Genomic DNA, 131,935 nt, shown 5'->3' on the forward strand with positions numbered 1-131,935 from the left:
TATCTTCCTTAACTTCTTGTCACTTTGGTGCATGCCTCTAAGTCTAAGGTCTGCCCAGGTCTTTAAAATATTAACCATCACATGTCTAAAATAATTTTATCTGGTGCTTACTGTACTGAATCAAACTGGGTAACACAAACCTAAAATCTTTTAATGTAGAATAAAGAGATTATTCGACATACTTAACATGACTAAAATAATACAAATGACAAGGGGGGCGTCCAATACAGTGATTAATTTTATTATTTATTTTACAGTAGTGACAACTTCTGTCATAGTCTTGCTGTACTTGGAACTATAAAAATAGAAGGAAATTACCTATAGTGTGACTAGACATAAAACAGTACAGTCCACAGAAGCAATGAGGTAACACTGTCCTCGCTAACCAATAGGCTTAGCATATGAACAACATCTCACATAGAAGGTTTTGAAAGCACCTTGTGAAAGGAGAGTGCTAGGGAAAGGATAGTCTCTTATGTCACTCATAAGAGCAAGGGTTTGGAAGGCAGTTCAATACAGGGGCCCTTAAAGGTTCACACACAGTGCCTTTCTTTAACAAGAAGATGGAGGAAAATCATAGGTAAAGTGTATGTGATGCCAGTTCTTAAAATGGCAACAGGGGAGATCTCTATAGAACCTGAAAACAGCATATGCAACTTCTGTTTCTGAACAAAGTGATCAACGACTGTAACAACTCAGAAGTTATATGGAAATGGCAGGAAATAAGGTGAAGAGCTATGCCAGCGATACAAATACTCTGGTTTGTCAAAGCCTAGTACAGTAAGTTGCGCAAGTATCTCGTATCACTGTGTATGTAATAAACAGCCTGTGAAATTAAATGCTGTTAAATCACAGGGGAGAAAACACTACATTAAGTACGTAATGGCAGATGCTAAATTATCTATCCTTTCTCAGGAAAGTGAGTCATTCTGGAGAGTTCTCAGAACTTCAGTCAATGCTCAGCAGTGGTTATAAAGGCAAATACAGTGTTAGGAGTCATTATGAAACAGAATAAAACAGTACATCGGCATACAAAATTAATGATACAATTCTAATACTGCACACCATTCTGGTCACCCCATCTCAAAGAAAACATAGATGAGATTGAAAAGAGCTTCAAGGATAAATCAAAGATACTGAGAGGATTCTGTTCAAGCAGAGATTTAATGTATGAAGAAAGAAATAACTGAAGAGAGAGAAAAGAAAACCACAAACTTAGGGGCAACCTAAAATATGTGCAGGATGTGATCATAATTTCTATAAGCAGGGGAGAGAGGGCAAAAAATTAAACTGCACAATGGGGGGGGGTGTTTTTTTTTTTGTTTTGTTTTTTTAAAGGGAATGTTATCTCATACAACAAATTTAAACTACAGAGCACATTCCCACAAAATGTTTTGAATGCCAAAAATCAAAATGTGCTAAAGCAACAATTAGACTAATTCATTGAAAATAAGCCCAGCAAGATGTATCAGAAGCAATGATGTGAGTTCAACCCACAGACAGCAGGAAGCTGAGACAAAATACTACACTGAATTTGCCCTATTCTTGTATTTTTTCCACAAGCATCAACTACACTCCAGTCAGGGGAACACAGGACTACAGTGGCCCATGTTCTGACTCTGTATTGCCACAACAGAGTGAAAGTAACCATGGAGGAATTCAAACACAGACACTTGATAGCAAAACATGTGGAAGACCAAATTATATCAAAGTTTTGGGGCTTTGTTTTTTAACGCCTGGGAGCATTAAAAGCTATGGCTGTTGTCAAATGAAAATAGGTAAGGCAATATGCAAAACTTGGGTAAGAACCATCACCAACATGCAAATGTCTACCCTTCCAGCATATGTTTGGAAAAATGAGGAGATGAAGAGGCAGAGAAGCAAGAATCAAAATCAGGAGGCAGGAAGAGGAGCTGGGAGACATCAAGTTATAGCATTATGGGACACACAAGGAAAAAAGGGATGAAAACATCTCAAAGAGGAAGGACAAATGAGAATGAGCTGATTCTGTCTCATTAGCAGCAAATGAGTATGAAAGAGAAACAAAGACCTGAATTTCTTCATCTGATACTGCCTCTGCAAAAAGGCAAGAGCTGGAGGGAATAAGATAAAGACAACATATAGAGCTAAGATCTTCTCAGAGCATACTGACTGCAAAAGGAAGGCAGGAAGAAGAGATAAGAAAGCAAGCATTGGATGAAGTTAGGAAGGAAGGCACATAAGGAAATTAGATTGTGGGAAGCAAGGGATACTCAGGGCAAGTATCACCAAAGGTAAGAAAAACCGAGGCAAAGGACCACCTGGATGTGGAATCTGGGTTTGTGCCAGTGGAAAATGGATGTAACAGAAAAGGATGCCAGGAGACCTGTAGGGATGTTAGAATAGGAATTATAACAATAGGGAAGTGGAACAAATTGGGGGTGGGGGGCAACACTATAACGCAAAAATGCAGGGAGGAGAAAGATTGGCAAGTTTAAATGCATAAAATGCATAGAAGCTCAAAGAAAAATAGGGTTCCCCAGTACCTGTAGAGCAAGCCCTTGTCAGGTATGTGGAATCCAACACTTGCAGTGAGAAGTGGAGGACAGCAATCAGTATCACTGGCAACTACCAGAATTTGCTTCTCCAGAAGGTGCTCTCACTTATGACTGAGTTCTTACCACAGATGCATGTACTTAATGCTTTTTCCAGCCAACTTGAGTGACTGAAGCAGTGAAGCTTCTGCCCGTCATCATCAGCCCTAATAATGTTTGTCTACTTCCTGTTACTGCCTTCTACATAAATAGTAACTTCATGTGATATTTAACAACCTTAGTAACTGGAAGTGATTTTCTGCACAGTACCTTGGAAGACAAGAGTTAACCATAGATATAAAAAATGTCTGTGATACATCAACATCAATGGAAAGAACTGATGGTTCTTCAGCTACAAAAGCAGATTATTTTAATATCTGACTCCAAAACTAAAATGCTACTACAACCAAAAGGCAAAAATTGATACATATGAAGTCTTAGCCACTGTCAAGACCTCACTAACTTACACTACTTTTTGTACATTTAAAAGCTTCTTGTAGAATTTTACAGCAGATTAGTAAGAAACACACAAGGCATTTATTATCTGAGGAGGGCCAGTCACCAGTGACCATTAATTAGTGAAAAATTAATTCTCCCCAAGTGACATTTCTGAATCCCGATTAGCTAGAAGAGACCTTAGTTTATGTAAGAGAATAAACTTTTTTGACACGCAGATTTAAATCAGGAATAACATTATCTGTTGTTCTGCCCAGTTCAGTCTCCTTTTCATCATGCATGTCACTCTGGATACTTCAGAGTTGTATTCGATCTGTAAATGGTTTAGTCTGAAGCCATGATACAGAAATTAATTTTAGGCTATACGAGTTATGCCACTATGTCTGAACATCAAATTGAAGCAGACCTTGACTGAAATTCCTTGTTCATTTGTATGGTATCATTAAATAAATATTGAACCAATACACCTTTATTCAGAAAAATCCTTTAGTGTAAACTGGATCTTTCCTGTGCACAGGTAAGTAGCATAAAACATACTGTGAAAGAAAAAAACCAAACAACTTTATTAGGAGCACAACCAAAAGCAAAGCTATGAAGATTACAAGAGCTGCCCCCTACATAGCAAATCACAAAAACCAAGTCATCTTTACACAGAATATTACTGCATTTAATATCAATGCAGTCTGTAAAGCACAAAAGGGATAAGGAAGAGAATAATACAGAATGGGAACGCTACCTCTGTACCTAAGAAAATCAGGGAGGAAAAGTAATATTTTAGTATTTCAGTACCTAGTATTCCTGCATTTAGCTGCACCTCTTACTAAATCTATCATCAGAAAACAGGTTGAAAATTCACACACTCATAAAGGAAAGCTTCAGAATAAGTTGCCAGGCAGTATTTTTGCATCTCGTGAAAACAGTGCCTTGCAATAAGCTGTATTTTCAGAAGCTACGAAGTGTTATAGACGCTCGTGACAAAGTGGAGGAGCCAATCTGTATTAAATAAAAATTGAATTTATTAGCAAGCGATAAGAGAGCAAAACAGCGCTCGGCAGCCGGGGAGACAGTGCTCCGCCAAAAGCTCGCAGCTTTATGTTATAGTTACATTGCTTATATACAGTTCATGCACCTCTTTCTTGTAAGTCTCCGCCTTGTCCTGCTCCTTCTTTCTTCACTCGTGCAGGTTTGTTACTAGGCAGATTCGGTCGATCTTCTCAAAGGATGAGTGTCCTTTGATGTAGAATGTCTTTTGATGTGGAGAAGTACAGTCTTGGCAGAATTAATCCCCTTATCTGGTAAATTTGTAGCTGTTGTCTTTTCCCTCCTTATCTAGTAAGTTATAGCCGTTGCCCTCTTCCCGTGACCTTTACGCACCATTTAAGCAAGTCTTGTTATTTACACAAGGCATCTACTAAATCTCAATATGTCTCTTCCCCCTCCCCGATTTCATGAACAAAGTTAACCCGTTCATTACACAAAGTATTTCAAGCACCTCCATGAAAAAGTGAGGAAAGAAAGAAAAAAACCCCACCCCACTCTATTTTAAAATACAGCAGTAATACGTTTAGGCCTCTCCAGCGGCTTGCAAACGCGGGAGAGGCGGGCCGGGGGCTCGCGCAGGGTCGCGAGCCCTTCCCTCAGCCGCCACGTGCAGCCGCACGCCAGCGCTCCTCACTGTCCCGTCCCCGCCACGCACGCGCCCGCCAAACCCGAGAACCCCGCCCCCTCACACGTGCCCGAGCATGCGCAATACAACCCTCACACCCGCCCGACGTGAGCCATCTTCCCACACCTTTTTTACTACAAAAAAAAAAAAAAAAAAAAAAAAAAAAAGGCGCTGCCTGGACGCATGCGCACTCCGCCCCCGCGGCCCCGGGCGCCAGGGCGGCCGCTGTCAGGGCAGGTGGGCGTGGCCAGGGGAGAAGGCTGTTGGGATGGGGGTGGGGCGGCGGCGGCCCTGGCGGGGTGAGGCAGGCGGGGGAAGCGGGCGGGCGGGCGCGGAGCCGGCGGCGGGGTGGGCTCGGAGGGGCGTTGCTGCTGGTGGCGGCGGCGGCACCGGCAGGGAACTGGCCATGGACGCAACCACGCTGGAGCTGGATGCGGTGAAGTTCGCGCAGCTGGCAGTGCAGCGGGACCAGAGCGGGCGCTACCAGGAAGCGGTCTTCTACTACAAGGTACGGCGGGGGCTGGCGGCAGCCGGTTCCCTCAGGGCGCCGGTGTCCCCTTCCCCTTCGCCGCGGGCCTCCCTGAGGCCCTTGAGCTACTGGGAGGTTTGCGCTCCTCCCCTCAGCCCCCAGAGGGCCGGGCGAGGGAGGGAGGAGTGGGCCCCTGCGGCCCGGCCCGGCCCGGTCGTGCCGTGCCGTGCCGTGCCGTGCCGGCGGGAAGAGGTGCGCAGGGCTAGCGCTGCCTCAGCCGCTCCCCTCCCTTGGCGGGTACGCCCTGGAGACCGGAGCGCTGCTTGCCCTCGGAGAAGACGTGGCGGTTCCAGCCGAGAAGAAAGCGGAAGGCCGAGCGTGCGCGTCGGAAAGTTTGCCTCTCTCCGGAGGAGCAGCGTCCTTCAGGGCAGGTTGCGAAACGCGTTTTCCCTGCGTTTTGTTTTCAGGTGGGAACAAGTACTGGCCGTGCGCTGCTGTTTACTGACGGCCTTAGGGGTGGCACTGCAGCTACAGTACTTGGAAAGCGGCTGCGGGCACTTCTTCCAGCTGCTGGAGGCACAACCCCCCTCGGTGCTTCTCGGGAAGCTTCGTCGTAACCTAGCTAAAAATGTCTCTGCCCCGATGGTTCTCCGCTTTCATTCCCGGCCTCTCCTCTACCCCCACCAGGCCTGAAAGACTGTTCAGTTTTATGTTGGAGATATAAGCGCAGCACATTTTGGAGAACTGCAAGTGGGCATACTGCAGCTCTTGAGTACGCAGTTGAAAACAACTCTGTTGTATAATCAGGCATCAAATAAGTAGAGAAGTACATGGTGAAATACAAGATGCTCAGCAGTGAGCTAGCTTCAGATCACAACCTACGAGTAACGTGTGTTTAACCACATGTGAATATTCTTTCTACTAGGGATCTGGTTTTATTATTTCAATACAGCTTCAGGTTGGTGTAACCAAGGGTGTGATGAGGTTGATTCAGTGTCTTCCTCAATATCTATAGACTTACTACTGGTATTTAGTGGCTTCTGTGCAACCAGTATGTGTTTTTCACCTGTGTAAGTGGTCTCACTTTCTTAGATTTATGTTTTGCAAAGTTACATTAAAGTTCCATATCCCACTGGCTTTACTTCTCACCTGCAAGAAGGGATTTCTTTGAAGCCCATGTTTGTCCTTGTTGTAGTAACCATTCCACATATTCTGTTATCCTGCCAAAGTTATTTTCTTCCATTAACTTGCTAAGAGCTCTGTAGTTGGCCTTTTGCTTTGTGAGTACTAGGTGTCTTTGAAATGTATAAAAAGCATAGTGTTATTATCATGGTGCCCTATGCATGTAAGTGTGAAAGGATAGGAAGAGGAGTATTTTTTTTTAAACCTGGTTGTTAATGTAGGGTGAGCTAAGTTTATATGTGTAAAGTATATATATGCAAAAGTTATAGTTACCCATAATAATGCTGATAAGCTCTGTGCTTATCAGCAACAGTGTGTGTGCATGGTCTGATAGCTATGTGCAGTACTGCTTTGTTACAATGCATTTCTCAGTATATCTAGAAGAAATTATTGAATGCTCTTCAGAAGAATACTGTCTTTTTGTGCAAATAATCACTCTTGCATGCTTTTGTGCAGTGTATGGAAAAATCTTTTTCACTTGCTGTATATGGGTGATATTCTTGCTAAGAGCAAAAATGCATCCCTGGCAGTCTCGGTGCACTTCAAGCTACACATGACAAAGACTGTAATCTGGACAATGTTTTCTGGTATGCAAAAGCTAGGCCACAGAGCAGCACAATTATGGACACTGTTATCTAACAGGAAAGTTTTAAATCACAACTGCAGCTGAGATTTTTGGTATTCAGACAGGTGACTTGGCAGTCCAAGATCAGGTATTGATTCTTGTGTCAGATTATATGTGAAGGTGTTGGTGTTCAAACCTATTGTGATCAGGAGGAGTGAGAGCAAACTCAGCAGATATTGTTAAAGCAGAATTCTTTATGTATGATTTAGCCTCGATAGGTTTGGCTTTCTAGATGTTACTTGAAGAATCACTGTCAATGTTAGATTAAACAAGAGTAGTTACAAACTATCATCTAGTATTTTGGGGGTACTTATGAATTTTTTTGGACAGTGCAAATAAGCTCTGGCCTGTCACCAACTTTCTTGTCAACTGCTCTAAGTGGTTCAGAGCTCACTGATGCAATTACTAAGCATGTGGGAAAGCTTGGGTGCTGAATTGGATTCTGCAAGAAGTTGACCTTAAGGATGAAGCATGGGAAATGCTACAGTGTATTGGCAATAGACAGCAAACGGACCTGTCTGGATCAACTTCCTATGGCTAGCAAGTGCTGGTTGTCTTCCTGCTATCATGTAACTTTCATAGAACCCTAGAGGAGGGCTGCACGTGAACCAGCTTAGGGTAACTTGCTAATGGTGCTCTACGGAAATGTCAGAACCATATTTGGGCACCTGATGACTTCAGCAAAACAGCTGAAGACAGTTGCTAAGTTTAGCTGTAGACCAGCAGTTAGCAACTTGCAAACTGATGATCAGTAGTTAGCTTAGTGTGACTGTGGCACACTACTTATGCCAAAGAACAGTAGTGGCATTGAAGAGATCATAAATACTAACTCTGAATTGTACATCCATCTTGTCACTGGGAACAGTTGGCGTGCTGGCTCTGCAGGCAGTTGGTTAACTGCTTCAGTCCTTTAGAGGCTTAATTTATAAAAGACTGTCTACGTCTTAAGACCAAGCAAAACAGTTGTGCTTGAAATCATAGAAGCAACATCAATTATGCATTGGTTTTGCAGCACTGGGTTGAAAATCCACATTTGTTCTTTGCATCGTGTGTAGACAACTTAGTATTATGATACAGCACCTGTTTGGTCAGTCTGTACTTGTGGTATGTCACAGACAAATATATACATCCTTTGAGCAGATATCTGTAGTGCACGTTTTTTCCCCCACAAAAAATAGTTGTATGCTAGCCCTTAACAGTAGTTAATTGCTACATATAAATGGAACAGTAATTCTATTTACCTTTCTCTTGCTGTGGACGTTTTATGGGATGTAATATGGTGATGGATGTTTACAGGGAGTATGTGGTACTTGGTTCTCTGATGCTTGCCAGTGAAAATTTGTCCTGGTAACAAGTACAGGCTGCATCAGGATCAGTTTTAAGCTTGGGCACACTAGGCAGATGTGTATGGGAGCAAACTGCTAAGCTTGACAAAAATCATGGCCATGAAGCACACAAGAGACCCTCTGGCCATGGCTCTCTGCTTGCCCTATGCAGAACAGCCTCTCTGAGCACCATTTTTGTAGAGCAGCTCTCTAGTTACTGTTCTGCTTCCTACATACTCAACCTGCTACATGACCGCCTCCTCTTTTCTACTGCTACTGGGAAGACAAGCACTGCCACGAAAGTGTGGCTTTTTTCTATGCCAATAATGAAGACAAAATTAGGTTTTTATCCTCGTTTTTGTGAGTGACAAATTTCAATTCTCCATATGCTTCTGAGACTCTCAGCTTTGACTGTTTATTACAACCCTGCCAAACCTTACATGTTTTTCATAAATTTAGTGAATGGATAGATAGCTCATGCAACTGAAGGTGTTTTTTCTTAATAGATTTGTGCAGTATGGAAAAAGCCTTAATGCGGATAACGTACTGTGCATCTGAGCTGGAGGTCTATGCTCCCTCCTGGAAGTAGACTTTCATCAATATCTAGTGTTTTGTGTACATACAAACATTTAAAAACCAAAAGTTTGAGGAGCTAGGAAACTTTAAATTTGTAAACTTTCCAGATTTGATAGCTTTATATGAGTAATATTAAAAGAAAAGACTTTCTAAACCAAAATTCTATGCATTTGATTCTGAAAAGCTTTTATATTGGTTTACTTTCATTATTATAAGATTAAATGCAAATAACTTGTGAGTAGTTCATTGGTTTTTTTTAACCTTAAATCCGCAGCTTTAAAAATAAAAGGCGGTTTGTGGCTTGTGAGCTTTACTTAACTGATTTCAGTGCATGCTTGAAAAATTTTACTTAAAGTCTCCTAATTCCCTGCATTACTATGTAGACAGGCCTAAGATCTGGCCTTATAGAACCTCAGAAGGTTTTTTTAATAGTCTTATAGGTTGTGCCATGTTTGAGAAATGGAACGTGATCTCATTTATCACTTAAAACTTGTTCTTTCCACCAGAATTTCCCTGCAGCCACTGAATCTTTTTGCAGATGTAGAGGCTTGCTTTCATGCAACTTATGGGTTCTGTAGGCCCTCTGTTTATGGAAAGTGGTTTTCTAGGCAGCAAACGTTAACTTTGCCTCAAATTCTTTTCCCTGCAGGAAGCTGCACAAGCCTTGATTTATGCTGGGATGGCAGGGTCCAACCTGGAAAATATTCAAGAAAAAATAAATGAGTACTTGGAGAGAGTTCAAGCTCTCCATTCAGCAGGTGGGTAAGGAGCTTTCTAATTAAACCTCTGCTTAAATTAATTGGGTGGAAAGCCTTTTTGTGTTGTGAAATACGTATCAATGATGTTTGCTCTGTTTTTCATTATTCTAATTTTCTTGTCCTTTGTGAAGGACCACAAATATAATGAGCACATCAGTGCTTTGAATTCTGATACGTCAGTAATGATACGAAGACCTACTTCCTAAGGACTTGGGTGTGGGTATTCTTTCCTTTTACATATTCTTAGGAACCATATCTGTAGAGCAAACCTGAGAAAGTAATTAAATATAGCAACAAAAATTAATGAGGAACAAATCAAAACTTGCATGTAAGCCTCAGCTTCATGATGGATTTGAAATAAGTGGGTTCTGGTATTTGTGTAGAATTACTACCTTTGAGAGGGTAAAAGAGCTTTTTGCTCTCGTAGGGGTTTCCTTGTTTGATCCAGTTTCAGTGTTTGTACTTAGACCAAAACCTCAAATTTTTGCACTTCTCAGTTAGAATCATAGAATCACTTGGCCAGAAAGGGACCTTGGGAGGTCTATAGACCAATCTCGTGCTCAAAGCAGGGTAGACATTGATTTTTGGACCAGGTTGCTCAGGTCCATTCAGGTCCTGAAAATGTCCTTTCTAAGGACAGAAATTCCCTGATGCCTCTGGGCCCTGTGTTCCAGGGTGATTTATTTTTTTTCTTTTATATCTAGTTGGATTCTCACATGTTTCAATTCACAGCCACTGGCTCTTATTCCCTTTCTTTGCACCTCAGTGAAGAGCCTGAATCCATTTTCTTGATAACCTTGCAGTTACTGGCAGGTCGCTGTTAGGTCCCCACAAAGCCATCTCTCCTCCTGGCTGGACAAGCCATGCTCCCGCAGCTGCTTCTCAAAAGGCCAAGTCCTCCAGCCCCAACCATCATTAGGGACCTGAGGTTGGATGTGATATTCCAGATACAGTCTAATGAGTGCCAAGTAGAGGGTGGTAATTGCTTTCCTCCATCTTGTGGCTGTGCTCCTGCTGACGCAGCCCAGGGCGCTCTTAGCCTTCATTGCTGCCAGGGGCCTGCTGGCTTGGGCTTACCCAGCTGTCCCCCAGGACCCCAGGCCCTTCTCCGCAGAGCTGTACCCCGCAGGGTGTTAGTCTGTCCCAGCCACAGGGCATAGCGTTTGTCCTGGTTGTATTTCCTGAGGTTACTGTTAAGCTGTTACTGTAGCTTGTCTGTCTCTCTTTGAACAGCAGCTGTGTCCTTCAGTGAATCAGTTTGGTGGGGTCTGCAGCCTTGATGAAAGTGCATTCCATTTTCTCCTTCAGGTCATTGAGGTGTTAAATGAGATAGAGACCTAAGGAACTTGCATATTACTGTAGGTGATGTATTTTCACAAATGATGCAATATTTTACATAGTTAAACATCCTTGTCCTTAGTGCAGTATGAAAGAGATTTTATTTACATTATTTGACACCTGAAGGTATCCTGAGACTGTATGTCTACTTTCAGGGGTGATGGTGTTTTCTTGTCCTTGCAAAGATGTTTTTAGCCAAGTTTGGAAGGATTTGGATTCCAGCCAAGAAATAGATACTACGCATCTGATTAGAACTGCTAGTGTTTCAGTACCATGTTAAGGATGTTTTTACATGTCCACTGCTGTAGAAAGCTAAATACTTTCTTTTTCATTTAGTTCAGTCGCAGAACACCGACCCTCTGAAGTCAAAACAACAGTTGGACTTGGAGCGTGCTCACTTCCTAGTTACACAGGCTTTTGATGAAGATGATAAAGGCAATGCAGAAGAAGCTGTAGAGTTGTACACAGAAGCGGTGGAACTCTGTTTGAAAACAGTATGTTAAGCTACAGGTTAACTTGGTGGAATTATGTGATGGTAAGAAATTCTTCCACTTACGCAAGTGACTGATCCTTAAAGACTGGCTTAAAAATGGAGTACCTGTATTTCCAAAAACTATTTTAAAAATCTTTTTTTCCTTTTTTTTTTTTTTTTTTTTTTAGTGTTTCTTCCAGTCTTTATGTTATGTTGCTATTCAACACTGTAAATTTATGGGGACTTGTGATTTATATATTTTTCTTGAACTGGATTATACTATAAAAATAGAAATATTCTGGAACTTTTTTCATGTTAATTTTTGCCCTGGAGCAAATGCAACACTAAAACAGGAATTAAAAACAGTTAAAACTGAAGATGACTTGCTAATATGTCAGTCATATTACTTTCTGACTAGATTAAAGGAAGTAATTTAAGGGAAATTTTTGCGTGTAACACTTTCTGAAAACATAATGGTCTACTGATGCCAAAACTAGTAAAAATACTACTTGATTACTCAGTGCTCAACATTAAAACTGTTACGAGTTAATTCAATTCACACTGAAATTAATGGTAAGGATTAATTTGCCATTATGTAAATGATGGAGAATATAATTAACAGGTACTGCTTTTTTCCCTTAAGTCCAGTTGTCTTAACTAATTACAGGAAGAGCTCACCATCATAATGTAACTCCACCAAGTCTGTTTTTCTTTTTCCCTTCTTTTCCCTTTTTATAATGTAAATATACGTGGGCTGTTGGGAGGGGAATGTTACTTTTGCTACATGGTAGAGTAAAATCTTCTTTTCTCTGAATTCTGTAACGTGGTTTTATGTAGGCTAAAGAACCCTGGTCATACAGTGTAACCAGATCAAGAGTTAGTAGAACTGTTCTAGTTTTTCCACTTTGGCTGTTGGAGCAGAACATTTTCAGCCTATTAGATAAAACTTACTGCAGCACCATACTGTTTTTCCTGTGCTGTGTTCCTCCTTCTGTTGTGTCAGTGCATGCAAATATTACTTGCATATGTTGAAGTTAGTCTGAAATTATCTTATATTAACAACTGCTTTTACCAGGTATTTCGTTAGGTACGGATACTGCTCAAGTTTCTTTTAATCTTGACTAGCATATTCTTTTGTTGAGATGACTGTAGGCTTTGTCCCTCAGGGTGATCAAAAAGTACCTCTTTCCCAGGATGAAAGAAGATTGAAGGAACTCTGCTATCTTGAAGCTTTACTTCTGTCTTTCTCCTCAGTATATTCAGGTGGAGAGATTTGTTTCTTCCTTACCCTTGAAGTACTTGGAGAGTAGCCATTCCTCCTCTTCTATGGCTTGACTCCTAGATGAGTGTGCTGGTATTCCATCTCCACTGCTTACCTTCATACATCTTTCAAAGTCTTTTCCAACCAGGAACTCTGGAGTGTAATTTACTTGGAAATGAAAATAATTGCTTATGGAGGGTGTTTCTAGTTTGTTTCTTGGGGTGAAAGTAGCTTGCCTTTTGTTTCCTCAGTTGACCTAGCTGACCTGGGAGAATTGGTCCAGGTACAAAGCTAGAACCTGAAACTTGCTTGCTGGTGTCACAGGAGAAGCCACACCTCATGTTGTGCCTCTTGCAGATTGTTTAGGTGCAGTAGCCATGCTTCATCTGTAAGGAAAACAAAAGTGTGAACTGTCACAGCTTGACCTCCCAACTGGCAACAGAAGTTAGCACTCTTGATATCTGTTTTGGTGCCCTGTCATAGATTATTTTATACCTTAGATGTGCAAGAACAAGAATTTCAACTTGCAAGCAATCTTACTTGTTTGTGTTTTATGAAAGTAAACATTAAAAAAAAAAATTTTCCCTAAGTCATCATGATTATTTTTGACTCATTTGGGGAAAAGAACTGGAACACATATAAGCTCAGTAGTATACATAACATTTGTTTTTGTCTTCTTTCTGCCCATAGTGTTTTAATATGGTTAATTCTTCTGGCAAATTTTTTGTGTATACAGGGTTTCCCATGCTGAAGAATTTTAAATATCGCTTCCATTCTATGAACATTCACTAGAACAGCAAAATCATATTTGCTTACTTAGATGCTTCTTATGCTGAGATTTTTAAAAAAAAAAAATATTTGCTCATTTCAAAAGGGAATTGGAAAAAATAGCTAGTTACTGTTTGCTGTAATCCATAAGTGTGGAATTGACAAACTGAGCTTATAAAACCTGCAGGTTTTTTGGATGTGTAGCTTTTTCTTTTATTTTGTACATAAGGCTACTGAAACTTCAGAAGCAGGCCTCCAGTCAAAACTGAAACAGCTGGCTCGACAAGCACTGGATAGGTGAGTATGGCCAATGTTAGTAAACAAACTTGCTGTCAGGGGTAAGTGCACTCTGAGTTGGATTCTCAATCTAGCATGTCTGTTCTGTACTGCAAAGAGTATGGATTGTGGGTAGACCTAACTGCTGTAGAGTTCTCCTTGGAGATGGCTGTCAACTGCTATACTGCTGAATACAGCAGTTGTTTTGTCAACCGTCTGGGAATTTTGGGACATGCAGAATTAGGAAAGGACTGTGTATTCGTTAGTACCAATGCACTACTTCAGTCTTCAGAGATATAAATCAGAGTACTATACTACAATTTTCAGCTTCTATAAAAATGCTGAATTCAGGCCAGCACTAAGGGTGTCAGCATCCCTTCGTATGGAAGACAGGTTGGTAAATGGGAAATACTTATCTTGATGGTAGCAATCTAATGGTATGGGTAGATCTAATGGAATGGAGTCTATATCTGAAACAAGATACACGAGTGTAAGTTCCATGTAAGTCTTCTTAAATTAGCTGTATGATGGCAAATAATGGACCATCTTGGGCTAAGTTTCAGTATAAGCTGGTTTTCAGCACTTCTCTGTGCTCAAAAAACCCCCCACATTTTGCATATATGTGACTGTCCAGCAGCTTAATGCAACAACGACAAAATATGGCTCCTGAATACACAGTCTTCGAGCAGTCGAAATGCTGGGTTGTGAGAATGCTAGTGGATTTTTACTGCTATTGTAGTTGCTAGGTAAATTAAATCTTGAAGGTATGAGAGAATGCAAATCAGTTTTCTCTCTCTGTGTTTCAGTGGTCTTGTTCTGAGGTTCCAGATAATGAACACTTACACAAATTCTCTGATTAGCATAATTTAAAGGCAACAAAAATCTAACAATTTCTGCCAAAAGTACCTTATATACGAGTTGGAAATGCTATATTTTAATTGATTCTAGAAGAGGAAAATAAATAAGTATTGGCATCAGAAATTGTTTTTCTTAAGAAAAATGGTGTTGGTCAATTTGGGCATTTGCTCATTCCATTTAACATATGTGGGAACATGAACCAAGCAAATCAGTAATTGAACCATAACTATATTTTTATCATTGTTGTAAACAAAATGCATTTTTATTTGCTTTAGAGCAGAGGCACTGAAGGAATCTGTGTCAAAGTCATCTCAGAAGGAGAAGTCAACTGCAGCTAAACCAAATCTGCCAGTCAGAACATTCTTTCCACTGGGACCTGATTTTTCTTTAAATGATAAACCACAGACAATCAGAGCAGTACAAGCTAGTGAATCTCAAGGTCAAAGATACACTGCAGAGGAGATTGAAGTGCTTAGGTAAGTTTTTCCAAAATGTTATTATTTGTGCTCACATCCTTTGTGCATCTTACAGAGTAGATTGAAACAGCCAAAGCATGAGGTGTATAAATAGAGGGTTGGAAAACCACCTCTTACAAACCCCATTGCTGGTATTACCTACACAGTAATAAATTCTTTTATTCTCTGTGGTAACGTAATTAGTGCCTTTTATTCACAGAGCGTACTTTCTAGTTTGTATTTAGAAGACAATTTCTTGTAACTGACTGACAGGATTATTTTTCATAGCCTCATTTTTGTATGTTATACATAACCTACCTGACTGAGTTCATGAAAGATGTGGCTCTGAGAAGCCAAGCTACAAAGATGTTTTTATAGATTATACAACTACTACGTCACTGGAAATTGAGGAAGAATAATATTATGTAGGACTGTGACTCTGTTACATGCAGTTCATTTTGCTTTGATTTTTATTATAGGTGGAATAAGCTACAAATAATCCATAAAACCTTTAGCCTAAATCGTGAATTTTGAAAACTATCAAATATGCCTTAAAAAAACTAAACAACATTGTCTGATAGGTGTTTCAACCTTCCTCCTCCTCCGCATGCAATAAAAAAAGATTGTTACAGAGGTGATGCTGAACACTGTACAGGATTTGATCATAAAAAATCATTTAGTCTGCTTTTTGACTTTAGGGTACTTAAATGGACTGAGGATATGGTCATGAAGACAGAAATGTACGTGTGTTGGAAAAGTTGCAGAGCATTAAGAATTGCCTTATTAAAATTTCGGGTTTTTTCCTCTTGTAGTGTCCACGCAGTGAATGTTTCTGGTTTTGTGGATGGTGGGGGGCCTTTTCGGGGGGTGGGGTGGGGGGGGGGGGGGTGGTGTTTCGGGGTTTGTTGTTCTTTCAGTCTTGCAAGAGAACTACAAGTTGTTTCACATATTTAATAATTATTTGCTTTAAAAATATTTTGCATACCTTTTTCAGTTAACTCCTTGTTTGAAACTTAAATTACATTCACATTGAAATATGATTATTTTTTTAGAAAGTGTTCTGTGCACTTTAGTCAAAAATGTACTAATAAACATATGCAGTATTTTTGTTATTGTTTTTTGACGAAGTGTTCCAAAATACTACCCCAATTAGATGAAATCTAAGTGTTGCTAATTGTTAATTGCTGTCAACTTATCCTAAGACTCTCTTTAATGAGAGTCTAAGTGACTTGAGAAATTCTAATAGACAGATGTAGTTTTAAATGTGACTTCTAGAACTATGAAGAGGTTTGTGGCTGATAATAATTTCTGTCCTGGCATGGTGACTTGTCTGCAGGTATCTACTTGCAGGATTAGTGACTGAGCCATGAAGTACTGCACGTTTCAAACCCAAACATATACAGTGTTTGTTTCATTTTCAAGAGGTAGTTGTCTTGTTTTCAGAAGCACTGTGTCTTGTTAGTTTTTGAAAACTAATTTTGTTGTTACTTTCTGGAACTTAGTCTTTGAAAGATGAGAGAGAGGTTTGTAACTATATATTTTTTTTTCTTATGACTTGCAGAAAGACTTCAAAAATTAATGGCATTGAATATGTACCTTTCATGAGTGTTGATCTGAGGGAACGTTTTGCCTTCCCTATGCCATTTTCGTAAGTGTGATTTGATTACTGAACTTTTTTTTTATTTCCAAAGCTTTCCCATATCTGGTATTTCTATGTTTTCTTTTTCAGAGTTTAAAATTGTTTAAGTAGGCTTTTAAGCATAATTCAGGCAGAGATATTTAAATACTACCACTTTCTTCTTCCAGTCTGATCTTAAAACTTCAGTGTAAGCTGATCCTGCTCTCGAGTGTTTTTGCAGTTGTGTCTTCAGGACTATAAGGACAACATTATATTTGACTTTTTGGAGTATTGGGCTGGGCTGGCAACGTGGGTCCATTTCCCTGATTCTACTGCATGCTAATGAACTTAGCTTTCTCTGCCTCAGCTACCTGTAAAATTAAAGTGATAGCTGTTTCCTCTGTAAAGGACTATTCCAAGGAAGAGTCATATGTAACTGCTAGACCTTCATACATGAGCAATAGTAATGTTAAGATCACATAGCCATAATAGACAAAGACACTTGGGCTTGGTTGGTTGTTGGTTTTTTTCAATTTTCCGCTAAAGGCTTGTCAATCAGACAAGCCTCAATATTTTCAGAACTAAAGAAACTTTTTATTATTAGTTCATCATATTGAAATAAAGTGAAGAATTTGAGTTTCTGTTGATGTAGATAGCTCTTTGGCATTCCCTTCTCCTGTTCAGTCCTGTATGAAGGAAGCTTTTGGGTTTTATTTCATGTTTTTAATATTTTTGCCTTTTTTCCCTAAAAATCAGAAACTTAGCAGTAGTGTTCTTTGAAATTGTTTTACATCTCTGTATACAAAGCTGTGTAATTGTTCTGCCCATATTTTGCACCATCTATCAGACATATATAAGACTGGACATACCATGAAAAGCTTTTCTAAACTGCTATTGATTTATTTCTATTGTTGATTTATTTGCACTTTTTCTCTTTTAAATCTAGTGATAAATGTGGGAAGTTACCATTATCCCCCAAACAGAAAGCAATGTTTGCCAAGTGGGTGCGACCAGATGACATAACAAATAACCCTACAATGATTTATACTGTATCAAGTTTCAGCATAAAGCAGGTAAATTGTTCTTAAAGAGAAATGTGTGCTGCTAGCAGTTTATTGTAGGGGACTTTCTTGTTCAAAAAGGAATCCCAAAATGTGCGAGTGCTTTGCTTGGTTCTCATTGGATTAAATAAATAAATAGTATCACTTCAGAGTCCCTGCATTTTCTAGCCATGAGAATAAACAGGTGTGTTAGCAGTGGAAGTGAAAATCAGAATTTGAATTCCAGCTGAAAATCCTGTTTTCCAGAAGTAGTGGTAAGGTTAGTATGAAAAAAGGCAAGGTGTACTCTGCAGAAAATTGATCACTTAATTTACGGCATGGAAAAAATACCAAGCAAGATTTTTAGATTTTTTTTTTTTTTTTTTTTTTTTTTTTTTGGACAGGAAGCAGACTGGCCCATTGAGAATAGTGGAAATGACTCGCTTAGTGTTAAGTTGCAGATAGCCCAAGCTATTCTGCAGTCAGCAACAGATTATGTCATTGGATATGGTTTTTATTACACAGTGTGTTTTGGGGAGGAGGGAGTAAGTGTGAGTGTATGCTGAGGTATCTGCACTTGCCTCTGATTGTCATTAATAATTCTAACTCTGGTTTGCCCTGTAGGGGCCTCATGTTGAGCAAGCATACATTTCCTGCCTTTTTAGTAGTAACTTTGCTTCTCTTGGTTGAAATCTTTCCCTTTTGAAGGGATTCACTAACTGACGATTTTCCTTCCCTCCACACACCCTGTTTGTCTTTCACTATCCAAGTTATTAGTAAATGTCCTCACTGGTTTTCTTTACAGACAATAGTGTCAGATTGTTCTTTTGTGGCATCGCTAGCTATCAGTGCAGCATATGAAAGAAGATACAACAAAAAATTGATCACAAGGTAAGTAGCTGTTGCTTTCTAAGACCTTTTCAGACTTAATACTGCCAGGCTTTTGCAGTATGTTCTATGACAGTTGGACACAGTAAAAACTAGCATTTGTTTCCCCTTCATCTCCCTGGGACTCATGTGGCTTCAGCACTTCTGAGAGGGAAGCCAACTTCATACAGACATGTATACAGACACTGGAGTCTAACTTCACATGCACTTTGAGGAGCAATAAATAGTTTGGAAGGTTTTGTTTGGTTTTTAATAGAAATTTTACTTATAATGCTTTATAGGTTTATTTTCCTACTTTGCTATGCCAGCTGCTGTGCAACAGGTGGTCCATCTTGCATCTCATTGTCAAATTAATGTTAACAACACTATCTCAGTCCTACTTGACTGGCACCCTGTGATACATTCAGCATGGGTTTGGTAGACTCTGCTGGGAGCCCATTACCAGACCAGTGTGTGAACTTTGTTCCTGCATTTTTTTGTTTTAACCTATACTCATTAGAACTGAACTTGTATTCTTTTCAAGAGCAGCAAGTTCTGCATGGTTGTCTTCTTCAAATGTTTGACTTGTCATTCAGGCCAGTACTGTATTTATACTACAGATATGTAAATAACCTTTGTTTAATAGCAAGATAAATTTGTTTGCCTTGCTTCTGTTGGAGAAACAATTACATTATTTTTGTTATATATTAAGCAGAGAACTGCAGCGAGACCAAGGCCTGAAAAAATAAAACCTATTTAAACATCATTATTTTTACTAAATTTGAGTTGTTCTTTCATTAAAAATTCCATATTTTTGTTCAGTATAAATTCCAGAAACAGACCATGTTAATCCCATTTTTATTGTTATCAGTGTATGTACAGCTGAGACATTTATGCCACAATCTCTGCCTTTTTTTTTTTTTTTAAACAGTATAATTTACCCTCAGAATAAGAAAGGAGAACCAGAATATAATCCATGTGGCAAATACATGGTGAAGCTTCATATCAATGGTGTACCTAGAAAGGTAAGTGGTTTGGGGGCGTCTTAATACTGTTACTGTTTAATTCATATATTTTAAAGGCTTGGTCTGCTTCACTGTGAAGCTATGCTTGCATAGCAAAAACTTTAGACAAGTTTTGTTGGAAAGTGCTTTTTGATAGTTAAACCTTTTGAGATTCATTTTGGTTGTGAAGTACGTAACAGAATGTAGGTATTTCTTCTACAGACATTCATGAAAATAGCCTCACATTAAATTAATTAAAAAATCTTTCTATTGCTTAAAAGAATTATGAAAACCATACAGAAACGAAATTACGCATCCCATGTTTATGATAGGGTGTGCAAGTAATCTACTCTTCCACTCCATCTTAGAAAGGAAGTTACAGAACTAAAAAGTACAGAGGGGTACATCCAGGAAGAGTATAGACATGGAATGACCATAGAGGAATGACTCAAATGACCACAGATTTTTAGTAAGGAGAGGAGATGCCTGAAGATATATGACTGAATTTCGTAAACTCACAAATGGCTTAATTTTCTTTCCAGTGCAATAAATAAGGGCATGGAATAATGTATTTCTTCATATAATACTTAACTGTAGCACTGATTATTGCAGGTTGTAGTGACCAGTGAACATTTATGGGAGTTCAGAAGCTGAGTGGTCATATTCATGGGGGGGGGGGGGGTAAGGGGAAATTCCTCAAAGGCTATTAATTGCTAAGATAATAACCTTTGGGTCAGGAAGTCCTTGAGTTGCAAAATTCTGGAATCTGAATGTTTCATGGAAGTATCATTTAAGTGCTTGCCTTGCTCTTAATACTCTTTCCAACATATCTCCTAATGGCCTTTTGTTAGGATGAATGACCATTTGCTCTTCTATGAAAAGGATTATTATTCCTATGCAGATAGAATTTGACCAGAAAATGTGCTGTGTTGGTAGCCTGTATAGGTAACGGACTAATGCCAATGTGAAACTGAAACATCTGTTCTGGAAAACTGTTTCAGACCACTACAAATACTGCAGTAACAATCTGTAATAATGCCAAATATATCCTACCTAATTTAAAGAAGAAATGTTAATACTTTCACAACCGTTTCTTTGGGTTGTTTTTCCTTTCCAGACAGAAGAAACTTAAATCTGGAACTAGAGACTATGAAAGTGATGTGACACATAGTTTCCTTCCTTATAGATAAATAACTGGTTTTTTTCTGGTGGCTATGAAGCACAGTCCATGTTCTGTTTCCAAATTAGGTGAGGAATTATTAGGCTTTTCTTTACTTTTTATGCTGGTGATTACACTGAACTTTTCTGTGGCTACCTTTTACAATAGATACTAGACATTTTACAAGAGCATGCTGTCATCATCCCCATTTACATAGGGGAAAGCGAGGCAGGTGATCACAGGTCACCCAGTGGACCAGTGCAAGTAGGAGCTGGCAATAGAATTTCTTGTTCACTTGGGCAAACCACTGCAGGATTGATAGAGGTGTCCATGTATGAGAGCAATGATCAGATCTGGCTATCTCACAAGCTATATATTAATGAGAGTTTGGTTTTATTTTTTAAATACTCCCCAAATACTTTATTAGCTTTATGGTGATTTTTCATTTGTTTATTTCACACAGGTAATCATAGATGACCAGTTACCTGTTGATCATAGTGGGGAACTTCTCTGCTCTTATTCTAACAATAAGAATGAATTATGGGTATCACTAATAGAAAAGGCTTACATGAAGGTCATGGGAGGATATGATTTTCCTGGATCAAATTCTGTAAGTACTAGATTATTTCTAAGAGGCAAAAATTCCACTTAGATAATCTTGGGTCAAATAACTGCCCTTCTAATGAAATAAATGAATTGCCTGGGGAGGCAAGTACTGGGTTTGATGTTTTCTTAATTTTTTTTTTCTATTTCTTTCTTTCACAAATATGCTTAGCTGTACTTGATGAGATGTATTCCATCAAAATAGAGTGAGCAAGGCATCTTGATGGGCAGAGTTAATCTTAGTTCTCTGACTACAGGATTGGCACTTACAGTTGGGAAGTGTATGTGTTTATATAGAGTCTAGATGAAAGTGTTGGGTAAAGTCATAATTTTTTTGCCCATATCAATACTGCTGATTTTGGTTTCTAACTGTCGTTCAATAAATAGGACAGTTCTCCCTCATTAGCTAGGGGAGACAGCTAGGAAAGGAACAGGCCAGTCATTCAGTACATGTCTATAGAGGAAGGAAGTACTTTGATCCGTGAAAGTTGTTTTTCAGATTGTTCCACTCATTTACATAAATATGTAATGGGTTCCTATAATGTGGTTACTAAAGAAACAGTCATTGTACTGCAGCTAGGCTGACGTGCAAATTATTCTTCTAAAGAGGGCCAGTTTACTGAAATGAGTAGCCTGCATAATCTTCATTCATTACTTAGGAAGCATTTCTGATTTTAATTTAAAATTCTTTAAAATTTTGAGAGTATATTTTTGATTTCATGGTACTGTTCACATTCTAGTTGGTGTCTTGATAATTGCGTTCTTGGAGGGTATACTAGGTAATCATCACCTTTTGAAAAATGATTATGGAGACAAACATGGCTTTGTATAAGGGGAAATGTAGTATACTTTTTAATGTATATTTATGTCAGTGTTGGGCTCCTTTGTTTTGGAGGACAGAATCTGGTGAGAATAGCTGTGTTTTATTCTCATTGTCGTCCTCTAACTTGCTATCTGGAAAAACAGCTTGACTTGTGACCTTTAATCTCCACCCTTTCCGCCCCCTCTGCTTTCAACTGTATTATAGCTTCTGTGTATAATCAGGGTTACTTACTGGCTGTGTTGTACTTGTAATTCCTCAAGTTCCCACCTACCAGTGCTGGTTATTGACACTTCAAGCATTTATAGTCTCTGCTTTTGCTTTGAGGAGTACAAAGCAAAAGAAGAGGGAATAAGCAATATTTTGAGGAGACTAAATGGGGAGATTAAAGCATCTTTTTATGGAAATACATGTCAGGGTCAGCTTTAGCAAAAAGAATATAAAAGCCAAACCCTGAGCCTTTCAAGTAAAACTTAAATTATTTAAAATGCATATATAATAATAAGGTTCCAAATAGTGCTTCTGAGACTGTGCTTTAAAAGTCTGTGAATCAATGAAATGAATAGAACACATCATAGAATTGAGCATGATTGATCATTCTCTTATGCTTCCATTGCTCTGAAATTCCAGTTTGTTTCATCAGTTCTCTTTCTAGCTTGGTGCTGCCTTTTTTTTTTTTTTTTTTTTTTTTTTTTTTTTTTTTTGAGGCTTATTTGGAAATGTCCTAAACTAATCAAATAAGTTTTTGTTTGTTTTAATATAGCCTTAATCTTGAGCCTTTTATGTGTAGAGCTATATTGTAACTTGTGTAATCTTGATTTCTTTCAAGGCGCTTTTATAATTTGTGTACAGACATCATATGCTTACAGATGGATTATCTATTCTGATTTCTTTTGAATGCTTGCATTTCAGAATATTGATCTCCATGCACTGACTGGTTGGATACCTGAAAGAATTGCTATGCACTCTGACAATCAAGCTTTCAATAAAGATAGTACTTTCAGAATGCTTTATCAGAGGTAGAACTTTGTTCTCTCCTAAGTAATTAAAATGCTCTGTATTAGCTGTGTTACCACTGTAAAAGCAGTACAATCACCACAGATCTTTTGGTAGCATTTTGGTACTACTAGAAATTGTGCTTTGTAAAACCTCCATATACTTTCTGGAAGAAGAATTAAGGTATCAGTGGCTTTGATAGAACAGAAGAGTAAAATATTGTGGAATTTTGTTTGAGGTGATTTTTCTTCTTTACATATGAAGAAAAAAAAAGACAGTAGCCCATTTCTTGATGAAGAAAATAGAATATAGAATCAGAGAAGAGCAGCTTGGAACCAATATATGTTAGAAGTGTTTAAAAAGTAGAAGGAAACGTGTTCTGTGTTCCCACACAGTTCCCCAGGACTTTAGCATTGATGTCCTTAGCAAGCAGATATAATATAGTATTTCTAATTGTATCACAAGATCTTGGTTATTATGCCCCATTAGTAAATCTGGAGGAGCAGCAAAAGTCTATCAGAACTGCAATACTGATTTTTCAGACCTACCATAGCAATTCTACTTATAGTGAAAGATATAGCTGTAATTTACAAATGTCAGCTAGCAAGTACTTTGATTTCTTTGAAAACAGTTTTGTGCAACCAGTTTCTTATGCATTTTAGTGCAGCAGAAGGGGGATATTCTGTTGACTGAAACATCTGCAAATATGATAAAAGAGCGTGACTCTATTTCTACAGTGCTTTTTCATTTGGTTAGGAGCTCTCAAGTTGATTGTCAACAACTTTTCAGATATTTCAGTGTCACAATTTGGAGGTGTGACTGCAATTAGTATGGGATCTAGCCATTATAGCATCACTATTGTTCACCTGTGCTAGACTGAAACTGTGTCGATCCATAGTCCAGTGATCCTGTAAACTGTCTAGGGATGCTCAGTATGTACTTGGATTTTAGCATGGGCTGGGAAATGTGCTAGTGTGTTTTCACAGCAATAATTTTGTGAAATTAATAATTGCAATTCAGAACAATTGCAGAACTCAAGTTGTTGTGAGTTGACAATTCAGACCCTGTAAGGCCTATGCTGGGGGACACAAAACTTTAGTGTAAATACCTGCAAAAGTATAGAAGCATGAACTTCTCATTCTTCAGGTTTTGGGAAGCTCCTTTAGAATCCTGGGGGTGTCACAGAGTTGTTAATTTGCTATATGCAGTGATTGGCTAAGTGTTGATGAAACCACATTTGTGTTCAGCTGATGATCTGTGAAGAGTATCTTTAAAAAGTGACACAGATAGAACTTCAGGTTGATAAATGCTGATTTTTATTTACAAAAAATATGAAATTATATTAAAATAATTTTTTGCTTAAAGCCTATACTTAAATACTGAAAGAAAATAGTTCTACTTTCTCAAGCTTTTTCAGGAGTGATTTCTGCTGACTTGTATTCCAGTTTTTAAAAAGCACGGTCACGCTAATGGACAGTGTAAAAACATACTATTACAGTGTCTGGCAAATGTTAGTTTGCAACTTGCAAGATTTTAATTAAGCTATTTTTCACCTCTCTTTGAACAGATTTCACAAAGGAGATGTCCTTATCACAACAGCAACAGGGGTGATGTCTGAAGAGGAAGGAGAAAAATGGGGTTTAGTTCCAACCCATGCGTATGCAGTCTTGGATATAAGAGAATATAAGGTATCAAGTAAAACTGAAGATGTTTCCAGATGCCTGTTTGAAACCTGTCTGTGATGCGTAGCTGCTGATTTTTTCCTCTAATGGCTAATATAGTTTATTCTGTCTTGAGCTCCACTGGGAAATTCCAGAAAGCTTAATGATGCTGTATTTTCCTGAGCTATTCATCCATATTCCATGTTAATACCAAAATTACCTTTACAAGATGAATCCAGCAATTTTATTTTGTATTTCTTTAGGGACTTCGATTTCTTCAGTTGAAAAATCCCTGGAGCCACTTACGTTGGAAGGGACGATACAGTGAAAATGACATAAGAAACTGGACCCCAGATTTACAAAAATACTTGAACTTTGATCCACGAACAGCTCAGAAAATAGACAATGGTAATAAGGTTTAAAAAGTCATTATCTTTTCAGATAATATAGATCTTTGGTGTATCCCTGCTGGAAGGTAGAAGGAAATGCTTAAGCACAAGGAGAGGGAAAGTAAAACAAATACTAGAAACTAAATAGCCCCAAATGTTTAGGAAGCGTTTGTGTATTTAAATCTGTCATTTCAGGTTTGTCTGGGGTTTAAGTAATTTGGACTGTTTAATATATCTCAAATTCATTGAGGAGAAATTACCTCTTTGCTTAAGTGTTGCTACCTCTGTATCTGGGCATGGGGGAGTACATTGCAAAGATAACATTCTGACAGTAAGCTGTGTAATGCTGCTTTTTAATACATGAATAGACTTTTTGTGGGTTTTTTCCTCCAATACTTGCAAATATGTGTCAACATGCTTACTATAATCAGTATTCAAATTAGTCTTGCCTGTATTTGAGGTTATGCACTGGAGGTAAGTGGGTTTTTTTCCCCTTGCATTACATTAATATGTCTATAAACAAATCTTTACATACACTTTATTTCCAGCTGTAAGTGTAGACTAAGATTGATCTTTCAGACAGTGGTACTACTATGTTACTGTCCAGAGAAACCACTTGGAGTGATGCCCAGTGTTGTCCTGTCCCATCTTCCCTAGGGAGCAGAAGAGTGTAGCATCTCAAAAGTCAGTGTGGGTTTGCTGGTGGAAGGGCAGGTTGCTGGCAGTTTAGAAATTCTGCAGAAGCTGTGTTTTACAATTCAGAAAGAGATATCTGCTCTTTTTTTTTAGTATCCTAGTTGCTGTCTGTGTATCTCTGTGAGGGAGCCCTTTTGTTCAGTGCCACTCTATTTTGACAACAGTATGCATCCAAACCCGTTAAACTATAGCATTTATTGATAAGGAAGAATTCTGATTTAAATATAAAAATATCAGCCCTGGCTTTGTGACAGTTACGAGAGATTAGCTCATTATTTATTTACTGATTCATTTAGTAAGGAATTTATATCTGTAACATCTAGTAGATAAAATTTAATATAAATTACATTAGAAATTTTAAGGGAGTAGTTTCTTCTGACTGGATTTACGCTCTGGTCTTGTTGTCTAAGTGTGTAGCTATTATGACTGCATTTTTTTTTAGTGCTGCAAGATCTGCAACTGCCTATGTCAGAGACTTGATTTATAAGGCTCTTACCTCTTGAGAGTTCATTTCATCAGGAATCTGTCAGCTTGCAGGCATTATTGTTGGCTGGAGTTGCAATTAAGGGAGCTACAGAGAATTAGAATAAATGCATGAGAATGTTGTAAAGATGAAGCAGATTCAGGATGCCAAAGCAAGTCATGTAGGTGTTGGAGGAAGTATCTTAGAAATACATTCAGATGTACTCAATGTTGATTGAATACTTGATTGTGCTGGATGACTACTGAAGTAGGTTGTTGAATTGTGAGAACCTGTTTGACTATGTAATTTTTTTTAATTTTTTTTTTTTCCTCCCCCCCTGCCAGAAACCTAGGAAAGGGGGAGGCAGGTCAGAATCGCCTAATGAAGTCTCTCTCAATACAACAGATTCTTTCATATCTTCTGCTGAGTGCTTGAGAATGAAAAGCATTCTGAAAGCTTCAGAAAGTCCTTGATGATAAGCAGAGACTAACTTGTTTAACTTGTTTGTTTAGGGAGCTAAGTTTAAATTAGAAATTTGGGCAATGCAGACATTGCTACTAAGTTTTACAGAAATGTTCATTTATATAAGCTGTATCATTTGCCTGGAAAGAGACTTTTGAAAAACAAGTGAAATCAAGGTGTCTGGTAAGGAAACAATAACAGCATTTCCTTTGTAGGCATTTTCTGGATTGCCTGGGAGGACCTGTGCCAGTACTATGATGTTATTTATTTGAGTTGGAACCCAAGTCTTTTTAAAGAATCTACGTGTATTCACAGGTTGGTCCAAAAGATAAAACTTCTGTGTCATTTCCTCACTAAATGTTCTGATGTGGTGTTTCCTTCCTTCTGTTCCTCCTAGTTACAGCTGAAGAGGTTGAACTCCAACCATGCTCCCTGAGCCTGACTTTACACTTTTAAATTCTCAACCCAGGCTTTGTTTTTTGACTACTTCTATAACATCATTGGACTCTAGTGACCTTTGTGATGTTCCTTTGGACCTAAGGTTGAGTAACCAGATTCTGACCTCAGTGCCACATCTCTGTATCAGAATAGAAATCAGATTTTTGTGCAGTCTGTCTTTAAGCAGTGACCAGACAATGCTTGAGTGACCTAGTTTTTATTTGGAATTCATTTTCCTGGCCAGCAGCAAGTTGTTTGTGCAGTGCATGTTGTCTTTACAGGGTGTGTTCAATGATGTTAGTGTAGTTTAACTAATTCTGTTTTTCACCAGTTGTAGTTATCATAAGTAATCTTCCTTGCCTGCTGATTTTTTCTGAACATGATACCTGTGTCCTACCTAGTATCTATCACATTCAGTCTTTGTCACCTAGTTTGATGATAAGTGGGTGTCTGGGTTCTGGAAAGCAAGGGGTTCTCTATTTTTCCACTCCACTATACTGCACTTTGCCACCGCTTCCACACTGTTTCTGCGTATGTTAGCTCTGCACAACCTCTTTCATCCATACTGCAACTGCTGATCTTACCGTAAATGCTCCTTCCATATTTGTGTTCAGATTAATTCTAAAATACACTGCGGTCATGTAGCAAGACGAGATAATGTGTATGCTAATCTCAAAGCTCACCTACTAGTCTGTGTTTCCTTATATTATTAGTGATTGTCATACTGCTGTGTAGGGAAATGGCTACTGCTATAAAAAGTGGAGTAATGATGGTGATAATTTGAAGCTTAGTTGATAACACAGCCTTCCACACATGCTGTGCAGTTTTAAAAGTGTAGGAGGGTCAATGGGACTTACGAATAGCTTTATCCACTTCTGTTTCCAGCGTGCCATGCTTTGCATTCAGTCATCAGCACTTTTTATTTTTTCACGTTGTATTTTCCTTGTCTAGACAGTTCATGAGGCAGCAGGCAGATTTTGCAATACGGTACCTCAAAGATCTTTAACACTTCATGCAGGCACGCTTCCAAACATGAAACAGATAAAATTTTAAAATAAAAATTACCTCGATAAAAAACTGGAGTAAAAAAATTGGCAAGCTTTTGAAACTAACCATAGCTTATATGGGGATTTCTGTGGTTACAAAAGCATAGGTGTTTTTCACTTAATATTGGTGTATGCAATCACCAATATGACTGTGATCGGGTAGCCTAGGCTCCTTGAATGGTTCAGCTTTTTCTATGCTTTGTGTGGTTGCAGTCACCATACCAAACAGCCAAGCTGTTTGTATTTATCATTTTTTATTATCATACTTGTGTTGTAGTGAAGTCATTTATAAAACAAAGCTATAAGATAATGCTTGTGATGCAATTGTATTATGTAACCACTGTCATAGATTCCAGTAGAAAATTAGCCTTCAGTAACTCTGTTACTGATAATCGATAGCTCTGTATATATGTAGGACTTGCAAGTTCGTTTTCAAAGCACGAATTAGTATCTTACTCGTCTAATAACATGTCTGTATTACTTTTAGTACTTGGGATGCAAAGCAAGGTCCAGTGAAGGATGCCTACAGCCTGGCTAATAATCCTCAGTACAAGCTAGAGGTCCAGTGTCCACAAGGTGGTGCTGCCGTCTGGGTTCTGCTTAGCAGGCACATCACAGATAAGGTGCCGGGTTCTTTTTCTGTATTATGAGTTCTGCAACATCTTCCATAAACCTTTCTATATAGCTTTCTGTTATTACTGCTTGTGTGTTCATGTTCAGGTATGAATGCCTCTGTATATGTAAAAATCTTAAATTCAGCAGGTACACATACCTACAAACAAGATTGTTTAAATAGACCCAGCATAAAAATTGAGCTAAGTGATTATATTCCACCATAAAGGTTCTGAAGTAACTTTGAATCTTGGGGCCTGAACTGTTGTAAGTTAAATTAGTGGCAGTTTATTTACTTCAGGTATTTTAAAAAGAATTAGATCAGGTATCTCAATAAATATCAGATCATACCATGTGGCGATCAAAGGAGATGGTAGAATGTGTACTTGATTCTGATTAAGTATTAGTTACTTTCCACAGAAGTGTACAACTCTACTTGATTTGTGTTTTTTATAGGATGACTTTGCACACAATCGGGAATTCATTACAATGGTTGTATACAAGACTGATGGCAAAAAAGTTTACTATCCAGGTTAGTGTACCTTAATTGTCAAGAAGATTGGTAGAAATAAATGAAGAATTGCAAAGGATTTTGTGGTGAGGAAAGGCACTTCTTGCTTTAAAATGAGATGCCTCACTCTGAGAGGTCAATCTTCTGAAATAGTTGTTTAGCTCTGTTTGACCACCTTCAACAGCCTACACTGAAGGAATAGACTAAGCTGTACCTGTTGGAAGCACATCACGAAGTCTGCATAGTCCTGCTGACACTTATTTTGGCACGGCATTTTCTTTATTGTTCTGTTTATTTGCAGTGGCAGTAGTTAATGCTTAGAGGGAACAGATGTTGTGCTTCTGTTTATCTGATCGCATAATTATTTCCCATGTTTGTGAAATGATTTAAAGGTTTACAGCTTCCACTAAATGAAAATAATTAAGGTTAATTGTTCTATGAACTTGGCTTAGTAAAGTACCTAAGCAAGCTCATGAGATACAGCTGAATACTTTCAACATATTTCAAAGCATCAGGTATGGAATGTTTAAGAAAAATATTTAGATGTTCAAATTTGTCAAAGTATTACTCTTGGTCGTTATAGGTCAGATTCTACTCACCTTGAGAAGAAGGGGCTTGGCTTTTGGAGCTTTGTTGTAGCTGCGAAAAAGCCATGTTTGTTTTATTTCAAGACAGATAGCAGATCTGAAACACAGGTTGAGACACAGGAAGTAAAGGTAATGCCCAGATTGATGGATAGGGTAGATGGCAATGTTAAGGTAGAGCTAATAATATAATATTTTTATTTATTCTTTACATCAAGTTAGAGATCTCTGTAAAAATATTTCTTGGAATAATTCAGTGAAGGTGCCTCCTAAGGCAGGTAGGATTTGGCCTGTTGCTTTTACAGATAAGGAACCTCTTTAGAACCAGGGTTGCATTCAGGTAGCTGCTCATGCAACAGGTAATAGCAACAGTTAATTAGAGAGTAGCTTTTAAAGCTCTTTGGTGAAAAGAGTGGAATTTGTGTGGTTTTTTCCTATTTGAGTGGCTGGTAAAGGTTGCATTGTTCATCTCTGGTCTTGTTCAGTGAACTCTGGTGACCAAGTCCCCTAGAATCCAAGCTGTATTTCTGCAGAAAGCATTTGTTGAGATCTAACCAAATCATTATCTGTTTTTGCAAGAGCTGATCTTGTTAAAGCATCTGCTTCTCCTTACGGCCCAAGACTTGCTTCTGGTATTGCTAGTACTTGTAGCAGTGCTTATTTTACACGTGTGTCTTACTGAAAACAAGTAGGCAAACCAAATGCACTTGTATAGTGGAGGGAATTGTTCAGTTGTGCTTTTTCGAGAGAGTCTTCCTGCAAGACCACTGGCAAGAACTGGATGATTCATATGTTTTGTCTTGCTACCCAAACTCTTTTATAAACTTTTAACCTCACGAGTTCAAACTTGTTTAAAACCTTTTTCTGTGAAAATAGATTGGACAAGCTGCAGTATTATTTTTACCATCTGTTAAAAAGAGATCAGAACAAAGCAGGTTAATCCTTTAGCAGTGAGGCCGAGATTTCCCATTCCTAAGCTTCTCATTGTTTTATATTAATCCTTTCCCCTCTCCCATGTTGCTTTGTGGAAGAAAATAAAAGGACCTGATCCTGGGCCTATTGAAGTAATTGGTTAGACTTGTTCCTGCTTCACTGAAACGAAAAGAAGTCTCAAAAGAACCAGTTAGAGGCCAAATAACATTGTTTAATTGTAAAAGCAAGTATTTGGGAGGTTTATAATAAGTACCACATTTGCATTGGTAGTGGGATGCAACTTCATGTGTGTAATGATCACAAGGATTTGGGGGGGGGGGGGGAGAGAGACAAACTGTGTGTGATTTAGTTAAAGAAATTAACATGTTTTAAAGTCTCGTTTACCCAGTGGCCAAAGATTTTGGCAGCATGCACTCCAGAACTGTCCAGCCAATGGAGAAGGAACAGACTCCTCAGAGATTTTTAAAGAGTGCTCAAATGTTCCTTATCTTTCTCTTCAAATTTCAACATAATCACAGTAGGTCTTCCTTGAGTAGTGACATTGATGGGAGATTGATAAGCAGTTCTTGCAAGTCGTGGGATTTAAGCCGTACTTTCAAGTGCAGAATTTGTGTCCTGTCATGTGTGATGTACCTCTCCTGAAAATGATAGTTGCTCTTACCTGTCCTTTTTATGAGCAAATCCTGAGGCTCTATTCTTTTGAGAGCACTCAGGTCTGCTTACAGTCTAGCCTTAGTACCAACAATCTGATTTTCCTGTCAAAATTCACTGATACAAAATGGCTAAGAAGTTTACCAAGCTGGGGGATTTTTTTGATCAGGGAAAAGTGTTCATCCTTTTATTTTTCAGCTGATCCTCCTCCATATATTGATGGTATTCGGATCAACAGTCCTCATTATCTGACCAAGATAAAGCTGACCTCTCCAGGGCCCCATATATTTACCTTAGTGGTGTCCCAGTATGAGAAACAAAACACCATCCATTACACCATCAGGGTATGTACTGTTGGTTTCATAATGAATGTAAACAATTAAAGTGTCCTTTATTTGTAAGTTTGCTAAAAAAAAGTGTACTTCTGGATCAATATCGTTATTTTGGGGAGGGAGTCTATGAATGATGGAGCAGAACTACTGGATGAAGTGTTTGATAATGTTCTCCATTTGTACTTAAGACAATATAGTATGTGTGTTTTTAATAATGAAATTTTAGTAATGAAGTCAGCTGAAAAAGACTTTCATTTCCTAGAATCTGTGCACAGGCACAGCATTGGCACTGTATATATCCACAATAAGCCTATTGTAGATCCCAATTAAGATTTCAAGGTTTTTGACTTCTCTAAGTCCTTGGACTCAGTATTTAGGTTTTTCTGTAACTGCTGAGTCATGTGATGATCAATGCTAGATGTCTCTTTTTGTCACTGAAAAAAGTAAAATGCAGATTGTTTCCATTTTGCTTTTTTAAAGAAAAATTAAATAGAACTAAGTCTTGTTAGTCCCAGCATTATTCTGGATTTTGAGTTTCAGACAGGGTCATCTGATGAGTAATACGGGCATGTAGTGACTAAGTATCTAAAAATGATGTGTAAGCAATTCTGCTTTTTTTTAAACATGTCATGATTTCATATGAAAAGTGCCAGATGAATGTGTGACCAGCTTCTTCTTTTACAACACAGGTGTATTCCTTGTGCAAGTTCACCTTTTCCAAGATTCCTACACCATATACCACTTCCAAACGGGTAAAGAAATATTTTCTTTTATGGGTCACTGGATAATAATTCTGGTTTGGCTTTTCCATATTTGAGATGTACAAGGTTTTTAAATACATTTTTATACTACTGCCCAAAAATGCCATCTCACGCCATGTTCTAGTAAATGAAACTTAACTAAAGCTTAATCTAAGCATCATTAGCTCAAGACCAGTCCTGTACTTGTTACATATAATTTGCCAAACAATTAGCTGCACTGTTAGCATAATTCATACCAACATAAAAGTCCTTGGGCTGGCTCACTCTGTCCACACCACTCTGTATGGATGGTGGCTTAACTTTCACTGGCATTTGGTATGTAAGCTTCACCTTCATTGCAGAGTGTGTTGTTACAGCTGTGTTATTGCAGATAAACTGCAAAGCCTTTGTAGAATAGACTGGCCTTTAGAATAAGAACCTGTACCCTAATATGTAATTACTCTGCAGAGATCAAATTGTGCTAGTACTACTGCAGAGTAAAAACCCTGCAAAAGTGTTGCTCATTTTCCATTGAGAGAATTGCATGATTTTCTTGGAAAAACTCTTGGCATGATGGAACAAAATCAGCAATGGCAAACCAAAGGCACCAGTAGCAAGACTCTGACAAACGGACTTAGGATGGCAATATCGCAATACATTACTGTTCCTAAGTTTTGCGTAGACATCTCAAAGGTCTGTAACCATTAGGATAAGCGCTCACATTGTCAAACAGGATCAAGGCAATATATCCATCATACATTTCATGTACAAATGCTCCCTGAGAGTACAGCAGCAGGGGCAAGAGCAAAAAACTTGACTGAAATTAAGTCAGAAGCCCAGGCAGTTTTGGGGTCAGCTGCTGTTCGTATTTCAGCTGTCAATGTGAGCTGCAGTTGTATCTTCAGCTGAAGTATAAATATAGCCAAGAGCTCAGAGGATAAAGTAACTTGTGTATATTTTCATGTATTAGCATTTTTATCCTCAAGAGAGAATAAGTCAGCAGCTGTTAACTTTAATCTCTGTACTCACCATGCATACCCTGGGGAATCCTACTATAGGCAGAAGTCTTCTGTCCAAACTGTAACTTCTTCAGGAAGAAAGAAATAAGGCTAGTTTGAGCCACAGTGGAACAGTCCATTTTCTAGGATGCTCATGCCTGAAGCCAAGGATTACATTACTTTGTGTAGTCAGGGGGACATGCTGGCTTGCAGCTAGGCTCTTGAGTTCAGACAGTGCTTTGTACCAGCTGTTATTTCTGGAACAGGCCCTTGAAGCTAGCCGGTTCTGGAGAGCGGTAAGTGACTAGAGAGATTCCTGGGAACAGAGAGATGATTTGCTTGGTTCTTCCAGAAACCATTGTCCTTTTTAGCTCTTAAAAACTAGGCTTAAGTTGGGGGAATGCTTTAAGAGGTCAAAAACTCATTGAAGGTGACCAGCCTGTTTGAGGCAGGATATCTGTTTTATGTTGTATTGTGTTTCAAAAGAAAATTAAGTATGTGGAAACCTCCTATTAGTTATTTGAATATGTCTGTCTAGCATTCAAATAAAAGGCACGTTCTATCTGTCCAAGGCCAGCTCTGTCTTTATGATTAAATACAAAAAGTTAGTTGCCTGTGCTTAATGCTTCTTTGGTGCTTGCTTAGCAGTCATCACACTTAAGCAGAAACTAATTCACAGTTTACCAGTAAAAGCAAGTTCTGTTAGATGCCTTATACTAAAGTTGAGTGGTCACCTCTAGAGCTCACCAAGCCCTAGGGCGATTCCTGCAACTAAGTGCTGTGGAGGTGGAAAAGGCCTGGAAAGCTAACACCACAGAGCAGTTTTAGGTACCTGGGTAGTAGCATGTTGGGGGTTTTTGGACACTGAGTAGAGAAATTAAATCACAAGAAAAAATGTTGCTCCTTGCTCATTTGACAGAAAGGGGAGGGAAGTAACAGGAGAAATGTATCTATCTATCTTGGCTATAAATTTGTGTGAATGCCTAGCATGTCTTGCAAGTCTAACCTTTCAGTTTAATGACTAGCAGGAGGAACTTGTAAACAGATGGCCTGTTTCTCAAACTCTGAGCAGTAGTTTTCCTCTTGTATGTCTTTGTCCTTGTGAAATCTGTCCTTATGGTTATCTATCTTGTCCCTGTAATGCTCGTTTCCAGAGTACAGAGGTGAATGGGCAGGGCTGGAGGCAGTGATTTCAAAGGCAAAGGTTACAACACAAGTAGTGGTGTACTTCCTGTACCACTGTTGTTTCTCATTTAGCACAACGATGCAGTTTGTCATAGTCAGAAAGTCACTTGTTACTTATTTAATATAAGCTGAAAAAAATACAGTACACTTGTAAGGGATCTAAGGCTTTGACTGAGGTGGGTGGAGGACTGCAGTGAAACTCTGACTACTTAATACAATCTTTCACTTGCACTTTAAAAATCAGTGACCTCTAAAGTGAGAGGAACCTATAGTCTTGTTTGTGTGTATAAATAAGCAATAAAAATCCTCAGGATATAAAGTATTTTCTGTACTTTTGACTTCTTTCAGGTTAATGGACAGTGGAAAGGTCACAGTGCTGGAGGATGTGGAAATTTCAGAGACACCTACAAAAATAACCCCATTTATCAATTCCAGCTGGACAAGAATGGACCATTACTAATTGAACTGCGGGGACCAAGGTTTGTAGTGAATAAGTGTGCATCAACATAGCAAGAGTATGACATGCTAAAGATAAAGCTTTGTCAGTATCTTCCATGGGGAGGGTGGGAAGCTCCCTGAAAAGCTAGAAGATAAGGTATGGGAGGTGGCTCAGATTTAGGACTAGTTATATTTCTAACTTCACCATCAGTAGCGATTTAAACCTGCCCATTTGCTACTGAGGAAATCCTTGACCTACAAGGGAAGCAGGAGCCTTCTTTCTCTTTAGTTTTGGGGTATAAGCAGAGCTAGGCTTTGCACAGAGGGGAAGAAGGTACAAAGGACTTTTTCTTCCTCTTAAAACTAACTATGATCATAATGCCTTTTCTTTTGTAGTAGAACTAATATGCAGGATACTAAACCCTTACAGGTTTCAAACAACAGCCTATGTAGTAGCTTCAGCTTGAAAAGTGCATTTACTCTGCCACTAGCAGGCCAGGAGAAGTATTGGATGTCAGTGCCTTATAGAACAGACCTACACAGGTCAAATTTCTTTGGCAAAATTCATGATCTACCTCAAAATACCAATATACAGCACTTCTAAATAGCAACATCCCCTGACATGCAGTCAACTGTTTTATCTTTTGCAAATCTGTACAGTGGGCCCCACAAATAGGCAGCACTTTTCTATCCATCCTCCCCTCTTTGAGGAAACACCTCTCATGAAATGAAGATGAGTGCAAAGGTGTGGCTATACTGTTCCACTAATTGAGCAGTTTTTTGTATGCATTTTTTTCTGCACTTGCAGATCATATTCAGGTAGTTTGAATGACAGGGGCAGTAGTGCCCGTCACATGTTAAAGGTAGTAGACAAACTGTCCCAAGTTATAGTGTAACATGAGAAATTCTGCTGTGATCACTGACATTGATTCCTCTGACAGCAATCAGATCACACCCCAGGATCTGTGCCATGTGTCACCACAAGTTTAACTACTTCAAGTCTACTTAAATGCAGGGGCAGACTTCTAGCAGGCATTTTCCATATAGTCTAGTTCCAAACCTGAAACATGTTCTGCCTTCCTCCAAATTCTACATTCATGTTATGGTGAGTTTGACTTAACATTTCTGTCACAAATGTGACAAAACTTTTAGATGTCTTCCAGTTACACTGTGTAGTTTTTAATAAATAGCCCTCTTCATGGTAATCCTGATGACTGAAATAACTAAAGTTAACAGTCTGTCATGTCACTTGCAGGCAATACAGTGTTGGTTTTGAACTCATCACAGTCTCGACAGTAGGAGATCCTGGTTCCTATGGCTTTCAGAAAAAGAGCAGCGGTGATTACAGGTAATACTCACTTAATGCAGTCTTAAGAAGTTTGAAACATACTTCAGATCTTAGTTCTAACAGGTAGTTTCTTTCATCATAGGTGTGGATTTTGCTACTTGGAAGTGGAGAACATATATGCTGGAGTTTACAACATTATCCCCACCACATTCCTGCCTCAACAAGAGGGTCCTTTTTTCTTAGATTTTAACAGTGCTACTTCTCTTAAGGTATCACAGCTGCAGTGAGGAGACAGATTGGTGCATTACTGTTTAAGGAGGTGTTTTTGATCTGTCCTACAGTCTGAGAACAGGTGAATAACTCTTACTACACATACACATAAAAGAAAATTACATTCTAAGTTAGAACCAAAAGCATGGAATCACTGATTTACCAGTTATTTGTGGTAGACAGCTGTGGTTTTTGCTGCTATGATATTGGAGTGAGCACTGTTCAACAGGCTTGTGAACAGGCTAAAATACTTAAATTCAAATGAACTGGCAGAACTCCATTTATTGCAATTTTTCCACACTTCAAATCAAAGCCTAGTGAGTTAAGAGAAAAACTAATATTGAAAGTCTCTTCTCCCAAAATACAGGGTATATAGGTTTAAGATTTTATTCTTAAAAGTAAACATGTAAGAAAAAATTTTCTTGTGTATTCTGCTTATTCAGTCTCAGGACCAAATAGCTTTTACTATGTATTTGTGCTGCTATCTTGAATGTTTTCACCACTGAACTAGTTCTCACATCTAAATGTAACTTTATTACTGCTGAGCACATAGTATTCCAGACTAACATGTTCAGCTTATCTAAAGTATGTATATAGGAGTAAAGGAAAAAGAAGATTCTGACTTTAGCTATTTCTAAACGAAGAACAATGGCTTCACTCATGACATGTATTTTGAGAGCTGTTATTTCATATCTGTATTACTTTAGTACATAATACTACAGCACAAGGTACTCTGTGGCTTCCTTCCTACTAGCTGCAAGACCTAGCTTGATCCAGATCAGCAGTAAAAACAGGAAGTTAGCCAGCAGCAGCAGTACAGACAGTGCAGCACACCCTTCTTTTAGCAGGTGTGAAAGGTTTTCATCTAAAGGTGCACTGTAAGATTCTTTGTATCTACTGACATAGTCCCATTTGCTGGTGCGAGGAGGTAGGGAACTACCCACCATCAGCATCCCAGCAAAGAAATGTTTTATCCTCAACATTTTTATAAGTATTCAGCTTGTAGGGGAAGGATCATTCAAACCTTTCCCCTTATTAAACCACAGATGCAAGAAATGCACTTGCTGATCACATTATACAAGACTTCTTTTAAAGGGTACCTTTTTCTTTTAAGTTGAAACCAGTGAATGGAGTCCTTGACCAGTGTCATCAATAGGAGTAGGGTCAAAGTTCTTAAGAAAATAGTGCAAGTGGCATTAGTCCAGAGTAAGATTTTTTTAGAAGCCCACTATCTGTGCTCTTCCTCCCGAAGATCTATATACATTGTATCTGAAAAGGATTAAAGATAACCAAGTTTTTCTTTTTAATTTAAACACTAACTGCCTCACTGATTCTAAAATGCATTGGTTTCTGTCTTTTTACAAATGGCAGACTTAAAATTCCACTACATTTGACAGTTGGGGGAGAGGGTGTTTTTAAAACAGCCATAGGATGTTCCCTGCTATTCAGGTTGGTTTAGCAGTTTTCCAAGCAAAAAGGTAGCATTTAAATCTTATTTTAGAGCACAGGTGCTATTTGGTCATTGAGAAACTAAGTACACATGCTACAGGAGCACCAGAAATATTATCTGTGGGCTAAAATTATTCCCAGAGAAGTCTGCTATTAGCCCTCTCCAGAAAGTACAAGATCCTTTTGTTTCATTTCTGTCATCAGACAGCTGCTTAACAAATGTCTAGCTTTAAAAGGGCATTGAAAACACATGCCCTTCTGATTGCAGTTCTCTGAGACCATCTGGGCTAGGAAATTTGTGACACATTTGTCACAGTGTGACTTACTTTCCTTTGCAGGGAAGTTTCTGACAATTATTGCAACAAATCAACAGAGGGAACAGCATGGGCACAAGCTGAGCAAAAATCAGATTAGGTTCTTTGTGCTTATCCTTGACCTTTGGAGTATGTGCCAAGGACTGCTTCATCCCTACAAAATTAAAATTTCATCAACTCACATTTTCCCTACAAATGTGTGTTAAGTAAGTTTTCAGCTCAGGCTAAACCATAGTGGCAACGGAGACCTGCATCTGTTTTATCACCTATGAAGTTAGAGGTAGTTAGGAAGTCTCAACTGAGTATCTTTTTGACAGTACAAAAGGCCAGAACTGCCTGCTTTCAGTACTAAGTTCTTGCACAGCCTCGCTGTCTGAGATCAAGCTGGTAGACTTGCCTACAGTAAAATCTGTTGTTTGTCTCTTGTAGTTGGTTTCTACTCTGCAGGAAGGGGTTTTTCTTCCCCTCTCCCCCCACTCCCCGAGCACAAGCTAGTGCCAAAGCTTATGCTAGATGAAACAAGCATAAGACTCAGCTTCCATGCTGTGCTAAACTAAAACCAAGGAATGTACTCACTTTCTTAATGCCAAAGGTAGTAAGGACAAAGGATCCTGTTCCCACCAGGATACACTAACAGTTCTTACATGTACAGTACAGTTCGTGGACTGGGCTCATCCCCATAACTGCACCAGATTTAAGCCTAGTATCAGTGTCCTTTATAACACAAGTTCTATTCAAATATTGTACCTACATAGGCTATTAGAATACCATCACTGTACATTTCCTTTCAGATACAGAACAGGACACTCAGGTGGAGCATTTAAAAGGAAACACAGAATATTCTTATAAATTCTAGTCCATAGCTTCTGGTTGTGGCAAATTAATTTTACAATAAAACTTACTTTCTTGCCCTTTTTTCGTAGAAAAAAAAAGTTCATGTAAGCACTTTACTTATTTTTCTATATTTTTTCCACAAATAGATCTGGAAAAAATATTGGAAAGTGAACTGATCCTTAGATTTTAACACAGCTGCAAGCCAATATCTAGGTTAAGCTTTTCTTTCCCCTACAACATTTAGCAATTTTTGATCCATATGACAGAGAATGTTAGATGCTGATGAAAGCATGAAAATGTTACAAAGCAAGACTTTTAGAAAGGAATAAGGCCACGTGTGCAAAAATTCAAATAGCTGCACAACAGCTCAGACTGTAACAAAGGTACATTGGTCATGTTACTTTATTTCCAGTTAGACAGTCATGCACCTCTTGACCCTTAAGTCTTCTCTGCCAGTAAACAAGCAATTCAAGCTTTTAAATGTTAAAATACAAAGCCTCATAAAATATACCAAGTATCCTGCACTCCTGAGTTGTTTGTCACACACTGTACATGTCTGAACTAGTGCCTGAGCTACAGAACAAGGGGGTAACTGATAAAGTGAAAGCCAGTTACTGTAAGGGGCTTTAAGAGGATTTACACTTTCTTTAATTCACTAAGGGAAGACTACTACAAAGAAATTATTTTTAATTCTCTATCAATCAGTGGTGCAGAGGGATAACTGGAGATAGCCTCTTCAGAAGTTTTGGCATTCTCCTTACTTATGCACTGCAAAGCCTTTTTTTTTTTTTTTTTTTTTTTTTTTTTAAAATCCTACTTTAAAGCTCTATACAAGACCCCATAATGCTGCTGTTTATAGCTCAGGGTGAGACACCCCAGTGACACACACTTCCCCCAGTTTGTTTTGTTAGGAAGACACAGGTTAATCCTTGGTTAATCCGATCCATCAGTCCTCAAAGACTCAGTGAGAGGTAGTACCATGGATGAATGGTATCAACAGCTTCTATCCCATCTGCCCTATGAGTCTCAGAGTCAGTTCTAGTTTCCTGATGCAAGTTTCATGTAACTATTTTGTATAGTAATTATGCAGTTGACCACACAATCTATGCAGTGTTTGAACAGCCAGCTATTTAGAATTAAGTTTGTGTACATATAGTAGAGGTTTTCATTGCTTAGTCAAAAGGACATTTATATTGTTTGATAATACCAAAGAGAAGTAGAATTCCTAGGTTAACATTTACTTTATACATTCTCACTTCAGGGCAGCTGAAGTGATCACATATACTTTGATACACCAGAGGCTTATTTTTATACCCATGAAGGCAGCCACCATCATGTTACACTTCAGAATGCATAAAGAGCTCCAACAGAAAAGTAACTGGAGAAAGCTTGTTCCTTTGCCTGTACTCCACAGTGATGTATGTTCATTTAAGTTTGTTGTATTTATAATGATGGCTTTTATGAAGTTTAAAATAAAATTAGTTTTCCATTTATTTATTAGACACACAGTTCTGCCTGTTTGCTTGCACCTTTGAAGGGTGATTTACCTGCCAAGTCCAGGGCTCACCAAAGGAAGAAGGCTGCGGCAAGATCTTTAAACAAATCTTGCAGAAGCATGGTGTGAAAGTAAGGGTATGGTGGGTTCCACACCCTTCTATACTTCCTGATCAATGGTTTTACCCTGCTGGGAGCTGAACCCTATCAGGACACATGCAAGGCAGCACACACAACTATTTTTATATCCTGCTAAACATAAAATTAATTCATTACCCAAGTGCAGGGAGTTTCAGTTTCCAGTCAGAACTGGCAAGATGAGAGGAAATTTACCAAAGAGTGACACCAGGCTGCAGTCTTTGACTGGAAGTGCATATTTAAAGACCAAACTTGCTCCAGGAGAAGATTCAGTTCTTAGCACTTGAAATACACTTAGCTTGCACAGACTTGAAATGTGGAAAACAAAAATGTTTACTGTAGTGTGAAGAATTTTACATTAACTTTGAGAATAGATACACAAGCTGTGGCAGGGACAAAATACAACAGGACTGCAAAAACATAGAATAGAAAATACTTTGGGGGTAATACTAAAATTCCCATCAAATTAATGATATAAACTGACATCTTAGATAAAATGGTGCTTTCAGAAATGCTTAGCCACCAAAACTGAAGAGTCCTAGGATTTTTACTACCACTTATTAGCATAATTACCAGACACTACTACTGCCTAACAGCTGCTGGCAAAACATGCCCATGCCCTTTCTAGTTTTATTGAACACTTTCTCTAGGGCATACTAAAATCCCAAGTCCCTTTAACAGTTATAAAACCCCACACAGTACAACCTACGGAGAAGCTTAAGAACACATTGTCAATCTACACTGGCAATTCCTTTTCTTCATGCATATTTCAAAGGCGAATCCCTTATCATAACTGTCCTGAAAACATCTATGACTCCCATTTTCGAGCAAAAAAACAAAGTGCTGAAAAATAATACTTCACTTTTCAGGGGAGGAGAAGGGAGGGGGCCAATCAACTCTTTTTGGTCACTGCAATCACCCTCAGAGTCAAGCCAGACTCAGGAAGGTGGCTAGAAAGGGCCTACCATCGCTGAGTGTCACCATCCCCATTCTGTCCATCTCATAACACCAGTTTTTATAGGTGTGACAACTTTATCCTTTCTGTGAGCACCAAGGGAAGAGTGAAAGCTTTTAGACCCCACACATGCAACAGCTTTCCTGTATACAAAATATTTCTACAGTTTCAGCATAATACAGACAAATACAGATGTTTAAAGAATATGCCACTTATACTCAAGAGATCCACTGTATCTAAAGAGCATTTCATTCTACAAAACCGAAGCCAAACTGCTCTCTGCAAATGTCTGGCTTGAATTTCAGACCCCCTACTGGCACGAATTTACACGGGAACATTACTTATTGCTTCAGCCAGGCTGCTACAAAACAATTTACAAAGTCTGTGAAATATGAGCACAGCTTAAACATTTCATAACTTGTCCGGCCTACAAAGGATTTACTGAATAAAAACTTCAGCCCTCCACATCAATTAGACTTCTTAGTGCAGTTTTAAATTCTTAGAGTAAACGCTTAAGATTTGGCATATATTATTGGCACAATGTTCTTCAAACACTTAGAAGTTCCTGTATAAATATTTATACTCCCATTAATCAGGACAGGGCACAAGGAGGACTCAGCCAATCTGGGCAGCTTTTCTGCCTGCACATATTCCCTCTTTGATTTTCATGCACTGAAGGGAGAGCTGCTTCATTCGGTTATCCAAAGCCAGCCCCTCAGTGGAGCTGCTCCTGTTGCTGCTCCTATTCTTGTTCACTCTGTCGCTTGTCTTGTTCTCAGCCCCTTCTGCCCTATCCCCTGCAAAGAAAGGATTAAACTAGATGTTAAACCCGGATTTCATTCTGCAGCTTAAGCTTCAGTGGGTGCTTCTGCAGCTTCCTTTGCCAAAGCACGCAAAAAAAAATTACAGGAGCAGGAGCAAGATGCTTTAATGAAACCGAAGTTGGCCTTCGAAGCCGCGTTTGTCTTGTGCACTGCATCAGCAAATTACAGTGTAAACAGCCTTAGGTTGGAGCACACAAGAGCGGTGGTAATCCTCTAGTCTGAATTTGTCAGCAGGGGCTGGCAGAGCCTGCAAGAGGTTCCTTTTGGCATGTTATTTCTTTTTTTTTTTTTTTTTTTTTTTTTTTTGTTTGTTTTTCTCCTGGAAAGCAGAATTTTCAGCAAGCAGGACAGTAATTTAAGAAAAAAATTAAACTCAGATTTTCCTTAAAATAAACATACCATCAGAATCCCACTGATTGCTTATTTCATGAGAAACCTCGAACCCCTCCACTGAGACAGAACTGGGGAACCTTCCCAGCCAGGAGAAAAATAATGAAAACATTTTAGATGTCATCGTTAACTGTGGGATGCAGGGCCTTCCAGAACTGCCTTCCCCAAGGAAGCAGCCAACAGGTCAGAGCTCAGTGAGCTGGCGATATGCCTAGGGGAGCTGAGAAGGTTTTCCTGCTCCCTTTATAAAGCTGAAAAACATAGGCCCAGGGCGTATCCAGCTGTGCGTACCTCTTTCAGCTTCGCACTCGGGGGAGGATGCCCCGCTGCATTCACTTCGGGGGCCGAGGACAGGAAAGATCATCCCAAACTCAGAGAGGGATACAGGGCTGGGCAGATCCAGGCTTCCAGGTCGCGTTGCAGGAGGAAACTGAGTGGGCACCTCACAGGGGCTCGTAGGACCAGAGCTGAAGCTGGACACCGACTGAGTTTCCGAATCTTCTTCGGATATGAAGCTGCTGCCATTGTCATCCTCAAACACTTCTGAAGCCACTGCAATGTTCAAAGAATATTCCAGTTAGCAAACCTACCCCCCCTCCTGCACCTTCCTGGGCAACGGGAATTTCTCAGGTTTGCATCTTCTGTACGTGCGTGCACTGCTAACCCACGGGCTGCCTCTTCTCATACTCTGCCCTCTTTGCAAAGCCTTAACCCAGCATTTCATACATGGATCGTGAAGGCCTGATTCTGCTTGGAGGAACAGCACACCTCCCAGACATGCCCTGCAAGACCAGCTCTACACCAGCTACTGCTCCTCGTGCCAAGATGGTCTTGGATTTTTACTGTTCCTGCTGTCCCCTGCCCAGCTGGCCTTGTTCACTTGACTTCAGTACATAAATCAGGCCAGGGCCTAGTCCCCTGTGCCCGCCTTAGCCAGCAGCATCTTGATCCCAGCACAGACTCCTGGTTATTTAAGGCACTAATTAGAAGGCAGATTACTTCCACCTTACCGTCCCACTTTCACAGTTAAAATCCAGCATGAACTCCCAAGATCTCTTTTTGGATGAGGATCACCAAGCAAGACCAAATTAAAAAAAGTCCCACCCACATATATGATTTTCCTTGCTCATGTTTGCTCAGATCTGAATTCTCATTAAAGCAAACCAACTCCAAACTGTCTGGCTAGATTAAGCTGCAGGCTCTTTGTTAGCAACAGGAGGAGGAATCCATTAATGAAGGTTCCATTTTGTGGAACATGGTGTAGATTTTGCTAAAATTCAACATTTTTCAATCTTGGCTCATTGTGGGATTGGGACCTACGAACCAAAGACTTCTGCATGCAAGTCGCCCCACTGGAATCAGAAGGTTTTTTGTTGCGCAGAGGCTGATGCATGTAAAAGCGTGTGCTGGAATCACACTGGTCTGAAGAAGTCCCACAAACAGCAAGCCATTTACAGTGACCTGAGGTTATCTTCAATGATGCCTCCTTGACATTCCTGCTATTGTTAGAGAGGCTCAAACCCAGCTTGAAAGAGCAGTAGGAGCAAAGCAGCAGCGTTAACAAAATGACTCAAAGGAGAAGTTTCAAAGCAGTTGTTCTGTTACCCCGGCAGCCTGGGGCTCACTTGCGCCACTCGGACACAAAGGGTGCAAACAGAGGCAGCTACCATCATGGTTATTTTGGAGATGCTATGCCTCTTTCTGCTGCATTTGCACATTGCAGAACTGACCTAAAAGGCTTCAAACATAAAATGGGTAACAGCATTATCCACCTTCCTGAGCCCCCTCCAGGGCACTTTGTGCTCAGAGACAGTTTGTTGTGGTTTGGGTTTTGTTGTTTTCTTTTTAATGATGTCGAATCCAAGACTGCAGAGTGGTCTTCTCACGTGGTGTGTTTTATCAATATATGGTGAGCAATACAGGTAACTTTGCAGGGGGTGAAAGCAAAAAACGGTTGGGCAAAAAAAAGATGTTTCCAATTACAGGAGTCCTCTACTTGGCAAGAGGCACTGATACCAGCTAGTCTGCAGCAAGCGCAACTTATCACAATCTAAACTTACCATACCACACAGGAGCATCTGCTAGGGCCAGAAACTCTTGCTGATGATGAGGTGTTTTATTCAACTCCAGCAGACAGAAATCAAGATGTAAAAGGGCCTTGGCAGAAAACCCTCACATATTACTACACGTGAGAGCTTAACCTGTCGAGGCTATTTTGGTTACTATGTCTGGCAGGCTGCTCGTCCTGCCCTGTTGTAAACCAGTTCTGTGCTGGCACTAGACACAACCTGGAGTCCTTCCACATATATCAGACTGCATTCAAAGAGAGGGATGTGCCATCCTTGCCTGCAGCCTCAGCAGCGACCAGGAGGGCCAGCAAGTCGTTGCTCCGAATTACCTTTCCTGGCTCTTTCTGCCCCTACATACCAGGCCCCTGAACTCCTTCAGCACAAGAAAATCCTCACCACGGTTATACTTAAGGCTCTCGGGATGCCTTCTGCACAAGGAGGGGGGACTTGTGGGTATCCAAAGAGACAATCCCTAACTCAGAAAGGCTCAACCTTGGGACTTAAGGAGTCAGAAGATACGCAGCCATACCAAAACCCCACTGCATCAGTGGGCCCAGACACCACGATCGCTCACTGTGGGAAATCGGGTCCCAGCTGCACAGTACTGAGTGAGGGAGCTCCAGCACATTGTGCAAAAACTCCTGCCACTGCAGAGGACTGAGGCCAGCCCAGAGCTGCCTCCCAGCTCCCACAGCACAGCCAGGCTGTACCACGGACCTACAGAGCCTCGGCACTGGTACACGAGGGCATTGCACATTCAGCCTTCAGGTCGTGTAATTAGTAACTCCTGCAATCCTGACCTAGACTTTTCCCTGCAGAAATGGAGCTGAAATACAAATTAAAATGGGAATTGTGGGACTGGGCAGCAAAAAAGACTTTCTGCATCAAGAAGGGGACAAAGTGTCCAGGTGGGAGGAAAAAGTGGGCCACATGCAATGTCCATCTATCCACTTTCACCCAGAGCCAGGACAAAAGCAAACTTACAATACAACAGACCATTCCAATCTTTGCAGCCCAAGCTCCCCGTGTGCCACCAGAAAGCAGAAGTTACGTAGGAACTTGCTCAGTGGTTGCTGCTGTCACCCAAGAGAAAGGTCTCTCGTACAGAGTCTCAGTACACTGCATGAGCATATCACTGCTTCTTCGCTTCCCTTGTTGACAGCACACATACTCTGCTGAAATCACATACTGGCAGAAGATCCTACGGTGCAAAGGAGCTTATCCTTACAGCCCCTCTGTCCAAATGTTGTGCCCTTCTGTACTACTGTAGCTGCAACTTTAGTCCCTTTGCCACAAGCCCAGCACTGCAAGACAAGCACTTGATCCAAAAGGTCTGTTTCCAAATAGTGCTGCCACCTCAGCAACCTGACTGAACGATCTACAACAGCCTGCAACCACCCCAGGCGAGTCACCGACAGCAGCATCACTGGCTTAAAAATTAGGACTGTGCTTTGAAGTGCATTAATTTTGTTCCTTTCATTACAACACTGTACAAAAACCAGCAGCAATGCTAAGGGAACAGCTGATGCATTTCAACTCATACCCCTTCCCCTTGAAAACTGGCTATTAAAGAATACAATAAACTTCAGTAATAATAAGTCTAATAAGTTAGCCACAATCCCACAACAGCCAGCAAATTTCAAGCTGCAGAATATGCACAGCATCCTTCATCTCAGCATTTCTTACGATGCCCACGGGATATTCGCAGGCACAGGAGCACTCAGTACTCACTGGAGATGGTGTCCGACTCCGGTTTACTTGCTGACAGGTCTTCTACAGAGATATTGCTCCCTTCAGCACCCACGCCACATCCTCGGGGCCCCATGGCAGTGGACCGCCTCCTCTCGTGAATCTCATCTGAGATCATCTCCAGGTTTTTCAAGGCAGTCTTATACTCTCCCTTTGCTAGGGCCAGTTTTGCCTGCAGATCATCCACTGTTTTCTTCAGTTGCTAACAAGGAAGACAGGTATTAGATGTGCTTTCATTATGAAAGACGCACAGTATGCAGTTCTCCATTATGTGTACACGTGACTTCGCACTGCACAGGCAAGCTAGCATAAACCATGGTTGGTATCTAGGTGGTGGGAGAGTTCGTAATTCAAGAGTACCCCAGTGCAAGCAGTGGCACTTGTACAGGAGACAGGAGCATGGCAAACCATGGGAGCCAGGGCTAGGACTGCTTCTGGAGTGTGGTAATGGCCCCGATTAAGCACAGAGCAAGGGTCCCCCCATTAACATGCAGGATCTCTCGTTAACACAAGTGCAGCTCTCAACAGTATGTCACTGCTTACCCCACAACCACCCCTAAGGGTTTGCTGGCAGCCCCTGCCTGCAGGGCACAGCATGGCTGTGGGTCGTCCCTAAAGGGGCTAAGCCTCACTCTCCTCTGAGCACCAAACCCATCACTTCTTGGTCACTAAATCTGCAGACCAGAAAGCCTCAAACCCCGACAACTGTAATACAGCAGTTTCTGTATCCCCAGACACAAACCCCACTCTACAGCAAGGGCACAGTGTTGTACACCCTATGCCCCAAAGGTAAAACACTGCTTGGGTATCGACAGCTGTCTCAACTGTTTTATATTGTACATTAAAAGCAATCTGTGCTGTCTTTTGTATTAAATTTTACACAACCACCTTCTTCAGGAGGGCACCAAGCAGCTGTCACGGAGAAGCAACAGGGCCCCCAACAGCAGGCCTTCACCCATGGAGAAAAGGAGATTTCTCAAAAGATGCCTTTAGCCAGAAGGGATTATTGGGCTGGCACCCAGCCCAGGATGGGCAAGGCTTTGGCTCCATGCAGCGGCTGCCGACCACGGCTGCACAGGCAGGCGAGAGAGGAGCAGGGGGCAGCCCAAGCCCAGATCCTGGTAAGGAAAAGGTGCACGCCGGAGTCTCTGTGGCCTATAAAGAGCTGTTGCATGTCAGGCAGCCCAGCTGACAAAGAAGGTGTGGGACATACCGTGCATCTCAGGCAAGGAATGGGAATCTGGTTCTAGCTAGGCTCCTGCTGGAGCCTTCCTGCACCCATGGCCAACAGCGCAAAGCCACTACTTAGACCCTGTGCACATCCCACACGCCTATAGCACCAGCCACCACCCTTCAACTCAGAGGAGCCAGGCTCCCAGTTTTTGGGGGCCACATTCAGCAAAAGTCACTCAAATAGAAAGAGAGCAAATCTTGCATTTGAATTTTTAGCGCAACTTTGCTCTCCCACCCCTGGCCGCTCCAAGACTAAGGCTGTAATAGCAGGGATTACCGTCCCAAGCACAACTGCCATGCCCACCCTGGGGCCACTGCGCCCTGCAAGGTGTGCGCTGTGCCCAAGCACTGGCTAGACATTGTTGCACCACACAGAGTGCAGTGTGGAGATGCCAAAAAAAAAAACAAACCAAAACCCTGGCAGCCTATCCAGCCAACAAGGCCAAGGGCTTGACATCCCAATTCTGCCAAACCCAAAATCGGAAATTCACATGTGTGTGATGTTTGAGTACTACAAGCAGGTTACTTGTTCTGTTAATTCATCCAACCAGCGAACAGAAAAGAGCATCCCAAGCACAGTTAGTCTGATGCATAAAACACGGGGGGGCGGGGGGGGGGGGGCGGGAACCAAACCAAACCAAACCCCAGAGACTTCAGACTACAAGAAGCAAAGATGGTCAAACCGTATTTGTTTGGTTCTGGCAGTAAGCAGCAGGGTTTGAACACTTATTTCACACGAGGAAACAAAGCCTCTCTTAGTCTTTTATCTTTAAAATGTGCTTAGCAAATTGCTCAAGAGGTTTTGAATTGAATTGGTTTTGTACAGAAATGCAACACAGTTGTTGGAGCACTTTAGATGTAATTTCAGTATTTACCGTAAGCAGTAAAGAGTTTCAGATGGATCCAAATTACATACGTACCTCTAGTTGGACATAGTACTTTGCCTTGAGTTCAAAATAAGGTCTGTGGAAAAACAAAGAACAATTGTTTACAATCACTGGAATTGAATGCAGAGTACTGAGTGGGAGTTGCTCTCTTCGTAGCGTTAACATAGCTATTTTGTGTTTCACTGTAATCCCAAGAGACTATCTAGATGCTAGAACACCTACGTGTGCTCTCAATGTCTCTTTTCCCCTCTAATATATCTATTTCTCATGGGTCTCTTGACCTAAATACAAATTGCAAAATTCCAGTTTTTGGAGTTGACAGCACAATTCCTTCAGGCCTAGATTCTGCAAGATATTTAAATGCAATGTCCAGCTTTAGGGCATAGGCATCCTCTCTGTATCCATCTAATTTTAGAGCCCACAGCACATGTAAATTCCCCACAGAAGGTGAACCTTAGACTGCCCCATGTTCAGATGTGGGGGTGGAGGGGCAGTTCTTAGGTTTTTCAGTGGAGGAGAGAGGATGAAGGGAGGTCAGAGCATCACGTGCAAAGGCACAGCACTTCCCACCAGTGGCCCATCAGGCATTTCCCTCCCACCACACTGCTCTCCAACAGTTTGCTTGGACACAGAAGACAGCGTCACACCTGGTCCATTTCTCACTATAGACAACAAAACTTTCTTACAAGGTTGCAGGAGGACAAGGGCACAAGGGGTACAGTACAAAGCCTAGAAAACACGTTCCAGCTTCGAAGTTTTGAAGCCCACAAGCCAATATCATCCAATGTAACGCTGGGCAGCAAAAAAAGCTCCAATTTTTAGCAGGGCTCACTACACCCCCCTCCTCTCAGAAGCTCTCCTGGAAAGTATGGGAGAGAGAAACAATTAGATATGGTTTTATATGAAATAGAATGTGAACTACCCTTGCCATACTTCTACCCTGACAGCAAGCCTCTTCTGAGCTGTAAGTCCTACTGTAGCTAGATTTTGGACAGTGCACCAAAACTCAGGAGTGTCAAACTGTGGCCTTCTGATCCTGTATGCTTTGAAGGGTTGAATTCACTACAGTCATACACAAAATAACTGAGTCGCATTTCGCTAAGACTAGATTATTTTGCAGCTTCTGTGTTTTTAATCAACCCCCCTACCGCAACTAGGAGCGCACAGCCAAGTCTGCAATGTTTCCAGTGACACTGATCCAGTCAAACTGCACCTCTGCCTTCCCTCGCTGGGACACAACACAGCCAAAGTCTACACAGATGGACCTGCCAGGCGTGGTAAAACACTGCAGTTAGGAGTCTGGGTCCAACAGTTAAAGGAGTCCTACAGACGCACCCCAAAGCAATGGGAGGGCAGAGATGCTGACAAAACGGCATTGCAGGGAAATGTGCAGGGAAAACAGTGAAACCCACTCACCCCAAATGACCTGATTCTCTCTCTTCCTTACCCTGGTGCCAACTGGGAGGGAAGAACCAGGCTTGAGTCCTAACCTCCCATCAGCTTCCACAAGTCTGGGGGAAAAGTCCCCTTTCTATCAGCAAACAAGCATGTGTGTGTTGGTGTGGTGTGGAAAAAAAAAAATATATATGCCGTGTATGTGCATATGTAAACACAAATACATACACGTGCATATATGAGCAGGCATGTTTACAGGTAACAGACAAGAAAGATGCCACCTGAGCCAGGAAAAGGATACCAACAGCCTGACATGTAGGAGCTCAAATGTAAGCACTCTTCCTCGCTCATGCCTAACACACAGCTGGGCATCTGATGCTACCAGAAAGCAACGCACCGGCCAGGTAGGGACTCGCATCTCCTCAGGTTACTTCATTCTACTACATCCACAACCCTGTAACTATTGAAGCCTGGTCCATGACACAGCAGGGCTGGTGAATCTTTCTTCCACTGATGCAATCGGTGTCCTACATCATCAGTTGTCTAAGTCTGTGACATTGCACAGTTGAGCAAAGTGCTTTTTAAGTAGATGACAGGAAGAGTGAAAGGCACTTTGCCCAAGTCACTGGAGCAGAAAGTGACTTCCAAAAACCAGCTAACACAGGCGAGTTCATTATCCTACAGCTCAGAGGCACTGAGCCAGAAGATCTGGTGACTGTTAAGAACATGCAGCCGTGTGCACATTCATAGCTTACAAGCAAGTAAGCACCCAGAAACAAAATTAAAAGCAAAGCCAAAACAAAACAATCCAATAATCATCAACATTTTACACAGCAAATCATCTAAATGACATTCCTCCTGGCGGTCCCAGCCTTACTTTCAAATAGTAATGCTTTAAGCATATTAATCCAGACTGAAGTGAGGATCGAACACAAATAATTTTTTGCATGGAAAAGAGCAACTCATTCAGCGCGTCTACCCACAAGTTTATGGAGAGAGAGGATAGACAACATGGGCCTGAAAGGCCCAGGCGTTACAGCCAACTCTCCCGCACCACCCAGTTTGCTGGTGTTAAATCCTTCCTGAAAAACAGCTAGTAGCCAGTTACACCCTACAATACAAGCAGCTGCAAATTCAGCAGCTTCATTCCCCAGTTTTATGTAGCCACTTGACGGCACTTATGTTTTCAGCTCAGTTTCAGTTCTCCTTTACATGAAAATTGCAACGCTGAAAGACGACTGACCTTTCCAACATCCCTATGTAGCATGACTTCAAATACATCCACAATAAGCCTGTTCATGCCACTAGACATCTTCCACTTCAATACCAGGTTACGGTAGTTGGCATTTCTGTGCACCCCCTATTAGGGGATCTCCAAAACACCTTACCTAGGTGGTTTATGCTGCAGTCAGCCCTGCTGTGAGACAAAAAGGAGTATATTGGGATTCTTCCACACACAAGTAAAAACCAGCTTGTCCTGAGGAGAATGCCAACACCCCTACAAGGGTAGTTTCAGCAAGGAAATGAAGACTCAGAAGGCAAATCACACAAGATGCAGCTGGGGCATCAGGCTCAGCACCATCATTGTTATAAAAAGCTATGTAGGACCCCACTGACAACTTGTCAGGGTCTTTATTTTAAATCTTATTGTAAGGAGGTAACTCCTAGAAGCCAAACCGCTTCTCAGACATTGCTCTTCTCCAGAGGAATCTGTCATTTAGTGATCTGATGATGTTTTTCACAGTCCTTGTGCAGTGCTAGACAGACAGCATGCAGCTCATTCTATGAAGCCATGCTGCTACACTGTTTTAGCAAACATGCTTGAATCTTCCTTGAGAAGTGCTAATCCTTTCTTGAATTGAGCAAACACCAATCAAAATAGATTTTAGCTGACCAATTTTACCAAAAAGTAATTTTTAGATGGAGGGATTAAAAGCTAAATACAGCAAGCAGATTGTTTAGACAAGCTGCAGTCTGGAAATATAAAGAAAACAACTGTGAAACATAAAAAGGATTAAGAATTGGTTGTAAACAGGGCCAAAATTTAAACAGGTTCTGAACAAAAAGCTGTTTCAACTTCTCTGCAACAGAGCAAAACTGCACATCACAAATGCAGATACATTTATTAATGACACTTGCTGCTTAGCTATGCTCTCTGAAGTGTGTTTCCTTCCCCAAGAACAGCTCTCAGACACCTTTGCTACGGCAGCATTAGAAAGTAAACAAGTCTGATGTACAGCATGCTGCTCTGATGCAGTTTCGCACCTTTCAGGTTTCTGTCACTTGCTTTGTTGCTCTCCTATCTAAAAATAAGAACTAAACTGCAAACGCACCTAAACTGCAAAATATCCACACACAGAGCTCTGTGGTTCTGTAGGCAGCATCTATGTGAATCCCATGAGCCTGTTTCTCAAGTCACATGCCACCAAAGGGTTCAATGCACTAGAACAAGACTAAAAACATGCCCAGGAAAGGTTTCTTATCCCATTTAGTTCACCTGTCTATTAATTCAGGTGCTTCAAAAGACACTTAGAAGGACAACAAATGCAAGGACTAATACCAGTACCAGTTCTGCTGCGAGGCTGTCACATGCAGACAGATGCCCAAAGGGAGAGGTACAAAGGGCAACACACTTTCACAAGTTCGAAAACCTGCACAGAATCATTATCTCCCACAAACAAGCTTCATCACTAAACTTGTCTCCAAGTGTAAAACCTACTTTGATTTATTGATGGCTCTTTTCAGCTTCTTCTCCAGCTGTTTCATCCTTCCCATGGCAGCATTGTATTTGGCTGCAGTCTCCTTGTGAACCAACTCGCTTCTCGTTTTGGTCTGTTCTGCCTCCATGACCTTGAATAGGGAAAATACAGGTTGAGTGGCAAGACACAATGATCCATTTCTTACTGTTTTAATTAACAGCAGCTTCATAATCTCTCCAATCAGCTCATGTCAGGAGAGGAAGGGTACAGAAAAAATTACTTTCAACGAGCCTACTTAAAAGTCTTTTCCTGAAAGGAGCAGCAATATGTCAGATTTGCAAACACTGTGCTAGTTACGACAGAGGTGTTGCAGCTTCTTGCATAATATCTCTTACGGGAAGTTCAGAAGAGCCTCAAATTTTGGGATCATCCATATTTAAACCCAGTTAGATATTCAGGAGCAGAGCGCTGCTAGCAGAAGCCACCCAGTTACATTCCACCACGTTATTTCTGTCCCTTCCTGCTTCTCCCACAGGAGCCTCCTTTCCCCGCAGGGACCCAGGAGGCTGTTCAGCCCCTCGCTGCTGCAGCGCCCACCCTCAGGACACGGCTGAAAACCAGCCACAGCCGTGGGAGGACCGAAACGCCGTTCAGCTGGAATCGCCAGGCACCAGAAACAGCCTGTCCAACCACGGCCGGCCCGTTTGCAGGCCAGGAAGCCGGCTTTTCTCTTAAAAAAAAAAAAAAAAAAACAAACAAAAAAAACCAACAAAAAAAAAACGACCAGCCTGAAATCACGGTTTGAAGACCAAAAATGCAGAGAGGTTCGAGCCCCGAGCTGACAGCCCTACCATGCCGGGGGGAGCTGTGCTGATGACCAGCCACTGCGCAGGCTGGCAGATGGTTAACGCGCAGCAGTCCCAGGCCCAGCACGTGAGCTGCTCTCCACGGGCGGCAAGCCGGTCGGGCTGCAGCCCTGCACACAAGCGAGCAAATTCTTCAGGCAATCATTTCTTCAAAGCTTTATAAACAAGCGCTCACGGCCGTGGCATTTTGCAGCAATTGGGAGTCTACAAAAGTTGCAGGAAAAGTAAGTGTCCCCCCGTTAGCTGGCTCTGCTGGTACCCCATAGTCACACTTTGCCAGTAATTAAATCCAGGGTAATTTTATTGTGCAAATTTGCGATGACGGAAAACATCTAAGTCAGAAAATGTTTTCTTTAATGCACTAGCAGTCAAGATCCAGAAAGGGAGGTAACTGATATGTTTAAAGTAAGAAAAGTGGTGACACCTCTCCATCGGTCTGGCAATGAGGAGAAAGCAGGCAGTTTTCAGGCTCCCCCTCCTCCAGCTATGAAGGTATCCATACAAAAAATGGCAGGACTTGATTTTCTCCAGTACTGGATTTCAAAATGTCTCAGCTGTGAAACCAACTACTCCACAACTTCATGCAAATTTGCTCCAACTGGCTCCAACCACCAGAACGTGCATCTGAGCTCTCAGCTCCAGAGAGAATATTCAAGATATCTTGATTTTAAATAACCTCACCCACAAAGCTCTAATCTCTTGAAAGTGTCCTAGCCCTCACACTGAACTGAACAGTGAGAAGAGTACAGCCAGCTTTGACTTGCTTGGAGCGCTGCTCCCTTCACGAAAACTCACGTTGTCCTTTCTGATGCCTAAATGAAAGCATGAAATTGCTACATGCCAAGGCTGAACTGCATCAGCATCAGCTAGAAGCTCTTGCTGCCACAACTGGAGGCCACGTTTTGCTCTCCTGCACACACCACTTACTATTAAACAAAGAAGTTGCTACAGAACTTCAAACTACAAGAAAGAAAGGTTTCCAAAGGCTCTTTTGATTAGATGTAAAATAATATACTCAACTCCAACACCCTTCAACTATTTTATATATAAATAGATATAAATAAGGCATCCACTGTCAAAAAAGGTCAAAAAAAAAAAAAAAAAAAAAAAAATCTATCAGATTCCTAACAGGCTCTCTCCTGCATCCTGAAAACAAGCTGCAGCCTCTTATCTTGAACAACTGTTCGAAAGCTAGGTTGATGCAATGACTTTCCGTAGTGAAATATGTCAGACAAGGCTGGTTTTAGCATGGAAGTGTCTTAAATTAAAATGCAGTCTCCAAAGTCTGCACAGAAGCTGGTTCGCCTTCTTTGTAGCATGGCAAGGAAACTGCAATTTAAAAATGCCGGAAGCTACAAAATAACGGAGTAGCTGGAATTTGCCAATGATCAATTAAATGTCAATCCCTCACATCCATTCCTGGGGTAATATCAGCATCAACTTTGATAACTGGGATGAACCACATGATAAGTACTAACAGCATCAGAGTCATAAAGCAGGTTAGGTGTCCAGTATCGTGTTGATTTTGCACATCTTTCATATCAAACATCACAGAAATGCTCAACCCTGCAGAACTGGGATTTGAGGATGACAGATCGTAAACACTTCAAAATAGCTGACAAAATATGGGATTTGCTGCCAGCCATATATACCCACATTCATTACCCTTTCCAGAAAAAAAAAAAAAAAAAAAAAGCTGTATACTTCATCCTTTTGAGAAATCAGTGATGTAAGGAAAACCATCTCCCCCCACTCCCTTGTTTTCCTGTGGGCATTCTGCCATCGGACTCACATTACCCACACAAGCCTGTGGAGAGGCCAGAGACAGCCTGTCCCTTTCCCCTGGGACAGTGGCTCAAGGTGCATGCCCAAGGCTGAGGACAATACCGGGAAGCTTATGAGGTATCTCTGTGGAGGTCCATCACCTGCCAAGATGGATTTAAGCATTTCATTCAGACAAGAAGAAACAAAAAGATCATCCACCCCTTCACAAAAGCCAGATGGGCTTCAAACAGAGAAGCTGTCCACCGGGGCAGGTTGACAGAAACAGACTGCAAGCCATGCTGCCACCTCTACATCTGAGAGGTTCAATGCACAACCAGCTAAGGAAACCCATCACCTTTTAAAAAGGTCTTAGAAATGACCAACAAGGCTTGTGTGGGAAAGAAGTACTTTTTATCAGATCTAATAATACGGTTGGGGAAAAAGCAGTCTTATATGGACTTGTAAACAAGCTTTTGGACACAGTTACCAAATAAGCTGTTTTGTTTAACAACAGTCACTGTGCTTCTACCACCAGCCTTGCCTTGTTGATGCTCCTAAGCCATCGCAGATGCAACAGCATCACTTAGAAAAAGGCAGAGATAAAAGTGAGGATGACACCTTTTCAAATTAAGACTGCTCAGGACACACCTCTCCTCCTTACATTGTACCTGCCATTCATGCCCTTGGGGACTCTTACACAAAAACATCCAGAGCGGGTGAACATCTAGGATGCCCACACATTCACTGGACACTTCTGTAGCCCACACCTGTCCTTAATTACGAGATCACCAATTCCAGGCAGAACTCATTCTCCCAAGTAGCACAGGCTACAACTTTGGGGGAAAAAAAACAAGACAAAATCCCACAGGTATCACTCAATTCCTCCTCTCTCCTTCCCTACCCTCTATGTCCAATCCAGATGTCTGGGAAAGGAAGGTCGGTGTAGAATATATATTTTTAGTGAGTAAGTCTGTACAAGTAGCTTTGTTCCCCCCAAAAGATTTGCATGATCTAAAGTCACAGATGGACTCCAGGCAAAATTTCAGTAATAACAACAGGTGCAAAAGAAAAATTTATCAGTGAAATTAAGCAAAGCTGAGCATCTAAGCCAGAGAATTACTTTGGACAACTTACTTTCTCAAAAAATTAAATTGATGACTCTTCTAGAGGAAGAATTAGAAATAAAAGAGGTAAGAGACAACGCAAAAATCAGTAAACCAGGAGGACAGAATCAACAATACAAGGGATTGCATCTAACCCCTGCATTTCCAGGGTGAAGTGACAGAGAGATTAGGGCAGGGAAGAATGTGGGTATTTTTGTTGTTTCTTTTCACAGACTTTTCTTTCCCCCCCTTTCTCCAAGTATTTCTATCTGCAGGAAGTATCTCTTCTCTCTACTTCGTGAAAGCACCCACGCATTTTACACTGACAGATGGTACTTCGTGGTGTAATATCAAAGGGAGCTTCACAAACCGGATTAAACCAAGAGGGAGCATGCCTCCTCCCTCTTCACTCTCCCCTCATCCCTTCCCTTTTTAAAATGTCTCAGGATCAAGAGCCAAAACATTTCTTCTCCCTGCCAGAATTTATGAACTGAACGTATCTCAGGAAAGACTGTAAAAGCAGAACCTTTTTAAGACTGCAGATTGCATCGGGAATTAGAAATTAGCAATTTCTCTTTAAATTCACAAAGGATCTTCCTTTCTGCTCCAGCTTGTCTCAAACTTGAGGTAACGCATCTGTCAGCACTTTCCTTTTGTACACATTTGTGAATGATTTTCAACAAGAGTATAGATGTGAAGACCTCTCCTTCATCCCTTCAAAGTTCTCCATCCTTTGGCCCTTTTATAGCCCTGCTCTCTGCACCCCAAACTGCAGCATTATAACTCAAGGTACTAGCAGACAGGCAACGCACTTCCACTTCCCCAAAACATTTTCTCCAAATTTTAGAGACAAACCGCAGTTACCAAAAACCTGGTAAGCCAATGACTAACAGTGAACAGCACTTCTTCTCCAGGCAGGTTAAGAGCTCATCAAACCTGTCTGCATGCAAGCTAAGTGACTATATTTCCATTATAATCAACAGAGAATTAATCTTACAATGAACTTGCCCCTCTGGTCACATGAATTCTTCTCCAGATACCGTTGTCAACTTATTTATCAGTCCTCCTTTGACTATAATACCTACAAAGTAATGTTCTAGACACCTGAAACTGATGAGCTAAATCTCAGCCTAAGTGTCATTACACTGATCTAAGATCTGTGGAGAAATGGACATTGAGAAAGAAAAAAGACACAGGAATTTAGCCCAAAATACACATCAAGTTAAGAGTAGAAACTGGTAAAGCAGCTGCCTGACTGGCAGGATAGCATCACAGTCACTAGTGGTCATCACACAGATCAAGCACAGACATTTACAGGGATTAGCTGCATCTTCACAGGCAGGCACGCATCCAGCTCCTATTTAGGTATCCAGCTTCCTTTGAAACATAGCTCAACCTGCCAGGTGAAAAAAAAATTGCTGAGTGACAGCCTGTACTCCCTGTACCTGTTCATGCCGGTCCTGTCTGCTCTGCAAATAAAAACCATCTTCCACATGTTACACTTCCAGCCCGCCCAGGATAAGCAAAATTTCAGTAACTCTCCTATTTCTCATCAGTTTAATTATATGATTTGCTATATCAGTGGCTCCAAAAGCCTTGTTTACAGTAACCCATTAGACTGTCAAATTAAAAATAGTGTTAATAGCTTTTCAGTCTATGAAGAAATGAAAAAGCAATTAAAACACGCAACCCTCATCTCCATTTCCACCCAGTGAGGGTCTGCAAACAGCATTTCCTGTTTGGAACTCTGGAACCCAAGTCTTTGTCCACATCCATTGGGTCAAGTGCAAAAGTAACCCGGCAGTATTTCCATACATGCCTGTATAAAAAAAAACCCCACAAGTGTCTCCTTTGTTCTTTTGCCTACCCTCTTCCTTTATGCTCTCTGTTTGCATTGTTTGTCAGCTACCAAGCTGCTTACAGGGCTCGGGTTTTGTTCCAAATTTCAGATTAATTCAATAAAGCCTGCTGCCTCTGCTGTGAATAGCAAATAAAACCACCTTTACTCTTGCCTGACATTTCTATCAATAGAGAAACAAATTAATTAGTAGCCCACTTCTAACATTTGGCACAGAGGTGCTTTTCTGCATTTGATTCATTGCTGTACAAGGCCCAGTACAACTGTCATTTATAGATTCATGAAAAAAGCTAACAAATCCAAACAACTATAGTGCAAAAAACTTTTTCTGAGAGTGATTTTGTATGTGGAAGGAAGTAGAGGAATTCTATTTCTTAACCCTCAGCCTTTACCCTCAGAAACAGTTTTTGCCATTAGCAATTTCTAATGTGATTAGCAGTTAACTATCTGAGTTAACAGCAACACTGTGGCAGTCAAGAACTTTTGTTCTAGTAGATCTCATCCTCCAACCTGTTTTCATTCATAGCTTGGTAGGGAATTATGATGTTTTCTGCTCCTCGAGATCCCAGTTATTCTGTTTACCTCACTGAACACTGAGCACTTCACTAATTGCATGCACTGAAGCCAAGGAATTATTCACTCTGCTCCTAAAGAAGTTATAAAACTCAGCCAAGCACCCCAAACAAACTAATGCTGGGTCTGTTCAGTCAGGACTTCCTGACTGAAAAAACAGCATTTTCACTCTTCTTAGCTCTGGCCCTAGCCTTAAGGCCTCCAGTCTGGCCAACGAAAATCACGAGACAAACTTCCACGTAACTCTTTCAAAACCTGCTGTACCCTGAAAAGGTGCAGATGGGTGCTTTCTGGGAACTGAGCTTACCCAGACTATTTTAAGCACCAGGAAGAGTTGGGTAACACGCTTTCCATTCAAGGAGCCATCAGCTGCTCCATACAATCCAGTCTGTGCCTAGGAGATTTTATAACGGTGGTAAACAAACCTAAGGTTCCTATTTACGGTTCTGCTGTAAGCATCAGAGACATTATGGTTTGAATCAGTCCTCCGACACACAGATACGCTGCACTCAGTGATGATACATATCAACATCACCAGCATGACTCCACCAAACACTGCCAGCAGCCATCTTCTGCTCTAAATCACTGGGTTTGCCCATCCCAGGTGTACTCCTCTCCCAGACTGTCAGGGAAGGACTAAGGGTTGTAGAAGGACACAGCGATCCCCTTGAAATAGCCAAGGAAAAGAGGAATCCATCTGAACTCTCAAAATTGCTAGCATTTCTTTCCTCACCCACCCCAACACAAGTCTTCATTATGCCAGCTAGAGAGAGGCAGCTGGTACATGGTTGCTCTCATTCTCCACCGGATCTCAGCAGTTCAGCAGTCAGGAGCTCTAAGCAACTCCTTAGATGCTTCCAGTTTTCTCCCCTGTCTATTCCGAGAATCAAAAATTGTGTATGCATTTCTGGACTTTGCTCATATTAAGCAGGGATAACAACTAGGGAAAACGACAGCTGCTGCTGTCCTGGCACACACGCACTGCAAAGGTGGGGCTCCCTTCAGAAACACACAGAGGTTAACAGATCTGCAAATACCTAATGATAACAGGGACAATAACAAAAACAATACCCTAGAGTTTGTTTTCTGTTTTTTAACATATACCAGGTTTTCCATCCCTCCCCTACACACAGCCAACATCCTTTTTGTTCCCTGTTTCTTCATCAGGCAGCTGGTTTTTGCAATTCACTTTGAAATAGAGGCTTTTCTTATAACTGAGAAGCTTCTGCAACAGAACAGTGCTACTGCATTGAGGACTGCAAGACAACACGAACATTGTATGGCAAGCTAGCACATTTGGAATAGCAAGTTTAGCTTCACTGGCTTATTAAGGGAACTCTGACAGAACAAAGGTTTTTAACTTCTATTTTTGGTTCTTTCATGTTTAAAAAAAAACTTTCTGCCTTTTTTTTTTTAAAGAGGAAAAAAAAGACACAGCAAATGACAGGAAAATTATTCTTGACAGCTGCTAAAATGAATACCACCTTTCATTGTTAGACAGTGCATCTCTTCTGTAGATTTAAAAAGACTTTACAAAGGAGGTAAGACCTTGTATAAATTTGAAAGTTAATTCAGGATAGAGCAGTGCGCAAGCTTAAAATGCAGCACACACTTTTGAGTAATTCTACATTCAAATACATGTTTCCAAAGCAAAATGCCTTGTTCAACCAACTCCATACTAAGAACAGGTTATACTAAAATTGGAACATGTCCCTGTTTTTCCAGAGTAAGAGTTTCCATAACACATGTATTCAGGAATAGCCATCCCTGTGCAATTATTCTGGCATAACTCCAAATGCAGATATGCCTTAAGACATTGTTTATCCCTATTACATAGGTGGTAACTTTTTTCTTCTTTAGATCTATTCCACTAGCTACTAGCACAGCCAGATAGAACTATAGTTTTCCAGGTTGCAGCCCGAGGCCCAAATAATTTAACCTTAGGCTTCGTAATTTTCTGTAGCTTCATTTCCTACATGTCATTTATCTGGAGCAATACAAAAATTTGGTCTTTCAGAAAGTAGGCCTCATACACCACAGGAGAACACAAAATATGAAAAAGACAGATGCTGGGGCAAGTTTGTATTACCCTCTGAGTAGCATGGTTGAGCATCTCTTGCCAGGCAGAGTCAAACTGACGTTTGTCATCTTCCAGTAGCCTCTGCTCAGCAAGTGAAATGGTCTCTTTCGCAGCACGCAGCACTTCAGTGGCCCTCTGAAAATCCTGAGTCGCCCTCTGAGCTTCCAGCTGTGCCTAAAAAAAGAGAAGTTGGGATCAGAGACAAAGGAACCCTCAGGGTCACATTTAGAAGATCTACCACACTAATCCCAGGACTTTAAAAACACCACATCAGCATTACTGTTTCCCAACCTTTTACTTGGAAGTGACACATATTTCCTCACTGGTGTAAGTACTGCTAAGACAGCAGTTCCCACCCAAACAGGTAATTTGCAAAGAACTGTCTCATGGTGTTTGTAATCAAAAAACACACAGCTGATGGCCTACAAATAAGCACCTGGCTGAGAGATAAATACCTTACGAGGTAGGTTTAAATCACTGACAAACATAACAAAAGAAAACGCAATAGCAAACTTGTAGCATGTCAAGAATACATTGAGAATGACACTCCCTGAATTTAGTCAGGGTGGATTTTTATCTGGTGCACCATTAATCATGCTGAGGAAATGTTTTGGAAGTATTACATTGCTCTAAAGCATAAACAAGTTTTCTGAGAAGGTGGCTGCTAATTCTGTGGACATTCTTCTACTTTGTTATTGCTGGGACAGAACTGGTGCAGCAAGTCCCCAGTACAGAGACACGGAGGTAACCAAGGGAATTTGCAATGCATGTGAAACACAGATAAAGGCCCTGCTATGTCCTTAGGAAACTGCCGCACACACATAACACAAATAACACAAAGTCTGAGCTTGAAGGAAGCACTTTCAAGTGTCTGCATGAAAGCAGGGGAGAAAAGAGTCTTCTGATGAACTATATGGTTCTTGCTGTGAGAGCAAAGACTCCTCCAAAACAATATACAACCTTCCCAGCCAAGCAAGCACAGCTTAAAGCCATCTAATCAATGGGCTGTAATCTCTTTTTTTCTGGACCAAGAAAAATTCTCCAAGACATTGCATTTACAGACCACCCTCACCTCTCCTGAAGGCTGTAACAAGCTTCTCACCATATCCAAATCCCACTCTGAACAGTCCTCAAGTAAAATGCTCACATCCCATCTTGCAGGCTGGAGCCACCTCCGTTTTTCACACCTGAGCATCAGCCCTCCAGGGTCCCTAACACAGCCCTTGCCTGTTCAGCCCAAAAAGGGAGAGCAGCCAATAAAGCAGAAATAATGCCAGGCATACTGCAGGTTTCAGTGGTACCGTGGTGACAAAAGCCATTACAGAGTTCAGCAGTCTTGCAGTGTTGCACTTTAGTACCAGTGACAAGTCTTAAATGTTCAAAATAGGTGACTCTACAACACATAGACATAGAATATCCATAAACAAATTACTGGTGTTGGCTGAGTTTTGGTTGGTTGGTTGGTTGGGATTTTTTTGTTTGTTTGTTTGTTGTGGTTTGGGTTTTGGGGAGGGGTTTTTAAGATAGAGATGGCCTCTCTTTTTATAGTTATCACTGAATGACTAGCAATTTTAACATTCAGGCTTTCAAACATGCAAGTTTCACATTGTTTTCCTTCATCAGAAATTTTTTATTTCTGAAGCTTTTGTGTTCCTTTGCTGTCTCTTAATTGTATCAGCACTTTACTGCTCTAGAGCCCTTTTGAGGTTGATGCACAAATACCTTGTTTAGCTCAAAAGTAAAATCTTTACCTGAACTTTCCTATGTTATATATTTCATAAATTTCTATCTAAAGGAGTATATTTGAGCTGTTTTGCACTGAAACACCACCCTTCAAATGTAAGCTTCACATTCAATTAATTGAACATCCAGCACTGTCAAGACAGTTTTCGTTTACGCTTCAGTGATTTAAAAAAAAGGAATTACCCAGTTTATACCTATGGGAAATGTCTTTGACAAGACACGACTGACAGAACAAAATAACAAATAAAACTCTACATGTCATGATATACAGAGAAGGAGTCTGAGGCTGAAACAGGGGAAAGGAGTCTGACATACAGAATACTAAATTGAGGAAGATGAAGTCTTATGAATAAAGGAAGAGGTTTTAGTGTGAAGAAGCAGTGGTCATCTGGGAAGTGGCTAAAAATCCCTGATACAAAATGGGAAATAAGTAGAACAATGGTGCATTTCTCCAGCAAAGAAGCTGGCTATGCCTCCTCAACACCAGCTGCATCAAATACTTGATACACCACAGTTATTTGTAAAGGTAACGGGAAAAACCCTTCCCTCCCCGCCCCACGGCAGGGGAGACAGACTCCTAATTTAAACAGAAGTCTCAAAAGGAAATAAAGCACACTAAGTTTCCCTCACAATGTCCTGAAATAGCAGCAAGCCCTTCTTACTTCCCCCTACCACACAAAGGGGCACTTCACTCCAGAGTGACCATGGAAAAATAGGAGTTACATGTCAGAGGTCCTTCAGCTACTAGCTGGGGAGGGAAATCAAAGTCATCACAATCAGTGCAGTAACTTCCTTCCAGCCAAAGTCCCTGATGCACTTCCTTCTGAAGTGGCTGCTGGCATTTTCCACAGAAGAGAAATTCATCTAACCATGCCCTTTGCTGCTTTCAGGCAACTTACACCACACCTCCCTGCCTAAAGCCTTTGTGAAGAGCCAGGGCATTAAAGTGTTAATTTCCATGCAGGACTGCACATCCCAAAGCAGCACAGAGCTTTGAGCCAATATTAGTGGATGAACAGCATGCTGGTGTAAATTCAACGTTAATACGGTCTCTTAGAAAGTCAAAGAAAAAAACCCACGCATTACATCTCCTCACCACCCCAGTCACCAGCTGCCTGTTTCAAATGTATTAACACGTTTTATAAATTCAGAATAAGCCTGGCTAAAGAGTATTTTGATTTAGCCACTAACTGACCTAAACCATGGTATCCACCAAGCACAGGAAAGCCACCTGAGGATGTTTAAACAAGGCTCAACCTAAGCTTCCAACAAAGGACAGAGCGAGAAGCCCGAATCTTAGTCCTGAAAATACCCTCTGCTGAATTCTCCGAAAATTCACAAGGTGTTTTTTTTTTCTTCCAGTAAGTTTGACATATGCTAGTAAAGGGATCAAATGCAAATAAAGACCAAAAGTTTTCCATTAAAATAATTTGAGATGGGATTTTTAAAAGTGAAATAAAATGCAAGACTCCAGTTAGAGCCCACACCAAGTACTGCAGAACAGTGCTGAGAATGTTGGGAGGAAGAGCAGGACTGATTTTCATGGAAGACCTTATGAGAGAGCGCCAGGTCCCAGTAACTTCCAGGCAATAAGGCTGTCAAAGCCTAGCCCCAGTGAAGGCTTCAGCTCCACGGCTGCCCTGCTGCAGCAGTGGGCCTGCCCGTGCAAGAAACAACTTACAAACACAGGAAAACAGACTGGCAACCTATTCCTAGCACAGGCAGAACTGCACCAGCAAGTAACTGCTTTCGAAACTCTACTAAAACCAGATCCCGGGGGAATGCGAACACAGAAGTACAGTTTTCTCACCGTAACTGCATCAGCACTTGAAAGTTTCTGTTGGCACAGATACCTGGGGCAGGGATCAACACATCTAAGCCAGCAAAAAAGTCTGCAGAGCATTAGGAGCTCAGTTACTAAATCCCCATGGAAAACAACATTCATTTCAGCTTGCACTACTAGTAGCTCCTCTGATGAAGCCTCTAAAGCACAATTGGCTGCACAGCGGAAAAATGTTCTTTATGATAAGAAAACCAGAAGCTAAATTTACAGTTCAGCTAGATTTCTACTTGCACCTGGACCTGTAGGACACTGACAGCTGAAGCTGTTAACAGGCAGGCCCATAACTCTGGCCACATTCAGCTTCATGCCCCGTAACTGTGTGGGCAAATGGAAACTGAAACAAAACCATTCTCTCGCAGCTGCATTTGTTAAATGCTACTCTGCAATGGCCATTTGGAAACACTGTTTTGGAACACAAAATGCTTTTTGGTTTAAGCAAAAGAGTTAGTCCAAATAGCAATTTAGCTTCAACAGTTAGCTGAAGTCAGTCTACAGTCTTTTATTTTAAGCAACTTACTGAAAGCCTGGGAAAGAAAAAAGCCAAATGCTAGCGTAAAGAACGCGACATTAGTCATTAGAGAAACATCAACAGGTTTGTGGTTTTGCCAATGTGAAGAAGGATACTCAAACACTTTTTAGTTAGTACAGTTACTCAATAATTAGCTTTCATTTAAAACCCCCTCCAGCACGTACAAGTTGTTCTGCACCATCACCGACAGATTGCTCTCGCACTCTTCAGTCTCAAGCCTGCAGGTCACTCAGTTTGATGAAGGAGAGAGTAGCCATGTTCTTCATGTGCTTTTAAAACCATAGAGAACAACAGGAGCTCACGTCTCCATCCAACCTCCTGACATTGTGTATGAACTTCATTTTAGACAGTGCTTGTTTCTCTCAAAAGACCAGAATTCAAAGTTCAAATGAAGAGCTGAAAACTAGGTTACTTTGCTTTCAAGCACAAACTGGTGTTCGAGTTGAGAAAGATTTAGCCCTGGGGTAGCACGAGGGAAAATGTACTAGGGGTGAGGACAAAAATCTGAGGGAGGTTGGAGGCAAGTGGGATGTCAACTTTCTGCCTATCACCCACATTGCTGGTGCTTGATGGAGTCTATCCGATATAAAAGTGAGCATCTCTTTCAAAAGAGTCAGGAGCTAGGCCAGTGAAACCCCTTATTGAAAACAAGGAAGCCTCGACACCTTGGGAACCGGGGAACCTGTGCCCCAGCTCCCACTGCCGCAGTGACTGGGAGCTCATTGTGCCTCATCATCAGTGCTTTCTGCCAGGAAACTCAGCTGAACGTCTTCACCGCTGCAGACCCTTCCCCTGTTAGAGTAAAATATCAAATAGGACCCCTTGAGAAACGCAATTAAGCAGCCACAGAGATCTCGGCTAAGGAGAATCTCACCGTCACAGCAGTCTGTCGCACGCCATCTGCGCAGACCACCAACTCTTTCTGCCGCTGTCTTCATCCCTCCTCTTCAACTCAATACTCCACAAGCGACCTGCTACAACCGAGCCTCCCACAGCAGTAAATCCCTCCCCTACAACAAGGAGCAGGCCCAAGAGTCCTGCTCTGCCCACCCAGCCCCCTCCTCTCTACCTCTCCTCATGGCTGAGAGCTTTCTCCTCGCCACCATCCACCCCGTGCTCTTCCGCCCAGGCGACCTCCTCTCATCAGATCACCTGCCACTGATCTCCCTGGCTCCGATACGCACTGCCCCAAACTTCGCAGCCGGCTCCCAAAGAGGTGGTACACAGTAGCAGCGCTCGCAGAAGCAAATGGAGCACTGCAATATAAAATATGTCAACTTTTAAAATAAAAAACGATGTAAAATTAAAGGGGTACTAACAGGGTTCGTAACAGCAAGCTATTAATGTGTTGCTGAAAGGAGCTCAGTCCTGACAAATCCCTTTTGGTGGGGGATAAAAGCTGCACCCTCATGCTTAGTCTAACACAGGGCCTCGCACAGAAGGGAACCACGCACAACAGCTGGATTATATTGTTAGCTAAAGATAGTGATGAAACCAAAAAAGCTAGGCTGTCGCAAGCTAATAGAAGAAAACAAAACCAGGCACTTTTAAAAATGCAATCATTCTTCTACAATTGGCAGTGGCATACAGACAGATTTTCAGGCCAGCATAGACACATCTGCTTGCCTACTTTCAAAGCAGAAAACCGTGTACTCTTTAGTTATGAAATACAATTTGCTGTTTAGTCCACATAGCTTTTATTGCCCCAATCCCCCTTTGTAGCCAGAGCCCTTGCCCAGCTGACCTAATAGAGGGTTTTTCCCACCCTACCACACATAGCTTGAATCTTCTGCATTAACATCAACCAAGATATATACTCCTCTTCCTCATTTCATCTAATCTCCAATTTTTGTTTTTGCCTACCTAGTTATCCGGGACTGCACAGTATCACTGACACCAAAACATGGTGCAACACAGCTATAGCATTCGTCCGAGGTTAGCCGACATCTGACATACCCTGGTAGACACTGGCCAGCCTCTGACCAGTGAGCACATGTGCACGCCGCAAACAGCCAAGCTAGGTTGCCAGAAATAGATGCAGAGGGTACATTTTGCGGGGCCAAGCCTGCTACAGAATTTCTGCCCTCGGCCAGCCTTCCTCACCAGAGGACCAGACCACAAGTGTTGATAAATTCATGAAAAGGACATCACTAACACAACCAGCAAATTTCCCACTAGAAACAGCAGTCAGCAAAGTTCGGTTATTTTCAGGTATTTACAAAATTGGCCTCTCATTTATCCAGGTGAACCTATCTCATCCTGCACTGCCAAGGTGTTGACACCCACTTTATTTCAGCATCTTTGTGTTTTTGCCAATAGAAGGCATGAAGAATCTCTGTTTACAAAATCACTGTAAGCTGGAGCATGAAGGGAACACACAGTTGCTGTTCAGAACAAGGCACCAGCACACCACGTGCTGGCCCAAGGCCTTTGCTCTAAAAGGCACTTGTTTGTTACTGTGAAACCAACGTCTCTCCCACTCATTAATCTTTAAAACAATAGTTTAATTGCTACCAGCAACACGTACTTGCTTACTCCCAAATAGATAACGATTAACTGTGTTCCAGTCACACTCTTCAGAAAGAGGCAAGTTTCAGATGTTTCCATTCTTTTAACAACATCACACGGTTCATTTGCTGTGCAAAGTACAACAGGGAACATGTTTAAAAACAGGAACTTTCCTCCATCAGTCACCCAGCAGAGCTGCTGTAGCACTGCCTGTCTTCAGGGATCACTCTGATCGCAGTGACCGCACTGCAGCATCCTGCATAAGCTTCTGGCAGGGATGAGGACAGCAGGATGACCACTCGTTGGGTGCAGCATACCTGTCTTGCCCACCACTGTAGTGGATTCAGTAATTCAGAAGCCTACAAGGTAAAAGCTGTTAAGGGCTCACGGCATTCACAGTAACTAGCCGCTGAGTGCTGCTATTTTGGCTCCAGTTTTCCTCAACCTGTTTCAATGCAGCTGGCAGCCAGTAACAAGAGCAGCCCAGACATCAACACAAGGGCCCATAATGGTCAACATCCTAATAACAATCTTGATACCGGCACAGCTGCACCCCCAGCAAATCTGCGGACGATCCTAAGTTAGAGGAGGTAGTTGAAGAGGCTAATGGCAGAACCTCAACCCCGACGGACCTTGTGAAACTCAACTGGGCCAAGAGAAACCTCACAAGGTTCAACAAGGAGAAGTGTAGAGTCCCGGACCTGGGGTGGAATAATCCCATGATCAGCACAGATGGGAAGATCAGCCCTGCCAAAAAGGACCTGCGTGTTACAACAGGTGTCAGGCTGAAAAAGCTGAAAACATGCACTCCTGTTGTAAGGCAAAGGACGTGCTAGGCTACATTAAGAGGGCCACGGCTGGCCAGTCATGGGCAGTTATCATTCCTCCCCACTCAGTGCTGGTGAGGTTGCACACTGAATACTATATCCCGGCCCCCCAGTTCAAGAGGGATGTCAAGACAGGGTCCAGAGGCCTACAATGACTCCTACGAGGAGTGCTGAGGGATGTGGGCTTTTTTAGTCTAGCAGGCAAAAGACTAAGGAGTAACCTAATTAGCTGCCAGCTAAAATTTGAAGGGGAACTGCAAAGATAACAGAGTGACACGAATGCTTCTCAGCCGTACTGGATGATATAACATGGAGCAACAGCCACAGACGGCAGCTTAGAATTTCAGGTTGCACATTAAAGAAGTCTTTCTTACCAGGAGGGCAGTGTGACCCACAGACAGGTTACCCAGAGGGGTTACAAATCTCCATCTCTGGTGGTTTTCAACACTTGGCAAAGCCATGGTTGATGCAATCCAGCAATGGTGACAGTTCTGCTTTGAGCAGGAGGTTGGGATCAGATGACCTCCAGAGGTCCTGTACAGCCAGCATTTCTATCAAATACCACCATGTTTTCTTACAGTTTCTCAAAAAACAAAGAACATAGTTGCAAAAAATTTGCAGTGATACTGAATTCTCAGGCCCATGCATTTATTTTCTTGAATAATCAGACTAGTGGTGCAGTTGGGGGGAGGGGATTTTGTTTGCTTTTTTTAAGGACCATGACCTTCCTTTTCCCTCTCCCTACAGACTAAAAACTCCAAGATAAACCAGAACTGAGAGGTAGTAAAAAAACCAGAAACTCCTTGCTATAGATGCTTATATCCCATGTACAGATGCTTATAAACAACTTATAAAATCCAAAGCCTCAGGAGTGACCTCATTTTGGCAGATCTATGAGGCTTTGTGAGCTATGTATTAATCTGTGATGATTGTTTGTATTACTGACAGACAATACAGTCTCTCAAGAGTCTGAAACACCCTTGCATTCTTTAAGCTGTTTATTGAAAAGCTATAAAGATGTGCATAGGTTAAAATTTACTTTTTCAATAGCAGATTTGAAGATTTTTATTAGGGTGGAGAAGGCGAAGGGGAGGAGAAGGTGAAAATAAGCCTTGCTAGAGCTTTTTGGAGCACAAATCGTTTCCTCCCTCCTGCACAACTAATGAAATGCCTGTGGAAAATAATAACCAGATGTCCCTTAGTCTCCGCTTTTGATTAGGTGTCTTGTTCTTGTGCTGGGCTTCTTGGTCCCATCCATGCATCCACCCCTCCTCTTCTAACAGCTTAATTGTTATAGAACTGACCTGACTCCTGGCTCTGTTTTATTTTCCTGGTAAACCTGTAGTCTATAAACAGGCCCAGGAAATAAAAGCAGACCTACAAAGCATGTTTTGAGAGGCATCTAGCTGTGTGCTGAAGTTAGGCGATATGTGTAACTCCCTTAAGACAGGATCACAAGCTGTATTCCAGGAGACAAAAAGTTCAGGGCACAACCAGCAGCTCACTTCACTAGCTACTTCTGTTACCAGCATACAGACAGTTGGTCTCCTCAAAGACAGAATCCTACCTCCCTTCTTTAGGAGCTATGGAAGGAAATGAGAAAGAAACTATCTAAACATACAATCTCCTTAAACACTGTTAAGACCAAGGCCGGGCTGGACAAAAAGATCAGCTGCCAGCCCTTCTCTGTTCTCTGGTGGCTCCCATCTAGGCTGTACACTAGCATCTTGTGCAACGAGGGCAAGAATGTCACTGATGTGAATGTGAGCCGATTATCACCACTGTGCACTCAGTCATTTGAAGCCTACAGGACTCCTTGCTGTTTTTAATTGATCTAGCTCCTTGCCTCACAGGAGTAGAGAGACGATGCTCATTTGGGCACAGAGATTGTATGGGAGATACTACACCAAGCCTTTTGGCCCTCCCTCATTTTTCGTGAGGTTGTTTTGAGATGCTTGTCTGCTTGGAGTTACTCACATTAATTAAGGAGTCTATGGCACCAGAATATGACAAATTGTTCATCCTAATACCATTCAGACACAGGCTTCCTGGGCACTCACTGCCATCTGCTTGTTAGTTGTGCATTTCTTTGTGGCTAAAATTATAAGGCTGCTGGCTTCTGGAAGATGGGATCATAGAATATGTACAGGTTTTTCCTCTCCAAAGTAAAACATCTTATTAAGAGAGAAAAATATCAAGATAATCCTCCCTCCAGTATGCACCTGCATTCTGAGAGCTCAGGCAGTGACTCAACGAGTCTAGGGTTTACAGCTGGATTCTAGATTTACAGATACTCAACACGCTCACCTGCACCTCGCAGCAGTCTCCTTTACTGAAATCAAATACTGAAGCAAGGAACAAACTCCCACAAATACGCGCTGCAAGATATACATCGCCTGCCTTAGTGGATTTTACTAATTATCCAAGATAACGTTCAGCACATACAGATGCAACAGATACGTTCAGAAGAAACACCGGATCGTTGTCTCACCTAATTGCCACCAAAGCAGGAAACGTTTGTAAGTAGAAGTTTCCAGAGGGTTGGCAAGGGATTGACAGCCTGGTCCTGAAAGCACGTCTTGTGCATGCATGCATGCATACCGACATAAGCAAAGACAAGGCGCATGGGTAGGAGTTTCACCTGGGTGATGGGCTGTTCTGGACATGTTCTCCCAGTCCCCAGAAAGCCTCACACCCACCAGCAACTGCCCATCCTCAATAGCAAGGACATGCTCTGGAAGAAAGGCCCAGGCTGACCTTGTACATCTTTGACTGCATGCTCACAGCTACTTTTGAGACAGTCTTTTTCCTAAGGGACCTGGTGAAGATAATTAATCTCTTGACCCTTCAAATTTTTTCCTAGTGGAATTATATGACTCCACAGCACACATGAATAACAGGCTTGCTTCACTTAAAGGAAAAGTGGGGGGGTGTTGTCCTGGACAAAGGAAGGGCTAAGTCCATTCCTTGAAGGAAAAAGTCTAGGTAGCAGCGGGAACAGACAAAATTTCATTTCCACTTCACAGCAATAAAATCCTACTTTAAGAACAAACCATTAGCACCCTTTGCCAAGTGGAAAAAACACCAGACATCAGAAGCAGACACAGCTAAAAAAGACGGACATTTCTTCCACATCCTGGCAGCGAAAATTATTTTCTAACAGTAGAATTGCGAGTTTGCTGCAATTAAGAGAGATTTTTCTTACAGAAACTGAGTCAATGCACAGCCGTTCCCACACATGCTACAGAGGAATTAGACTCTTCAGATAATGTTTTCCAGCAAGAACAGACAAGAGCTCATAAATTTGTACTGTTTTACTAGAAGTCACAATGAAACACACCCAGAAGGCAGTAACCAACATCCATATCAGATTTATTTTGGCAGCAGCCCCTAGCTTGAGCATTTATCACTTCATAATAAACTCCCACCTATTTAGACCACTGTACACAATAACGATTGGGGTAGCTGAACAACTTCCAAAAAGTTGCAAGACTTGTGCTGCCTTCAGCAGTCATCCCTGAGCAATTAGCACACAAAACAGGTACATAGGATATCACCCTGACCTCAAGTCACCCAGGCCCAAATGCCAGCTACTATTTTTAACAGATGATCCCGTCTGTGGCTTACAATCTCTTGAAATAGCCTTTACTAGTGGCCAGAAAAGACTGGGAGAGGAAATGGTGAGAGAAAACAAAGCAAAGCAATCTTTCCTTTAAAGTATTGGGGTTTTTTCGAATGCTGTAGATTTGCCTCTTGGCAATAGCTATGCAAAGTGCTACAGCTATGCAAAGCTATCTAAATCTCTTGGTTTTTTCCAAATTGAAGAGGATGCAAAATGATGTTAATCAAATCTTCAGACAACAGCAGAGGAAAAAGGAATTCATCTCTATTTTCACAACAGCACCCTTTGAGAACTGCTTACACCTTCCTGCCAGTTCCAGCACCTGCCATTGCATCTGTGATTAAGCATAATAGCCAGATCACCTGTATCACTACTTTCTGCCTAAATCAGCTGACATCTAACAAAAAAACCCCAAACTTTCCTGCCCTAGCCCTCTTCTTGTTACTCCAAAGAACAGAGGGCATTTCTACACCAGCTTACCCCAGTATTCCAATATTTCAGACCTACTTGCACAACACTTCCAGTATTTCACAACAGAAAAAGAACACGAAAAACCATTCTTGAAGGGTAGGGAAAATAATTAGTTCATTGTATTCCTGACAGTTAATGGAGAGGAGGTTGAACAGCTAGCTGGCTTTGTATTGCTGCCATCCAGAATAGCTAAGAACTGATGGATGCTTTGTGGGGTTGGAGAAAGTGGGAGAAAGAGACACCAAAAAAGAGAAAGTAATTTTTTTCATCTCTTCTAGAGAAATTCCTCAAAACACTTAGTTGAAAACAGTATTTTCTTCTACTTCTGGGAAGAAAAGCAGAAGAGGGTAGAACCTCTAATTTACAGTGCACAGCTAACAAATTTAAATTATGGAGCCCTCCAAGGCACATCATCTACTAATGACAAAAAGACCAATTACAGTTTTTGCATCAATAGCTTATATAAACTAATCATCCATCAAGAGAATAGTGCTCACATAAAATGAAAATGTAGGATGTATAAATACCAACCCAAAGTAACTAGACCTATTCACTGAGGCATAGAAAGCACAGACAGACACAGGTGGTCTAACTTTTAGAGGGGGCACATATATGTGCAGAATTTATTGATACAGATATTTCAACAACCAAGTAGCTAAAAATTAGTTCCTACTATCCAAAGGTGCCAAGAACATAGTATTTGCAGATGCGTTTGCTACAGATGCCACCTAGTCTCCAGGAAATAAGTAACAGAGCACTAAATATGAATCAGGTAAGGATTTTGTTCAGTTCATCTGTGAAGTAGCAGCTGTTAGTGTTCCCAAACACAGGGCAGATTTCCAGCTGCTCAGGATTAAGAGGGTAGAAACCTGCCAGTCACACTGACCTACTATCCTGCATTAGCAGGGCTGATGGGAAGACAAACACATTTGGGAGCTTTCCTTCACAGATCAGATCTTTGGCGTAACTTTTCAAATCCGACCAGGCAACATCTATTATCTTCTCAGCAGTTTAAGGACAGCTAGTTTGAGACACTCAAATATCACACTGCTCAACCAAATGACAGAGCCAGAACACAGATGTAAAACTGAGGTCTTAAAGTTTAAGTAAATAAATAACAATGCTAATAAATCAGCCAGGCAAAACCCAGCTGGTTGACCCAGGTAAGTCTCCCTGAGCTCCCTGGTTCCTAGGCTTCGCCACAACTTTGGCCTGAAGGAAAATGCAACAGAACCATAATTCAAGACTTAAAATACAGGTTTAATCATTCAGGTGGAGCAAACAGAACACACCGAGCACAAACTCCATCTGGCAGCAGTGAAACACTGAGCCATATGTACCTGAACGCGAGGTAGCAACTCCTCCACGCTACTCACAGGGTTTCAATCACAACTGTGCAAACATGACAAGAGAGCATAAGAGGCACTCCATCAAATTTTGAGTGCAGCAAAACATTTTCTTTACTTAACCCAAAGTGCATCCTACTTTAGAAATAAAGTTTATGAAACATGAAGTCCAGGAAGTGACTCCTCACCCTCAATAATAAAATTACTAATGTCAAAATTCCCTTGCTTGGCTTATTTCCTCTTCAGGCAGATGCCTGGCCCCACAGACAGCCATGCACCATGTGGAAAGGGAGATTAATGTACTGACAACGGCCCTTGGGATCACAGCAACGGGAACTCCACATTTCACAAGAGGACTGACGTCACATCGACACGGTTTCCTCAAGATTTAACGATGTGTTTCGTAACAAAAAAATGAAAGAGTTGATGGGAAGAAGGGGTTCAACTCTAGAGCAAGTCCACAGGGAGCAGAAAGGGAAAAAGGACACACAAAATTTCTTAGGCCATCAGGTACAACCCGCAGCCTCCATGCTTCATCCTTCCAGGCACCACTTCATGCACAGCTCACCTACATTTCATCTCCTTACCATTTCTTTACAGCGCGGGGCTCCCCAGTTGCCCACACGGCAACCTCCGTGTCTCCTTTCCCTTTGGAGCACCCCAGCCGCCTCTTCCCAGGCAAGGCTTGTGCCGCCTGCCTCCCTCCCTCCGTCCCATGCCTGGCCTGCCCCAGCGCTAACCGAGGCCATCGCATCAGCCTCTGCTCCACAGACAAGACAAGTTTCTCAATCACAGACAGGTAAGTCCCAGTTCGGGAAGGGAGCTGCTCCCCTGCCTCCGAGTGGCCTCTCCACCCCACCAGCCTAAGTAATCCAAAACCGAATCACAGCCATTTCTGTATGGTTGATCTACACACCTGGGGAGCAAGCTCCATTCACCCCATCTTCCTAAACCAGAAATTGTTACCTCCTCTATCCTCACACTACTGTGAGGCTCCCCAAGAGCCACGAGCGCAGCTGCAGCACAGCATCTTCAATTAAAAGGGCAAACCATCAGCACAGGCAGACCACAAGTAACACAACCTATATTGCCAGCCTAGACTGGCTATTGCAAATGGCTGGAGGAGCAATGTCCATACAAGATACCTACTGCTGGCTCCGCCATGACAAACATGGGTGGAAGTACTCTTAGGAGCTGCGGCAGTTACTGGCCCCACGCTGACAGGAGTTGTTCTCATTTGATCAAAGGGGCACTTCTGCACACATCACTTTCTACTGCTTTCTCCATATATAAAGTGAACAAACTGTAAGAGAGACCAGAATTAACAGTCCATTGCCAGCAGTGCTGCACAGACAATCATTACTTACCAGTGACAACCCAACACCAAACTATAGCCACAGAAAGCAGTCAAGTGCTCTGGGCGTTTGTGTCTTTTCTTAAACAGTTGGAAGGATTTGTAGAAGGTTTGTCAAAGTCAATTTTCAAGTTTCTGTAACCTTGCTTTGAAAAATGTGAATCTACCAGACAGTTTTTTGGTTTCTAAACAGTTAAACCAGAAACACTCCTCAGCCAGGCAAGGTCAGTTGGTTGTTCCACTGTAACTGTGCCAATAATTTTGCTTTTTACTAGCTCCATGGCAAGTTGCCAAACAGCACTGCAAGTCTGTCACAGTTCTGCTGACATTTAATTTCTGCTTCTCAAGTTCCCTGTCCCTCCACCTTTTTTGCCAAGATAAGCTTACCAGATAATACGAATCAGTCTTAACTCCTTGTTGTCTTAAACATGAGCATCAGGACTTCAGCTCATAAAAGTAGGATCGAAAAGGAGATTCCTTACGACATGGCTACTTCCAATATATATACTGATGGATAACACATCCAGTACCTAAGAACCCGAGGGGAAGACCTGGATATCCACCACTGTTGGATCTGGACCCCAAAACTGTCACACACACTCAGTCTGCCCTCCTGACCACAGCAGAACCAGCTGATGTTGTGATCCAATTAACTCGCACTCACTGAGCAAATTTGGATGGGAAACTTGGGTGCTACAGGAAGCAACACTGGCAAGACCACAGTTTCCAGTTCCTAATTAATTCTTAAGAGCAACTGGCAGTTTCAAACCTCCAAGTTATATGAATTTTAAAAGCTTTTGTCTCCTGAGCTAATCAAGTTACCACGTGTAACTTTCCACGTTTGCCACACTACTTTCAGACATCTCAAGCTGAACACCCAGAAACTGAGATGCAAATGGCCCCTTTGGAAAGTTTTGTTCATTTCTAGGCACTGCAATCCCGACTGCTGCAAAGAATGTATCAGTCTCATCTGCTGAGGAAGACTCTTCCAACTAGGTGAGTGTGCTCTTATCTGCTTACAGCCCTCCCACCTTCACCATCAAGTGGCTCAGTTCCTCCTCAGTTCCAGTTCTGCAAGATTACAGCAGCTCCTTTTCATCCTGATTCACTTTGGATACAAGACTCATTGAACCACCTGATGCAGGATTCACCCGACAACTTCCAAATGGCTAAACAACCCAAGATGAGATGTCTGAACTTCCTCTGCATTTAAGGAGGAGGGACATATTTCAGAAGGCTTTTCACATGCACCTACCTCTCACCGCTGATTACAGTCAGTGATTAAGGGCCCAAATTATTATTTTAGACTGGGTTCCAAACACTTCAGTAGGTAAAGTTAATCAAGGTGAATCCTATACACCCACATTGGTCTACTGGTGTCCACTATTAACTTCTGACCCTACTGGTCAAATCCAACCAAAATTCACATTTGAAAGAGGAAATGATTCCCAGTGGTAACTGGGTTCCCCTAAGTTTTGTGAAGACAGGCAGAATGGAGCGCCAGGATCTGAATATCTGAAAGCTCACCCCTAATAATTCTTTACTCTTTAAGCTCATTTCTTCAAACAGGTGTGGCAATCCAGTATAAAATATTACATGAGAGAAAGATTACTAGTGAGGTGAGAGGAAGGAGCTCTACTACATAAGAAGTTGCAGTGAACAGGACAGGTTAGCTGTCCCTGCTGAACACAATCTATTTGTCCATCAACTGCATTTCCTCTCAGGTATGCCTGGACTTCAGCAGGGAAGAACCATTGTACGTACCAATTCCAGCATGTTTTTCCAAGCCTTTTGAGAGAAAAGGGTGCTGCTTAAGAAAGTATGCCAACAACATGAAAAGAAGAATTAGTTGTAAAACTGAACCAGGAGGAGCGACCCAAGAGGAAGCAGAACATGCATACCCTTCAACATACTGCTCTCTGAACAGTTGCTACAGATGAGTCTTAGTGAAAGATACATATAAATATGACCTAGCACAGATCTTTCATCTGGTTTTGCCTGAAACAAGTTTTCTGACATTCTTTTGTAAAAGCTAAATGAGATGGTGGGGGGGGGGGAGGAGGGAATATTACAAAGCAAAACCGTGTCCCTCCCAAATAACTTCAGTACTAAAGCGGAGCAAAGTATCCACACCTACTCCCAACCTGAGCCAGTACTGGGGACTAAAACTTAACTCCTCACTCCGAAAAAAAAATGCTCAGTAATAGGAGCTAGAGCTTAATTAAAAGCAACACTCCCACAGCTCTTATTGAGGTTAGGGTCACTACAAATGCATGGATTGTTTTATTTGTCGGGGTGGGTGCGAACATGTTTTTATCAGATCTTTTTTCCAGCAGAAGCAAAGCAGAAAGGTAAGTCGTCCTGTTCAGTTTGTCCCTGGGTTCACAAGTGATGACGTACAGCTAACAGTGTTTTAATGGCACCTCTCACCCAATGACTCCAAAGGGCTTTTACTTCCCTTAATGAACTTGGCTTCACAGCAGCCTGACATCTCCACTTTACATGGGAACTAAGAGAGACATGAAGTAATTTATCTACGCCATGCAGCAGCACAAAATCGGCTCCTACCAGCCCAGTGATTTATGCAATAGACCAACTTGCTTTTGCACAGCATCCTGTCCCAGAGCGTGCTGTCGCAAGGGAGGTAACACACTTCTCAAACTCTATTACCTCAGACACTATTGTGCAGGCACTTTCCAGCCCCAGCTGTGCAAAATGCTAAGTCAACAGTGGCTTAAGCCACTCCTTACCTCACAGGCTCAAGACCTACACTGTTGTTTACATTATTAAGGTTTCCTGGCAACTTCACCCTTCTTCCCCATTACCTTCAGGCAAGAAAAGTCTAATCCTCCGATTAGTCAGCCAGGGAAGCAGATTACTAGGAAAAAACAAAACAAAACAAACGAACAGACATGGGAAGATTGATCTTCCCAGCACTTCGAACCTGGACCACCTCCACCTTCTGGATTATAGGAATTTCGTATTGCTGCAACATGGTCATTGCTGTGTACATACACAATCCTCCTCTATATGCCAAGACTCTTCCATTGAACATGTGCATTATGACATAAGTTAAAGAACAACATGAACAGACAATATGCCAAATGCAAAAAAAATTCTTGCAGCAGAAATACATTAAAATTTTATTAAACAACAAATTTGGATCAAAATGCTCCAAAACAGTCAGGTGAGCCTGCAATCAACACAGAAGGCCCACGACTATACCAAACAAGGAATCACAACAAAGCTGTCTTGGCAGAAGTTGCATGAAATCTACAAGGGCAAGAATACTAGCCCGCTCTCACTTCAGTCTCAGCAAAGCCAAATATTACTGCTTTGGTGCCAACAGACAGCATCCCAATTCCCCACGACACCACTTCAGAGGGCAAAGCACTCAAATCCTAATGCTAAGGGGCCATTCTTCTGTCAAAGCAAGTTTCACCCTGAGACAGGCCAAGCTGAAGCTCCCTTGGCATACGTTACACAAACAAGATGCTACAGGACTTTTGCATGGGAGAATTAATTTGTTTTGAATTCACCATCTTCTACCAACACAGGATTGCACCAGATGGAGATAAAGGTGAGTAGGCAAAAGGACTCAAGGTCCTAAAGCTTCTCCAGGGAAGTAATTGAGTCGGAGACCTGTTTTTTGCTGACCCCACATGCAGTGACCTCACACATTTTTAATGAGTTTTATCTTAATAGATGAAACGAGTATTTCCAAAAGAGAATCATGCTGGTGCCAAGTGAAAGCACGCTCCTCAATATGACTAAATACAGCTTGCATCAGGCAACTCACCCTACAACTGACATCTTAAATGCAAGTAACTCTGGACAACTCCTGCATTTCTGCCAAACTAGATGTCATTAATTATGCAGTTCTTTGTTCCCAGAAGACTTCAATTTATAGGTCATATTTTTACTTCCTTTTACTGAGAACAAACAAGAATCTACACTTCCCTTTCTCTTACAAGTACAGTCATGCATTTTTCCCTTATTGTTTAATTAAAGCTGTTTCAGCGACTGAGAACCTTGTGCCTATGGCAGCCTAAAGGCTCTAAAGTAACTGTAAATACAGGAGGAGGAAGACAGGCTTCATAGCCTAGATGTTATTAGAAAATTGAACAGAAAAATACCAAGCTGTTCCCATGCTTTCTCTACAGTTTTACAAATCAAAGTAAAAAGAAAGATGCAGACTGGCATCTAGACATACTAATATTCTGGTACATTCCTCCAGTTTCATATTTGCCTACCCATTCACCGCTTCTCCCCACTTTAATATAGCAAATTTGCTCCCAGTTAAACGGAAGTATTCTAGGCTAAATTAAGACTAGAAAAATTCTTTAGGCAGATGCTTTACTGATGATTGTTACCAAGCTTTCCAATCTCCTGGTTTCCAGATAGATTCACTGTCCTTCAATGCTAATGTTCCTCTTGGCCCTCACATTTTCTATTTCAAGATTTTATTAGACAAAGAGCCAAAGGGAAACCAGAGACCATCTTCCAGCTCTGCCTGCTGAGCAGATACAAAGAAGGAGCCCTGTTCCATGACTGGCTCCATAACACAAAATGGAAAAAAGATGAACAGTTAGAAGAGGAATCCCTGCTTAAACAAACAAACAACCCCCCCCCCCAAAACACAAAACACCCACCCCCCAAAAAAACCACCCCCACCCCCCAAAAAAAACCCAAATCAACCAACCAACCAACAAGGTTCTCAAGAAATTAAAAGAAAATTGAGTGTGTAGCAAATTAGCAGATCTGGTGGGATAAGTAGCATTTAAACCTAGCTAATGACTGAATGGATTGGGAGAAAAATATGGTTCTCTCTAACAAGCCCAATACCCAAATAGTGATTCTACAAATCTAAGGACCTTAAGCAGTTTGGGTTTTTTAGTGCTCTTGCAAAGCACCTTCGAACCAGCATGACTGAATCAACTTCAGTGGCAGCAAAGATCTGGGAATAAAAAAAAAAAACAAAAAAACCCAAACATTTTCAGGACATAATCCGCTGCCTGCTGCAGGACAGAGGACAAAGTTCACTCTCTCAGTGCCTGATGTTACAAACCTCAAAGTCACCTGATTTTTTTGTACTGCAGAGTACACATTTCTACCATTGACTTTTCCAAGTATAACTCTTGAAGTCCTATGCATTCTGTGCCTTACACAGCTATTTATAGTAATAAAGTATAAAATCATACTTGAGGCAGGGTTTTGCAGATTTCTTTTTTTTAATTGAACACACTAATTAACACAATATAAACAATTCTTTGATCTTACTTTGTTACTAACTTCCTCCCTTGCTCTAGCTCACTACCAGTTTATCTCTAGCATACACCATAGGCCCCATGAACAGGGATTCCTTTCAGGGAAGTTACAGATGAGTAGCAGATACCGTGCTTACTGTGCTTTAAAGCAGTTTACCTATTTGCCACGCCACTGCTAGTCTGGAGGATTAAGCCCAATAACCCCCACACACCAACCCCACTGCCTGAGACAACAGCTCCAAAACAATGCCGTGCAATTTAAAGGATCAACATGGTCACATACTATCTTGCATGCCACATCCCATCAACCCTATTCCTGCTTCATCAGCTTTCAAAGCAATGAAGCTTGCGTTCATGCCTCCCTTTTCTATGCCTTGTTCTGAGGATGTATTCTCTTAGAGTCATCGAATGGTTTGGTTTGGAAGGGACCTTAAAGATCACCTAGTTCCAACCCTCCTGCCGTGGGCAGGGACACCTTCCACCAGACCAGGTTGCTCAAAGCCCCATCCAACCTGGCCCTGAACACTTCCAGGGATGGGGCATCCACAACTTCTCTGGGCAACCTGTTCCAGTGCCTCACCACCCTCACAGTGAAGAGCTTCTTCCTTACGTCTAATCTAAATCTACCCTCTTTCAGTTTGAAGCCATTACCCCTTGTCCTATCACTACCTGCCCTTGTAAAAAGTCCCTCTCCAACATGCCCTGCCTTCTCTTACCCTGCGAGTTTACCTTCTGCCTCCTGGCACACACCTACACTACCTTCCTCATCCCTCACCCTCATCCCCTACCTATTTTTACAAACAAAGTCCTCCTCCTGTAATTTTTATATATTTCACATGTGCTACTCCATCTCTCTTTCACTCTCCCCTTGAACACAGTCGCATCCCGGTCACCCAGCCACAGATGCCACTCCACACATACTTCCAGCCGAGCACAGAAGCAGCACCCTTCCCCTACTTCTGCCTCTCCCTGCCTTGAGAGAAAATAGAAGCAGCACCCAGGAACAGCCTCCCTCTTGGGGAAAAAACGAAGACACCAGCAGAACCCATCACAGACAGCAAGCAGAAGCACTGCCTAAGTCACCACACACTCAACTGTCAGCTACTTTTTCCCTAAGGTGAGAAGCTGCCTGACATCTTGCAAGCTTTCTCACTTTCCCCACAGCCAGTAGATCACACCCTTACTTCCACTCCTCATCCTTCCCTTCCTCAGCGACACAGGCCCTTTCCAACCAAAAAACCCTATTTTAGGTGCCTATCAGTAATCAAGTAGTAGTTGGGGCAAGGGAGGTAAGGTCCTGATGACAGTACAGAAAGCAGAGTTCAGTTTCTCCCAAGACCAACACACTTTAGAGCCACATTTAGCACATTCCTGCTTCAGCACAACCTAATCAGTACCAAACCCTGCAGGCTTCCCCAGGTCTGCCCCACTCCAGCCTCTTTCCTAGCAGCTTCCAGTTACAGCCATTTAGCTGCTGAGCATTTTGCTTTAAGAAGAAAAAGCAGATACAGGAAGCCTACACTGTATTTTCAGACAATCACAGCTATTGACAGTAAAGAGCAGGGCTCTGAAAGGCCGTTGATAATGAGGGGAGAACAGAACTAGTCTTTTGCTATTGATAGTTTGCGTCTGCTGTAGCTGTTCCTAGACTGGAGAACACGTGCAGTTGTGGCTGTGAAGAAACACATTTTTGCCATCGATTCACACGGCTGACCTGCAACTCAAGACATAGACCAGTGTCAATCAAGCACACAAGCTTAAGATGTTATTAATAGCGGGAAAGCAATGCAATCAGTATGGCCTTTCCAACTACCAGCACAAGCTCACAAGGCAGAAAGTTCTCACCTGCCTGGCCACCCTCCGAGCTTCCCAGTAAGGTTTAGAGTCTTCTACAGCTTTTCCTATCTTCTTTACCAGTTCATCCAGTTTTACCGTTGCTTCAACCAGCACGGAGCGGAACTTCTGGCGTGCATCCTTCAAAACATTGCAGAAATGAAAGAAAGGACAAAGACAGATTAGAGGTTTAAAAATTATTTCTACCTGTTTGTTCTTACCTTCAGGTTGCTCTTTAGATTCACACACAAGCTGACACATTCGAAACAGTTACTGGCATTTGGACTAAGCCAGAATTTTTCAGTAGAAGTAATAACAGGAACCCAGAACCACATCCGAAAGCTAGCATCCTGGACACCAAATCTTTGTCTTTCAGAGACAGCTTTTACACAAAGCCTGCAATAGCCTGTGCTCAGTGTCACCTCTGGCAGGGTTTCCCAGAGAGGAATAGCTTGTAAATTAATCGCTCAGCGAGGAGGCAAACAGCAGTGTAACAAGTTCTGAGGGGGAGTTCAATGGCAAAGACATCTCATCTAGACAACACTAGAATGGGGCCAGCAGGCAGGCCAAATCCCCACAGCAGGCTGGCAAATCAGCTGGAATCAGCATCTCCTAAACCTTAGCATGTCACACCCCTAGTACTGTTCACCCCAGACCCCAGAGACACCATTTCACAATGCAAACAAAGATGGACAGGATCTGCTTTCTGTAGGAAGAACTGGACACTTCCCACATAGTATATTTTCAAGTCAGCTCCTCTTTCCTTTTATAAACACACCCTACTTAACTTCAATAGCAGCAAAAAACTTCCAGGTTGTCATGGCAAGACTTCCTGCCACAAAAGCCTGTCTTCTCAGCTATGGTTTGTATCAATGGGTAAAGATGCCTACTTTCCATTTGATTGTAATTATTTACTACATTTAAGAAAAGTAAATTCCAGCTACTTCCAAACTGGATGAGTTGCCTTCCTTACATGATTAGCTGAAGCAATTAAAATATTTTCTCTGCTCCACTGAAATTTCCTCACCTTTAAGCAAAGTGATTCTGATTTCGATCTCAGCATCCAACACAGACTCTAAATCAATTGAATTATTGCAGAGAGATGCAAATTCAGGCTGGGACCTGGCCCAGGATTTAAGGAGATGAAGAGGAAGGGCCATGTGAGCTCTTGACAAGCCTTGTAATTCTAATTAGAGAGCAGGATTTATGCAGACTGCTGGAGTGACATGTTGATTATCAGGAAGCAGCTGGCTTGAAGAAGTGCTCTAATTCAGGAGGTTTTTGTCATTATTGTTGAGGATTTCTAGAAGGCACAACTGTTTATTCATTGGAAGATTCAAAATACATTGGAACTTACCACTATGCTCTCAGAATTGGAAAAAACCTGCAATAATACATTAGTTTTTACAAAAAAAAGCAACATACTTGAGTAAAAGCTGCTTTACTTCCTTTTTACTGTTATCTAAAACCTTAACCAGCTTCTTTGCTTCCCTTTTAGTGTTATCAAAAACGTTAACCAGCACTGGTAATATTTTAGTCCAATGCAAACAGCTTTAGATTCTTAAGGTAGTCCAATTTATTCTGAGGAAGTATTCAAATGGGTTAACAAGGTCAAAAGTGGAGAATTAAATGCACATTAAGTTATTATTTTATTAACTCCATTCGAGTCAATAATCTCATTTCTTAGTGAAAGCCTGAATTGTATCGTTCAAACAATATGTATCGAGTCAATGATTTTCTCAGTGAGAAGCGTTTGAATATTTTCAATTAAAGTACTGGTCAATATATGGTTCACTGCTCAAAATGAGTTTCACAAGTAACTGAAATAAGGCTGCAAGCACGATGACTATATTGCAAGAAAAATGTTAAGTACTGAAGTATATTTAACAAAAAAAAAAAATTTTCCTACAAGTGCAGGAAAAAAATTAAAAACGCATTTCTAAATGAGTAAGCCTGAAGGTTTGTTTTTCACTTTCTTTGGGTAAGCTGCATATTAGAATACTAGTTGTGGAAAGCAAATAGTTAAAGAAAAAACATAAATGTATACACATTAGGTAAAAAAAGCCCTATGCAGTGATTCATCAAAAAATTCAGTTCCTATGTTTGTAAGATAAGCACTTGGAACAAAGAAACCATCACTACCAAATCTGTGCTTAGAGACCTACCCCAAATTTATCCATGTAATAATTATGTACACTGTTATCCAATAGGAAAAAGAGGACTAGTCTCCACCTGGAATTAAACAAACAAACCAAAAACCACCAAGGACAGAGCAGTCAAACTAACAGGAACTTCTGTACCCATTAATCTCCCACCAAATCAGCTGAAGCACATACAAATTACTAAACTGTAACTAATCCTGTAACTGTCACCCAAGGAGGCAGAGGTCTTGCAAATGGTTAAGCACACGGTTATCCATGAGCACAGCCCCACTTCACACAGTAGCTAGTTACACAGAATAGGGAGCTTCAGCTGAAGAATATACTGATGTGAACTTCCAGTTCATCATTTTCCCCAAAAGATGCCTGCTTCCTATTTTGAGGCTTTATTTGGGTCTGACCATCCTCATTTTTTTCCAGTGAAGAACAGTAACGAAAACCAAAACACCCTGGAACTTTACACCCATGTCATCCATCACATGACTTATTTTAAATTACATTTATTCTCAGGCTCCTGACTGTCAGGAACACAAGCCTGCAGGCTCTGCCACCTTCTGCATGAGCGAATACGCAGATGCTCGTACTCTGCTGGGATCAGTCCCCCTACCAAAGGTTTCCAGCCATCCCCTTTGGACACAGCAACAAGATGCTGAGGTCTCTGAAAAGCTGTAATGCCAAACCCATGCCCTCTCCTGCGCTACACGCACCACTTTTACTCTTCGCTAGCCCCAACTACACTACAAAAGCAAACGACCCCACACTGTGTATCTACACCATGTGCATCCACACCACCCAGCCTCCTCAATCCAAACGGATTCAGCTCTCATGGTCGCAGTGACCACGACTCCTGTCCGGGAGCTGTAGCAACATCTCCTACGAGCAGGGGCACAGCTCCCTCCTGGAAACGTGCAGCCGCACTCAGTGCATCGGCTCAGCGTGTCGGACCTGCCACGTGCTGGCAGAGCATCTGTACAAGTCACCACCGTTGGGACAGTGCAGAATTCCCCTGGCAGGTGCCCCTGGGGAAGTTTAAGTAAGAAATACAGGTGCAGCAGCTATTTTTACTCTTCATGTGAAACCTGGGAGGTCAGAAGCACCAAGGCAATTGCGCCAGGAGCACTGGGCTTGGTGCACTTGCTACTTACGTGACATGAAAAGCGCATCTGTGGTTCACGGGAAGGATGGGCCTGTGATCAAGGCAATAACTTGGGAATCAGTTTAATTCCCTGCTCTATGTCTGGCTTCCTGTGTTACTGTCAGTGAGACACTTTGACCCACATGTGAAGTGGCTCAAAGCTATAAATCTTCTTAATAGTGTTTTCCTTAAGAATGCTCAGTCAAAAACTTAGAGGCTCAGGAACAGCACAGCAGTGCAGTTCCTCCATGGTCCCCTGCACGAGGGAAGCCTGACGTCTGTGTTAGGAAGACAACCACACCACCTTCAACTTACTTATCAAGTTCTCTGGCGTGATGTGCCTCCCTGCAAGCGTTACTATTTAACTGCCAAACTCTTGCTTCATTCAGACCTTTACCTAGCACACACGGACAATAGAGAAAGGAAAAAACAACAATTCCTGCAACTTGCTGGCGCGTGCAAAACTGAGACAGCGCAGCATATGCCATGCAACTTTTCTAGCACAGTCCTCAATTCCCAGTTCCTGTATTTCAGTTCCTTGAAAGATGGTGCTTTCCCAACAGAAATGCTAGTTATTGATAAAAGCAAGTATGCAGCCTTATGTACAAACCCTGTGAGTCACACACACTATTTCTGGAGGTTTTTTTTAAAAAAAAAAAACAAAAAAAAACCACACACGGGTTTGTTTTTGTTATCACTGCACTGAATACATACACAGAGCACATAAACTGTAACAGAAGCAATGCAACTGACAAAAAACATCTCAAACTCCCAGACAACATTTCAAAAGCACATCTTCCTCTCTACTCACTCACAATCTTCCGTGATCTTTTTTAAGAACACCTTGTTACTGATTTTGCAAACAGAAAGGCAATATTTAAAGCTGACTGGCTAACATTTCCAACATTTTCTCCCTCCTATTTGCTCAAATGAGATTATGATAAACCTTTTTAAAGCTAGACACAAGCTCATTAAGGCACTTCACCCTCAACATGTGTCGCAAGGTGCAAAAAAAAAAAAAAAAAAAAAGTGAGAACTTTCAACTGCTATTTAAGTTATAGTCTTAATAACTAGACTCTCACTACCTAGGTGTTTGTCATACACACACTCTAACAAGCGTAGCACTTCGTGCATCACATGAACAGCTGCAGATTACTTTTCAGCATCTTGTTCTACGGCTGCAAGAGCTCCACTCTCATCAGCTTTCTTCCTGGACTTTTCTCCCAAATGATAGATTTCACAAGCACAGTTTTAGGGAGCATGCCAGACTTATACCCCACATATGCTTTTGCTGCAATAGTTCATTATTAAAAGCAGATTTTGTTTCCAGTAACTTGCTGTTGGGCAGCTACCTGCTACTGCACCAAAAGAGGGACAACACTTAATGACAGGCCATCCATACAGCAGCATTTTGGAGATCCACCCTCAAATGTGGAAAGAAACTAGAATACAATTTTACACTTAAGCTGCACATGCTGGAGAATAAAACATGCTTGTTTTCCTTTCTCATAAGTGATGGTGATGAGCTAGAGTTAGATGCCAGATGACAGGCAAGTAACTACGTCTGCCCATCAAACAAAGCGTGTATTTTCAAACATTTTGCTTTTTAAAATGAACTTAACACATCAACCAGGTATGAAGCATCTTAGTACCAAGCACATCTAAACTTCATTTACAAAGGTTGTCCTATTACCTTGCTGACAATTTGGTGTGCAGAACCTCTGACAACCCATTAAACCAGCCTGGGAGGTGCATGGGAAGTGAAATTGCTGACTGAGAGATGGGCTTCATCTACTTCCAAGAGGCAGGCAGTATCCATACCTGCCTTCCTCTGCTACAGGTCTCTGTAAAAAAAGCTGCAGAAGCTCATTCCAAAGTTAAAACAGCATCAGGATCAACCATGGCCAAGTGTGAAAGCAGGTAGGCTTCCCAATTAACATTCACACCAGACAGATGCACATGCATGTGCCCAGAAATCTGCCTCAGAGCATCGAACAGGTTAATAACATCTTTAACATCTATTTGGTGTCCGAGAAGTTAAAGTAAACCAGACTGACTACCAAACCTTATAAAAACGAAGTACAAGGAAGGAGTTAAGTAACATCTCAATTTTAAGCATGGGGAAAAGTTTTTTTTTTTCCACACAGCTACTAATTTGCCATCTAAGAACAATCAAAATTGGCATTTGGAAATTGCTCTAACCTCCTCCTTGCAGATAGTTACAGACCAAAACTACAAAAAACCTGGTATTTTTAGTCCTCTTAGAAGAAAGGAGAGGAAAGCAGGCAGGGGTAGGCACTGGTGCTCCTTCCAAAACAAGATTTCTCTGCCTAACCTTTTTTCTCTCCCTTAGGCTAGAAACCCATCTCTGCTTCAAGAATGTGAATCAAGTAAAGCCCTTTGACTCACTCAGGCGACAAAATCTTTCCAGAGCCATAGCAGAGGAAGAAGCCTTCCCTTACTCATCCATGGGTGAAAGCAGAAGGCAAAACAACAAGCAATCCACACACAGGAGCCATTTCCTATGGAAACAAGTAGATTGTAAAGAGACATGGAAAGATTTGTTCTGCTAGTGCTGGACAAGTCCATCATGCATGTATATCACACTCCAAAAACCAGCAGCAACACCAGCCAGCAAGCTGTTTCTCCCCTATCTGTGTACTCTTTTATGGACACTGGAAAATGCTGCACAGGGGTGCTGATAAGGCAGCAGATGTTTCTACAGACAGATGTTTCTCCATGCCAAGCAGCCGTGCTCAGTATGAGATTTCTGCCACCGACAGGCCATTTTTCTAAAACTTGAAAGACTGAGGATTTTTTTTAAAAGTCTACTTAAAATTCTTGTGTGTGACAGCGTATAAAGCTTAAGCTTTACCCAAACCCAAGTATTTTAGTGAGGAAGTGAGAAGAGCAACTCTAAATAAACTAGCCCTTCCCCTTCTGAGAGGGGTTCAAATGCTGACAAGACTCACAAGTGAAAGAGCACCATAGCTGATACACCCCTTTCCTTTGACTCTATCCGACACCAACCCAGGGTGACCTTTAGGATAAATCCAGGACTAAAAGTAACACAAAGTCTTGCAGATCAGGACTAGAGGATCTAGGCAAGCATACAAGAAGGATCCTAACCAGGGCCTACTCATAACAAGCGTGGCTGAAAGCAGTGCTGTTCAGCTCTAGTTTTCATGTGCCGTTGTCTCCCCTTAACAAACATTGGCAAGCTCATAGCTCCAGCAGCACAAAAACTCTCTCTAACAAAAACCACATTTGGGATAGCTGGGATTCCAGTGGTAATTTTAATGGTATGTGCTGTATTTCCCTTCCCTGCAATGCTGCCAGAGGGTCCGTGGGTGAATTTGTTACATCTGAATTGTACTTCCAGGAGCCGGTCAAAGACGTGTAGGAATTAGCCGGACAGGCAATTCGTGCACATTTGCTAAGTACATTTGCAACTCCTGATGTGAGTTCAGATGGAGATGCATTTCCAATAAACAGGAAAAAAGCTCAAATAGCAAGGCGCCGCTCTAACTTGCATTTGGCCAAAACATACTTGTATCTCCATCGCAAGATGTTTCCCCCACCTCTTCACAGACACTTCAAACATAAACAGGGACGTTAGAGAAGCCAAGTGTTAAATCCCTCAGAGGACCCTTATCATCCTTTCGCTGTGTCAGTAACGCTCAGTGTTGTACTTAGTATGAGGAGCATTATGGATTTTAAATCAAGCCTAATCAAAGATTCATTAACAGGCAATACATTAACACAACATATAACTACCATCCGCTCAGTGCCCTTTAGCAGCTCCACAACTCCTGAACAGGCTGCGAGCAGCATCAGGTCAGGATATTTCTCCAGGGTTTAATAGGATAGGTCAAAAGAGCAAAAAATGAGTAATTATATCAAGTAGAAGAATAGAAGTAGCCAACTTCAATGCATCTAAGTCATGCCACGCATGCAAACTCACCCCTCTCACACGTGGCTTGGGTGCAGAACTTATTTTAAAAGGTAAAAAAAGGCAGGCTGATCAACTTAAAACAGATCACATGGGAGTGTGGGTGCAGAACTTTTTTTCAAAAAAAGAAAAAAAAAAAAAAAGGAAGGCTGATCAACTTCAAAAACAATTCCCCATTTTATCACCTCTGTGAGCAGCAAATGCCAGTATTTTCTACATCATTCAAACACGGACAAGTCTGTGGTGACACCAAGAGAGTGTAGCCTCAAAATCCTAGAAGCCTCAACTGATTTCAGTCCCGTAACATTTCCATCAGGTAAGGCAGCATTTTTACTTCTGTTTTGCGATGCAGACCTGAAGCACAGTGAGAACAAGAGCATGGGGTTTAGAAGCATTTAACACCTACAGGCTTTTTTCCCAGTTAATGGGAACTGGAGACGGTCAGCAGTCCCATTTAGAGCGACTCGTGCAAAGGTACAGGAGGTCCAGAACAGACTCGCAGTACTTCGATGCCACAAGGTTACTCTTCCTGCTTATCAGAGAGTACATCAAGTCACAAAAACACAGGTGTCTTTTTCTGAACTTCCTTCAAAGAAACATACATTCTACTCAAACACTCCTGTTGCTTTTCCAGATTATTCTGGGAAAAAAATTCAACAGTGGCAATGTATGGACCACAAAGTAATGCTAGAGGAATCTGGCAATCAGCATCTTGTGCGGTAAATAGCCTAATGATACTGTCTATGTTCTCATGAAAGTCAACTATGATCAGATACTGAAAAGATGAAGAAAATAACAATAGAAGAATAGGATAAGTATAACTCCATTTTCTGGTTAAAAAAACCCCACATCTTCCTTCTAATGGAAGATCTTGCAATAGCAGCAACTCCACAAACCAGGAAGGGGTAACAAGAGGGACCCAAAGCAGCTAGTAACAGCCAAAATAGCAAATCTTCAAAGGCAAACTCAGCATGGCTCTTCCAGAAACCCACGTTTTCAGCAGCATTCAAGGATTTTGGAAGTCTTTGAAGCAGAACGATCCCAGTTCTAAACTCCCCCTTTCAAACTCTGGATTTATCCTATAAGGCTGCTTGGCAAAGCTTTCTTTTCTTGTCCAGAGTATGAATGCAGGGACTTTCTTCTAACCACAAGTGTTGGGTTTTGGTGGGGGGTTTTTTGTTTGGTTTTTTTTTTTAATATCTTTCCTCTAGAAATGTCGTAAGTCCATTTAAAATGCATTTATCAACATGTATATCAATTAAGCCTTGCTTACATCATTCAACTGCATTTGCCCTCAAAATTTAAGCAGCTCAACAGTAATGAAAATCTTTCTGTATTAAAAATTATGCAGTTGCATTATACCACAAACTCGCTTCAATCCAATAAGATTTTTGGATGCAAAACGAAGAGGAAACGTTCACGAAAGCATACTGTTGATATTTCAACTTAATTCCATCAAACACTGCTTACAGTAAGTACTACAGACAGATCTGCAGTAAACATTTAATGACATAGAGGTAGAAAGCATCACATAATCATTCTCTGCATTATCTGACACCTAATATTTCTTAGACTAAGTAAATAAGCAACAGTGTAAGATCGAGCTAATGTGGAAACACTGCTCTTATTTACCATTATGAATCTAGGAGCCTTTCAGCCTCTACAGCTCAGCACGTGAGTCACACACACAGTAGCTACAAATCTCCAGACTCTACAAACTCTTGAACACATGAATAATTTTAATCAACCAGTGAAATCCCATCTTAAGTCATTGGGACTTATTTCATGAGTATGCATTTGCATTATTATTACTATTCTATCTGCTTCATAATATGTCCTCAGTGCAAGGTTATAACAAGATTAATGAAATCCAGGCAACTATCCATAGAACCATCTTTCAATTTCAGTACCTCAGCATGAAATAAGGAGACTGAAAAAGATATATGTAATGAATTTTTTTCTTTAATATATGTATATAAAGAGTCCTGAACTCCATTTAATTGGTACTGTTGCAGACTAGCATACTGATTTTTAAAGTTCACTCATAAAATTTAAATAAAGCTAGTGACACTGAACAGTTTTCACAGCTGAAATATAGTTTAATTTTGCATAACAAAGAGTCCCCCATTCCACTAAGTTTATTTGCCAATAAATTCATGATCTACATGCCGCAAAGCACAGCAAATGCAAACAAGTAGGGAGAAGAAAATAGCCACGTGACAAGGCTGCTTTGTTTCCAAAGAAGTTCATAACCCCATAACCTCTTTGGTGCATACAGTAGATACCCCAATATTTTAAAATACTACCAGGAACCATCCCATGCTCCAGGTACCCATCTCATGAAAACACACATACAAGGGGAAAAAAAAAAAAAAAGAAAAAATCAAACACAGACTTTGACATTTTGAAGATGCAGAACAGAAATCTATAGATGTACTTTTAGAATATGTTCATCACTGCAATCTCACCATGTTTTTATATGGTATTCAAAATACTGTAACGTTATCAAAATTATTTAGGATGTAAAGTAGCTTTTTATGCCAGTTTTCCTTTAGCAGCATATTCATCTTAAGAGTTACACTGGCTTTACCTTCTTTGTTTTGCAGTTAACAAAAGAAAATTTAGACACACAAGTAGGACAGTTTGTTTTGACTTGTTATTAGATCAAAAATGCTGAGCCTTCCAGAATAACTACCAAGTAGCTGAAGCTCAAATTTGGGGCTTTAGAAACAATTTCTTCAGAACCTTCCATTAGCTTTTTAAGTGTCCAAGAAAACCTCTTTTTCCAACTAGGAAGCCTTTTCCTTCAAGTCCTTCAACTTTCTTTCATTACTTTCCCTACTCCAAGTAACGACAAAAAAGGTAAAACTAACAAGCTAAAAAAAAAAAAAAAATAGCCACCAAGGAGGAGAACCTGGCAGGTAATTGTACGGCAAAGACCTCTTAACCAAATAAACTTTCACTGTCTATAATCACAAGAACGCAAACCCCAAACGGTGACTTGTAAAAACAGAACTTGTCTAATTTTAGTTTCGAAACCTAAAAATAGGGTTTGGCAGTATGGGGGGGGGGGGGGGGGGGGTTCTCCACATAGGGTTTTTACACTGTCAGCATCCCTCTACCTTCTCCCTTCCTGTTCCAGCTGTTAGCTCAATTCACACCTTTAAAAAAATCATCACCAGACTCTCGCTGCCAAATTACCATTCAGGCTGGCACAATTCAGGAGGGAACCTATTCAAAAATACTGTTCTGTTGCTCACAAAATCCAACATACACACAAGGAAAATGCAAGGATGAATTCTGTACCTCCAACTCCGTCTCTCTGCGATTGATATCATCTGTAGATTGATTTAGTTTTTCCAGCTCTCCCTAGAAAGAAAGAAAGGTCAAATGCACATTAAGAAATCAGGGGAAAAAAGCATCTGAGAAGGCTCATTCAGCACCCCCACTGAAAGCTCACAAGGGCTGTGGCTTCCAAATTCAGTGAAAAGAGGAAACCTTGAGACATGTAGTCTTCTATTTTGCTACTTGTAAGAAAAATAATCAGAGAAGCTCTATAGTTTTATTTTAAGGCAGTACATTTCCTGTCCTGGCTTATTCCTCACTATTAAAAATAAACATAAGGTACAGTAAGTTCTGTCTTGTTAATCAATATAGTCAGTATCTGCTAGTTTCCAGATACACACCCCTCGCCAAAAGGATTAGCATAAAGTTAGTACTGTCACAGCAAACATACAGTGAAAGCACAGCATTGGTAAGAACTGTGTCTTGCAGCACGAGAGGCATTTTACTCTGGATTTTGGCAAACCATTTTAGAACACAACCAGTCAACGGGACATATGATTATGTTTACTTAGTCTGCGTTTGTGCCAGCATTTTGATCTCTTAACGGCAAAAACAAAGGTGTTAAATCCCTTGAATAAATATTTACTAGAGGTGGTGTTGGCATGAATGAAGTTACTGTAAAAACAAAGCTCATTCTTAATGACTTTCTTACCACAAAAAGCAACCCTCAGGAGCAGGCTCCAATAGCCTTCTTTAATTGAGCAACATGTGAAATCCTGTGATTTCAACAGGAGTGTTCTCTAACTCAAACGTTATTTAATTTTCAACTGGCGTAACAGAATCCACCTTGAAATGTTTAGCTGTATAAACCAAACACTGTAAATTGATTGTCACTTGAGCCATTTCCCACTAGATTACAAGAATGAGTCTGGTTACAATCAGAAGATAATTAATTGCAACAGTTTAGTTCTCTTATCCTCGGAGGTCAGATTTCATTTCCAGCTCCTAGGATATGGAAGATACATGTCTGCATATCCATGTTTTCCGAGGCAGACACTCATACAAAAATTACCTAATTGCCTTCTACTGTGAGGCTAAGAACATTATGGCTCTCACGGAGGCAGACCCAGCAGCCTGTTTTTTTCAACCAAACAGAAAACTCAACAAAAACGCTGTTTTGCCAACAACGTTCAAATCAGGTATGTGGAAACGTGTTGCAAGCTGAAGAACCTAAGGCCAAAATTAGATCAATAGGCACTAAGGGAGCTCAGCTTCTCAAAATCAGGGCAGTAACAGGCTAGCTTTTGGCCGAGGGCCTCGCTCTGTGCAACCGTGTTTCGTGAATTTTGCAACTGCTCTGCTCGGCCCTGGAAAAGAAATGCTCACAATGGAGAAAAGAATGACAATTACAGCAAGGAAGGCCCTATGCCAAGGATCCATCCTCTCAGCAACGTACACACATGCTTACATTCGCTCACGACAAACGGTCCCAGCAACGCTGGAGGCAAAAGCTGTAAATCTGCAGCGACCTAAAAATACGTTTCATTTCAGGGACCACAGCATGCTGAAGTTTGCGCCAGGCAATTGGGCAAGATGCAATTTGGGGGAGAAAAGGTTTGTTTAGAAACCATGCAAGAATAAAAAGCACTTCGGAAGGCATTCATAGAAAGGAAACACCGCCTTCCACCAAAGCTCCTTTTTTAAACAAATAGAACTAATTTTTAAAATCCATGTTTTTCCCCCGTTTATGAATTTCTGAGCACCAGCCCCGTTTTACGAGCAAGGTCACGCTGTCGCGGTCAAAAATATAAAGCGGAGGGGGATTTCAGCAGGAGAAGGCGGCAGGACGGAGCCCGGCGCTGCCCGGGGCCGGGGCCGGGCAACCGAGGGGCCGGGCCGGGCCGGGCCGCCCCGGGGCCGCTCCCCCCGCCCGCGGCGGGGGCCGAGACACCCGGGGCCGCTCCGCACCGCCGCCCGCCACAGGCAAATACCTCCGTCGGGGCGCGGGTGTGTATATACGTATATACCTATGCACTTAAAAAACAAAAACAAGGGGGAAAAGCAACCATTATAACCATTATTATATACATTATATATGCATTAAATTAAAGAATTCAGGCCCGCCCCCGGAGAGGGGGGGCACGGCGCGGCGGCTCTCACCTGGATGCGGGGGTCCACCTCCTCCTCCTCGGGCCGCGGGCCCTCCTCGGCAGCTCGGCCGCGCCTGCCCACCGGCTCCATGGCGGCGGCGGCGGCTGCCGGCGCCTCCCTCCCGCTCCGCTCCGCCGCTGCCGCTCCCGGCCCCGTTCCCGTTCCCGGCCCCGCCTCCGGGGGGAACCCCTCCCTCAGCACCCCCCCACCCCCCCCGGCTCTTTGTGTCTTCGCACCGCAAGGAGGAAACGAGCGCAAAATTGCGGGGTTTCCTTTTTTTTTTAACCGTCCTCCCCCCCCCCCCCCCCCCTTTTTTTTTTGTGTGTGTGTGTGTTAACGCTTGGGGTTTGCCGTCCTCACCGCCGGGCAGAGCAAGTGCACGCCACTGCAGTGCGTGAAACCAAAACGAGTAGTTTTCAGGTGGGGGGAAACGCCGATGAGACCTTGCCTGGCTTTTTTCTTTTTTGACACCTCGCCCCCCCCCCCCCGGCGTCTTTCCTCTATTTCAGGCTCTGCTGGGGGCTGATGTGTCTATGGGGAAGAAAAGGGGAGAGAAAGGGGGGAGATAATAAAGGCACTTTCAACAACCTTGAAAATTCAAGTGAAAACCAGATTTCTATTGTGTGGCAGCTAGGCAAGCAACCTACTGGATATATACCTACTGGATGCAGCAGCAAAGAACATGCTAAAGACACGTCCTTTTGTTGTCAGTAAAAAGGAACTTCTCGCAAGAAGCACTGATGCTATGTACATGCATGGACCCTGGCTAGCAGAGCAGTTCAGATTAGGGCCTCCTTAATCATGGTGGCAGTGCCCAGACTGGCACCCAAACACTAACGGGAAAAGAGTGGGCAACCCTTCTGACTAGCAGTGTACCAGCAGAGATCAGCTCCAGCCCCTCTTCGTCTCACTGGCCTCGGGCGCAGCTGAAACCCCTTCTGCGGGCTGCAGCAAAGAAAGAAAATTTTAAACAATTAACTTTCTCTTCCCTTCTCACAGCAACCCCAGAGACTAACAGCGCATTCCCTCGCCGTTGAAAAGGAAAAACATGATGCTTTGTCTTTTCCCTCCTCAAGACGCAGAGAAGACAGTCCCATCAAAGCACATGGGCCAGGCTACCCTCCTAGGAAAAACAAAGCAAGAAGCGGCAACTGGCTGGGCCAAGGCCCTCCGTCAAATCACACCAACCACACTGGCCCGCTTCCTCACTCCCTCTGGGCGGATAACAAGTCATTTCAAACAGATGAGGAATATACCTCCACCTTAAAAGTATCACTTTTGATTTAACCCTGGTTTTGTTAGAAAACTCCTCAAAAGATTACACAAAATAAAATTAAAATGGAAGTTTAGATGTGGTGGAGAAGCTTCCTTTGTGAGACTGGAGATGAAAAAAAATCTCAGCAAAGCACAAGAAGATAAAAAAGCACAAGAAGGTAAAAAAGGAGGCAAAAGAAAAGCAGTCAAGCTCTTCCAAACACTGTAAAGCAACAAAAAAAAAAAGGGGGAGGGAGAAAAAGGAGAGTGGCACAAACATTTGAAAATAGTATAAACATGCAAAGTGACACCAACAAACTAAAATAATCAAGGAACAGAGGAGGTGTTGCAAAAACGCAGATGGGTTGTTTGCAACATCTTCATTTCTCACAGCAGAAGAAATCATGTAAAAGGAACAAAAAAACCCAAATCAGCCAAAGCTAAGTGTTTTACTGCTGTCCATTAAGGGAATTCGATGTGTACACACAGCCAGAGGTTCCCAGGGCCCTGGAATCTCTCATCCCTGGCGTGCTGTGGCACACGCCAAGACCGTGGTGGTCGAATGTCCAAAGTTACCATCCTAAAAAAGCATAGAAAACACAAAGCAGCATATGGAAGGGTTAATGCTGGCAATCCAACTGTTATGGCTTACATTTCTAGAAAACAAAGCTACGTAAAACAGCTACTGCAGCTATGCCACGTTTCTCCAAAACCTACGCAGTCTGACCTATGGCAATGTCACGCAAAGCACTGCCCGCTGCTTGGGGTACGGAAACACTCCTGCGCAGACATGCTCTCCCGGAGGGATCTGTCATTTTTGTGCGAGGACCCTGTTCTTCCATTGCCACCATGACAGTCCCCATGATTGTCACAGCTCAGAAAACCTGCAGCCAAATTCATCAATCTGCTACCATCGAGGCAGAGCAAGCTGTTTCTTTCCTCAGTCGTACAGCGGAATTAGCATGTTGGGAGAGCTGCCTGCAGAGCTTAGCACTGTGCAAGAGGCGGTATGAATACACAGGCCCCTTTCCCCACGGCTCTGCAATCTCACAGAGAGCCCCAAGGCCATTGAGATCATTTTATATCAAACCAATACATCAGAAAGATTTATATATTAAAAAATCACTGAAGAATGCACATGTCATACACGTCTGTCACCACTTCAGATGTCACTAAGGCATAAACAGAAAAGTGGCCTTAGGGAAAGGGAAAGGGAGACTACTCAGTACACATGAAGATCAATAAAAGACTCAAGAATATTATTTGCATGCTTAGTTTTCTCTTCCCCATGAAATAGTTTTGGCTGAAACCGCTGTCACACGCAAAGGGCATCCAAGGAACAATGCTGCACAGCATGTCGGCAGGCTTCATGCTCTGCTTAAGCCAATACGGTGCAAGAAGTCAGCTACGGACGATGGCCTTTGGGCATTACTTTTGCCAAGTCATGAGTGATCTCGTCCCAGCAAATCTCTCCTACACCATCTGTTAAAGGCCAGACACCTCCCCAGCCCCACCCCACCCCCAGAAAGCTGGTCATGCTGACCTTTTTGCTTCCCCCACATGCGCCAAGGCGGCTGATTAAAGCCTGCACGAGGCTCAGCTGAGACACTCTGTGCTTTCTCCTGTATCAATATTTCAAAACCCCGGTCCCAAGCATTCAATATTTGAACAAAGTACTGTGAAGTTGAGGCAGGAAGAAACAGCTTGCTCTTTCACTAATGGGATGCCAGAGTGGCTGCAGCGGAGAAGTAGCCCAGACCTGCCAAGCTGGGCTGCAGCTTGACACGAGCTATGCCGGAGATGGTACAGCTCACCTAAAAAGCACAAGGAGAGGTACCGGCGCAGGAAGAGCCACGATCCAAGTTACTTCAACAACCGATTTAACTGCACCAGGCAACACCAGTGTTGCGACATGACAGCAGGCATTTGGGGTACAAGCCTTCTCATTAACACCAGATCCTGGAGCACAGAAACTCCTGGGCAAGGGTGATGCTCTGGCCAAGAGTACTGCTACAGTCTTACTTTGGAGGGAAGTTGTTAGATAACCTCATTTTTTGGTCCCACGGAAATCCTCAGTGTACAGGCAGCATTTGACAGGGAAAAGAGGGAAACATCTGTACTTTGAGGGAGGAGTACAGAAAGGAATTCTCTCCCTCATTCTGGAGGATAGTTTGTAGATTAGGTATTACATCTCTGAATAGACATTGGGGAACTAGAAGTTGCATTTTAAATAAAATCAGCTGGGAAGAAGTATGCATTAGTGAAGAAACGCTTGGGGAAATGTACTAATGACTCTAGTTAATTTAGGGGGGGGAAATCAAAGTGAATGGGTAGTATAATTTTACATATATTTGATAATGGCAGATTCTGAATGGATTTTAAGGAAGGGTTGGGGTTTTTTCCAAATCTCATCTTACATTCAAATTTCTGCTCATACTTGCCCTCAATGCTTGCTTCTGCCCAAGCACTAGAGGCAAGGGCCTAAAACACAAATCAAAGTTACTTTTCCTTCCTCAGAAACAAGTATCTCCTCTTTTTGAACACTGATAGCGTATTGAGCAGCATTCAGGACTAATTAATGCACATTTGATGACTGAAGACACATTTGCAGTTCATGGAAACCTTTGTGGAGAAAACAGCCTGAGAGACAGAGCGTTGCTTACAATGCTGCCTCTCTCTTCAAGGGGACTGGAGAAATAGTTCTGCTCTGAAAAATTCTTCTGCTTTCATTGATTATGATGCCACAGGCTAACTTCCAATTGGCTTCAAATATTGAAGCACTGTTGCAATTTGGTTTTAAATAACTTACCATCAAACAAACACAGAACTATAAACAGTCCAATTCTAAGGAGAAAAAAAATTGTATAAAACATAGCCCCCAAAATACATTTATGGACATAAAATCCTCCATGTAACTTCTTAACTGAATTAATCCTGAAGACCAGTTTGCCATACTGACTTTTGCAATGTAACACCAGAAATTAGTTTAGCTCAGGGAATCTCTCATTTAAAAACAAAGCCGCCATCTCCCTTTTCCAAACTGCAGCAAGGACATTGCTCTGTCAACATTCAAACCCCATATGCTTTCCTCATTTTCAGAAGTATATTGCATGCATTCGAAACATTTTTAAACGTTAAGTAGGATCTTGCCCACAGTCACAGTACATTTGAAGATCTGGTCCTCCATATCTTAATCTTTGATAAGAGGCTAAGCACATACTTTTTTTGAAGATACGCACTGCATTTATGGGAGATTTTAAATTCCCTGGATGCACATGCAGGGTATTAAATGCTTAAGAATTGGTCAGAATCAAAACTTCCTCTGGCTTACTTCTCAAGCAAATTTTCATGCTTCCATACTCACAGTGGCAGTGGCGGCATGCTTGTGCTCTGCGTTTTAGGAAGTGCTAAAAATCAATTATCTTTTTTACACCAGTTTGTATGATGCTATCACCTTATGAACTTGCATACAAACGATGAACGCAAAGACACATTAATGGAGCTTGAGCATCTATGGTACAAGAAGTTGTAGATTTTCCCGCCTACAAGGAATGTGTTTAAAGAAAAAGCTACTTCCCAAAATACCCTTTAATTTCACTTCTTTTTAACAAGCACCATTTAAGGATGATTAAAAATACCCTCTAGGCTTCACAGGGCTACAAAGAAAGGAGGCACATTTAAAGAGTCACAATCTATTTTCTAGCCACACTAATCTTAATAACTTTCATAAAAACTAAATAGAAGGATTATTAGCAAAATTACCTGCTGGGCCAATTTCTGCTGGATATACATTTATCTCCCATTAGCTACTTTTCTTATTATTCTGAAGCCCGATATTGATGATGCTTTATACAGACAGTGTGAGTGCAGTATTGTTTATATATATATACACACTCATATATACTATTTTTTTTATATATATATATATACACACACACACACACACAGTGCATGACTAACAGCTTGATGGATTTCCCTGCTTCTTGTTTCATTGGGAAAGAACCACCATCATTATGGGACTTATTTCTCCTCTTCCAAGCTGTGTTTTGGCAAGGTGGGTGGCAGGTGGAATTTCCCACTGGAAACCATCAGTACAACGACACTACATCTGCAGAGAAGCAGAGCAGTCCCGCTGCTCATGTGGCCAAAATACAGCATGTGGTGCTTTTGCAGATTTAGAAAATAACAGAGTAACATGAGACTCTTCTTCAGATCTGCTGCTGAATGATAAGGAAGATCCCTTTTACAGTGCTTGATACTTGAACAGGGAAAAACCCCTATACTGCACCCTTTTAAGCTGAATATATCCATCGAGGTTCCCAGTCCTGCTGTCTGTTTTCCTTGATAAGTAGCCTCCCATCAGTTTCAGTGGGAGCAGGATCAAATGCAAAGGTGGTGTTAGTCTGTACTCAAAATAAGGCCTGAGACAAGAGGTGTTGCCTTGTGAGAGCCAAAATGAGATGCAAGTGCCATTCTCTTCTGCCCAGCCCGACAATTCAGTAATGCTTCTGCAGTGGTGCAGATACATCACTGCTATTAGTATAAAACCACCCACCCTGACCTTTTATTCTTTATACTTGGACATCTATGAAAACCACTTTTAAAACATTTCTTTAAAGTACCACCTCTAATTCCCAAATATCATTAGCCATGTGCAAGAATACATCTCATTTTTCCAGTCCTTTCTTTGCTCAATGTTCAGACTGATTCCCTATTTGTGGCTATTTAACTACATTAATAGGCTTCTCACCAGTAGATTTAAAGGATAAAATCCCCTCACTGGTCTCTTGCCACCAGCCCACACTGCTCACGATACCAGCCGCAAAACTGGTAGAGGAGGGCAGGAGTCCCTGCAACACAGCACTGTGAAAATATAACAGCAAACAAGAAACTCCAGGTGGTGAAGCTCCTGTGGGTCTGGTTCAGGGTATTCACGCGTCCCGTGTACTTCAGCGAAAGCCATCAGCGGTTGCTGAAAGGTGGCAGTTTCCACAACCCTTCCCTCACACGGCACTCAGCGCAGAGTCATTTTCCCGCTCAGCAGGAAAGGGGCTCGTTACACCTCGGGGTGACGGGCACCGCTCCTCAGAGCTGCGCTGTGACGCTGTTCACAGGCACCTTTCCTCCGCCAGCGTGCCATCTCCTAAGGAGCGAAGCTACCCCGTGCAGGCAGCACAGCTCTGTGCAAAAGCAACCTGGTGGCCGCCCCAAGCTCTCCGACCACAGACTTTGCTTCTTAGTAATCTTGCTATCAGACAGGAAATTCACCCATATCCTATTTTAATCTGCTGAGCGCACAACATTGACACCTTGAGCCTCCAGAACACCTTTCATCAGCGGGTCTCAGAGCATTCCTTCAAGCATCACCTATCCAGGGAAACTTTCCCCTTGGTTTCCTGCACAAATCCCATTTCTTACGGGTGCTAATCAATTAAGTAGAGGGAAACGGGACAAACATTTCAAGCACAAGGATGGCCTGGAGGATCAGGGAAACAGACACCTATTCAAAATGAGCTTTCAAACAGGGGACTGAGTAGACAAGGTAGCTACAGAAAGATTTGGGACCTTATTCTCATGACTAACTCAAGTGCAAAGAGAAAAGGCAGAACCCTGGTCTAGATCTGGAGAAACAAAAGACAGGGGCTGGCAGCCAAAGGGGAACTAACTCCTGCCTCTGGGTTGTGAAGGCAGACTGGCAGCCAAGAGGGAAACAGCTGGGAAGCCCAGAGATGGGGACAGGCCCTTCCACAGCCAAGCCTCATTAGCGAGGTATTTAGAAAGGTCTTTGCACAGTCTCTTTGCTTCCTAACCGCATTTGGCTGACCCATAAGCAGTGACAGGAGAAATAGGAAACGTTTTTTCTACCCTCCTCTTTAGTTTTCTTTCCAGGCCTGTTACCGCCTAATTTACCTTGTGCCAGAAAATATGAGCTCATCAAGTGTCTAGATACAGAAAATATTGTCAGCTTAACAAATTTGAGTTTGATGCCTGCAAGATCGTAAGTGTCCACACTTCAAGCGTCTCCTTCCAGATAATCCACAAGCCTTTAAAATATCCAAACAAAAGAAAAACTGTCTCAGCTTTGTAAAAGTGAAATGCTTCCTGTGTACAAAGCCCCTTTCCCCCCTCTCCTACCAATATAATAGCAAGATTTCCTGCCCTCCACCCACTGCCTGGCAGAATCATACTCTTCAGTGCTTCTCATTACATAAAAATCGAGCGATTGAGCACATTGTGCGTAGGAGTGAAATAGAGTCTGGTTTAGCACCCAACTTTATATATCAGGATAAGAATTAGTGATTATCTGCGTTCCCTCTCCTGCCTTGCCCCATGCCACAACCCACAGGGACATGCTGCTGCGGAGCCACTACCCTGCATTTCCACCTTGGTGCCCAACAGCAGCCCAGGGCAGCACCAAGGCTGTGAAACCTGCTGCGATCCAAAGTCAGTCACACAGGGCAGGTTTTGAAGCCTTGCTGCCACAACCGTACTGCCAGCAGTATCTGACCAAGTGCCTCACATCTCCAAGAGCTGAGTAAACACTTTTGGATTGCAATGCAGATAACAGGCTCTCCCTCTCACCTCTGTTCCCCGCTCCTCAACCCTATCATCTCTATCTCTCCTTCACCATCCAAGCTCAGCCTTTTTTCTTCTGCAGTCTTAATACCTTGCCCTTCTTTCTACCATCTCAAGTATCATTTAACCCATTGCTTCCCTCCTTCCTTAATTTGTCTTTGTCCTTCATTCTCTTTTTCCCTTCTTCCTATCTCCCCAACTTTATGTCCTGGACATCCCTCTCCTAGAAGTGGAATTTACTGTTCACTCTCACCAGCTGAAAATTTTCCTCTCCTTTCTCTGTTTCACCCCATCTCTCATTCAATTCCCCACACCCCAACTTTCTACCACCAAAACACAGTCTCAGTAGCGCTCCATCAGCATTGCAGTCCAGACCAGACACCAGTCCTCAGGCTGACCTTCACTCATCCCACCATTACCATTCACAAGCTCTTCCCCACAGGTCTCTCAGCCACGCAGACAAGGCAGGCATGAAGCGGAGGCTGCTGGGGCTGCCTGAGGGATCTAGGGAGGAATAGAGGCAGCGGCAACAAGACACAGCGTAAGTTCTGCAAAAAAAATTAAGGGAAAACTGCCCACTGCTTTGGGGACTTCTGAAGATTAGGGAATATCCTTACAGCTTCTACAAACTGGCATTGTGTCTGGAAAGCAGGAAAGTACAGCATAGATATGCAGGAGCAGCAGGGGGAAAGGGTCTTCAGAGTTTCATGACACTGAGTGGTTCAGATCTCCATCAACTGAAGAGCTCTGAGGGCACAAGACCAAACCTTTAAAGCTACCAGATTACAGATACCTGTGCAACACATGCTTCTGGTTTCACTATTTGCTAAACTGCTTCTGATTTTTCTCTTTCACCAGCAGGTGCAGAGAAGTTCCAGACCTAGGCTTAAAAATATTAATTCAATATACCAGCAAAAATCTGTTCCCAAGGCCAGGCTAGCTGTGGTTTCTCCTGGATGGTAAAAGCAAGAGAATGCCAACAGAAGTAGCTTTGGGTAAGAGACTGAGAGAAGACATATGCTAGTATTATTGTTATATCTACTTTTCAGGCAAAGCCATGAAGAGGCCAAATGACTGCAGAAAGGCATGTAACAATCTTATGGCAAAATTCAAAAGCAGACCCCAAGAGTCACTTTTTTAATTCTAGTTTAACCTCTCTTCTGGACTCTCCTTTTCGGCACACTTCATCCTTGCTCTATTCCTCTAGTTCTGCAAAAGGCCTTTTCTCATTTTGAACTAGAATTACCTATTTAGGAGCCATGCCCTACTGCATAGTTCTTAAAAAAACCTGACCAAGATTTCCATAGCACAAGTTACATTAACTAAAAAAAGTAATTCTTGCTATGTTAATAAATTATTTCAAAACCAGATTTCTTTTGTTCATATATAAACTGTTCCATAGCATTTGCCATTAGCTATGGTTCAACACCAGTGTTTGTCCAAATGATGCAGCTACATCATTTCAACTCCCACTGTGGGGTTGTGTTTGCTTGCCTCTTGCAGAGACTGGAGAATTTTTCCAGTACCATCTGGAGCACGTTGATCCTCCCCAGACCAGATGAGTCTCTTTTGCCCCAGAAAACATGCTTAACCCTAGGAAAGATTAACATATGGTGCTGCAAATTCTGCTTCACTGAAATCTCTCCCATATAAGTTTTACAATCCCACTGAGTAAGAGTTCGTAGGGGCAGAAGTGAAGCATTTCACCTTGGGAGTCCCTGCAATGCCCCCAACAGTCAGGAAACTCACTTTTTTCCTTTTTTTTTTTTTGTTTTTTTTTGAGATGCCCTCTAGACCTCCAGAGTAGGGGCTACATAGGATTGCTATGTGCCAGGTAACTGGATTAAAAAACTGTTCCCTTTCATCCCAAAAGACCATTCATTGTTTTGTTTTCCTTGTTCCATTGACACAAGGAGGTAAGGTGACAATTCCTTTATTCTCAGGCAGTGACTATATCAGAACAGCACTTTTCCAGCTCAAATGTGCAGGCAGGTCATTTCCCAGCTATAACAGGCAGTGCCTATCAAAGAAGCAAGCTCCGCAACAGCAGGAGGAGGTAAGGGAGCATGCTTCAGCCCTTTGGAAAATCCTGCCCAAGAGGACCATGGGGAGCCTGGCAGACTGTCCTTCACTAACATGCACATGAACACAAATCACTCCACACTGGGGACTACATTCCTGTGATCTAAAACGTGACTCCTGAGCCTCCCTTTTAGCTCCTTTGGCCTTTCCTCCAATTTCCTCCTGTCTTTTAATTTCCTACTCTCCCACAGGGTAACTCACTCCTTGCAAGTGAGCTGTTAGCACCAGAAACCATACATACACCCCAGCACCCACACTTCTGACAAGCTGCCAAGGCACAAGCAACCCTCCTGTGATGCAAAGCATCTGAATTCCCTGGAAATGGTAGGCATGATCAATTCTTGGGGCAAGTTCTGGGTAGGACAGTGGGATTTTACATGTCCGAAATTTGTTCTGAAAGGGTACCTTCATTTCTCTCAGCTTTTCACATCGTTCTTGTAAAAAAGAGGTGTTCAGGCACTGTCTAGGAAAGGAAAGGATGCCTAGGTGATTTGTTGCCAGGACCGTTTCAGTGAACGGACTGAATGGCTCAGGAAATCAGCGTGGTCACCAGCCAAAATGCAGCTGAGGAGGAAGGTAGTTGAAGGGGTTTGTGTTTGACAGGTGTGTGAGGATCATCCAGCCCTTGTTTGGAGAAGGATCCACATATTGCAAAATATTCTGAGAATATGTTTGACACACAGATCTCCCGAGAGCAATCTTACCAGAAAGGAGATGGATCTGCCTGCTTGGTCACCATTACAAGAAAGAGTTCAGTGTGCTCAACACCCTGGGGACCCAGGAGGCTTGTCTCTGAGATTTCCCAAGCAAATTGGGAAAACTGTCAACAGTGCAAATGCAGTCCTGAGGCACAGGGACAAAAGTTGCTGTAACTTAGTCTGGCATCCACAGTGCTTCCCAGTCCCAGCAAGCAGGACTGGGAGCGAATGCCAGTATGACAGTAGCCGCAGTGACGCAATCGGTCCTCCAACTGCCATTGCACAGTGCCAGGGATGTGCGGTGGGATGCAAGCACAGGAACACCCTCTCCAAACAGCAGGAGATGAAATTGATTTTCGGATGCAGGCGTTTTGCAGAGAGCGAAAAGAACAAGACACATGTCAGGTGGTCTGCAGTACAGGTCTCCCCTTGCAGGCACCGCTTTGGAGCAATAATTCCTTCAAGGGGGGGGAAGGGGAGAAAAAACAACCACCCAGCAGTGTGCTAATCTTCACAGACAGAGCAGCTTTAACGCTGTCTAATCCTCCAGAGGGAGGAAACAGCATTTCCTTTGTGCCAAGGATATTAAAATGGTTGAAGGTGGCAATCTCCACTGACATAAACTTCATTAAAGGAGGGGTATTTCCACAAGCCCTGAGAAGGCTTGGTCAAAAGCCAGCTGGAGATGCATTGCTATGTAAGCATCTACTCGTAATGACAGAAAATAGCAGGGAGTTGGGAACTCCTGAAAGAATACATAGGCATCAAGCACGCACAGAAACTAGAGATTGCATATCACAGCCACACACGTCAACTACACAGCTATCAAGCAATAGCATAGCAGCAGCAATGTGAGCAATATGAGCAGCTAATAATTGCCTTTTATTCTTTTTAAATTTGGCTCCTGTATTATTTTGCTGCAGCTATATAATTAACTTGTATCCTGAAGGGGGAAGGGGTGCCCCTGGGTTGTCGTTAGGGCTGTCGTTACAAGAATGCCAAACCTTCTTGAGCCACTTCCTCAGCAAAGAATGATTTTTCCATGTAAATTGGATGCAGAAGTGAAACTAAGGAGATAAGCATTCTCAGTAAAATTCTGAGGAATAGGAGCCTGCATTTAATTAAACCTTACTTTAAATAACAGTAGTATTCATGTTCTACTCATAGATACTTTCTTGCATATAAATATCAGACAACTGTCACTTCACAATGGCACTGAATATAAAGTCAGTTCCTAAACACCTTTAGATAATGCACAGGAACCATCATCTTGAATTCACATTGGTATGTCAGTACATCTCATCCAGCCTTGCCTAAAACACCTTAGAAATAGCAGCTTGCACTGTATGCCACTGCCTGGACGTTCAGAGTCTTGTCGTAGAAATGGGCATAGACGTAAGTTATTTTTTAGGATCCCATACTTCTGTTACTTATATTTGGTCCTACAGAATTTCTGAAGTGTTTAAAACAGTTGCACACATTGCCTCCTTCTTGTGCAAAATGGAAAGATAAAACTCTGAATCAAGGATCTGAAATACAGAGCTTTAGTATTGTAACAGAAGCAGAAAATACCAATGCATTCATCTCCCCTTCCTGGAGAACAGTTCAATTATAATCATGTCCCTAAGCAGATTTTGCACTGAATCACTGTGACATCTGCTAGGGAAATGAACACAAATCTATATCTGCATGCAGCAAATACATTGGCAAGGTTGCAATGGGGGGGAAGGGAAATTAAGTGCCACTTTTCACACAAACTAGAAAATGACAGCTTGGCATCCATGAGTAAATACTAGCAGAAGTGAGAGGAGGCAAGATGCTTCTTCACCTTTCCCCCCCACCATAGTTTTACAAAGATAGAGGTTAGGGACCAAACTGTGACTTCTTATCCCCTGCCTACAGTAACAGCATCTGGATGCGTATCACCCTCTGGGAACACTAACAATAATGGATGATATCTGCCACTCACAAATATTAGCAGAGCTCCACCGAGTTCAAGGGAGCTGTGCCCCTTGCCTAGCTGAAGAGGCAGTCCAACATGCCAGAGCTGGGGGGCAGAGGCCAGAAGAGCCCCAACGGGTGAGGGGGCAGAGTAACCTCCTTTGGTGCACTTATGGAGAAGGATTGCTCACAGCCTTCTCAGCAGTGTGGACAATGTCATGACACAGAAGCAAGGTGGTTAGTCATGACTTGCCTACATGCAAAAATCATTATATAAATGTAGAACAACCCTCTTTGTACAAAGACACGCAGGAGAAAGGCAAAGGTAACTCAAATTCCCCTGTGTTTCCCCAAGGACACTTGCTGCAGAGCCACCCAGACGCTATAGCTTCCTTGCCTGTCTGAGCCCATGGGCACAAAGGTGAAGACCTTTCCCACCTTCTTCAGTTCAACGTGCAAGGCTTCACCGGTTGCATCACGTGGCAGGGCACAAGGTTGGCTCCCAACTGTAGGATGGAGGAACGGCCATGGTATGAAGCTACTGATAGAAAATCACCTTCTAGCAAGAAGTCCCTTGGCTCCAAAACCTACCCCAGCGGCACCATAACACTGCGGCCTTTCCTCCATCCCAGTCGCACACAAGGGTGGAGATGAAGGGAACACAGCAGAGCATGCCTGAGACTCAAATACCTCATGCACAATGTACAAGATGGATCTGACTTTCCACCCATATGGGAAAACAGCAACATGATTCTAAGCTTCTTTTAAGCTAATGATACTGTTTACACAGGGTTATAGTAACTGTAGCTGGTTTAGGCGGCAACAGGCTCTCTACCAAAAATACACAAATGGGTACAAAAATTCTGCATATCACACCTTCACCTATAAGAAATGCATTGCATTAATACCTAACAGTATCTCATTGCTGGAGCAGAGCAGCACAGCACCCTTTCATCAATAATGGCTTGTTTTCAGGTGCACCTTCCCTACACTCAACAGCCTGTGTTCAAGATATCGTATATTCTGTGATTTGTATGGCAAGATTAACATGACTGTAAAAAGGGTATTACTTCAATTCCTTTTTAAAGAGATGTACAACCTTCCACCCACTCTTCCTTGTGCTTTTACAGTGAGAATTTGTTCCTAATTGGCATCCAAGTGTGCAGAGTCAGATCAATTCCTTTTCAAAAAAGACTGCTGCTTTTTATCCTGATGAAAACAGATACTACAGACTTCACTTACAGGATCTGATTTAAAAAATTACTGTAATCAGGCTTTGATGGAACCACTCTGATAACAGATGTGTGGCTAATGTGTTTCCTAATTTTATGATAATTCAACTATAGACAAAGTAAATAAATGGCTTAAAAATAAGCAAAACTTTAGGAACTTGGACATCAGTGATGAACACCAAACTCAGAGCTCAGAAGTCTCTTCTGGAATGTTATTAGTCCATATCCTCCTACTTCTCTACAATCCTAATCTTTAAAACTTAAGATAAATGTACATAAAGAAAACTTTGAAATTTGGACTCCTGACCTGAATTTGCTTTCTCATGCAAGAGATAAACTTTAAACTTTCAGGAGTTACATATTTACAGTCTAGTTTCACAACAAAGAACATCGATTCTTCTGTTCAGTAGAAAAATAGAAACACTTTCTCTAAGCAAGCTGTATTCTATAGTTTACAATGAGAAACTGCTTGGGAAAAAAGTAGAAAAGGAACAGTAGGGGTTTTTTTAAAGCTATGTAAAGAAAGGTTGTTCTTAGAACTGCAAGAATTCTTTACATTGGAATAATTTAGTAAGTGCACTGAAATACTTTTCTACTAAATCATGGTTTTCAGCCAGGCACTTCAAATTCCTATTTTCACAAATCCACATGGTCTAACTGGAGGGCTCTTGGCTAGAGCCACCCCACTGCCTGTTTCAAAACAGAGGTGGAGAACAAGTGTATGATCTGCCAAATACCTCCTCCTGTGCTTGCCACAGCCTGACCAAGACCCAGGCTGCTGCTGCCACCCCTGCCTCAAGCACTGAAACGAAGATTGCAATATGACCATGCACAGAGACAGCGAAAAAACACCTGTATGCCTTGAAGGGGAAAAACAAATGCAGAGAAAGAAATAAAATTTGAGTTTTAAAACTCTTTTCCTTCCAAAAGATGTATTAAAAGGGTCTTATAGCTGTTTTACACATAGACTGACAAGCAATAAAAAGTCAGTGAGAAGTTCAAAAGACGCTGATTGCTTTTATCTGCCACAGTTTGCTTTCGAGTCTGCAGTTCTGTGTGGTTTCTCAGATGAACAGATCTCTCTTCTAGGTGTTTCTAACACACCTACTGACTTAGATTCCTATCCTGCAAATACTCACAGTCATTACATGCATGCATTCTTGTCTGCAATATTCAGAATATATTGTATGTGCATTATACCTAGGACACCTGTAAAAACTACAAGGACTAAAGAGGGACATGCATTAAACACAGCAGAGTTTCGTGAAATATTGTCCTGGGTTCAGCTGGGATAGAGTTAATCTTTACAGGAACCTGGGAGGTGGGGGGGCATAGCCGGGGCAGCTGACCTGAACTAGCCAAGGAGCTGTTCCATACCATGTGACATCATGCTCAGTATATACATGGGGAGCGGGCCGGGGGGAGGGCTCTCCTGCTCTCGACTTTCGGTGGGGGAAGTGGCGGAGCGTCGGGTCCCGGGTGGTGAGCAGTTGCACTGTGCATCACTCTTTTCTGTATACTCTTTCATTAGTACCGTCGTTGTTGTTGTAACTTTTTTTGCGTTGTCCCAGTAAACTGCCCTTATCCCAACCCTCGAGGTTCCAGTTTTTTTTCTTTTCTCTCCTCCGTCTCCCCCCTATCCCACCGGAGGGGGCGGGAGGAGTGAGCGAGCGGCTGCGTGGTCCTTTGTTACCGGCTGGGCTGAAACCACGACAGTCCTTTTTGGCGCCCAACGTGGGGCACGAAGGGTTGAGATAACGACAGATCTGGCTAGAGCGTGTTGAAACAAATTTGTCATACGCATTCCTTATATTAGATAAATAGATGTTAGTCACAATGTTGATTAATTTGTTTACATGGTGGCGTTTTGTAAGTCCTTATATGCTCTATGTATTGCCTGTAGTTACGTTTCTCACCTCTGGGAGAGTGATTGGGATTATCATTTTGCTGTACTGGGCAATGTCGACTTGTGAAATGATTACATCACTGGTCATGAGGTTAAGCTGGTATCTGTATGAGGCAGTGATATCATTTCCATACTTTGGGCACCTTCTATCGGATTTTTATTGGTAATTACAGCCAATCCATGGGGGAGTTAGGGGGGGATACTTCCCCCCGTCCGTTCGCCTCCCTTTTCTCCTTCCGACTAATTACAACAGCTTTTGAGAACTTTGAATATCCTTGGGATGCACAAGCCAGTGTGCTGTTAGTGCTATGCCTCCTGAATATGTTTCAGGTCTTGTTTAGGGCTACAAAAAGGCTCTTTAAGAGTACCACCCAGAGATCTGCCCCAAAGCTGGATATTCATGGGTGGCACGGCATGTGGGAGGATATGGGCAGGTATCTAGAGAACTTCTCACCCCCAGTGGCTTGGAAGTTCACTCCCAAACAACTACAGAACCCTCATGAAGTGGTAGAATATTTGAAAGAAAAATGCTGTGGCTATTCCAAAGACGTACAACTCACTGCACTGTGCTGGGCCCTGGCCAGTATCTACCAAACACTGCTTGATATTAGGCAGCACCCTCAGGGAGAAAAGGGGGAAAAGATGGAAAACAGGACAGCAGGCACCGTGGCTACCCCTACCCCGGCAACAGGCACCGTGGCTACCCCAACCCCGGCAACAGGCAGCGCGGCTACCCCAACCGCAGTGACAGATACTGCAGCTAAATCAGAGAACCAACCTGTGCCAGTATCAGTCGCCCCTGTACAGAAAAAGAAACACATAAAGAAATCAGTTCGCTCAGTGAGAGATGAAGATGAACCAGGGTCATCACGAGAACAGGAGGAAGAGGCAGAACCTGAAATAATCACCCGATCTCTATCCCTGAGTGAGTTGCGTGACATGCGAAAAGATTTTAGCCGCCACCCAGGTGAGCACATTGTTACCTGGCTGCTCCGATGCTGGGATAATGGGGCTAGTAGTGTGGAATTAGAGGGTAAGGAAGCCAAGCAGTTGGGATCTCTGTCTAGGGAAGGGGGCATCGACAAGGCGATTGGGAGAAAAACACAAGTCCTCAGCCTCTGGAGGCGACTTCTGTTAGGTGTAAAGGAAAGATACCCCTTCAAGGATGAAGTTACATGTCACCAAGGCAAGTGGACCACCATGGAGAGAGGTATCCAGTACCTGAGGGAATTAGCCATGCTGGAGGTGATTTATAATGATCCAGAAAATGCGCAGTCACCCATAGACCCAGATGAAGTCCAATGCACACAACCCATGTGGCGGAAGTTTCTACGAAGTGCACCACCAACCTATGCCAACTCATTGGCAGTAATGTCCTGGAAAGAAGGCCATGGACAAACGGTGGATGAATTGGCTGTCCAACTCCGGCAATACGAAGGAAGTCTCTCTTCCTCCCTACGGGCCTGTGTCTCGGCTGTAGAGGAATTGTCCCGAGAGTTCCAGCAATTCAAAGTGGATATGTCCTCCTCCCCACCTGTACAGGCCCGCATCGCAGCTATTGGGAGTAAGCATTCCTCTGCCCAAGAGAGAGGAGAGAGAAAGTACACACGACGGGCTAACCTGTGGTTTTACCTGCGTGACCATGGAGAGGACATGAGGAAGTGGGATGGAAAACCTACCTCAGTCCTGGATGCACGGGTACGGGAGTTGCGAGAAAAAGCAACCAGAAAAGAGGATTCTTCTTGGAAAACTGCTGCTCCAGTTTCCTGTGAGGAGTCCCCCAGATGCAGTAGATGGGCTGATCACATTTCTGATCCTCTTGAAGGGACTTCTGATTCACGTGTGCGAAAAGTGAGTAACGAATATTCTAACCAGGATTAGAGGGGCCCTGCCTCCAGCCAGGTGGAGGAGAGGGACAACCGAGTCTACTGGACAGTGTGGATTCGATGGCCTGGCACATCAGACCCACAGGAATATAAGGCTCTAGCAGACACTGGTGCACAATGCACCCTAATGCCATCAAGTTATAAAGGGGCAGAACCCATCTGTATCTCTGGTGTGACAGGGGGATCCCAAGAGCTAACCGTACTGGAAGCTGAAATGAGTCTAACCGGGAATGACTGGCATAAACACCCCATTGCAACTGGCCCAGAGGCCCCATGCATCCTTGGTATAGATTATCTCAGGAGGGGATATTTCAAGGACCCAAAAGGGTACCGTTGGGCTTTTGGTATAGCTGCATTGGAGACGGAGGAGATTGAACAGCTGTCTACCCTGCCTGGTCTCTCTCAAGACCCTTCGGTTGTGGGGTTGCTGAAGGTTGAAGAACAACAGGTGCCAATTGCTACCACGATGGTGCACTGGCGGCAATATCGCACCAACCGAGATTCCCTGATCCCCATCCATAAGCTGATTTGCCAATTGGAGAGTCAAGGAGTGATCAGCAAGACTCACTCACCCTTTAATAGTCCCATATGGCCCGTGCGGAAATCTAATGGGGAATGGAGACTAACAGTAGACTATCGTGGGCTGAATGAAGTCACGCCACCGCTGAGCGCTGCTGTGCCAGATATGTTAGAGCTTCAATATGAACTGGAATCAAAGGCAGCTAAGTGGTATGCCACAATTGACATTGCTAATGCATTTTTTTCCATCCCTTTGGCAGCGGAGTGCAGGCCACAGTTTGCCTTTACTTGGAGGGGTGTCCAGTACACCTGGAATCGACTGCCCCAGGGGTGGAAACACAGCCCCACTATTTGCCATGGACTGATCCAGGCTGCACTGGAAAAAGGTGAAGCTCCAGAGCACCTGCAATACATTGATGACATCATCGTATGGGGCAACACGGCAGAAGAAGTTTTTGAGAAAGGGAAGAAAATAATCCAAATCCTTTTGAAGGCTGGTTTTGCCATAAAAGAAAGTAAGGTCAAGGGACCTGCACAGGAGATCCAGTTCTTAGGAGTAAAATGGCAAGACGGGCGTCGTCAGATCCCTATGGATGTGATCAACAAAATAGCAGCTATGTCCCCACCAACTAATAAGAAGGAAACACAAGCTTTCTTAGGTGTTGTGGGCTTTTGGAGAATGCATATTCCAAATTACAGTCAAATTGTAAGTCCTCTCTACCAAGTTACCCGGAAGAAGAATGATTTTAAATGGGGGCCTGAGCAACGACAAGCTTTTGAACAAATTAAGCGGGAGATTGTTCATGCAGTAGCTCTTGGGCCAGTCCGGGCAGGACAAGATGTTATAAATGTGCTCTACACTGCAGCTGGGGAGAATGGCCCTACCTGGAGCCTCTGGCAGAAAGCACCTGGGGAGACCCGAGGTCGACCCCTGGGGTTTTGGAGTCGGGGATACAGAGGATCCGAGGCTCGCTATACTCCAACTGAAAAAGAGATATTGGCAGCATATGAAGGAGTTCGAGCCGCCTCAGAAGTGGTTGGTACTGAAACACAGCTCCTCTTAGCACCCCTACTGCCAGTGCTGGGCTGGATGTTCAAAGGGAAGGTCTCCTCTACACATCATGCAACTGATGCCACGTGGAGTAAGTGGGCCGCACTGATCACACAACGGGCTCGCATAGGAAACCCCAGTCGCCCAGGAATTGTGGAAGTGATCATGGACTGGCCAGAAGGCAAAAATTTTGGAATGTCGCCAGAGGAGGAGGTGACACGGGCTGAAGAGGCCCCGCTGTATAATAAACTGCCAGAAAATGAGAGGCAATATGCTCTGTTCACTGATGGGTCCTGTCGCATTGTGGGAAAACATCGGAGGTGGAAGGCTGCTGTATGGAGTCCTACACGACTAGTCGCAGAAACTGCTGAAGGAGAAGGTGAATCGGCTCAGTTTGCAGAGGTGAAAGCCATCCAGCTAGCGTTAGACATTGCTGAAAGAGAGAAATGGCCAGTGCTCTATCTCTATACCGACTCATGGATGGTGGCAAATGCCCTATGGGGGTGGCTACAGCAATGGAAGAAGAGCAATTGGCAGCGCAGAGGTAAACTCATCTGGGCTGCCGCACTGTGGCAAGATATTGCTGTTCGGATAGAGAAGCTAGTGGTAAAAGTACGCCACGTAGATGCTCATGTACCCAAGAGTCGGGCCACTGAAGAACATCAAAACAACCAGCAGGCAGATCAGGCCGCCAAGATTGAAGTGTCTCAGGTGGACCTGGACTGGCAACGTAGGGGTGAGCTATTTATGGCTCAGTGGGTCCGTGATACCTCGGGCCATCAGGGAAGAGATGCAACATATAGATGGGCTCGCGATCGAGGGGTGGACTTAACCATGGACACTATCGCACAGGTTATCCATGAATGTGAAACATGTGCTGCAATTAAGCAAGCCAAGCGACTGAAACCCCTGTCGTATGGAGGGCGATGGCTGAAATATAAACAGTGGGAGGCCTGGCAGATTGACTATATCACACTCCCACGAACCCGCCAAGGCAAGTGCCATGTGCTTACAATGGTGGAAGCAACCACTGGATGGCTGGAAACATATCCTGTGTCCCACGCCACTGCCCAGAACACTATCCTGGGCCTTGAAGAGAAAGTCTTATGGCAACACGGTACCCCAGAAAGAATCGAGTCAGACAACGGGACTCACTTCCGAAACAACCTCATAGACACCTGGGCCAAAGAACATGGCATTGAGTGGGTATATCACATCCCTTATCACGCACCAGCCTCCGGAAAAATCGAACGATACAATGGACTGCTGAAAACTACATTGAGAGCAATGGGGGGTGGAACTTTCAAACATTGGGATACACATTTAACAAAAGCCACCTGGTTAGTTAATACTAGAGGATCCACCAATCGGGCGGGCCCCGCCCAACCAAGACTTCCACATACTGTAGAAGGGGATAAAGTTCCTGTAGTGCACATGAGGAGTATGTTAGGAAAGACAGTTTGGGTTAGTCCTCCCTCACGCAGAGACAAACCCATCCAAGGGGTGGTTTTTGCTCAGGGACCTGGGTACACCTGGTGGGTGATGCAGAAGGATGGGGAAGTTCGATGTGTACCTCAGGGAGATTTGATTTTGGGAGAGAATAGCTAGTGAACTAGGCTGTATGATATTTAACTGCTAAATAACCTGCCAATGTATGTCATTGTATCTATAGTGTCTATATGCCATATCAAGGGTATTACTGTAAGAATTACCCAAATGACTGAAGAATGGACTTTTAAACTGAGCCAAGAACAACAGTGATAGAACTTGAACTGGCGCCCAGCAATTTCCTCAAGATCAACATCTTCGACCTGCAGACCAAGGGTGTGGGTTGCATCAAATGTACCAGCCAGAAGTTCCAGAGACAGCATACAACAACCCAATACCTCACACCATCTCTCTTATCCTGAAGAAGTGTTACAACAGATGGAGCCTCAAGGTCATGGAATAAATAAAATTGATGGACACATTGGAGGGATAACCCATTGACTAAGGGAATACTATTTGTATGTGTGTGTGTGGGGGGGGGGGGGTCCATATACATATATATCTATATATAAGACAAGGAAAGTGGTAGCGGTTGATTGGAAAATGTAAGATCTGGGCATGATGTAAATGGTATAGAATAAGGGGTGGATAATGTCCTGGGTTCAGCTGGGATAGAGTTAATTTTTACAGGAACCTGGGAGGTGGGGGGGCATAGTCGGGGCAGCTGACCTGAACTAGCCAAGGAGCTATTCCATACCATGTGACATCATGCTCAGTATATACATGGGGAGCGGGCCGGGGGGAGGGCTCTCCTGCTCTCGACTTTCGGTGGGGGAAGTGGCGGAGCGTCGGGTCCCGGGTGGTGAGCAGTTGCACTGTGCATCACTCTTTTCTGTATACTCTTTCATTAGTACCGTCGTTGTTGTTGTAACTTTTTTTGCGTTGTCCCAGTAAACTGCCCTTATCCCAACCCTCGAGGTTCCAGTTTTTTTTCTTTTCTCTCCTCCGTCTCCCCCCTATCCCACCGGAGGGGGCGGGAGGAGTGAGCGAGCGGCTGCGTGGTCCTTTGTTACCGGCTGGGCTGAAACCACGACAAATATTTCTGTTAAAATACAAAAAGTCCAGCAGTTTTTAAATCAAGACATCCTAAATAGGTTTCCCCCATCAGCTCCCGGTAACACAGTACATTTCCCACCTCTTCATCTACAAGAACTCTGGGTGGGGGAAGGGAATTCTGCAGCTTCTGCATAGTACAGCCAAATATCCTCCTCCTCTCCACAAAATGGCTTAAAATAGATTTACAGTACAGCCCCATTTGATGGGGGGGGGGGGGGGGGGGTCTTACTATCATATTTATGCCATTGTTTCAAGCTCTGTAACTCCGAGGACTGGGAGCAGACATTGCACTTCTGGTAACGAGAACTGAGTTTGTAATACAACAGCCTGAACCAGGACTCCAAGACAAAAACGCAGAAGGAAAACAATGAAAGTGGGCTGCATATTGGGAAGACAACATAGAGAGCTGAGGTTGCACATGAAACCTTATTTCCCCACTCCATGCTTATTTTCTCTTCTAATGGTGTCCAAAATAGGTTTTTGTCTTTCTTGTACTGAATTTGTTCCCTACTTTAAGGCCAGCTGAACATTTTTTTTTTTAGGCACCTGAGGAACTCAGGGCAAGACAATGAAAGCTTTCTTGAGAGCTAAAGCCAAGTCTTTATACTAAGAGTTTGAGCCTCATGCTACTGTATGGTATGTTATATCAAAAGCCTTGATCCAGCTAGAGATGCTTGGAAAAACAAGAAGAGGGGAGTAAACTCTGACTTCTCGCAGCTCTCAGCCCTGTCTGACACCCAGGCTATGCTCCTGCCTGAGAGCACAAAGAACCATGGAGCTGAAAACAAGCAAATGCAGCCAAGAAACTCCAGCCTCAAGGAAAACCAGAGCCTACCTCCCTCTGGTCTTTTTCTCATGTCCTTAACAGACTGCAAGAGTGGCCAAAATAGCTTCAGAGCTGCTTAACCCAGCATTTTCTCCCTTGTCCATATCCTTGCAGGGCAGCCCTAGCTATTCTCGATATACAAGCTCAGTGATACGCATCTGCTAGTGATCCTGGCCCATCACTCTCTACTGCTTAATCCTCCCCTGCCTCAAGAAACAGGAGCTGCTATTTAGGTTTCTCCAAAACAGATTTTGTGTGTGTAAGGCACTACCATCCATTTGCTAGCCAGCTTTAAGTTAGTTAGGCAAGAGTTACCTAACCAGTGTAAATCCCACTGGCCAGGCAACTCTTAGGAGCAAAGCAAACTGCTTAGAACATAGCTAGCAGTAGCACTTATGTCACCTTGCACTGCTGTTGACATTTGTCTGTGTTCATACTGTAGGAAGGATCCTCACCTGAAGCAACTATCTAGGTAATAATTAGCTCTACCCATGCTTCTCTGGTGGTTACAAGATCTCACAACTTTTGTTTTTTTGGAACCAAGGCAGAAGACCACCAGCTTGTGTGCTTTCTATCATACCTGCTGGAGCCAATAATTCAATCCTCTGTTTTGCCAAACTCATCCTCAAATCTGTTACTTCTCTTCAGCTGGGCTGCTCTTCCTCCCACCCCTACTTTCTGAAGGGAACATGACCCAAAATGGGGAAATAGGCACTGGTCCTGGCTCCACAGAGAACAGGTGCTTTCTTTGCACAAATGTCTGCAAGCGCCACTTGGCTGAAAGAACATAAGCTTACAATGAGCGAGGTTTCCTCTCTTTCTGTCCAGCTTCTCAAACCAGGCTGTATTACATGTAGGCTCACAGGCCAATTAATGCAATTTAGGATATTTAGTAGCCTAAGAGCTTGCTGAGATGGGAACAAACGACTCAAGTGAAGAGGTTGGATGGCATACTTAACTCTGCATAGCTGTATGTGAAGAGTGACTTGAAACTGTTTGAACTAGTGAGTCAGCATAACAAGGAGCCAGAGAAGGCTGTTACGGCTCATAAAAGAAAAATAATCTGAATTGTCAACATTTTTGTTAGTGCTTAATAGAAAAAGGAGAAATTAAAAGAAAAAACGGAGATGTTGAGTAAGGGTATAATAAGGAGCAATTAACCCCATGCTGGGTGTAGAGCAATTTTCTCAAGCACATCCTCTTTGCAAGTGAGGCACAGCAGGGACTGGGACCAACGGAGGCAGCAGTGCTTTTGCCAGAGCATTTACCAGTACAGCTTCTCTTCTATAAATGATAAATAAGAACAGGGGCGACTAAATCCTGGTAGTTTCAGCCCAAATTTGGGGTCCACTGTTCTAAGTACTACATAAACATACAGGAAGTCAAACCTGCCTCCAAACATTTGCTGTCTAAAGGCAATAAAACTAAAGGAGGAAGGAAGTGTTCATCACATGAAAATGGCAAATGCTAGTTACATGGTAGCTTGTATCACTGAAGGAAGAAAGAAGCCACGCAAGTCAAGTTACTGAAGGGAAGAAAAATTATAAAGAAGGATGTTATGGAAAAGGGCTGGATAGGAGGTGACTTGCTTATGGGCTCAATTTCCTAGTTCAGAAAACACCCTGAGCCAAGCAAGCACAGAGGTCTGCCTCGTGCAGTGCCTTGTGCAGTGCGGGCTGCAACCATGTGCAACGCGGGGCTCTGCAGAGGACCCTCCCAAAAGGTGCAGCACCGCTTCCCTTCCCAGCAATGCACAGCCGGTGCTCATCAGCATCCACACGCTGCATGGGCCTGATCACTCAGAGCTTCTGTCAGTTAATAAAATATCTGTCTCACAATTGTCTGTGAGAGAAGGAGATCCATGCAGTGACACAGGCCGCCAAAGTAGCTCTTTATATAAACCTTTGCTCCTCTTACCATTTATTGTCCTTTGCATTTTCCAGTGAAATCCCTCAAGTGCCAAGGAATCCCAAATGGCAACTTAAGGCTACCAGGATGAGTACCCTCCATAATACAGCCACATGGGAGTACCCACGGAGACTCTTCTGGCTCTCCCCCTGCCCGCGCAGCTATGCTGCTTTTTAATGACAACTAGGACTTCAAGAGAAAGGAGGGGAAAATGTGCACAAATAAGCTTATCCCAACATGCAGACATTTGTAGCCAGCGTGCAGGTCCGAGTCCTACAGTTTAGCTACAACCTGAGTAAGCAGTGTCACAGGAACGCAGAAGGTTTGAATACCTGCATGCACTTTTTTTAGGCTAGGAGCATCTTTCAGAACTTCGCTGGTGCACCAAGCTTAAGAAAAATATTTGACATCTTCAAGCATTTTTCTTCTAAGTCATGGGAAAACGCTCCCTTTCAAAATGCTTATTAAATTTCTTTGAGTTCGTATATGAAGTGGATGATTCCGGGGTTTTGCCCTCTCTCACAATAATGAGCGAATGGGCAAATGGGTATCCATTCTGTTACCTCCCCTATTGATTTTGTGATTCCTAGTGTAATCAATCTGCCTGTCTCTCCCCAGACTTCAGCCTCAGGGTGAGGAGAACTTTACTAAGAGTGTGAATTATGGGACAGTTGGACTATCTCTGGCGCTGTGTTACAAATATTGCTCATTTGTGAGCACACCCTCAAATTATTATTTTTTTTTCTCCTCCTGTCTCTCTAATGGGTATATCCACATGAGGAGGTCAACAACTAGGTAAGTCCCAGATTCCATAACAATTACTGTCCCCCCCACTCCTGCCCCCCAGCAAACTGCAATAGTGCCCATTCACAACTTATCAAGATAGTCAATTCACATCTCTTAACATCATCACTTAGGCTTTATCTGTTTCTCTTCAGCCTTATCGGCACTGTTTTGATGTTGATATTCCCGTTTCTGATGTTAATATTCCCGTTTCTGATGTTATATCGGTTTGTGCCTTGCTGGCTAACTCATTGCTAACACATGTCCTATTTGCTTTAGGGGAGATTAGTCTATATAGCTTCAGCTGCACCATTATCCACTTTTCCTTCCTTCCTGAAGCTCGCTATCCTCCAGTCCAACCTACACTCGCTGCTGCCGCTAGCAAATAATACAACCCACAAGTGTTCCTGTATCCTTCTTTCAAATGCTGCATAGTCTTGGCTCACAATGATCACCAGAGTCTCTGCATCATCACATTTTATTTTTTGAGAATCCAGTTTTGAGCTTTGACATGCCTTTCTGCATCAGATCTCCTTACTTGTAGTCTGTAGTTTTCATTTTCTAGTACCTCCACAGTATTGGACAGTTGTTCAGCCTTCATAAATTTCATAAACTGATCTGGGTGTTTTCATCTGCTTTGCAAATTACAATTGATCAATATAACTGGTCAGTTTTGTGTTCTCTAGTAATAATCTTTCTCTGATTGCTTTGTCTCAGATCCCAGTCAGCGTACGACAATTCATCAGGGACTATGTTAACTCCCCGATGGAAAAATCTGGTGCCTCAGTTTGCATTTTCATTCTGTATTCCCATATTAAAAACAAAACAAAAACCCCCATCCTTCCCTCTTATCTTTATTTCGTTAATGTCAGGGAGGGTGAAGCATGCCTCTAAAGTCTGAGAGACATTGAATGATTCAGAATGTGAGAAAAAAAATCTCATGACCGTCTTCATTTTTGCTGGTACCCACTGTCTGCATAAAAGGCTTTTTCAGTTGGCCTCTGCTTTTGCAGAGAACGTCAGCTGTGGTGGCATTTTTAGCTGTGACATTTTCCCAACTCAGAGTATTTTCTTAGTCCGTTATAGTCGGTGTACCATCTGCCGTACAATAGTCATACGCTGCCAAGAAGCCTGGCCACAGTCTGCTTTATTCGGTGGACGAGCCCTAATTGCTTAGCCTGGCACAACGTGAGCCACTGGATAGCGTGGCATCCAATTCCAACTGCTTGTGCCACAGTTTCTCAGGGGTACAACGTTCCAGCACAGCCTCAGAGGCAGCTGTGACCACCAATTAGTTCCAACACAGAACAGTCATGCTTCCATTCAACTTCTGTGAAGAGAGGAGGGAGCGACCACTCTGTAGGCCTCCGGATGCCTTTTGTTCCCCGTTTCACGCTGGGAACATGGCAGAAAGGGAGGCCGTGAGGCTGGGAGCCGAGCAAAGCACTGCACGTCCTGGATACAAATTGTCCAAGTGATTCTACGGTCCTGCCTGGGGCCAGAGAGTGCTGGAGAGGTGGGGAGCAGGAAGGCTGGGGTGATGGTGCTGTGCCTAGCTGTGTATTGGGTGCAGCCTCAGTAAGTATGTGCCAGGATCATCCAACCTGTCGAACAAAGGGCCGATGCCAGTTTTAGTACTCCTCTTGCAGGCTGCACGGCTGTCGGCTCTGAGCACCTGCCTTGGTGCAAGCACTGTAGCGTGCAAGCATCCAGTCTCATCCTTCTCCCTTGTGAGCTGGCCATGGCTCCTCGGAGCCGCAGGCAGTGACACAGACCAACCTGCCAACAGAAACACCACAGTCCAGGGTACCGCTCAACATCCCTGCTCCACTGCTCTTTCAGTGTCTACCGAAAAGAGATGCCAAGGCTGAACACAATCCTGACCTAAATGGGGAAACTTCACAGTCCCATGCCTCTGTGACACCCCAGCAGCCTGTGTTAACCAGAAAGGGAAGACTTCTTGTCCTGCCCAATGACACCAGTACGCTCTCAGCTGTCTCTGGGTCTGCTGCTCTCTCAGCCTGTACAGACACATGAATGTTGACATGACAGTGACACGTTTTCTTTTTGATCACTGGCTATTTAGAGTCGAAGTGGTAGGCCAGATGATACTACTTCTACACAGTGGAAACCAGAACAAATTTGGTGGACTGGGAAGGAAGAGTAATACAATGTGCTAGGACTCCCATACCGCCTGATTAATAGTCACTTGTAAAACCCTATTGCAGTTCCCCATCAAAGTAACCTTTTCTTGAAATGTCTCAAGGCCCAAACCTGTGGAATGCTGTGGTCCCTCCATGGAAGTCAGTAGAAATTGATGCCACAACTCAGCATTTTGTAGGATCAGGCCCTTGGTAAATAAATAAGAAGACTCTGAGCAAGAAAGCCCACAAGATGACTTGGTAGATAGGCATACCACTTGGAGAGGGGCCAGGAAAGAACTGTGCCTGAAGAGGCTGCCTGTGGGAAGAGAGTCCTTTGCGACACTTCTCCTGGGCTGAACGCACCCTTTAGTCCCAGTCACCGCTGTCCTGGGAAGCAGGAAGAAGCAGCTCTCAGTCTGCTCCATTTCTGCCTATCATCCAGTTGCTGGGAAGGAACCACCTAGGATACAGCCTCTGTGCTTTGCTTGGTGACAGGTTTCACTCCAAGAAGCCTTTCCATGGAGGTCCTTATTTTGGGCTTGGCAGATCCCACTCACTTGCAAAAAGCGAGGATAAGCCAGTCCTAAATAAAGAGAAGGGAAAGCATAAGAAAGGCAAGGAGAGGAGCTGCATTGTTACAAATTGGTTTCTGCACTGGCAGATAATTAGCATTTACACTAATTCAAATATTTAATATCCAAAAGAATGACTGTTGCATAAAATGCAGTTGAGGCAATTTTATATGTATCTTATCAGCACTGCCTGGTAATGGATTATACTAAACACACAATGTTTAAAGTGATATATAAAGCCAGCAAGATGTAAATGTAATTTCATTCTATTCTTCCTCTTTCCCTTGAAATGAGAAGGGTTTGCTGGAGACAAAATGGGGATTACTAAAGTAGGAGAAACTGTAAAATGGCTGTCCTGGTTTCAGCTGGGATAGAGTTAATTGTCTTCTTAGTAGCTGGTACAGTGCTGTGTTTAGGATGTAGTGTGAGAATAATGTTGATAACACACTGATGTTTTAGTTGTTGCTACGTAGTGCTTATTAGTTAAGGATTTTTCAGTTTTCCATGCTCTGCCAGTGAGCAGGCATACAAGAAGCTGGGAGGGAGCACAGTCAGGACAGCTGACCCGAACTAGCTGAAGGGATATTCCATACTATAGAACGTCATGCTCAGTATATAAACTGGGGGGAGTTGGCCAGGAGGCACAGGTCACTGCTCAGGCATCGGTCAGCAGGTGGTGAGCAATTGCATTGTGCATCACTTGTCTTTCTTGGGTTTTATTTCTCTTTTTTAAAAATTATTTTTATTCTATTCCTTTTCATTACTATTATTATTATTATTATTGTTGTTGTTGTTGTTGTTATTATATTATTTTATTTTACCTTAGTTATTAAATCATTCTTATCTCAACCCACGAGTTACTTTTTTTTTCTCTCACTTCTCCTCCCCATCCCAGTGGGGTTGGGGGGTGGGGGGGAGTGAGCGAGTGGCTGCACAGTGCCTAGTTGCTGGCTGGGGTTAAACCATGACAATGGCAAACTAAACTACAGATGACTTCACACAGTAATTAATGAGAGAGATACAGCCTCTCTGGTCACGTGCATCTTACGTAGCTCTGCTTGAATCACTGCTCAATTGGAGAGCAGCTCATCTATAAAACAGAGGAAGTGGGAAGAAAACAGGAACAGTTCATATAAATGGAAATTTGTCTAATATTTTTGAGGAGTTAAAAAAATATTGTATTAAGGCACTGCATTTTGAAATCTGTATCTTAAGTCACTGCAGTTTCTAAGGTAACAGTTTAGTGGGACTCAAATTAAACAGAAACAAACTGCAAGTTGTCAGTGCAACAAATTATTGCCTCCTAGGTAGAGGCAATTAGGATCCCAGCTGCCATTAACAGAAATAGTATTTCACCTTACTCTCCCTCACATTGTACTAAGAACATTCCCTCTCAATAACAAGTATCTCTGAGATGCAACTATATTTTCTTTAAAAAAAACTTTTTTTGTTTTCTTATTTTCTTTCTTCAAGATCCAAGAGTTATTTAAGTAGACAAAAAGATGAATTAGCTGCATATAAGAAAATACTCTAGCTGTCTTGTCTATAGTTAATCACTACCAGCTCTTCCTACCACTGTGTTAAAGATTTAGACAATTCAGTGCTAGGGTTAAAAGGAAGGTAGCACTGGTTAGTGGCTAGTGCCATCTTGTGAACAAAATCCCAAATACCCTTCCTTCACCCTTTTTAGTCAAAGTGTACCTATGCAGCAGGATAGAGGGAAAAAATCCAACTTTTGCACAAATAAGTAACTCCATAAGAGTTACTTATGGATATGGATAAGAGCTCCATATTTAGGCATAAAACATGAGACTAAGCCTCCAACCAGGCCAGATGAGGGCTTGACAAAGTAGAGACAGTCTAGAGAGAAGAGTTATTTTAAGTACAGCTGATGGTAAGCGAAGCTATCCCTTTTTCACTGCTTTGCAAACATTACCTAATGTTACCCTTACTCAAGAAATACACGTCATGTCAGCCACAGACGTTGCTAACCAACACTGACAGACAAACTTTCCTTCCTTTTTTAGGTCAGTTTCTTTTTTAAAACCTATGTTTCTTCTGCGCCTGGGCTCCAAACAGCAGTGGAAGACAAGGTTTCACTAAAACTATTGAATATAAAAGGGTTTATGCTATAAATCCAGCAGGCTGCCAAACACAGGGATCACCAACTCGCCAACCTCCCTAGGGACTCCACGAGGGTTGGATTTGCTGTGTTCTGACCAGGAAGAGACTGGAAAGACAGGAGGAATCAGGTGAAGAGCAGCAAAAGGCAAGAGAGATCAGGCGAAGAGCAGCACTGCCACTTCTTGTAACATACTAACATCTTTATTATAGTGTCTGCTCATGGCGCCATGCAATTGTAACTAAAACAGTTCTGCTTAAAACAAAAATATTTATTTTGTATCCCTCATCAAGGCACTTTTATCTTTTTCTCCTCCCCGCCCACGCCCGTCCCCACCCTCCATCTCATGGATTTTGCGTACCTACTTCACTGGTTTTTATGATCAGGTTTGACTGTATCAGTGGATCCTCTTTTCCCAACATCAAGGGTGAGCAAGGGGAGGGATGCATTAGATCTCCCGTCCTAAAGTACAATTCCTTTGCCATCTTGGAGTTGCAACTGCTCTCAAGGAAGGCGAATGAAGTTTTCCCATTAACTTTGACAGAAGGAGCCTTTTACCATGTCCGTTTCCAATCTGGGAAAGTACTTTCCAGTGTTGCCCTTTTAACCAATCCTTTCCTTTTCGAGGATGCATTGTGGTTACCTCTTCATCTCCTAGACTTTGAAAAACTTGATGGTTGTAGCAATAGGAAAATAAGAAGACTTAGAACTCACATCAAACGTAGCTACTGGTTTCTTATGTACCATTTTTTCACTCCAAGATCCTTCCCTCTTTCCTACAGGTCAGAAAGCGAGAGGCAAGGCTTGAAATCACCCAGGAAACCAACAGCAGGGTTGGGAATGGTACTCTTGTCTTTCAAATTGCAGTGACAAGACATTCAGGCACCATGTTTTCCTTCATCAGATCTAGTATCTCTCATTAACAGAGGATCTGCCCTGCAGCAAGATGGCTTGCTATTCAGATACTGATCCAAGATATGGGAAATAGTTTCTTCAGTCCTGTTTTCACAGTAATTTAAATTTGAAGTAAGGAATACATTAATCTCTTTGTCTTATCACAAACAGGATGTCCTTCCTTCCTCTTCTTACCCATCTTGCATAACTGAATGGTTATAATTTTTAGGACAGGGATTGTCTCTTACTCTCTGTGTCTACAGCACCCAGAACAATGCTGTCCCATTAATGGATTTCCAGATATAGCCACAACAAGCACGCGGTGAACATTTTTGAAGGGGTTTGTACAAAAGAATCCTCTTCAGAAGGCGCCATATGTTAAACGACATTTGGGCTCCATTCACTCTGGTTTCAGAGACTCTCCTGAAGTCCTGTACAATCCACCATTTCAGCACTTTTTATTTCTTTCCATCTCCTGTAATGTTCAACACATGCACCATAAAATTCAATAGCAATAAAAACTTAGCTAAAGTAAGGATACACGATGTTAAAGGCTCCAGGAAATGTGAAATCAAGCCACAAAAGCAAATTTCTCATACTTTGCTCATACTTTACTCATATTTATGACTCATACTTTACTCATATTTATGAACGTTGTCAACAGTAACATATTGCCAACTCTCCACAAGGCTATGTGAAACAAAACTGTATCATCACAGTAACAGACAGTTACACTACTGCTACTGGTGCTGCAAAACCACTTGTGTCCCTGGAGCAAAGTCTGGCATTGCACATCTTCAGCTTTGTTTGGTATTTAAATATGAATAATGCCACTTTTGCAGCTACAGTTTTACTTGCATGTTTTTTGAGCATGCCAGGCACATTCTAGCTCCTTTCTTTAAATTTTTGAAAGCTGATCTTTTTTCTTTTTTTTTAAGGATATTCATCTTTGGATTTTTATTGCAGCACCACAAAATGCTGCCTGACATTGCATTTCCTGCCAAACGATAGGTTAGCCTGGCAAATGAAAAAAACATGTTGCTGCTACCATTGACAAAACAGTCTTGCTCCTTCAATTCATCAGTCATTCAAAAGAAGCCTTTATTTTACAGAAGTACTAATACATCTTAAGATGTTATAACTGCAAAATCATTTTATCATCTCACTGATCTGCTATTGGTGACCAAATCAGACAAAGAGCTCCCATAAGAAGAAGTCTGTACAAATGAAGTATAAACTGTGCATTATGGAATTAAGGTAAAAGCTCTCAGTACCAGTACCAGCTGGCAAGCTTACCCTGTCTTCAGTGGGCTTTTGAGAACACCACTGCCCTGCTTTAAGAGATATATATAGTTTATGTTGTAGAGTCTGCTTGTGGTATGCTCTTTTCCTTTAAGGTTCAGTTATGTTCTTTTTTAAAAGCCTTTATTTAGTTGCTTGGAAAGGATCCCTTAAGTAAAAGGGCAGGCTAATATTTTCTATAGAGGAAAGTCTATAAGAGGAAGATTTTTCAGTATTTCTAAAGTACATTCTGGCTCTGTTATCAGCCTGGTGATTGTTTCAGTTTACTTCAAAGTGGGTTCTTCTCTTTTCTGAGTTTTATTCTTATTTCTAACAGGCTTTCTCTTGGCCATTGTGTCCCAGGCAAGTACAGATCAAGAACATACAGATAGTTGATGATCCTTAATTTATTGGCTGCTTTCAAAATAAAAAACAAAGCCTGAAACTGTTACTGGAATCCAATCCAAAGCCAGCAAAAGTCTTTAGTAGCATACACTGTGGAGCAAAGGGGGTATGCTACTGTATCAGATGGAGAGTCCAGAACACCTGCATATTCAACTTCCAATAAGTGACTCACATTCATCCAGACAAGGTTATAAACATGATGTTCCCTGGTCCTCATGGGGGATTTCAACCACCCCGATATCTGTTGGAGGGACAACACGACAGGGCAAAAGCAATCCAGGAGGTTCCTGGAATGCGTCGATGATAACTTCCTTCTCTAAGTAATAGAGGAGCCAACAAGGAGAGGTGCTATGCCGGACCTTGTTCTCACTCACGAGGGGCTGGTGGGGAACGTGAAGCTCAAGGGCAGCCTTAGCTGCAGTGACCATGAAATGGTGGAGTTCAAGATCCTTAGGGCACACAGCAAGCTCGCTACCCTGGACTTCAGGAGAGCAGACTTCAGCCTCTTCAGGGATCTGCTTGGTAGAGTACCATGGGATAAAGCCCTGGAGGGAAGAGGGGCCCAAGAAAGCTGGTTAATATTTAAGGGTCACCTCCTCCAAGCTCAGGAGCAATGCATCCCAACAAAGAGGAAGTCAGGCAAAAATGCCAGGAGGCCTGCACAAATGAACAAGGAGCTCCTGGACAAACTCAAACACAAAAAGGAAGCCTACAGAGGGTGGAAGCAAGGACAGGTAGCCTGGGAGGAATACAGAGAAATCGTCCGAGCAGCCAGGGATCAGGTTAGGAAAGCCAAAGTCCTGATAGAATTAAACCTGGCCAGGGATGTCAAGGGCAACAAGAAATGCTTCTATAGGTACATCGGTAATAAAAGGAAGACTAGGGAAAATGTGGGCCCTCTCTGGAAGGAAACAGGAGACCTGGTTACCTGGGATATGGAGAAGGCTGAGGTACTCAGTGACTTTTTTGTCTTGGTCTTCATTGGCAAGTGCTCCAGCCACACCACCCAAATTGCAGAAGGCAAAGGCAGGGACTGGGAGAATGAAGAACCACCCACTGTAGGAGAAGACCAGGTTTGAGACCATCTAAGGAACTTGAATGTGCACAAGTCCATGGGGCCTGATGAGATGCATCTGTGAGTCCTGAGGGAATTGGTGGATGAAGTGACTAAGCCACTATCCATCATATTTGAGAAGTCCTGCAGATCTGGGGAAGTTCCCACCGACTAGAAAAGGGGAAACAAAACCCCCATTTTTTAAAAGGGGAAACACAACCCCCATTTTTTAAAAGGGAAAAAAGGAAGACCCAGGGAACTACAGGCCAGTCAGTCTCGCCTCTGTGTCCGGCAAGATCATGGAGCAGATCCTTCTGGAAACTATGCTAAGGTACATGGAGAATAAGGAGGCGATTTGTGACAGCCAACATGGCTTCACTAAGGGCAAGTCGTGCCTGACAAATCTGGCGGCCTTCTAAAACGGGGTTACAGCATTGGTGGATAAGGGAAGAGCAACAGATGTCATCTACCTGGAGCTGTGCAAAACATTTGTTATTGTCCCAGAAAACATTCTTGTCTCTAAAATGCAGAGACATGGGTTTGATGGGTGGATCACTCGGTGGATAAGGAATTGGCTAGATGGTTGCACTCAAAGAGTTGCAGTCAATGGCTCGATGTCCGAGTGGAGACCAGTGATAAGTGGTGTTCCTCAGGAGGTGGTATTTGGACCGGTGCTGTTTATCTTCTTTGTTGGCAACACGGACAGTGGGTTTGAGTGCACCCTTAGCCAGTTTGCTGACAACACCAAGTTGCGTAGTGCAGTCGACATGCTGGAGGGAAGGGATGCTGTCCAGAGGGACCTTGATAGGCTTGATAGGGGGGCCTGTGCAAACCTCATGGAGTTGGACAAGGCCAAGTGCAAGGTCCTGCACATGGGTTGGGGCAATCCCAAGCACAAATACAGGCTGGGCGGTGAGTGGATTGAGAGCAGCCCTGAGGAGAAGGACTTGGGGGTATTAATGGATGAAAAACTGAATATGACCCAGCAATGTGCACTCGCAGCTCAGAAAGCCAATTGTATCCTGGGCTGCATCAAAAGAAGTGTGGCCAGCAGGTTGAGGGAGGTGATTCTGTCCCTCTACTCTGCTCTTCTGACACCCCACCTGGAGTACCGTGTTCAGCTCTGGGGACCCCAGTGTAAGAAGGACATGGACCTGCTTGAGTGGGTCCAGAGGAGGGCCATGAAGATGATCAGGGGGCTGGAGCACCTCCCCTATGAGGACAGGCTGAGAAAGTTGGGGTTGTTCAGCCTGGAGAAGAGAAGGCTCCAGGGAGACCCTGTAGCAGCCTTCCAGGACTTAAAGGGGGCCTACAGGAAAGATGGGGAGGGATTCTTTATCAGGGAGTGTAGTGATAGGACAAGGGGCAATGGCTTTAAACTGAAAGAGGATAGATTTAGATTAGCTGTAAGGAAGAAGTTCTTCACTGTGAGGGTGGTGAGATGCTGGACCAGGTTGCCCACAGAGGCTGTGGATGCCCCATCCCTGGAAGTGTTCCAGGCCAGGTTGGATGGGGCTTTGAGCAACCTGGTCTAGTGGAAGGTGTCCCTGCCCATGGCAGGGGGGTTGGAACTAGGTGATCTTTAAGGTCTCTTCCAACCCAAATAATTCTATGGCTCTATGGTTTTGTGTTCCCTGGGGTCTTGAGCATCCTTGAATGCTGAATGTGAAATCTGTGTTTAGAGACTTCAGCCAGCTGCTCACAGCTAAGTCTAAGAAGTTGTACAGGATTTCAGAACTATCTTTCTGGAGGTAGTTCAGAAAAAAATAGTGGTAATGGTTTTGTGGCTTCTTCAAAGTATTTTTATGTTCCTATGAAATTTGCTTTGCTAATAAAACAAATAGAACAGAATATTTATTGTAGTTGTGCAGAAAACAACTCTCCTTTCCTTCCCTGCCATCCTCTTGCATCCTGATTTTGAATACTCTGGTTTTAGAAAAACAGCAACAGGTCTGTTAGATTTAAAAGAAAAGGCTTCTATTAGATGATAAAAATCCCAATTAAATGTGACCTTTCACACAAAAGCTTGAAGCCAAAATTAGAAAAAAAGGCCAACAAAAAAAGCGCGTCAAAATCCTTAAATTTCAGATGCATAACAATCCCATATGCATGAAGATATTATTACCCAAGTGAAGAGCAGCTTCTCTGAAATGCAGTCTCCTACAGAAATCCAAGGGTCCAGAGAAGTTGACTGTAGAAAAATACTGAGCGGAGCCTAGACAGCAGGCAGGCTGTGACTTGTCTACTCTCTGACTTTTCCCTGCAACTACCCTTAGTTATTCCCATTCTAAGTTCTCTGGATGCTGCAAGCATCAGGAACCTGAGCTGGAGTTGATATGGCGCATCTAGCTTAAACAAGGATAAGACAGCACATGCACTCCAGAGTGGGAACTCTGAAAAAGCATAAAGTAACAGTGAAGTATAAAGCTTCTTAGAAGCTAAGGGAGGAAAAACAAACCTGGATTTATATTTTCAGTCACACAGCTGCCTTTCCAAATCTTTCACTTCATATATTCTACAAGCATGCATTGGTTACACCTGTGTCTTTGGCAAAGACCTTCAAAAGCAACTGAATTTTCCAAGGATGAGACCTAAGACTTGCTGGAAAAGGAGGTAAATGTTCCCAAACAGAATCA

The 131,935-nt window shown here is 42.4% G+C and overlaps 2 protein-coding genes across 8 annotated transcripts; one reads left to right on the forward strand and one right to left on the reverse strand.

The window, feature by feature from the left end:
- The first annotated feature begins 4,986 nt into the window (after positions 1 to 4,986).
- Positions 4,987 to 40,952, forward strand: CAPN7 (calpain 7). 7 transcript variants are annotated; one of them, XM_030010434.2, is made up of 22 exons: positions 5,057 to 5,203; positions 5,632 to 6,122; positions 9,522 to 9,630; positions 11,305 to 11,462; positions 13,699 to 13,766; positions 14,879 to 15,079; positions 16,620 to 16,706; positions 17,623 to 17,749; positions 18,522 to 18,607; positions 19,515 to 19,608; positions 21,210 to 21,356; positions 23,082 to 23,188; positions 24,733 to 24,853; positions 25,090 to 25,234; positions 27,052 to 27,151; positions 28,808 to 28,943; positions 29,389 to 29,464; positions 31,810 to 31,955; positions 32,633 to 32,695; positions 35,215 to 35,345; positions 36,560 to 36,652; positions 36,735 to 40,952. In XM_030010434.2, exons 3-22 carry the CDS (start codon positions 9,552 to 9,554, stop codon positions 36,877 to 36,879), a joined length of 2,310 nt encoding a protein of 769 aa, XP_029866294.1. In that variant the 5' UTR covers positions 5,057 to 5,203; positions 5,632 to 6,122; positions 9,522 to 9,551; the 3' UTR covers positions 36,880 to 40,952. The 7 variants fall into 7 exon arrangements, with proteins under 7 accessions (XP_029866293.1, XP_040978503.1, XP_029866294.1 ...); XM_030010433.1 differs by lacking the exon at positions 5,632 to 6,122 and having other exon boundaries at positions 4,987 to 5,203; XM_030010436.2 differs by lacking the exons at positions 5,057 to 5,203; positions 5,632 to 6,122 and adding an exon at positions 5,376 to 5,631.
- A 454-nt stretch (positions 40,953 to 41,406) lies between these two features.
- Positions 41,407 to 95,722, reverse strand: SH3BP5 (SH3 domain binding protein 5). Its single transcript, XM_030010439.2, has 9 exons — positions 95,571 to 95,722; positions 93,432 to 93,494; positions 82,892 to 83,020; positions 61,546 to 61,710; positions 53,313 to 53,443; positions 49,232 to 49,274; positions 47,061 to 47,280; positions 43,552 to 43,812; positions 41,407 to 42,843 (listed from the first exon to the last, which is right to left on the reverse strand). Exons 1-9 carry the CDS (start codon positions 95,649 to 95,651, stop codon positions 42,662 to 42,664), a joined length of 1,275 nt encoding a protein of 424 aa, XP_029866299.1. The 5' UTR covers positions 95,652 to 95,722; the 3' UTR covers positions 41,407 to 42,661.
- Positions 95,723 to 131,935: the final 36,213 nt, after the last annotated feature.

Source organism: Aquila chrysaetos, chromosome 3 (assembly GCF_900496995.4).
Source record: "Aquila chrysaetos chrysaetos chromosome 3, bAquChr1.4, whole genome shotgun sequence".
NCBI lineage: Eukaryota > Metazoa > Chordata > Aves > Accipitriformes > Accipitridae > Aquila > Aquila chrysaetos.

Excerpts from the sequence above, each read along its gene's own strand:
- CAPN7 (XM_030010433.1), top strand. The coding sequence starts at position 5,102 with ATGGACGCAACCACGCTGGAGCTGGATGCGGTGAAGTTCGCGCAGCTG. Across the intron at positions 15,080-16,619 it reads GAGGAGATTGAAGTGCTTAG|AAAGACTTCAAAAATTAATG; the intron begins GTAAGTTTTTCC and ends TATGACTTGCAG. Across the intron at positions 29,465-31,809 it reads CAAAAAAGTTTACTATCCAG|CTGATCCTCCTCCATATATT; the intron begins GTTAGTGTACCT and ends TTTATTTTTCAG.
- SH3BP5 (XM_030010439.2), bottom strand. The coding sequence starts at position 95,651 with ATGGAGCCGGTGGGCAGGCGCGGCCGAGCTGCCGAGGAGGGCCCGCGG. Across the intron at positions 43,813-47,060 it reads GGAGTCGGACACCATCTCCA|TGGCTTCAGAAGTGTTTGAG; the intron begins GTGAGTACTGAG and ends TGAACATTGCAG. Across the intron at positions 42,844-43,551 it reads CGAGTGCGAAGCTGAAAGAG|GGGATAGGGCAGAAGGGGCT; the intron begins GTACGCACAGCT and ends CTTTCTTTGCAG.